The sequence below is a fragment of the Cervus canadensis genome, chromosome 13, assembly GCF_019320065.1.
Source record: "Cervus canadensis isolate Bull #8, Minnesota chromosome 13, ASM1932006v1, whole genome shotgun sequence".
Classification (NCBI taxonomy): domain Eukaryota; kingdom Metazoa; phylum Chordata; class Mammalia; order Artiodactyla; family Cervidae; genus Cervus; species Cervus canadensis.
The window spans coordinates 43,929,451-44,057,023 of NC_057398.1; the positions used below are offsets into that span (position 1 = coordinate 43,929,451).

Here is a 127,573-nt window from a genome sequence, read left to right on the forward strand (position 1 = left end):
CTGACCCCATGGACTGTAGCCCACCAGGTTCCTCTGTCCATGGAATTCTACAGGCAAGAATACTCAAGTGGGCTGCTGTGCCCTCCTCCAGGGAATCTTCCCAACCCAGGGATTGAACCCAAGACTCTATACATGTAGGAGGGGGGAAAAAAAAAACCAAATTGCTCCAACTCCCTACATTAATTGAGGTTGGGTCTATTTTAAATGAAGCCTTCAGTTTCAAGCTTAAATCAACTTAACCTGGATCTCCCTAGAATTGCTAATTCAAAATTCCCTGAGGTTAAAGCTACCTGTGGAAAAATCCTCGCGCTGTTGCAGAGAGATAATGGGCAAGGCTCTCTTTCATGACAGCCTCCCTTTCTTTCCAAACTTCCTGCTTGCACCCCTTGTCCTTCCTAATCTAATCCATGTCCTACAGTTTTTGACTCATAGTCTTTTCAGTCTTTCTATGATAATTCAAATAAGAACAGGAGGTGTGTGTGTAGCTGTGCAATTAGCACACAGGTATATGTCTTAATTTTGTTAATCTAGCCTGTTACCATATATATGTATGTATATAAATATTCTATATATATGCATGCACATGCACACACACACATACACTCACATTCTCACTTACGAGGGCAGAAGCTTGGTCAGCTTATGCTCCCAAATTACAAGAAAATAAAAGATGTTTGAAGACATAACTTGGGAATGAGTTCACAGGTACTTTTTTAACTATAGGAACATTTGTTTAAAACAACACCAACTAAAAAAATGAAAACTCTAAAAATTCATATGCCTCTTACAAAACATCTGAAATGGTAAACACCCATACACAAAAATCACAGATTCAACTATGTCAACTAGATAAAAGAAAAACAAGTCTGTTTTCCTTTTGATTTTATACAATTTAGTGATTTTATTTGACACTTAAAATCCACTTTGGACCTAGTATGTCCTGGGGTTTTATACACTGACCAAACTGCTCTGCTAGAGATAGTCAAGTTCAATAGCAATTTTCTTTCACATTTATCCATTTTTGTTTAAGAAATATAAGGAGTCTGTATCACTTTTTATTTTATATGACATAATCATTTTTATTATAAATTTATTTAAATCACTTTGGACCCAGCATGTCCTTTGGTTTTACCCACTCATCAAACTGCTCTGCAGTAAGATAGCCAAGTTCAATAGCAGTTGCCTTTAAGGTTGATCCATTTTTGTGTGCAGTCTTAGCAATCTTGGCGGCTTTGTCATACCCTGAAGAAAAATTAAAAGGTGACACAGGAGTTAGTAGTGAAACTTGGGTTTTCTAAAGCAAGAGGTAATCATTATCATTTATTTGATGCTACCAACCTCTTAAGTAAACATTTTTTAATCTTAAAAATATTTAGCAGTGGGTTATCTTGATAGCTGTCATTTCTTAAACAGAATAAAACCTTTCTTTACTTTTCTTAAGAACACGTACCTAACATTCTGTAAGATGTGACCCTAAATTGAAATGTTCATTAATCCAGATATTTTCATAAGGGGGAAAATATATACACATAGACATCTCTCTCTACACACACACACACACACGTGGCACCAAGACATTAAAAACATGTATCTGGGTAGTATAAATGTGCTGTTTCAACAGTATGTTTAACCCAAAATAATTATCTTTCTACAAAGCATTAATAAGCTCAAGGCTGCAGCAGCATGAAAAATACAGGACTGCATGACCAGGAACTGTGGTAAAGGTAAAGGGCTCTAAGAGGGAAAAGAGAGGAGAGTCCTCTCACAATGAGGGAGGAGCAGGCAGGGCTCTGAGGAGAGACACACCTTCAGAGCTTCCAACATCTCTTTCTGTTCTGCACTCTTTTCAGACATTACACAGTACAAGTAGGGAAGTTTCAGTACAAACATATACTTGAGCAAGAGATCACAGGTCTACTGTTTACATCAAAGTTATTTGCTTTTAAAATTAATAAAGATAGAAGCAGGGTAATTCTGGTTATCTTGATTTAATGTAATTTCTTAAAAAGGAAAAAACCAGAAAGAGAAATTAACAAAAATGAAACCAAGGAAGGAGAAAAAAAAAACAAGATTAGAGGGGTATGAACAAAGAGAAGTCTGCAATGATTATCCACTAAGTAAGATGTGCAGCCAAATAAATAAATATTTTTTAAAAATGTTATGTGTCATGTGCAATTATTAACCACCTACAAAATGTTATGTGTCATGTGTGATTATCAACCACATATAAGATGTTATGCATAGTATCAATTAATCTACCTATAAAACATTATGGACATAGTTAATATAAAATTAACATTGAATGCTAAACATGTTGAAATGGGTATTTATTGATCAAACTAACTTCAAAAGAATTCTCATGTTAAACCTTTGGGGTTAATATTAGACATTCCATACTTTAACATTAATAATGACATTAAAGTCTATGCATCATGCTAACCCTTTCAGTTTTCATTCAAGTCCCACAAACATGACTACCGATCACCTGTTACACATAATGAGCACAATCAGAACCCATGATGTGGATGGAGTTGTAAGGCTCATGCTTTGTCACCAGTCAGGTGTGCTTTTGCCCACTTATCCTTGAACGGCCTTTACCTCACATTAAACTGACTCTAAGAAAGCTATCAATCATTCTGCTTTAGGAGTATCTCTAATTTAAACATTTTAGTAACAAATTCTGGAGTATAAACATGATGAAACATTTCTCCCATGAGCCTTTGGGTTCCTCTGTACATCTGTCCAGCTGAATGCTGAGGTACAATCATTTCAAAAGAATCCAGTATTAATGCCAATTTTCATACTATTCCAAAAACAGACAGCATATTGGGCTCACAGCTAACTGAAGCAGTCATGAGCTCTAACTTTATAAGACTGCAATTATAGCTTGACATGAAGCCAAGAATATAAAATCAGCCTTGAAAGTATAGGATTACTGAAGACTATTTTAAAACAGTAATCATATCACACCAAAAGACTGCATCATAACTTGTTCTAATGTACAAAACCAAAGAGTACATTAATAACTTCAGCTCAGCAGTAAAGAAATGGTGAGAAAAGGCTTTTAACACATTAAAACATAAAGCAATGAGTGCCTCAAAATCTATGAGTTAAAATATTGTATTTAACAGAGATCATTATGGTCGATATATAATCCAAGTTAACAAGTTTGAATCTATATAATGAAATATTTATAAATCTGGAAAAGGCTTGCAACACAAAAGCCACAGTTTTAGACAAAATATTTCCCCCCTTTCCTTATAAGAAATGCATACATAACCCTTTTTTAAAAATTTAATCCATTTCTGAGTTGAATAAAACAACAACAAAAAAGTATAGTAGCATCTAGAGAAGGTAGAAAAATGAGTTCATTCAGTGTTGTTAGTCAGCAAGTCCCAACAAGTGATCTTACTGAGGACATATAGTATCTGAATTTAATGTCCCATAGTATCTAAATTCTATTAAGATTAAAATAAGCTTTAAATTCTACTTCTGAACTTGCCACATTTCAAATAAAATGAAGTATAATCAATCAAGTTTTTGAAAGAAATATTACACCATAAAGGTTATAAATAATACACATATAGCATCTTTCAACACAATTCCAAATGTCTTAAGACAATGTTCAAAAGAAATTTGTTGTTCACTAACACTGATCCAGTAGTCTTAGTCTTTTAAAACTTTCTCAGCTTTTAAACCGTGTATTCAAAATGACACTATTCTTCTTTAAACACATACCTATGTGAGGATTAAGAGCTGTCACCAACATTAGAGACTCATTCATCAGCTTGCTAATCCTTTCTGTGTTGGCCTGGATTCCCACCACGCAGTTTTCTGTGAAGGAAACTGATGCATCTCCCAGCAGTCGGGCTGAGTGTAACACATTTTTAATCTGAGAGAGAGACAGACTTTATTAAGCCTAGCTTTTTTCTTTGTCCAATAACGTATTTGCTGGTTCATAAATGAATATAGTTCAATTAATATATAGCACTCTTCCAAGCTACAAGGAATCAAACCCAAAAAAATATGAAAGAAACTATAAACATTTGAGGACAAAGAAGTGCTCTTTTAAGAGGTGAAAAGGCATAAACACAAATAACTAAAGCATGAGATAGTGTGTGGTGGTATAAAATATAGGGATGAAATGTTAAAGAACGCAGAGGAAGAAAAACAAATTCCAGTTGTAGGAGTGGATGAAGATCTATTTGATGGAGAGAACTGAAACAGCCGCAGATGGAAACAGAATCTCCCAAGCAAAGAAAGAAACAAATATGCAGAGGCTAGAAAGCTCAGCCTGTGTGTGAGGCCGTCAGTGAAGCCAGGGCTTCTCCGTTCTTAACGATCAGCAAGTTTTTTCACACTTCATAATACAAATATTCCATGGTCACTTGAAAATAATCTTGCACACAATATTTTAACAGTATTAAGTCAATTAGTTTGTCTTGGCATTTTTTTGTGACCTTTCCAACATATATTAAAATAAATATATATCCACATCCTAATCTCTCTGGTCTAAAATCCCAGGGTCTAAAAACAGAACTTCCAAACAGTGGACTCTAGAAGACACAGAACTTCCAAGGTTTAATTTGATACTAACGACTTTATTATATGGTAAATGCTGATTATCTCGACTTACTTTCTATTAAAAACAAAATAGATCTTTTAAAAAAAAAAGTGCAAGACATTTAATGTTATGCACATATATCTGCCAGGCAGCTGGTGTTAACCGTTTAGAATCTGACCTGAAAGCAAAAGCTTTTTGATATGAGATGTGCTTTGGTCTGTCTTCTATTTTCCACTAGAATGCACACTGCTGCTGCTGCTGCGCACATTACATAAGGGCAAAAAAATCTGTTTTGTTCATTGCTCTAGGACAGTGCCTGACATAGACTAGTACTCAACCAATATTTAACGAATACAGTGAATGAATAAACTTAATATTTGTCATTTGCATGTTCTTATCAAATTAAAATCAGACTTTACACCAGATACAAACTGGAAATAAGCCATTAATATATATTTAGATATAACACTGCACACAAATAAGGACTCTAAATGATAATAGTTCCATTATCGGAAGTTGGGGAAACTGGATAAAAGATGCCATTTTGCTCCATCTTCACAAAGATGAAGGAAAAAGAACAGACTGAGCAGACACGATGTTTCCAAGGCATGTGGAAGAGGAAAACCGATGAAAGCCTTGAGAGAGAAAGGGACAAGAGCTAGAGAGAAATTACTGAATAAACCAAGGACAAAAGTGTTTCAAGGGACGAGCCTAGGTCAGATGGCAGTTAAGAGCCGTGGCATGTCTGTTGGACTCAACTGTGCTACAAGAACAATTCAAATACAAGTGCAAGTGTGGAAGCCAAAGTGCAGTGCTGTGAGAGTGGGCATTCCTTTAAAACAGCTAAATGTGGAGAGGAAGAAAGCAGCAGTATGAGAAGGAGACAGGAAGGAGGCAGTTTCTTTCTTTCCTCTGTATTAACTGAGGAACTAGAACTTACTTCTAGCAGTTGGCATCCCCAGTGGCTAGGAACAAGAAAGAAACCTATACCCCACTTCCAGAATTTTTCTTCCTATTATAAAAAGCAAACCATCTAGCAAACTTAAGCTAAAAGTCACCTAATTAAATATCCAGGATTAATCCTCTAACATTAATATATGCTTGACTTCCAATTGCTACTCATATTATCTTAGTACCTAATGAACTTTAAGAAATCTTTATGAAAGACAAAAACCAAGACAACTAGCTTTGGGTCAAAGACATTAAAAATCAAAAACTTACCATCATTGGCTTGAAAACATTCAACTCAAAATGTCCATTGCTTCCTCCAACAGTAACAGCGACATGATTCCCCATGACTTGGGCTGCAACCATGGTCATTGCTTCACACTGGGTGGGGTTCACCTTTCCTTCAAGAAAACCACCAAAGATACCACATCAAACACACCGATGGCTTCAAGTATGAGTTAAAACAAAAGAAGGAAAGACAAAGCAAGACATATAATAAAGGAAGTCCCCAATCGTATCTGCGTAGCCTCCCATACCTAACTGGCCAAAGTGCAAAGCAAAGAATGACATAAGAGACATGTGATATAATTCTTTTTATTCAACCTGTTAAGATCACTTTAACAGCCTGTTCTAGAATACTACCTGCTTTGGATTGTGAAAGACAGAACTATTTACACATTTTCTAATGTGGAAATCAAAATACACAATACTAACTAAAATTGTTTTATCCTATATTGTTGGTGATGCTCCCAGATGTTCTGATCAAAGGTAGCCCTAAACATATTCTGAAACAAGTGTGTAACACATGTCCCCATCTACTTACAGATCATGTTAAACGAAAGAAGACATGCTTTGTAGATGAGAATGCCTGGGTTCTAATCAAGTTCTAGCCCTAACATTTATCAGCTATGCAATGATTATTGTTGTTTAGTTACCAAGTCATGTCAAACTAGTTGCGACCCCACAGGCTACAGTCCACCAGGGTCATCTATCCATGGTATTTTCCAGGCAAGAATACTGAAGTGGGTGGCCATTTTCTTCTCCAGGGGATCTTTCTGACCCAGGGATCGAACCCGCATCTCCTGCTTGGCAGGTGGATTGTTTACCACTGAGCCACCTGGGAAGCCAGCTGCATGATTACCTGGCATGATACTGCTTCCTGGTTCATTTTCAGGCAAAATCAGTTCTCCCAGTCCCGAGCGAGGACCAGAACCCAGAAAACGAATATCATTTGCGATCTTCATCAGACTGCAAGCAGTAGTATTCATGGCTCCACTGAGTTCAACCAAAGCATCATGAGCAGCCAGAGCTTCAAACTTATTTGGAGCTGTGACAAAAGGTAAGCCTGAAGAAAAAAATCAATAACCTGTATGAGTTAACAGGTAAAACTAAACATTTTTCTAATATCAGCAAGTTAAACAGAAACTGTCTGTATATGAACATAAGCAAAAACAGAATAAAAATTCAATTTCAGAAAGAAATGCTTAAGACTCAAGCTTTCTCTACATTTCTTCAAGATGTCCTGAGGAGTAGAAGGAATCTAATGATACTAGCACATTTAAAAGATAAAACAAGTACAATAAATGTTGAAAGAAATATAAAATACTAAATGAAAAAGCATTCTGCTGATGCAAACACATGTGTATGATGCCGTGAGTAAAGATGAAAAGTAGGTAAAATTCACTCCGCTCAATTCCAAATTCCTTTCCTAGTGCAATTTTCCCCCCATTTTAGGCATCCTATTCTCTTCTCTGGGCTTCTCAGGTGGCGCTAGTGGTAAAAACACGCCTGCCAATGCAGGAGATGTAAGAACCGCAGATTTGATCCCTGGGTCAAGAAGATCCTCTGGAGGAAGGCATGACAAACCACTCCAGTATTCTTGCCTGGGAAATCCCATGGACAGAGAAGCCTGGTGGGCTGGAGTCCACGGACTCGCAAAAGACACAACTGAAGCGGCTGAGCACACATGCATTCTCTTCTCTAGCCAGGACCTACTAGCTCCTCTGAGAGATTAGGAAGTCAAAATGAACTAGACATTCTCAGTCGCTCCCATGTTCAACTTTTTAAAGATCTACATATTCTAGACCCCATATTACAATTCTCACTGATTGAAATTTAATTAAAAGTCAAATCTCTGCTAGTAAGCAATAATAAGAAATGTAGAATTATCTGTGCTCTAACTCTGTTAAGATTTTCATGTTAATAAGAGTTTTCTGGAGACAATAGGTCTAGTAACAGTTACCATTATTGAGACCTTCAAAAAGGTCATTAATTCAAAGAAATGTCACAGTATGCCATAGGGAAAAAAGAAATTAAGCCAGTCAATCTCTAACATATTTGTCATTCAAATGATTTCTCACCAATCATTTGATTCTTCCTGCTTTGAAAATGAGTATTCAAAACAGCTTTGGTGGTGATTTAGTTGCTAAGTCATGTGACTCTTGTGACCCTATGGACTGTAACCCACCAGGATCCTCTGTCCATGGGATTTCCCAGGCAAGATTACTGGAGTGGGTTGCCACTTCCTTCTCCAGGAGATCTTCCCAACCCAGGAATCAAACCCAGGTCTCCTACATTGCAGGCAGGTTCTTTACCAACTGAGCCACCATGGAAGCCTAAAATAGCTTTAAATGGAAAATAATTGAATACTACCAGATAGTAAATGAAGTTAGCACTAACAGATTTTAAAAATTACATGCTGTATGAACTTACAGATGGAAAACTTTTAAAAAATACAAGGATTAATATCACAACTTCTAAAACAGACACAAAGTAGATATCTGATGGGGAAGTATTATTTCTAACTTTAAATCTGTAAGAATTCAAAGCAGAAACACCCAGAAAAGCACAGACTGGTCTAATGGTAATGAGTAGTAAGCCATGTTATCACCTACCTGTGAGTGCAGCCACTTTTGCAGCAACCTTTTCTGCAAAGCCAATTCTAGTATTTAAACCAGTGCCAACAGCAGTGCCCCCAGCAGCGAGCTCATAAATTCTTGGCATGGCAGCTTTTATTCTTGTTGTTGCATATTTCACTTGTTGAACATAACCGCTAAATTCCTGAAAAAAGAAAGAAATTAAGGTGAGAGTATACAATTTCCTAATGGCATGTTAAGTCACTCTAACTGCATTAAATAGAAGTTTTTAAAAAACACATCTCAGGTACAAAATTAGAAGCTACTCAAGTGGTAATAATATTAATTTATATGACAAGCAATGTACAAGGGTAAAAGGGCATTTATAAGCCCATTAGGTAGGCAATGCCACTGATAACAACATGCAACCTACTTATAGACTACTCTTTTAACAGAAAACAAAGAAAACCAACACAGGAAATAAACATAAAAAAAAAAAAAACAACTTTATTAGATTAAATTATTGGTTTATTTGAAAATGATTTATTTTGTTGGTGTATCTCAAATAACTTGAAGAAAGAAAAAAACTGAATCTCTGCAAGAAAAATGCAAACATAGAAATATCCATCTGTACCACTACAATATTGTAATTAGCCTCCAACTAATAAAAATAATTGGGAGAAAAAAAAAAGAAGTATCCTCCAAACAATTTCAGTTAAAAAACCTGACGTGGAATTTGAGGGTTATTTTAAAGGGTCTCAAGAAGCTAAGTGACTTACTAGAGTAAGACTCTGGGTAGCTTCATGATGCATTTTAATTCTGCTATGAATGCCACACTGGTTCCCAAAGTACTACATATTTTAAGTAAAGTAACCACAGAAATCATCATGTTTAGAACACAGCAAGGGCCCTATTAAGAACTATGCAAGGACAGAGGGCATAAACTAGAACTCAACTGAGCAAGCCAGGATATATGGTTACACTCAATCTATCTTTTCTTTCCCCTGTCTAAAAACACTGAAAAACCATGAATACTTTGATTGGTACTGAGATTTCACACATTTTTTTAGAAGATACAACTTCTTTCCATCTGATCTAATATCACTTACATATATACCAGGTGGATTCACTTAAGGAATATATTTTTATTGGAGAAAAAATTACACTAAAAAAACTCAAAAGACAATTTCAATAAAAGCAAGTATAAATGCCTCTGGTAAGATAAACAGAAAAATGTTGTTTTCTGTCACAAAGAATGGTGATTTTTACATAGGAAGCTGAGTCATGGCCCAAATGGACTTTTAGCATATAATGGTTTTCCTACATGTAACATACACAAAAAATAGGAAAAAAAACTAGAAACCAGAGGGATACTCAAAAGTTTCAAAAACAGATACTGTATCTCCTTAGAACTTACGTGTGGTACTAAGAGCCAATGATGTAAAGAGAAATAAGATACAGCTTAAGGAGCAACTTAATTTAGTAAGCTTAATTTAGTCACATCATCTGTACTTCAATTAATCATTTCCAGTTTTCCTCATTCCTGCTGTCATAAACTTAAGGTAAATGATGTTTTTTTCCAGTGTTTGCTATAAGATGAACAAAACTACAAATTAAGTATTTCTAAATAACCAGCAGCCAAACTCTCACACTAACCTGAATTTCTACAAAAATACTGTTACTGATACTTGATATAGAATTTGTGTATGTCCTACCTCAAAGTGGAGTGAGCTTACTGAGACAAAACCTGTTCCTTGTATTTCCTCTGCAATGTGTACTATTAGATATTCTTTAAAGTATCACTGAAAGTGAAAGTGAAGTCACTCAGTAGTCTCCGACTCTGCGATCCCACTGACTGTAGCCTACCAGGCTTCTACATCCATTGGATTTTCCAGGCAAGAGTACCAGAGTGGGTTGCCATTTCCTTTTCCAAGGGATCTTCCTGACCCAGGGATCAAACCCAGGTCTCCTGCATTGCAGGCAGATGCTTTACCCTCTGAGCTATCATAAAGAAACATAAAAATGCTTTCTGTATTTTGGAAAAGAGTAATACCTCTTTTACATGTGGCCAAAACATTTAACCACTTTAAAATTAATTTTTAAAGAACTTACTAATTTAGAATAAGAGAGACAAAGGAAGAAATTATGATAATGATACTGATGAAGATGATGACAGCTAACACCAATATGTGCTTACAATGCGTCAGAAATAGTTCTAAGTATTCTACATGAATTAGCTTATTTGAACCTCATAACTATTTTATGAAAGAGATATTATTTTCTTTGTTTTACAGCTAGAAAAACTGACGCAGAGAAAAACTAAGCTTCCTAAGGTCCAACAGCTTGCATATAGCAAATCTAAGATTTAAACTCAAGTGGACTGATGTCTGGCTCATAACCAGTATGCCCTGCTCTTCTCCTGAGTGGATGCCAATAAAAATCACTGACAGGTTAATGCAGAATCATCTCTGTTGCTGAACTTAACTGTTATAAGCTTGGCAATTTAAACCAGTGTGATTTAGAGGGTAATATATAGGCCATATGCACCAAGCCCACAACAGAACCAAATTTAATCACACTCAATATACCTGCCCAAGAGTAAGTGGAACAGCATCCTGCGTATGAGTACGCCCAATTTTGATGATCTGGTCAAACTCTTTGGATTTTGCTTCGAGAGCATCATGCAGCTTCTGTAGTCCTGGGAGCAGCACTTCATGAACTTCTATTGCAGCAGCAATGTGCATTGCTGTGGGAAAAGTATCATTTGAGCTCTGTCGGAAAGTTTTCAAAAGAAACAGAAAATGTTAAATCATAGGCAAAAAAACCAAACTTGAATGTCTCAGTTAAAAATCTCACTAAGTGACTACTCAAAACTTGGCATATTTAGTACTCAATTATACTTATGTGTGCCAAGTCACTTAGGATCAAATAAGAAGCAACCTGATCTCCTTTGTAGAAGGTATTTAGGACTGTATTACACAGACCACCTACAATGAATGTATTACATATTACTGTATCTACCTGCTAATAAATAACAGCAAGACACAAAGAAATACACCTAGCAGATATAAGGATAGCAGTAACAAAACATCTTACAGTTAAATAGCACATACAGTCTTCCACAAACATTTCTTCCTTCACTAAACTTGAGGAAAATTCTGTGAGGTAGGTCACCACTTTAAAAATAGAACAGAATCTGTCAAAGAAATTATGTGCCATGCCGAAGTATTTAGAGTTGGCAGAACTGGGACCTGACCAGGTAGTCTAAACGACGTGCTCTTGTGTCAAATGTAAACCTGTACTTTTAAATTACGATGTTATCTTTAACTACACCTCAGTCCTCTACCTGACCATACACACTAGGTTATTCTGAAGTAGACTTCAGACTTCAGTATACATAAAAGATAAACTCATATTTAAATGCAAGTCCTGGGTTTGCAAAATCCTTACCACCAAGCATTTATGTGAAAAAAATAAATAAACTTCCTTATACTTTAAACTACACTCAGTATCCAGATCCTGATTTTTAAATATCACTTCCCAATTAGATCCTCCAAAAGGTCTTTGGAAAAATGACTGCTTAGGGGGACAGAGAGCCTGATGAACTATGGATGGAGGTTTGTGACATTGTACAGGAGACAGGGATCCAGACCATCCCCATGGAAAAGAAATGCAAAAAGGCAAAATGCCTTACAAATAGCTGTGAAATGAAGAGAAGCGAAAAGCAAAGGAGAAAAGGAAAGATATTCCCATTTGAATGCAGAGTTCCAAAGAATAGCCAGGAGAGATAAGAAAGCCTTCCTCAGCGATCAATGCAAAGAAATAGAGGAAAACAACAGAATGGGAAAGACTAGAGCTCTCTTCAAGAAAATAAGAGATACCAAGGGAACATTTCACGCAAAGATGGGTTCGATAAAGTACAGAAATGGCATGGACCTAACAGAAGCAGAAGATATTAAGAAGAGGTGGCAAGAATACACAGAGGAACTGTACAAAAAAGATCTTCACGACCCAGATAATCACAATGGTGTGATCACTCACCTAGAGCCAGACATCCTGGAATGTGAAGTCAGGTGGGCCTTAGAAAGCATCACTACGAACAAAGCTAGTGGAGGTGATGGAATTCCAGTTGAGCTATTTCAAATCCTGAAAGATGATGCTGTGAAAGTGCTGCACTCAATATGCCAGCAAATTTGGAAAACTCAGCAGTGGCCACAGGACTGGAAAAGGTCAGTTTTCATTCCAGTCCCTAAGAAAGGCAATCCCAAAGAATGCTCAAACTACCACACAATTGCACTCATCTCACACTCTAGTAAGGTAATGCTCAAAATTTTCCAAGCCAGGCTTCAGCAATATGTGAACTGAGAACTTCCAGATATTCAAGCTGGTTTTAGAAAAGGCAGAGGAACCAGAGATCAAATTGCCAACATCCGCTGGATCATCAAAAAAGCAAGAGAGTTCCAGAAAAACATCTATTTCTGCTTTATTGACTATGCCAAAGCCTTCGACTGTGTGGATCACAATAAACTGTGGAAAATTCTGAAAGAGATGGGAATACCAGACCACCTGACCTGCCTCTTGAGAAACCTGTATGCAGGTCAGGAAGCAATAGTTAGAACTGGACATGGAACAATAGACTGGTTCCAAATAAGAAAAGGAGTACATCAAGGCTGTATATTGTCACACTGCTTATTTAACTTATATGCAGAGAATATCATGAGAAACGCTGGGCTGGAAGAAGCACAGCTGGAATCAAGATTGCCAGGAGAAATATCAATAACCTCAGATATGCAGATGACACCACCCTTATGGCAGAAAGTGAAGAGGAAATAAAAAGCCTCTTGAAGAAAGTGAAAGAGGAGAGTAAAAAAGCTGGCTTAAAGCTTAACATTCAGAAAACTAAGATCATGGCATCTGGTCCCATCACCTCATGGCAGATAGATGGGGAAACAGTGGAAACAGTGTCAGACTTTCTTTTTCTGGGCTCCAAAATCACTGCAGATGGTGACTGCAGCCATGAAATTAAAAGACGCTTACTCCTTGGAAGGAAAGTCATGACCAACCTAGATAGCATATTAAAAAGCAGAGACATTACTTTGCCAACAAACGTCCGTCTAGTCAAGGCTATGGTTTTTCCAGTGGTCGTGTATGGATGTGAGAGTTGGGCTGTGAAGAAAGCTGAGTGCTGAAAAATTGATGCTTTTGAACTGTGGTGTTGGAGAAGACTCTTGAGAGTCCCTTGGACTGCAAGGAGATCCAACCAGTCCATCCTAAAGGTGATCAGTCCTGGGTGTTCTTTGGAAGGACTGATGCTGAAGCTGAAATTCAGTACTTTGGCCACCTGATGCGAAGAGTTGACTCACTGGAAAAGACCCTGATGCTTGGAGGGATTGGGGGCAGGAGGAGAAGGGGACTACAGAGGATGAGATGGCTGGATGGCATCACCGACTCGATGGACATGCGTTTGAGTAAACTCCGCAAGTTGGTGATGGACAGGGAGGCCTGGTGTGCTGCGATTCATGGGGTCGTGAAGAGTCGGGCACAACTGAGCGACTGAACTGAACTGAACTGAACTGAGGGGGGTTAAGTGAAAGTGAAAGTGAAGTCACTCAGTCGGGTGCGACTCTTCGCGACCCCGTGGACTGTAGCCTACCAGGCTCCTCCATCCATGGGATTCTCCAGTCAAGAATACTAGAGTGGGTTGCCATAAAATATATGATGATAAGCCTGGAGCATCTTGTAGTGGAAAAAATAAGTGCCTTAAAAAAAAAAAAAAGGGATGGTGGCATGTCCAAAGGACACAGGAGCCAACATGCTGTGGTTTTATGGAACGATATGAGTAGCAATATAAAGAACAAAAATACTGGATTATAACCTTAAGAAAAAATATTAATGAATTCATGCTTACACACATGATTAAATAAATAAATAAATGTGAGGGGAGAGAGAAGACAAATATTCCCTACAGAAAAATTTCAATTAATAAATGGATAAAGAAAGGGGGGAAAAGAAAATTACTACTAAAACATCACAGCAGTAATTGCTATTGGCAAGATCCTCTGATGAATGTTAAAAATTAATAGGCAAAAGTTTAGGGAGAAAGAGGCTGTTTCCACAGCCTCAAAGTTCTCTACTAATTTCGTGGTTATTTTAATACGTGTCCAAAAATTTCTTGACATTCCTCCCTGTATGAAATAGAGCTTACATGCAGTAGCTGGAGTATAGGCTATTGGAAAATGAAGACACCATCTTAACCAAGTGATTCGAGTTAACATCACCAGTACCAACTTGTGTTATTATCATGTACCCCTGATGTGATGCAAGAAGAGCCCTTCATTTCTTAACAATCTTCTCCAAAATCCACAGTCTCAGCCTAATCATGAGAAAACAACAGACAAACCTATACTGAGGGACATTTCATGAAATATCTGACGACTGCTTTCAAAAGTCACAAAGACAAAAGACAAACTCTCAGATTAGAGGAGACTAAGGGGATGTGATGACAATACAATGTGGAGCATGGACTGGATCCTGGTTAAAAGTAGAAGGACATCAATAGAAAACTAATAAAGCCTGCTTAAGAGTATTGTACCAATCTCAATTGCTTCATGTGACAAATGTACCAGGGTTATGTAAAATATTTAATATTAAAGTTAGTTGGGTAAAGGGTACATAGAAACTCTGAAATATCTTTGCAATTCTTATAAATAAGTTTATATTCCAAAAGAAAGAGTTTTTAAAATATAAATCAATGCAAATATACACATATACTAAATTCAAGTATCCTAAAAGTGATTTTTTCCCCTAAAGGTGCTTTTCATGAAATTCAAGACATAGACTCAAGATTCCCAAAATAAATAAGAAGAACATAAAAGAAGTCCTTTCCATTAAAGAATATAAGCAGAATTAATCCTCCCTGTCAAAAGTTAATGCCTGTTTTACAAGGAAAATCTCAGGATTCTTTTCAGTTTATATAAGGAAAAGAAGAAGTCGTATACTGACCTGGCTTTTATTAACGTGATCGTTGGGATGTACAGGTTTCTTGCTTCCAAGTTCACCTCCCAGAATTTCAATTGCTCGATTGCTAATGACTTCATTTACATTCATATTTGTCTGGGTTCCTGATCCAGTCTGCCATACCACGAGTGGAAAATGATCATTTAATTTACCTTCAGCTACCTGCAGAACAAAATGTTTTAAAATGTTTTAAAAAATAAGAAAAATTCTATATTCATTAAGCTGTTTGAATCAAATGATTGTAGGCATTGTTTATAGTACTATTTTAAAAACACTCACTTTTTCACGTGCTACTATAGTTCCTGGTTGTCCAGCAAATTGAAGCTTCTGCAGTCTAACCACTGCTACTTTAAAAGTGAAAGATAATCTATTGTGAATGGTATAAAAATTTCACTGATTCCAAATGAAAACTGAATTAAAGATATCTTTCTTCTATTTCTCCAACTGCCCTCTGTAATATTCAGACAGGGCCACTTGCTAATGCTGGCAAATGTGTTAAGTCTCTAGATAAATTTACTGTTGGTACTCAACAGGAATATCCAACAGATGTTATAGCCAGAGTCAGCATTATAACCAACAAGTGACTTAACAGTGTGAGTTCACTAGTAGCTACTGCATCCCACAAATGTCCCATGAGTAGCAACCTCCAAGCACAGACATAAGCATGTCTAGATTTGTCTCTATTTTTGTCATATTTTTGTATTCTGAGTTACTTTTTTAATTTTAAGTTCTCTGGGAGAGTGAGTACTTAACTTCATCTTCTGGAATGATTTTAGTTTTAAGCTAAGAAAATCAGCGTCATTAGAAATCTATTACCTTAAAAAACTGGTTCATTTAAAAGTAAAACTTTTTTCCTAACTGAATAAAAATAATAGGTGATTAGTGTAAAAAATTCTGAGAACTAAGAAAAGTATAATAGTCATCACAGTTCTACCCTCAGAAATAAAGATGATTAGAACTTTGGCATCTAGTCTCTACTTCAAGTGATGGGAGTATATATGCAGAAAAACATGTTTTCTATTCACTTTTTCTAAACAAAATTGGGATCATAAAATACATGCATTTTGCAATCTTTCCTCCCCACTTCTTATATGGTAGGCTTTGTTCTATGACATTCTTTAAAAAACTCAATTTCTATGGCTTCACAATCTAACTTGTTTAAACAGCTGCTATAATAAATAGTACTGCAATGAACATTATATCTAGAGCTTTTAAACTGTTATCTCTGCTTATCTTTAATTGTACACGAAATTATGTTATTGGTGGAAGAATGAAATTACAAGAAATCAAATATATAAGCTCAGAGAGTGCCTCTTCAAAAACTTATCTTTAAACTATATAAATTACAAGGAAAAGTAAAGAGAATTAGAAATGAAAGGTATCAAATCATCCAGAAAATTTGCCACAATATATATTTGAAGCATCATATTAATATCCTCACCAAATAATAACATTGTCATCCTATGCTAAAACACAGTAACTCAAGAATTCAGCGCCCCTTTCCTCAGGCCAGAGCTTATCATTATCCGGAAGATAATAGGGATCTAATGCCAATAAGTAAACACTCTTATCACCTCTTACCTCATCTGCTGCCTTCATTATTGCATTAGCAATCTTTGGATCAAGACCATAATCCTGGTTTACTTCAGCAGCTGCTCGCTTCAAGATGCCAAATGCTTTAATAACTGGGATCTAAAAATTTTAATCAGAAAAATATCTCAATTTGCAATTTAAGCATGAAAATTTAAGATTACTATCTTATGCAGATACAAACATTGTACAGAAAACAATAACCTACATAATATTATGACACTAAAATGTTTAGGATATAGAGAAAGATTAGACATAGGCATATAAAAACCAAGAACCATCATTTATGTATTTGTACAGGCAACCGAACAAAAGCAAATACAATGACTTTTCACAGATATGTATGTATGCCTTGCACACACATACACACATATTCACACAGATGTACAATATACTATTTGTACAATATACCATTTGTCCTATTTTTTATAAGATATTACAACACACGTGATTTTACGTCACATATTTAAAAACAAACGATACTCAACCATTTCACCAGCCTACACCATTACTTCCTGGAGAAAGAAATGGCAACCCACTCCAGTATTCCTGCCTGGAGAATTCCACGGACAGAGGAGCCTGGTTGGCTACAGTCCATAGGGTCACAAAGAGTCAGACACAACTGAGTAGCTTTCACTCATACCATTATTTGGGCTTCCCTGGTGGCTCAGTAGTAAAGAACCCACCTGCCAATACAGGGGCTTCAATCCTTGTTTTGGGAAATCCCCTGGAGAAGGAAATGGCTGCCCACTCCAGTATTCTTACCTGAAAAATCCCATGGACAGAGAAGCCTGGTGGGCTACAATCCATGGGGTCTCAAAAGAGTTGGACACCACTTAGCGACTGAACAACAACATTATTTCCCCTCACTGGATTCCATGCTACATAATAAATTTTTCCTTCTCTTTAGAAAAGAATAAAATAACAAGTAAAATAAAGGTAGCAAAATGGTGCTGTGAAGGCTGGAGAGCCACATGCAAAAGAATGAGAATGGACCACCATCTCACTCCACACACAGACGTGAACTCAAAAGAGATTAAAGGCTTGAATGTCAGACATGAAACCAGAAAACTCTTGAAGACAGAGGCGGCAAGCTTCTTGATATCAGTCTCAGCAATGATTTTCTGGAGGAGTCCAGAAGAAAAAGCAACAAAAGCAAAAATAAATAAACTGGACTATGTCAAACTAAAAAGCCTCTTCACAGTGAACCGTCAAGAGAATGAAAATGCGGTGGCTGGAGGATGTGAGGGGTGAGGGGCCACAGGTAGGGCCTGGGCGTTGGTGAGGGACCAGGAACCAGAATGCCACGGTGCACCATCCCCCTCTTCCCGCATAGCTGGTAGCACTAATCTGTTTCAGAGTATTTCCTGCTAAATCCAGGAAATTAAAATTAAAACATTACAGGTGTTTTACCCAAATGAAATGGAGATATATGGCACATAGGATTACACATGAAAACAAATGAGAATTTCATTTTCTACAGGAACACTGCAGTGGGTCAAACCAATGCTGAAGTCACAACCAAATGCCAATCAACTCTGGCTGCCAAAATGGAATGACTGACCCCACAGTGTTTGTGGACGCATAAAAATAAAACAAAGTCACAGTACAGAGTTTCACTGTGCACTACTAAAACAAAATGGTAAATATATGACTGGAGATGAAAGGGTCTCATTCTTCTTTACTCAGATTAGCAGTCCGTGAATTTTTTTTGGTTTTGTTTTCCTAAGGACCTCAGGTACAAAGAGTCTGCTTTATATTTTACGTAGTTCAGAAAATTATTCCAGATGAAGCCAAATATGTAAAAATTGATAACCCATGTATCCATCTTTCACAGACACCTGTCCAGATCCAAACAACTGCTCTGTCTCTAGTATGGCGGCGGCGGCAGCAATCACGCCAACCCAGAACCACACATCTTGCTAGTTCAAGCAGGAAAATCAAAACATCAGCCATGCTTACTTCAATTAATATTGGTTAAGACTGATCTTTTTAACCGCAGGAGTTGAACTATGTGAGAATATTTAGGATCAGCTGCTACGTTCTCTCTCCCAACCATGTAGTCTGGCCCTCACCATTAGACTGGCTGTGGGTTGACAATTACAGAGATATTTTTCTAAGAAGATTCCACTGCCTCTTGGAAAGGTGTATGAACCTGTCAAGATTCAGTCTTGAAGTCTTAGTAATGAGCTAAAATATGGAAGTTAAAATTATTGTTTAGATAAAAAGTATATTTAAAAGATAAAGGTAGCAGTCTCTCACCAGATGAGGCCTGGGGACTTCTAGGCTTACTAGCCTATCCTGCATTCTTGTGCTGACTATTTTTCATACTCTAGTTGGGCTCCAGTAGGATATGTAATATACTTCATCAATTCTTTTCATACTTTAACATCTCTGAAATCAAGATGTATCTTAAAATCAATGACATGACACAACTTTAACTGGCAGACTTTTTCTTTCTTAGTAGTACATATCAGGTCTAACTGAAGATTAGTTCTAATGTAAGGGTTTAATGAAATACGGTTTTCATATATATTTGTAAGAAATATTTGTTTTCATACAAATAAAGTTTTCTCATCATTAAATCATTCATGTATCACTGAACAAATACTTATATATTGTTATATGCCAGACATCATGACAAATAGTATTTTTATGAATTAGTATACACTTTTTTACAAACTGAAGCCAAGATAGAAAGTATAATATTAAAGAAAAATTGGATGGGAGGGGAGTTTGGGGGAGAATGGATACACGTATGTGTATGGCTAAGACCCTTTGCTCTTCACCTGAAACTATCACAGCATTCTTTATTAATCATATTAATGTATTAATCTTTATTCATCTTTAATTAATCATATAAATATATTGCAGCTATACCACAATACAAAATAAAAAGTTTTTTAAAAAAGTTTACTTTTAAATCAGTTTCTTAAAAGCTTTACATCAATTAAAAAGAATCAAAATTTAAAATGTTTACAAACTACAACATTCTAGTAAAAATATGAAAAGATCCAAGCAAGAATGAAAGACAAATCACTTAGTTCTATCAAATAAAAAATCCAAAAGACTCAAAGTCATAGCTCAAAACACTAGCATACTAAACCTGAAAAAGTTTAACGAGAGAGAAACACTTTATTACTCACAAAGCTAGTTCTCAAAATGACTTTACATTTTAATTCCGTAAAATATTTACAAGGTAGGGTGACTCATAATATTGAATAATGCCTAGTTCATCTAAAATAAGTCAACATTTCCACAAAAGCCACTTACTGGCATGCGTTCTGTCATGCCTCCAATCTTAAAGTTCATTGTAGATCTCACAGTCTGGGCACCATAATACTTATCATTTGGGACCTTGAGTTCACCAAAGGTATCATATTCTATCCGAAAAGAATCTTGGCTTGCCTAAAAATAAAGATAAGACACTGTTACAGCTTGAAGAGAAAACAAGTATGAGGAGAAATAACATCATATACAGGAAATACACAGGAAATTATTGGAAATACTTGGAAATTATTTAATATTAGAAATATAAATTTAATTTATAATTCCAAAATAATTGGAAATATATGTTTCCAATATACAGGAAACATCATATCTGGGAAAAGAAATCCTTAAGTACCACAAAGACAAAAAAATTCCACTTTGATTCTCATTGTTCTCCCCCACTTCCAGTTTTTTTCTTGAAAATTTTAGTCACACAAATTAATACAGATGTTAACGATGGATTCTAGGATTCATATACTATGCACATGATAAATACAAAGAAAGCCTTTGAAGTCAAAAGAGTAATCTTTTCCAATTCAGGAACATGCTTATTATTGGTCAAGCTTTGATCTACTATTTTACTAGGAACTTTGGAAAATAACCTAAGAACAATACTTTAATATTATCATATTTAACCAAAGCTCAACCACTGTCTACAAATATTATGCATGAGAGAGAGCTTAGTGCAACACGAAATATTCCAGGCTTTGCAGTGAGATGGCCCACCACCTGGTAGCTGTGTCATCTTCAGCAAGGCAGCTTTTCTCATCTATAATTACAGCAAATGGTGTAATTTACAGAGACATGGGCCAGATCAGTTCCTAACCTTTTTCAGGGTATTGGAACCTTTTGAGAATATGAGGAAAGCTATGATCATCTCTCTAGAAAAATTAACATAAATATATGTAAAATCTTACATACGATTTTAAGGAGTTTATACCTTGAGGTCAACTCATTCCCCAGGAAACAAACCCATGACCCCAAATCCCTTTTATGGAGAACCTAAGGTTCTACCAAGTACATCAACTTATACTAATTAAAAAATCAAAAATAGACATTTGGAATCTACATATATTTATTTTAAAGAGAGTTCAAAGAGATACTCAGAATTTTAATTAATGTTCACCTTGCATTAATTATAAAATAAACATGATCAGATGATTCAAAAGATTTAAAAACACCTAGCAAAGTAATCTTATTTTAGTAACTAGTCCTCTGAATAGGAAAAAATTAATTTTGTAGTTTCCCTTGGGACTAGAAAGATGGAACAACAACAACAAAAAACTTTGTATGTTATAAAACTTTTTAAATTGTATGAAAAGAAAAATATCCTTGTATCTAGTTACAAATATAGGAGTATGATGAACGAGGTACATTTTTTTCTTCTGCCTAAAAGTCTGCAGAGGAGAGCAGTGGTTAAGGTGGCAGAGTAGGAAGACTCTGAGCTCATTTCCTCTCACGGGCACACCAAAATTACGATTATTTACAGAGCAATTATTGATGAGTAAAGCTGAAAAATTAGCAGAAAATAGCTTCTACACCTGTAAATATATAGGTACCATGGCAAAATAGGTAGGAGGGGTGAAGACATAGTAAAGTCAAGACCTATACTCCCCTGGGGGGTGGTGACCCACAAACTGGAGGATAATTACAATTGCAGAGATTCTCCCCCAGGAGAAAGAGGTCCAGGTCCAGTGTCAGGGTCCCTAGCCTAGAGGTCCCGCACTGAGAAGAGCCCCTTGAAACTTTGGCTTTGGAGGTCACAGGCCTCACTTTTGGCCAGAGGTCTGTGGGAAATAGAAACTCCACTCCTAAAGGGTGCACACAAAATTTCACCCTCTGGGACCCAGGGCCGAAGCAGTAATTTGAAAAGAGCCTGGCTCTTTACAGTGACCTATAGAAGAAAAAACCTTTATATTATACATAAACACACATGTATATACACACAAGCCTGAAACAAAAGTTTTGCAAAACAATCTATCCTGCTCTCATATTTTCTATTCTATGCTATTCAGTCAAAAAACCAATGCTGTTAACTGTCCACTACATTGATTGCTCCACCCACTAATGAGTCCACCTGAAGTTTGAAAAACCTTCTTACATTATCTCTTCCCAGTGGCTTAGGCAAGAAGGGGAGGACTGCTCAACTAAATTAATGAAAAAAATTATCAGTGCTTTTAATGAAAAAGTGAGGTCATGATGGCATCTATTAAATATAAATAAGTTTTTAATTCTTATAATCCATTATTATAAAAAATTGTGTGTTTTTTTAAAAATCATGTCTTTATATCCCATAATTCAGAGAGCAGAATTTCTGGGAGAAGTTTAAAGAGTCTAACCAGCTAGGCATAGGGCAGGCACAAACTGCAATTTCCCAGTGTCCTGGGAGATGCATCTTTATTCACAATTGCTTCCCCTCCTGGAGAAGCATGAAAGGATAACATGGCCAGTGTGCACTGCAGTGTGATTGCTATTTGGTCCTAGAAATAACAAGTACTATTACCATCCACTAACCTCAGTAACCTGGAATTGATGAGCATGCTATCTAAATCAGAGTCTCAGTTCAGTTCAGTTGCTCAGTCATGTCTGACTCTTTGTGACCCCATGGACTGCAGCACGCCAGGTTTCCCTGTCCATCACCAGCTCCTGGAGCTTGCTCAAACTCATGTCCATCAAGTCAGTGATGCCATCCAACAATCTCATCCTCTGTCATCCCCTTCTCCTCCCGCCTTCAATCTTTCCCAGCATTAGGGTCTTTTCCAATGAGTCAGGAGGCCAAAGTATTAGAGTTTCAGCTTGAGCATCAGTCCTTCCAATGAATATTCTGGACTGATTGCCTTTAGGATTGGATCTCCTTGCAATCCAAGGGACTCTCAAGAGTCTTCTCCAACACCACAGTTCGAAAGCATCAATTCTTCAGCACTCAGCTTTATGGTCCAACTCTCACATCCATATATGACTACTGGAAAAACCATAGCTTTGACTAGACAGGCCTTTGTCAGGAAAGTAATGTCTCTGTTTCTTAATATGCTGTCTAGGTTTGTCATAGCTTTTCTCCCAATGAGCAAGCATCTTTTAATTTCATGGCTGCAGTCATAACCTGCAGTGATTTTGGAGCCTCCAAAAATAAAGACTGTCAGTTTCCATTGTTTCCCCACCTATTTGCCATGACGTGATGGGACCGGATACCATGATCTTTGTTTTTGAATGTTGAGTTTTAAGCCAGCTTTTTCACTCTCCTTTTTAACCTCATCAACAGACTCTTTAGTTCTTCTTTGCTTTCTGGCATAAAAGTGGTGTCTTCTGCATATCTGAAGTTATTGATATTTCTCCCTGCAACCTTAATTCCAGCTTGTGCTTCATCCAGCCAAGCATTTCTCATGATGTACTCTGCAGAGCAGTTAAATAAGCAGGGTGACAATATACAGCCCTGATGTACTCCTTTCCCAATTTGGAACTAGTCCATTGTTCCACGTCTGGTTCTAACTGTTGCTTCTTGACTTGCACACAGGTTTCTCAGGAAGCAGGTAAGGTGGCCTGGTATTCCCATCTCTTTAAGAATTTGCCACAATTGCTGTGATCTGCATAGTCAATAAAGCAGAAATAGATGTTTTTCTGGAACTCTCTTGCTTTTTCTGTGATCCAACAGATGTTGGCAGTTTGATCTCTGGTTCCTCTGCCTTTTCTAAATCCAGCTTGAACATCTGAAAGTTCCCAGTTCACATACTGCTGAAGCATGGCTTGGAGAATTATCAGAGTCTAAAGAGTCTGCTGCTGCTCCTGGTTAAGTCGCTTCAGTCGTGTCCGACTCTGTGCGACCCCATTGCCGGCAGCCCCAGGCTCCCCCATCCCTGGGATTCTCCAGGCAAGAACCCTGGAGTGGGTTGCCATTTCCTTCTCCAAGGCATGAAAGTGAAAAGTGAAAGTGAAGTCGCTCAGTTGTGTCTGACTCTTAGCAACCCCATGGACTGCAGCCTACCAGGCTCCTCCGTCCATGGGATTTCCAGGCAAGAGTACTGGAGTGGGGTGCCATTGCCTTCTCCTCTGAAGAGTCTAAAGGCTAGTAAAAAGGTACAGGCCTTAGGCCTATAATATATCCCCAAGCTAACCATTAACTAAACCATGATATCTCTTAAAGAAAATGTAAAATGGCTTTCACATTCTCAGCCTTAGGTGGTTTCAAAGAATATTTCAGAATTCAAGAAAATCCAAACCATTTCTTAAGCAGAAAGACTATCTCAAGAGGTTAAAAATCCCAAATGTGATTTCACTGTGTTTGGGTTTCCAGTTTCTCTAAAAAGACTTTTTAAAGTCTTTCAGTTCCCAAAGTACAGGGTGACCACCAAGTCTTAAAATATTGACAAATATGTAACAAATGGTTTATTGATACTGTACTGCAATATAGAATAAGATATTATCCATGTTTTCAGACTTTATGGCCATCTTGAAGATAAAGTAACTTTAAAAAATGTAGAACTTCTTTGTCTACCATGCTACCAAGGCAGTATCATATAGCAGGTCTCCAGTGTGTATTCGCTGTTTTTCTCCTCAGTATCACATTTTAATTAACTGTGCATGATTTCTTTGCTTATTTATTAATAACTGCTTTATCTACTTAACATGCCTTAGTAGTCCCTAAGGTCTTCCCAGGTGGCGCAGTGGTAAAGAATCTGCCTGCCAATGCAGGAGAAATGAGTTTGACTCCTGGGTTGGGAAGATCCCTTGAAAAGGGGATGGCAACCCCCACAGACACAGGAGCCTGGCAGGCTGCCGTCCATGGGGTTGCAAAGAGCTGGACAAGACCGAGCAGGGATGCACGCACGCAAGTAGTCTAAACTCTGTGCCCACAGTGACTGTTTCACACACAGGGCATATTCAACATAATCTTCCTATCTGATGAATTTGTATTCTTAACTGAGATGAAAGGTAATTTAGGGCATTTAGGGTTATTTGAAGTTCTTTTTGTAAAAAGTTTTTTGAAGTATAACTGATTTATAGTATTGTGTTAAAAATCTTCTGTACAGCAAACTGACTCAGTTAGACATATATATTTTTTCATATTCTTTTACATTATGGTTTGTCACTGGGTATTGAATATAGTTTATTTCTTAACACTAGCAACAAGAAAAACTTAGATCAACTTGGAGAATTTGGAGGTGAGAAGATTAGAGGGCAAAAGATGTACATAGAATTATGGGGAAAAAAGTGTCTACCCTCACCTGATGTTAGCGAACACTACAACACTAAAAGCAAGATAGTGCTTTTTTTTTTTTTTGACATTGACAGCAGGATAGATTTAGTTCTTCAGTCTTTCATTCCTTTTTTACAAAACACTAAATAAGTGAAAAATAACTTTTTAAAAGGCTTTAAAGTGCACTAAAATTATTCGAGCAGGGAGTTGCAGAAATATAAAGCATCCTTGATTTCTAGTTTCAGATATAGTGATGTCATCAAATTATCTTAAAATGTATAGTCCAGAAAATGTCTTGGGCCTTTGAAATCCCCTAGATGGAAGCATTCATTTAATAAAGCACTCACCATGTCCCAAATTCAAAGTATTTCCACAGGGAAAACATTGCTGAGTATCTGTAATTATTTTCATGTATTACATAATATACACAATACTGTATTACAGTATTACCTGACCAAAATCCCAACTCTGAGTAACAGAATAGGGTCTGAAGTCACATCTCTCTGAATAAAAGCTCAAATCACAAATCAGAGTGAATACGGCAAAATAGTAAGCCTTCCTAAACTAGCATTTATCTCTCAAACTTTTCCTGATAATACACATGGGAGCATACCTATTCAATGTTTACTAAAGCCCAAATTTCCGGAGGTTACTTTCTAAAGTGAAAAGGGGCTCGTGTAAGTTGGGGTATCCAACCTGAAACTGGACGTTTAATGCCTTGGGGGGGTGTGCCTCAATTAAAAGTGCTGATTCAGCAATAGTTAGGTTCCCATGCAATTTCCTCCAACTTACTTTACTACATTCTGCCCGTTTCATATTTCTGGGTTTTACAAAAGTTACGTGGGGAAAAACAGTCTCACAAACTAAATGGCCTATTTCATCAGAAGTAAAACCTCTTAGGTTCACGAGACCCTTCCAACTACGCCTGGAAACCGACTAGCAGCACAGCTGCGACCCCAGAAGCTAGCTCCGAGGGGCTGGATTCTACCGGGCCACCGGGCCCACCAAGGGCAGGGGCGGAGCTGCCCCTTCCCGACACTGTCCCACCGCGTGGCCGCCCCCTTCTCACACAGTCCACCTCAGCATCCTCGCAAGGGCAGTCGCCGCAGAAGTGAGCGCGGTAGGGGCAGGGTCCGGGAGGCCCGGCGTGACTCTAGCCCACAGCTGCAGCCCCTCCCGAGCGCTCCTCCAGCCGAGGAAGCGCCCCGGGCCCGCAGCGAAGCTCCAACACACGGGCCAGTATCAAGACCCTAGGGCCAGCGGGCGGGAGGCCTGAAGGTCACCGCGGGGCGGCCGGGACGGTCGGGCAGCACGAGCTCACCATTCGAGCGGAGTTCGGAGGCCGGAGCAGGAGGACTGCTGGGCCACCCGGGCCAAGGCCAGGGCTGGGGGCGGAACCTGGATTCCGCGAGAGTAAACGCGAACGCGCGAGGAGCCGGAGCGCGCGATCCATAGCGCCGCGGCCTGGGTAGAGCTTCCGGGCGTTATGGCCACGCCTCCACACAGGCTGTCAGAACCCCCACGGTCCCTACTTGTATCCAATCAACAACCTCAAACCGAGCTGGCGGGACCAGTGGCCAATGACCAGGGAAGCGTGAGGGGGCGGGCTTAACTGCCTCCTCTTAGGCCCTAGGATTCCTGGGAAACTTAAGGGAAAGGAATGATGGGAAAGAGAGTTCGTGGTGTTTTGAACCAGTAGTTTGTTCAAAGAAGGCTGGAGTAATTTTCCTCTGTTACTGTGACTAACAGTGGACTAATAGCTAGTGAGTCTGTATTTAGTTGGTGGCCTAGAGTAGAGAGAAGAATTTACTTATTCATTTATGTGGGACTTCCCTGGTGGCTCAGATAGGAAAGAATCTGCCTGCAATGTGGAGACCCGGGTTCGATCCCTGGGTCATTTATCTACCATGTAATCACTCAATACATGTTCTATTTGCTCTATTTTCACCTGTTCCAGGTTACATCTTCCGTATAGAAATTTTAGAAAACGAAGTATAGAGAATGAAATAATAATTATGTATAAAAAACCAATACTGATTACTCAGGTCGTCTAACTTGTCTTGTACAGTTTCCTTTCTCTTCTGAATAGGTACTCTAAGAACTCTAATTTTAAATATAGTGTTGAAGATGTCCATAGTCATAGGTGATTTCAGAATTTTTATTGTTTACATTCAGGCTCTTCTAGTCTTTTGCATTGATAACATATGTTTTCAAATTAAAGGTGTGTCATTGTTATAGATCATGATAGAAGAGTAGGAACAGATAGAAAATTGCATTGAAACCACAATTTTTTTCTTTTTTTGTCTCTTTGAATTGCTTGAAACCGGGTGACAGTTAATCAAGAAAGAGAACCCTTGGATGATGTCCAGGAGTCAAAGGTTCAGAACCTGCAAAGCCAAGCTTACTAGAGTTAGTCTCTTCTCTATCAAACCTCTTGGTAACACTGTTTATGTTATTTTGTTGCTTATGAACTTGATTGGTACATATTTAAAATTTGAAAATTTAAATGAGCGAGGGTAATAGTTGAACTACCATCTAAACATTGAAACGTTGCAGAAACCCACCACCACCAACTTTTTGTGTTTCAGTATCTTCTCCTTCCTTCAAATAGATGAAGATTTATTTAGAAGTTAGAAGGTCAGGATAAAAGATAGTGGAATGGTTTTAGAAAACAATGAACCATCCACCCCATGTGTTTATGCTTTCCACCATACTAAACAAAAAGACAACACACCAAAGTTTAGTATGAGGAGAGTGTTGTTAGTTTTGTCATCCGTTTGACGAAAGCTACAGAAATAAGCACTTAAAGTTACTATCCTTCCCTAGGAAATGCTAACATTTTGATGTTAATTCATACTCTTTGTAAAATAAAATAAATTACAAATAGTGGAGTGGCATTTTCTTCCACATCTCTGGAGAAACTATTCTTATTTTGATGTCATACTCACCAGTGTATTTTTTTGGTTTGCATATTGGTATGCAAACAAAGCTTTTAAAAATTTAACCTGAATATACCTGTTCTATACCTGAATTCTATTTTTAACATCTAGCCATTATCTTTTTACTTAATAGTATTCCATGCCTTGTATTTAGCACATATTATCACAATTTCTTAATAATCTTTTTAACAATATTTCATTGAATGAATATAAAGCTTTTTATGCAGTTCCTTAATGAACAGTAATTTTTTGCTACTATATACAATGCTTCAATGATTTCTTTATAGGTTGTCTCTCTTCATTGGGTAGCATCACTATTTCTGTTACCTGTTATTTAGAATTTTTTTAAAATATTGATTTCTATGCCAGTTTTATATTACTTATTATTTGCCTGATATATGTTTCTCATTTTATTTTAGATAATTCTTTTTTATTTTGAGGATATCTTCTGTTTCCATGATACAGTTTGACTTAATGTTAACTGACAGATGTTTTGTAAATGGGCTGTTTTAATCTCTTTTAGACTTCACTTTCACTTTTCACTTTCATGCACTGGAGAAGGCAATGGCAACCCACTCCAGTGTTCTTGCCTGGAGAATCCCAGGGACGGCGGAGCCTGGTGGGCTGCCGTCTATGGGGTCGCACAGAGTGGGACACAGACTGACGTGACTTAGCAGCAGCAGCAGCAATCACCTACTGATACATGTTATGATTTAGAAAATTTTCTAGATGTTATATGTTATAAAATCTTTTAACACTCAGAACAACCTTATGAGGTAGGTCCTATTATTATTCATACTTATAGAAAAGAAAATTGTTGCCCAAGATCATCCAACTAGCCCACAATCTTTATTATTTTGCACACACATTGTGGGGTTTGTTTTTTGTATCATTATTAATATTCCTCAGGAAATGGAACACGACACTGAAGAATGATTAAAAATAATTTTAAAAATGTGTATGGCAAAGTTTATTTTCCAACAACAATATCTGCCATCCCATTTGCTTTTTCTCAGTGTGACTTTTTCACACGTGAGTCTAAATGGTATTGTCTCCTTCAATAGGCAGGTCTTATGACTCACTGATAGCCAATAGAATCTGAGAAAAGTGACTGCTGAAAGTAGGTCAGAAAAGCCTGTGCTACTTCCCTGTGATTCTCTTGAGACAACTACTCCGTGCTAAGTCATTCACCAGTAAAAACTGTGACTGCCCTGAAACAGTTGTGCTATACAAGCAGGCATTCTAGTCAACAGCTTAGCAGAGCTCCCAGCTGACACTTACCATCAATTCTCAGCCATGTGAGTGAGCATTCTTGGATATCCACCCCAGATGAACTCACATAACTGTAAAACTTTTACCAAAGCAAACTTGGGTCTGCTTGCCTGTACACAATAAAGCCAACCTACTGACACTCTTCTTCCTACATCATCACTTTTGTTACAGGGAAGAACTGACTTCATGTCGGATCTGTTTCTTTTACTTTAACCTTGCTTCCCATTGCTTTTGATCTCTAAAAAGACACTGTTCATACCTAATGGCCGGCCTTGGGGAACCCTGCTCCTCTGCCTGAATGTTTAACCAAAATGCCTTTGTTCAGGACCGTGTCCACCTATTGCTGTCTCCCAGAAAGGAAGAAATTAACTCATCTCCTCCCTGAGGCTTGCCATTCCAGGAGATATTTGTAAGATTAATGGCCTTTTACACTCTACCTCCTCACCTCACCTCCTTCCTCGCCCCCATCTCTGTTCTATAAAAGAACCTGTCATCTATACCGCAATAAGATGGTTATTTTGAGACATTAGTCTGCAATCTTCTTGGTCAGCTGGCTTTCTGAATAAAGTCCTATTTCTTGCCTCAACACCTGGTCTCTCAGATTTATTCGCCTGTAGAGTAGCAAGCAGAGGGGACTGGGATTTGGTAACAGTTTATCTCTCTTTCTTGAACCATTGCCGTAAATGAATACTGTAAATTTTCTGTATTATCTCCCATGTTTAAAAACAAAGCAAAATGAAACTGCCTCAACTTTGCATTCTGCTTCAACTACCTCTCCATTCCTAGGGCATATTCGCTCACCATCTTCATTCTTCTCCTCTCATTTTCTCATCAGTTTACTACAGTCTACCTTCAGTTCCAACCAGTCCATCTTAAAGGAGATCAGTCTTGGGTGTTCATTGGAAGGATTGATGCTGAAGCTGAAACTCCAATACTTTGGCCACCTCGTGCGAAGAGTTGATTCGTTGGAAAAGACCCTGATGCTGGGAGGGATTGGGGGCAGGAGGAGAAGGGGACGACAGAGGATGAGATGGGTGGATGGCATCACCGACTCGATGGGCATGAGTTTGAGCAAACTCCGGGAGTTTGTGATGGACAGCGAGGACTGGCGTGCTGCGATTCATGGGGTGCAAAGAGTCGGACACAACTGAGTGACTGAACTGACTGACTGACCTTCAGTTCACGTTACCCCACTGATACTGCTCTTGTTAGGTTCACCAAGGACCACCAAGTTACAAATGCTGTCAAAACCCTGACTCCCTGTCCATTGATGCTGAATAGAAATAAGCAGACAGAGTTTGACAGAAATAGAAAGTGTGGCTTTATTCCTTTTGCCAGGCAAGTGGGAGAACACAGGAGACTAACAGTTCAAGAACTCTGCCCCACTCACCTAGGGGGATTAAAAGAGGCTATATAGACTGGGACTCATTGGGGTAGATTAATGATAAGACTCAAACTAATGAAGGTCTTACATCCTTCTTTCTGCATTGTTTCAAAACAGTCTCAGCTGGCGTCAGCTGTGTTCATTTGTCTCTGGATTATTGACCTGCAACCCTCTTTCTGAAATACAAACAGCTATAAGGTTTGTTTTTTTGTTGTTGTTGCAAAAGAGTTCAGGGAGAATAAACACCAGGTGCAGGATATAATTTACACAGTGTGGCGGGGGGTGATAGGGTAACTTTGTGAAGGACAAATCTAGTTACCGACACTGCAGATTAGTAAGTTGAAAAACTAAGATTGATCAACTCTTTCAGGCTCATTTTTCCTGTTCTTTGTTCTCTTTACTTGTTCTCAAGAGAGGAAAAACTTCATTTCTTTTTTGCTGCAACACAAATCCGATAGACAATATCCTATATTTTCTGCATCAGTGATTCCATTGACTCGCCTCCCCTTTGGAAATCTCTTTCCTGATCTTGCAACATTGAATCTCCCTCTAGTTATTCCTTCATAACTATTCTTTGTTAGCTCTTCACTGGAAGATGAGGAAGTGCCTCAGAGCTCTGTCTTAGATGATCTTTCCTTTTTCTCCTGTTTTAAAAAAAAAGTCTTTTTAGCGACCTCAAGTAGAAAGTGTTGAGTTAACCACACACCTACATTTATTGCACTTTATAGAGTATTAGATCCATTCTTAATTTAATATTTATTTCCGTTTCTATTCATCCCTGGGCTTCCCCAGTGGCTCAGTGGTAAAGAATCTGCTTGCAATGCTGGAGACACGGGTTCGATCCCTGTGTCAGGAAGATCCCCTGGAGTGGCTATCCACTCCAGTAATCTTGCCTAAAGAATTCCATGGAGAGAGGAGCCTGGCAGTTACCGTCCACTGGGTCACAAAGAGTCGGACACGACTGTAGTGACTAAGCACATTCATTCCCTACACCTTTTTTCTTTTCGGACCTAAACACTCAGAGCCAGCCCTGCAAAGATAACAGAAAACAGAGCTGCAAGTGCCAAAGACCTGGTGAAATGAATAAACAATTATTGAGCAAGCAGAGTTCATCAAACAAAGTGAGACCATATTCTTTCAACTTCAACAGTTTAGCAATGATGAAAACAGAGCGAATATTGTACTAATTAATCTCTACTAAATTTTAATTTTTATAAACTTTTATTACTCCCAATAATGCAGATTTTAAAAAACTTAAATGTAGAGAAACATGAAAATATTCAGTGTCTCCTGTAAAGTAAACATACTTTACAGTATGCCCCTCTTGGAGCCATTCTGTTGGAAAAGGACCTGATTAAAGGATTAACAAATAATCAAATCCCAATGAGGGTGAAATGCAGCTGCTCCTGACACAATAGTTACCCCATAAATTCCTTATCCCACAGCCTCACATTCTTCAGGCTCAGAGGAGGAGGAAAACAAATTTATTAATTTCTTTTTTTCCTCAAAAAAATCTTCCAGAGAAAAGGAATGTGGTCATCTTTAACTTTCCTGAAGCCCCTCTGAAGCAACTCTTTTTTTTTTCATTTATTTTTATTAGTTGGAGGCTAATTACTTTACAATATTGTAGTGGTTTTTGCCATACATTGACATGAATCAGCCATGGATTTACATGTGTTCCCCATTCTGATCCCCGTTCCCTGAAGCAACTCTTTCTACTAGATTTTTAGGAAGACTAGAAAGACAAGTAGCCAAGGTTGAAATTGTAGCTTTGTAATAGTTAAACTTTTTACAAGCTTTTGGTGCCCTTTCTCTCACAGACACCCAGGGACCTCATGCTATCCTTCAATTTATAAAGTTATTGACTATGTTATTCTACTCAGATCTGTTTTCTCCTGTCAAACCTAATACAAAAAGTTAATTTTCTCTTTCAATCTCCTCCAACCCAAAGAACATCAAATCCACATTATTCAGGTCTTATAAAATGTAGCTACTTTATAATTCAAATTTCATTTAGATTTGTATTTTCAAAAAAAGAAAAGGAAAGGCAAGATGAGTCTTGAAAATTGTCACCTAATTGGAGAAACAGTAATATTGATTCTCCCTGATATGGGGACTGAGGAAATTCCTGGGAGGCAATAATACAAAATAGTTTTACCTATTCTACTGAGAGTGAACTGAAATAAGACCAGAATCTTGTCAGTACAGTAATTAAAGTAATAATGATCATTGCCTATCAGTCCACTAGCCTTTGTTGTAGATTGCATAGAACCACATGATTCATTATTAATCTCTTACATAATCTACTTTCTTGATGTATGGTTCTTTGGCTCAGACCTGGTAAGTTTGATCCACTCATAATGTTGATCCTCATAGTCAATCTTAATGTGTTAACACATTGTTTTAACTAGATCATTTGTGGAGTGGGTCAACAATGTCATATATAGAGTCAGGGTTTGAAATTTTTAAAAACTTTTTAAAAATAACTGAAGCAGACAGAATGTTACTCGGGTAATAATATCCTATCAGATGTACTTTTTGAGTAGAAGAGAAAAAGTTTGCAGTTATCAAGCAGACAATTATATGTAAATTTCAGGCTATTTTATCTGTGACTAAACTGCCAATGAATACTTCCATAGGATTTGTCTTTCAGATAAATAACATTCAAAATAAGCACATGACATGTTATGGAAAAAAGTTATTCAATTCCTAGGCTGAAAGAGAGCATAAAGATGAAGATCACTTGTTTAGTGTCATATGGGACATGCAGACACCAATGGAACAACCATTTTAGAAACAGACAGACCTTGCTAATTCTACACACCAAATGAGTGTGAAATCATCTACAGGCACAAGGCAGAAGCAAAAATAAAAACCGTCTAAGTTAATGTACTGCTAGCTTAAGCCTCAAACTACTGCAGTCTTTTTTCTTTTTTTCAAGTCATTTCTTTTTTTTTTTTGAAGTATAACCATTTACAATGTAATGTTAGTTTCTAGTGTATAGCAAAGTGATTCAGTTATACATATGTCTATTACTTTTTGTACTATTTTCCACTACTGGATTTTTATAGGATATTGCAGATAGTTCCCTGTGCTACACAGTAGGAACTTACTGTTTATCTATTTTATATATAGTAGTTTGTATTTGCTAACTTTCTGGCCAACCCATTATGAGCTGTTTGAATGTTTTGGAAATTAAGCCCTTGTTGGTCACATTGTTTGCAAATACTTTCTCATATTCCCTATCGCTTCATTTCCTTTGCCGTGCAAAAGCTCTAAAGTTTGGTTTGATCACGTTCCTTTATTTTTGTGTTTCATTTCTATTGTCTTGGGAAACTGACTTTCTCTTCCAGTAGAAGAGCCACTGGGTATCCCTTCACAGGAGCTGTCCCCCATGAAGTGTACACTCTGGTGTCATCTGTCACCCATTGTGCGGGCTCGCAAAGTACACGGTTGGTTTTTGACACTGCCCTCAGACCCATCTCTATCAGGGGAATGCAGGTGATTGGCCTGGGTGTCCTTCAGGCACTGTGCTCACAAAGTGGCCAGTGCAGATTCATCAGTACAGATTCCCTGTAGTCATGCTTTGGGACCACTATAGTTGTGCACTTACATCTGCTATGGGGACTACGGAATCATTTCAGTCCCAGCCCCGCCTCTGCAGGTGCCCACCCACAAAGACCGCAGCTGCTACCATGGGACCCACCCCAGCTGTGGGAGCACTAATAACCCACTCGGAAGTTCATCAGATACTGAGCTCCCAAATTGGCCACTGATAGTGTAAATCTGGATCACAGCTTCTGGGCCATGGCTCAGATTTCAGTCAGTCCTTCTTCCTAAATTATGCAGCCCCTGGGCGTAGGCTCAGATTTCAGCCCGGCCTCTGCTTGTGGACAACCCACCATTGCTTGCACACTGGAGCCTTGCTTTCAGTGAGCATGCTGAAAGTGAGGCTGTTATGGTGGGGCCATGTCCCTCCTTTTATGCTTGTGTTAACGATAGGGCTTCTCTGATGGACCAGGGCCTGGCCCGTCTACACCCTTGGTTGCTTCTTGGCCTATACTCCAGCCCCTTGAAGCTGTTTCCATGGAGCAATCCCCAGTCCTCTCCCCTGGTCTGTCTGCTGAAGCTCAGATTTTAGCACCCAGCTCAAGCACACCAGCAGACTTGCACCTCGGACTGGGGAGCGCAGCGGGGTGGCCAGGACTGTGCTTGTCTTTCTCCTTTCTGCCTGTGACAGTCTGGCGGCTACGCTCTGCTCTGAGCCTCTGAAGCTCCCAATCTATCCTGTCATCTCAGCCTCTGAAGGGTGTTCCTAAGGTAAGGGAAACTTCCCTCTTTCACAGCTCCCCTTTGGGGATGCTGGTTCCCTACCAATCCTTTGCTTCTTTCTTTCATCCTACCTAGTTACACTGTAACCTGTCTTGTAGCTTTGGTTGTATGAGCTCCTCTGCCAGCATTCAGTAGGGATTCTGTGAGAATTGTTCCACATGTAGATGTATTTTTGATGCTTTCGTGGGAAGTGATAAGATCTACATCCTTCTGTTATGCCTTCTTGATTTCCCTCCCACAGTTTTTTTTTTTTAATATAGTTTTGAGCACTCAGTTTAAAATAGTCATACGTAAATTAGGTAACATGACTTCCTAAACCCAAATAAATAACCATCAAAACAAACCTATAGAGGAAAAGGTTGGTACATTTGATATGCTAAAATTCAGAATATCTTTCATCAAAAGGCATCACTAAGAAAGCAAAAAGGCAAGCCAGAGAGTGGAAGAAGTTATTTGCAATATATATAAAGAATAAAACTCATATCCAGTGTCAGTTAAAAAAATAGACAACCCAAATGAAAATTGAGCAGTACACAGAGGAAGAAAAGCAAATGTGAATGAGGTGCCTACCTTTATTTATAATCAAAGAATGCAAATGAAAATGATAGTGGGATAGAGTACACATCCACCAGCAAGTACTGGATGTACCAACAATATACATGTTGATGAGGAGGTAGCAGAAGAAAAATTTCTGTACACTGTCAAGTAAAAGTAAAATGCTTTGGAACATAACTTTCTTTCAGAAAGTTAAAAATAAGCATAACCAGTATATAGTTCCTATACATGCTCATATGTGTGTGCGCTACACTGTACTAATATACAAGCTCATATGTATGCACACTACAGCGTACTAATATACAAGCTCATATGTATGCACACTACAGTGTACTAATATACAAGCTCATATGTATGCACACTATGTTGTACTAAAATACATGCTCATATGTATGTGAACTACTTTGTACTAATATACAAGCTCATATGTATGCACACTACACTGTACTAATATACATGCTCATGTGTATGCACACTACACTGTACTAATATACAAGTTCATATGTGTGCACACTACGTTGTGTTAAAATACATGCTCATGTGTGTGTACTACAGTGTACTAATATACATGCTCATGTGTGTGTGTACTACAGTGTACTAATATACATGCTCATGTGTGTGTACTACAGTGTACTAATATACATGTTCTTATGTATGTGCACCACATTGTACTAATATATCCAAGGTTGATCATAGCAGCATTATTCAAAATATTGGGTTGGCCATAAAGTTCGTTTGGGTTTTTCTGTAACGACTTATGGAAAAGCTCTAACAAGGTTTCTGGCCACCCAATATTGAAAAACTGGGAACACCCAAATGTCCATCAGCAATAGAATGGATAAATGAAAACAAGTGAATTAGAACACCTTGGAATAACAGATTAGTAAAATATTGAGGAAAAGAAGCAAATTTCAAAGAAAAAAAAAAACCAGCATAAATTCATTACAGTAAAGCTTAAAAAGAGGCAAAGAGGCAAAACGAAACTAACGTTTATTTATTTATTTTTGGCTGCCCTGGGTCTTTGTTGCTGTGCACGGACTTTTCTCTAGTTGCAGTGAGCAGGGGCTACTTTCTAGTTGCCGTGTACATGCTTCTCATTGCGGTGGCTTCTCCTGTTGCAGATCACAGGCTCTAGGGCGTGCAGGCTTCAGTAGTTGCAGCGTGTGGCCTCAGTAGTTGCGGCTAGTGGGCTCTAGAGTGCAGACTCAGTAGCTGTGGTACATGGGCTTAGTTGCCCTGAGGCATGTGGAATCTTCCCGGACCGGGGATTGAACCCGTGTCCCCTGCATGGCAGGCAGATTCTTAACCTCTGAACCACCAGGGAAGTCCAAAACTAAAGGATTATAAGGTTGCTTGTATGAACGGCGATTACCTCTGTGAAGAGACTTTTGGCAATGGACATGTGTAGACTTTTGGGGCCCTGGCAATTTTTTTTTTTTCATAGCCTGAGTGGTAAATACATGAGTACTTGCTTTACAATAAGTTATTGGACTGTATACTTGGGTTTTACGTGCTTTAGTTTTTGGTGTTGTATTCCACAATGTTAAAAAACAAATGAAACAGTTCTCTGTATACTGACATTAAATAATTCTTGAGTTTATGTTGTAAATGAAAACCTGGAGTGTGGAAAAGTGTATAAAATTGGCTACTATTTATGAAAAAAAAGGAAGGAGGTATGAGGGAGGGACAGAGAGAGAGAGAAAGCAGGTATTCATAAAAGAAGAGGGAATAAAAAACAGTGGTTATCTCAGGAAAAATAGGTGGCCAAGGGACAAGATTAGAAGAAAAACGTCTATTCATTGTATACCCTTTTGTACTTTTTGTAATTCACACCATGTAAATGTATTAGCTATACTGTGTGTGTGTGTGTGTGCTCAGTCATGTCTCACTCTTTGTGACCCATGAACTCTATCCTGCCACTCTTTGCAACCCCATGGACTGTATCCTGCCTGGGTCCTCTGTTCATGGAATTTTCCAGGCAAGAATACTGGAGTGGGTTGCCATTTCCTACTCTAGGGGATCTTCCCAACCCAGGGATCAAACTCCTGTTTTCTATATCTCCTGCATTGCAGGCGGATTCTTTACCACTGCTACATGGGAAGCTCATTAACTATTTTAAATAAATAAATAAAAATTCCTAAAAAAAAAAAGAAAAAAAATTCCCAACAACAACACTGATTATACTTATCCACAAGAGGTCACTATCGAATGATGGTGAACTCTAGTTCCTCATCAGAGAAAAACCAGTCTGAAGTCTCCCTGCTCTCACCAGGAAGTTAAGCAGCATCTTCATTTACATTCTTACTTTATTTTACCTGTCATGTTCTGTTTTTTTAAAAAACCCTCCAATTCAAAAATATGCACAGAAATTTAAAATATACATTTAAAACAGAGCGAAAGAAAACAAAGAACTGAAGAGACAGTATGAAGCAATGAATGAATTTACAAAAAGCATAATATTAACCATTTCCCCTAGGATTAATACACAAATTAGATTCTAACGTTTCTAGCATTTGATACAAAAAAGGAAGTATTGTCAGTTTTGTAATTCAAAATCTTGCTCAGGAGAATATTCAGAGTATGAAAAATGTTTTCCGTGGTAGAGTCAGTTAAAGACAATCCTTTAGGTAAAATTCCTGACCAGTCTTAATAACAAGAATAATCCACAGAACAATTGGGAAACCACGCCATACTCTGGGACACCAGATCAGGGAAGTTTCATTCATGGGTTAGTCATGGTTGAAAATGAAACTAAGAATACATACTATAAAAAAGGAAGAAGAAAAGCCACAAAACTTGTGCTTTAAAAATTGTGTCTTACACATAGGAGAGTGTTCAGTCTTCACGTGGCTGGATTTTTCAAAATTTAGCTATTGCAACGAATTCCCTTTTTCCTAAAGTTGAGCTGATTGTCCTTCCGGCAACTAATGGGTTAAATGCTACTTTCTAAGTTCAAGGAGAAACAGCCCTGCTCAAATGCTGTTGCTGGCTCACAAATGCAGGGCTTCAGGCAAAGACCGACCAAGGGAAGTCAGCGTATAGGAGACAGTTTTCTCTACGACAAGAGCTGCAACAGCTATGAAAAACACTTCAGCAGTGATGGATTCTTCTGATATTCAAAGGAAAAATATAGCTGTCATTGGTGGTGGCTTGGTAAGAATCTATTTGGATATATTATTCCTGGTAGTGGTATTATATTATCATTACTTTTTTGCTTTTTTATCAGAGATTGATTGCTTTTATTAATATTTTTTCTATCAATTTTACTGCAGTATTATTGACATAGAGCACTCCATAAGTTTCAAGTGTACAGCATAATGATTTCACTTACATACATTATAAGATGATTCCCACAATAAGTTTAGTGAGTACTTCTCATTGCAGACAGATATAAAATAGCAGAAAAAGAAAACATATTTTTTCCTTGTAATGGGAACTATAAGGATTTACTCTTTTAACAACTTTCATATACAACATACAGTGGCGTTAATTACATGTTACATCTGCGGTGCTTATTTATATTACAACTGTTAGTTTCTACTTTTTGACCACCTTTGTTGTCGTATAAAGATATTATACCTCTAATCTTCCTCACCTATTTCACTTATCTTGATATTATTAATCACTTGTAAGGATTGTTCACTTTCTTTTGAAACTTTTCTGATATTTAAATACACCTTTTTAAAATGTGGTGTTAGTTTAGTTTGCTCTTTCCTAAAAGAGCTATCTTATTTCCATTAAAAACAAAGGTGTCCATTTTCCCTTGTTTTTTCTGTACAGCATTTTTCAAAATAGAAAATAAAGCAAATTGAATTTGATTAATCCCCAAATAGACTATGTGTTAAAAAAAATATTAATGTAAATAGTCATTTTAATCAAAACATTTGCCGCTTTGGTTAATAACTCAGTTTGTACTGTCTAGTAAGAATAAAAGTGACAAGAAACATGAAGTTAATGCAGCATTATCACATTGAATGTTCACCAGTTATTTGAGTAAGTGGGAGTAATACTTATTCAGTCACCTTATCTGGCTGGTCCAGTGGAGCTGGTCCTAAGTTGGTGGAGTGAGGCACAGAGCAGGTGAGATGAATGGGCTGAGATGGCCCCACATCTAGCAAGAAGAGGGGAGGGGGTGTCTCCTCTCTGCTTCCACTGTTATTATATGAAAGCTAGTTCTACTTAACGTGGGGCTGCCTCAGTGAAACTGTATTTCCCCCTCCCTTAGCAGAACAACTATTTTGGAATCAAAATATCCCCATTAGTTAAAGTTTAATCATTTTGGCTTTGCCTTTGGCTTAATCATGTGCATGCTTTTAGATCATAGGTATTCATTTATTTCATTTACTCTGCGAAAATTTGCTGAGGGCCTAATGATGTGCCAGACACTGTTCTAGGTTGTATGTAGATGAGTACATTTTGTAGCACACATAGAGTTTTACAGTTTGTGCTAATTCTGACTTGGGTGTTGCCTTCCTTTTTGTGTTTTCCCTAAAGTTTGATGACAGTTCTAACATTTCTGGTTTGCTATTGTTGTAGCCATGTGTTTCGGGAAACAAACTCATTCAGAAGGACAATGCAGATAGTGGAGTGCAGTTTCTTACACCAGCGGGCCCAAGGGAGAGTCTCCTCTTAGCCAAGGACCCCGGCCAGTTTTTGTGAAAACCTTATATACACTAAGTGTATGTACACAAACCTACCTCCCCAAATTCCCTGACAATCAGTTAACCCGTGATTCATATGCCTTAAGCCTAGGTAGTTAACAGTGGATAATTATCAATAGGCCTGTGGTCATGCCTCAATAAGCATAATAGAATGTACGATTCTATTTGGTTACAACAGATAGTTAGGGTATTCTTTTAGCGAGAAGGAGGCCTGGTTTTCCAGTTGGTATGTCGTTTCCATAGATACTGGGCGTATAGCTCAGAGTCCACAGTCCAGCCCAAGATGGAGTCCTGCTTTCAAGATGGAACCTGTTCTGATTCCTCCTTCACTATCACATGCTGTGTTGGCCAATGCATGTGACATATGTCCTCATTTCTTCATACTTTGTACCTGGCTTCAATCCAATCATTCCTATCAAAATTTTGCATAAAATGTGAATTCATGGAGTCAACAAAATCCTGTTGGGTGCCAGCTATGTGCCAACATTGTTTTAGGTATTAGGAATATAGTGATGAGCATTTAGGGAGGAGAAAGACGATGGAGAATAAAAGTAAGTTCAGTGAGGCCTAAGCACTACACAAAGAAATTCAAGTAGGGTAATGCTGTAGGGTCTTGAGGGTATCCATTTATAGAGTGTGGTCAGGGACAGCTTTTCTGAGGAGATAAATGACCTGAAAAATGAGAAGGAGGCCATCGTGTGAAGGGCTACAGAAAGAGCATTTGGGGTAGATGAAGGACTGTGGAGAAACAACGAGGAGATAAAGAGCTGGGCACTTTTCTTGGAGCAGACAGAAAGGCACAAAGAATGAGACTGGAAAGGAGTAAACACTGAGGCTAGGGAGAGTGAAAGAGCCAGAGGTCCTAGGATCTTAGCGTGCAAGGCAGACAGATTTTATCCTAGACACAATGGAAAGCCATTGGAAGATTTTAAGTAGGAAAGCAAGCCGTGATTTTAAGATTCCTTAGGCTGTTATATAGAGAAGAACTGGGAAAATTTCAAGACCAGGTAGACCTGTTCAGAGGCTGTTGTGTTTGTCTAAGACTTGGACTAGGGTGGCAGCAGTGACATCTCTTACAATGGCTCTTAGATATCCAAGTGACAGTGAATGTCACTCAGTCGTGTCCAACTCTTTGTGACCCCTGGATTCTCCAGGCCAGAATACTGAAGTGGGTAGCCTTTCCCTTCTCCAGGAGATCTTCCCAATCCAGGGATTGAAACCAGATCACCTGCATTGCAGGTGGATTTTTTTTTTTTTTTACCAGCTGAGCCATAAGAGAAGCCCAAGAATACTGGAGTGGGTAGTCTTTCCCTTCTCCAGGAGATCTTCCCCACCCAGGAATCAAACCGGGGTCTTCTGCATTGCAGGTGGATTCTTTGTCAACTGAGCTAGGGGAGACAACAAATATGTGATTGGATATATGATTTTGGAAGGCATAAAAATGTGGGTGTCATCCACAGGTTTCTCCCTGAATAACACTTGAACTCTTCATCATCGAACCACTTCATTATCTGGGCACACATACATGTGCTAGAAAATGGGAGACATGAACTAATACACATATATTAAGAAGCAACTAAAATTCCTCTGCAAAGGAATTCTATTCACCTTATTGCTCAGGTCCATACTTAGGAATCATGTCTGATTCTTTTTTTTCATTTTATGAAAATCCCCATTCCTCTTTCATTCTACCAATAAGCCTTGGTGGCTCTATAATGAAAATATATTTCAATTCTGGTCATTGCTACCATGCTAGTTAGGGCCATCATCATTCTTTATCCATACTCCTGCAGCCTCCTCCTAAATGATCTCCCAGCTTCTACTCTTATCCATAGGCAGTCACACAACAGCCGGAATCAACCTTTTAAATCATTAGTGTGATAATTACCATTCATTGCTTAAAACCTTCCACTACAAATAAAGTAAAATCTAAACGCCTTACCAAAGGCCCTATAGGAACTGAGTCTGTCTACCTGCCTGGCCTCATCTTTTCCATGTTTTTGTTTTTTATATTACCTATCAGCACCTGAAATCATATACTTTATTTGTTTGGGGTAAGTAGGTAAGCTATTTATTATGCATCTATTCCTACAAGGATATAGCCTCTCATGGCTGGAACCACACCTAATATTGCTTAATGGCATTATTTAGTATTTGACAGATAAATGAATGAAAGGAATGAAAAACTCTTCTTAATGATATGAAGGTAAAGGAAATTTCATAATTGGATGAAAGACTGAATATTGAGGAAATTAAAAAAAATATTGATTACATAGAGTGATTCAAGAAGGTTAAATTCAATACATAAAGGACAAAATTATTTTCTTGCCCATCTACTTTCTTGTGTGTGTGTGTCTGTATGTGTGTGTATGTTTCACCATTCCCCTTATCTTACTCCCCATGGACTGATCCTAGTCCCTTAGACTAGGATCTCTGATTATTAAAGGCTGATACACTAAAGGCTCTCTCTGGGCCCCAAGGGGGAAATTGCAACAGAGCCGAGAACCTTTACTCAGAAGTCCAAATAATATAGTGAACTGATTTTTTTCCCCAGTGATACCTTGCCTAGTGAAAGATTACTCTTAAGAATTTGTCTTTGCTTTAATGTAGTGGTCATCTGATTCTGTGATTAACCAATTGATTTCTGTTCTTTGAAGACATGTTAAGTCAAAGAGGTCAGAAAGAACCAATAGATCAATGAAGGAGTCTTTGAGAAACTAAACGTGAAAGAAATTGTAAACCATGGTCATAAACTGGTTAAAGTTTATCTATTAAAGAGTGAGAAAAGACGTTAAAACAGTTTTTCAAGAATGTTAATCTATTTACAAAAATCACTATACTTACTTAGTTATTTTACTTCCTGTGTGAAACACTGCTCCCAATCCCTTCCAGGATTACCTCCTGGAAGCTGGGAGTGGAACTTCTCCTGTGAATGCACACAGGACTTTGCTTGCCTTTATCACAGACTGCATTCTGTTAAAGTTATAGACGTAATAATTGCAAGGAGATAATTGTTTAGTCGCTGAATCATGTCTGACTCTTTTGTGACCCAATGGACTGCAGCCAGCCAAGCTCCTCCATCCATGGGATTTCCCAGGGAAGAATACTGGAGTGGGGTGCCACTTTCTTCTACAGGGGATCTTCCCAACCTAGGGATCGAAACCGTGTCTCTTGCATCTCCTACACCAGCAGGTGGATTCTTTACCACTGAGCCACCCAAATTTGTAGATATGCATAGTTTATTCCCCATAGAAGCTTTTATAACTTCATGAGTCTAAATATTTTCTTATCTTTGGGTCCTGCCCTCTTTTCTTTTATAATGGTTATCCCAGTGCCTTGTACTGTCAAACACACTAAAATATCTTGTGTGCATGAGTTTGCTTTCAGAACAAAGTGGAGGATCGTGCTCTTAGAAATTATGGGCAAGTAAAACAAAGACAAGGTTTTTCAGAGTGGAGTCATAATGAATGCAATACTGTGAAGGACTAATATTAAAAAAAAGAAGAAGGTTTAAAAAACAATCTCTACTTTTCAGGCTGAAAAGAGTTTTGTTGTTGTTTAGTCACTCAGTCGTGTCTTGCTCTTTGCAACCCCATGGACTATATAGCCCACTAGGCTCCTCTGTTCTTCAGATTCTCCAGGCAGAAATACTGGAGTGGGTTGCCATTTGGAAGGAGTTTTACAGTTTTCCAATTCTAACTTAACTCAACCTAAGGGTAAAAAACTGCCACATGAGTTTATGTTAGAGTGAGACTTGTTTTCTTCACTAAATGACAATCCAGAGAAGTAAAAAGAAAGGCCATTGCACATGTGTCCTGAAGATGTGTATGTATTCAGGTTCTTGGTATCTGGAAATGCTGCTGCTGAGGTGACTGTTTTCAATGTTTACAAATATGGTGGAAATGATCAGAGTTTTCAGTGACAGTTACAGCTACTGATCTCTCATTTTTTGACTGAAGTTTAGAGTTTCAGCTGTAAGGATTATTGAGAATAGCAGCCTTAGCTGTTGCCTGCTATTATAGTGTGTGTCCATTGTTCTAGCACACACTTTGAAGATGTATTTTAGGGCAATATTGAAGCATTTCTTTTGTCTCCTTAGCTGACAAGCAACTCCTTTTCCCCACTGTTTGACCCATCAAAATTCTCCATTAAGAGCTTATTTAAAGGGTAAAGTTCAAAACATCAGGTCAAGGAGACGTATTTTCCATGAATTACCATTGTTAATTATGCCCTGTCCCCCAGTACTCAAGTTGTTAGTGGTCTCTACTGGTGAAATTGGGGCTTCCCGAGTGGCTCAGTGGTAAAGAATCTGCTTGTCAACACAGGAGGCACAGAAGACGCAGGTTCAATCCCTGGGTTGGGAAGATTCCCTGAAGAAGGGAATGGCAACTCACTCCAGTATTCTTGCCGGGAAAATTCCATGGACAGAGGAGCCTGGCGATGAAACTGATGAAACTGCCTTTGAAACTGCTTGACCCTGATGCTATGAGAGGTTATATCTCACGTCTATAGATGTTAAATTCTGTCACAAATTTATAGGCTCAAAATGAACCTGATGCCAAACTGGCCCTAGACACTGTTTTCTGCCCTGTCTCCCTAGGGTCCTTCCGCCTCACAGCTCACTCTTCACTCAGTTCAGTTGGATGGAAGCAGCAAAAGACAGTGAGGAGAAGCACAGGAAAGGCTGCAATCTGCTGGAAGAGCAGGAAGTCTTACCCTTTCTGGGTCTTGGTTTCTTCATCATGGGCTAAGACTAGGTCCCCAAGTCTTTTAACTCTAGTTTTGCTGCTTCTTTTTCCTACTTCCTTCCTCACAGGTCACTAGCTTTGTTCTCAATCTAGTCTTTATAAACATAGAAATCAAATGTCACCCGGAATTTTCACTTTCTCTAAAATAAATATTCTAGACATGTATAAACCATCAAATGTTTCATAATTTTTGGTTGAGGTCTAGATATGGTTCTCTATATAGTTGATGCTGGGAAAGATTGAAGGCAAGAGAAGGGGATGATGGTTGGAGATGACATGGTTGGATGGCATCACCGACTCAATGGACATGAGTTTGAGCAAACTCTGGGAGCTGGCGATGGACAGGGAGGCCTGGTGTGCTGCAGTCCATGGAGTTGAAAAGAGTCGGACATGACTGAGCGACTGAACTGAACTGAACTGATAGTTGGTTCAAGTGTATACTTTTTACTTTATGCAAATATTGATGAGACAAAACATGCAAATAGCTTAAGAACTATTATTATTTTATTTCATTAATATTAAAATAAATAAAACTCTATTCACTTCACTCTTGTTTTCCACTGCTCAGGCACAAAAACCTATGTATGATAAACCTGTATTACCGCCCTGACTTCTAGCACCTTGAACAAACAGAAGTGAAGTCTGTTTCGTTGTGACCACGGATGTCATTTTGAATTTGCTCAGTAGCTAGAGACAAGTTTTCATCTCACTTTACTAGCTTTCCTCAATTTCTTTTGTAGTTTTTCTTATGTTCTAATTCCTCTCACCAAACAAGTTTCCTTTCAGCTATCTCACTCATGTATCTGTATTTCTCTAACAGTCATGACTAACATTTTGAGTATTTTTTGCTACCTGATGGATAAGGTACCTTATAAACCCTGTTCTCACCTACATAAAACAGAAGTCCTTGCTCAGAGCTGAGTTCATTTGCTTCCTAATGAACAGTATCTGAAATGGAACCAATAACTTTAGACAGATCAGTTTTGTTAACTGCCTACCAAGAAAGTGTTCTGCTTTCCTTTTTATTGGTTCCAAAATACTCTGTTTGTCCATCTGTCCATACACATCTCATTCAGCTATTCATCTATCTGTCAATTCAAAGAGAAAAGAACACTCCTCCACTGGTGATGATTATCTCAGTTGGCACTTTTTTCTTGAAGACAGTTTGAAAAAAATATATGCTGATAGTCTTAAAAATATGGAGGAATTGAAGAAAGCAACATCCTCCCTCTCTCTCTGAAAGTCAGCTTCAGCAATGCCTTGCTTTTAGCGGGAAGATTGTCCTTTAATCTGAGGGGAGTTAAAAGCTTTAGAATCTTTAATATAGCCTCTCAGATACACCAGATCTGGAGTATCTACAAAACCTGTAACAAAACCTTCTAAAAATCTTGCTCACTCTCAACCTCTTCCATGTACTTTGCAGTTATTCCAAAAACAAAGCCAAAGAAGATACAATTAACTCCTGCCACACTCCAAGCCATCAAAACCCTCTCCTCAACTCATTTCAGACTCTCTTTTACTCCTCTCTCATTACCTTGTTTATAATTAAACAATATAAATTCCTCCATTCCTCCTGATACTAAGGCCCAAGAACCAATGGGGCAGACAGAAAGAGGATATGGATCTCAGAAGTTTCTGGGAGTTTGGTCCCTGTCACTAAGACCTGTGCTTTGATGGACCATTTCATTATTGTGATTTTACCAAAAGACCTCAATAGGCACCATGCGATTGTTTATAACTCTAAAAATTTAAAATAACTTCAATGTACAAATATAAGGGCATTGCATACAACAAAATGTAAGGCAATTCTTAAGTATTATGATTTAAAATATCTTATGACCTGGAAATACATTCACAGTATACTATTCCTTTTTAAAAGATAATTATATAGTAAAATATATATCCTACTACCATTTTAAGAAGAAATATCATTTGCTTTATATACATAGGAAATGTTAATACTGGTTCTCCCTGATGATAAAGTTGTAGAAGATTACGTTTTCTTTCAAATACTTTCTAAATTTTTTACAAACTGTTGAGTCTTTTACTAAATATCAGGTTTGTACCAGAAATAGAAAGATGGAAAAAATACAAGCCATACACATATCATTAATCCCTGGGCATTCACAGCTTAGTGGGAAAGTCAGTCAGGAATGTAAATAAATAATTCAGCTAATTATGAAAGATATTAAAACACATATATACATCCATGGAATTAAAGAAGAAAAGACAAGTCTTTGGAGTTGGAGAGATACTGAGAGAAATTGTACAGAGGATATGATTCTTGAATGAAAGCTAAAGGAGGAAAAAACAGCCCAGGCAAAGGAAACATTAGATTTAAATGCACATAAGTATAAAAGTGCAAGGCATATTCAGGAAATACACGGTGACTTTGGTCTACCTCTTACAGATAATATATAAGAATAGTAAAAAAAATAAAAAATGAGCTTGAGAGGCTGGGATCAAATGTAAGAATCTTTTATGCCATGTTGAAAACTTGGGACTTTTTCTTAAAGACTTATGAGGAGCCAAAAAAGGATTTTAAGAAAGGAACTGCACCATTCAATTTCTGTTTTAGACAATAGCCAGATCTTCTGGAAGTATGACTTAAATAGGTAGACACTGGGTCGGGGGGGAAATATTATTAGAAAACTTGTAGTTGTTCAGGTGACAGGCAATGGGAGCCCCATATAGGAACAGTGGAAGGTATGGGAAGGAGATCTATTTTCAGAGATTCGAAAGGTGCAATAAATAGGACTTGTTACCTCATTAAATATATATTTGTATGTAGAGAGGGCATTAACTATTCTCTGAGTTATCCTGGTTGGGTGAAATAGTAGGTAAAGTTGCCATTCACTAAGAGAAAGAATTCAGAGGAGGAGAAGGGTCTGAAGATTGAGGAGGGGAATAAGTTGAATGTGAGGTATGTTGAGATGAAGATTCCTGTAAGACACCCAGGGAGAGAGGTTCAGTAGTCAGAGATGGTGTTCTGGAGGAGTATCTAGGCTAGAGAAAAAGTCATGGACAAACTTTCTTAAGAGCCCCAACTTGAAAGTGTGTGGGGCATTCATCTTATCATCAACAAAGGAAGGAAAATCACGTCTGTTGCTTGACTTTAGAGACCAAATTCAGATGATACAGGTAAGAGAGTTCAGAGTAAGATCTAAATAATAAAACATTTGACATAACATTCACAATTTTAGAGCCCTTGGATGGCTCAAATGGTAAGAACCTGCCTGCAATGCCGGAGACCCAGGTTCGATCCCTGGGTTGGGAAGATCCCCTGGAGAGGGGAATGGCAACCCACTCCAGTATTCTTGCCTGGAGAGTCCTATGAACAGAGGAGCCTGGTGGGCTACTGTCCATGGTTGCAAAGAGTCGGCCACGACTGAGAGACTAACACTTTCACTTTCTCAATTCTAGCAGATGTAATAGTTACAAAGTATGAAGACATTTTTATTTGCTTATTTCAGAGTAAGTGCAATTAACAATCTGGGTCTTCTCATTACATTGCTACATTCAAAGATCAAATTCTTCAAAGACCAAGCTATAGTTCAATGAGTAGGAGGTTAGTAACAGGTTTTACTAAAGTCTGTTTGGTGATAGACTCAGAAACAAACAATCTCCATGACTCTTAGGGAAAGTTTTATGTGCTTCAGTAGGTCAAAAATAGTTGACACATGTTTAGCATTACATTAGTTCCATGAGTTGGAGTAGGAAATGACAACCCACTCCAGTACTGTTGCCTGGAGAAGCCCATGGACAGATGAGCCTGTCGGGCTACAGTCCATGAGGTCGCCAAGAGCTGGGCAGGACTGAAGTAATGGAGCATCAGTTCCATGAGCAGGAGGTTATTAATAGGCTTTGCTAAAGTTTGTTTGGTGACAGACTCAGAAACAAGCAATCTCTGTGACTCTTAGGGAGAGTTTTATATGCTTCATGAGGTCAAAATTAGTTGGCTGATGTTTAACAATACATTACCAGATTGATTTCAAACATACTCTATTAAAAGACATAAAAAGTATGACATTTTAAAAATCATGATGACTCTTCCTGTTAAGGTCAGCATTTATATTGGATTCGCCCAAAAGTTTGTTTGGGTTTTCCTGATGTTATAGAAAACCTGAATGAATTTTGGGCCAACCCAATCAATTAAAAGTAAAGTTTTCTCATGATCATTGGATACTTGAACAATCCTCGCTGCCAAGGTCACCTGGGAATCAGCAAAAAGGTAGGAAATCCTACTGCAAAAAGCCACACTGGCTGAATGCCTGAGAAGCATAACTCCACATTTATATAAAAGAAATTTTCAAATTATCTTTTAAATTAGTAAGTTAGGCATCAGTATAATGGCCCACTTTATATTGAGGCGGGGTGGGGGGGGCGGTCCAAGCACATGACCCTTAAAGAAAGAAGTTAGAAGAGAGAAATGGAAGAGCAGTAAGTTGGGTAAATCCATGATTATGTAACCAAGGAATCTCCTCAGAGTCTGCTGAAGCACAGACAGGCTAAGCCAGTTGTTAATAAAACATTTGCTTTTCAGATTTTTTTAAATCAAAACTGTTTACTACTGTGAACTATTGCTGCTGCAAAACAAATATGGAGATTTTTCATAATAGTCTATGTCCAGGCTTTACTCTGTCTGGGCTTCCCTCATAGCTCAGTTGGTAAAGAATCTGCCTGCACTCAAGAGACCCTGGTTCGATTCCTGGGTTGGGAAAATTTGCTGCAAAAAGGATAGACTACCCTCTCCAGTATTCTTGGGCTTTCCTTGTGGCTCAACTGGTAAAGCATCCGCCCACAACGTGGGAGACCTGGGTTTGATCCCTGAGTTGGGAAGATCCCCTGGAGAAGGGAAAGACTACCCACTCCAGTATTCTGTCCTGGAAAATTCCATGGACTGTATAGTCCATGGGGTCGCAAAGAGTTGGGCAAGACTGAGTGACTTCACTTTCAGGCTTTGCTCTAAGAACTGGCATGAAAACTACTAATAGCTCCTAGGAGTCTAACCCTGTAGAGTTTCTTCTCTTGTCTTATCAGACTCCCTCCTTACTGATGCAGAGGAAGCAGCTGGGCCTTACCCAAGAGTATGTGGTGGGCTCAGCATGATATACACATACTTTCCTTTCCATTTATATCTTTGGGTCTTCCTAGCATTTTTGTCTGTGTAGCAACTAAAGAGTCCCTAGTGGCTCAGATGGTGAAGCATCTCCCCATGATACAGGAGACTCAGATTCAATCCCTGGGGCAGGAAGATCCCCTGGAGGAGGTCATGGCAACCCACTCCAGTACTTTTGCCTGGAGAGTCCCATGGACAGAGGAGCATGGTGGGCTACAGTCCAATTCCTGACTAAGAACATTTTACACAGAAGTGAGAAGGAGAAATAAAGTTAGAGTGAGTCTAAAAAGTACTTTATAAGCCATCTTACTAATCCTTTGAGCTGAATTTATATAATATCTACAAATAATTTTTCCTTTTAGTTTTATTCAAACCTTAGTAATACTTGGACACCTTATTATGACTGGTCTTAGAGAAAGCATTGTTGTTTATTCTTTTGTGTTTATTAATAATAAGAAATAGCAGCAGTACCTTTGAACTCACCATTCAGCTGGAATTGATGCATTGCCGTGACTTTTAACAGGGCTTCCGAGGTAAAGAACCACCTGCCAATGCAGAAGTCAAAGGAGATGAGGGTTTGATCCCCTGGGGAAGGCATGGCAACCCACTCCAGTATTCTTGCCTGGAGAATCCTATTGACAGAGGAGGTTGGTAGGCTACAGTACATAGGGTTGCAAAGAGTCGGACACAACTCAAGCAACTGAGCAGGCATTGACTTACAATAACCTTTGTGCTTCTCTGCCACCCATTACATTGCCCTAAATCTTGCTTCTCTTGCTTACATAAATATATGTAAATGTTTTATGATATATATATGATATACACTGATCACATATGTATATATCTATATACACACATGTAAATAACAAATATACTTCTAAAACTTATGTATATACACATACATGTGGTTTAGTTGTAGTTGTCTTTATGAGTATCAGGCAGTTTGAAGTCATCTGGGACTTTTTTTACTCATAGTGTTACTCATATAATCATTATACTATTTTATCATGTAAATATACTATAATTTATTTGTCCTTACCTCTGTTATGGCTATTTAGACTGTTTCCAGAATTTTATTTATTTTTAATTATGAAAACTGTGGCTCTGGATAGTCTGGCAAGTGTCTCCGGGAGTTTCTCTTGGGTATATGCCTTGAAGAGGAATTGCTGATTTGTCAGATATGTGAAAACTCAACTTGAAATCACTGCAAGCAATGCATAAGAGATCCTACTAACCCTCATCCTCTCTAGCACTTAATATTTTTATGAAACAAGATTATACTTAATCCTATTGTGTCCATATCATGTGATATTCCTTCTTTCCCTTCTGCCTCATAAGGAACTATTTATGCAGGCTTGATTGGCAAACATAGAGGAAGTGTTGGAGAGGTAGGGATCAACACTTGCCAACTTTAGAAAGATTTGAAGCGTATCTTCACCTGAGTCAGCTTTGTCTCCCCAGATCCTGGAATCAAATTTTGGTCAAAGAAAAGTAACATAACAAACCCATGAGAGTAGGTCATTGGCTTGGAAATGAACCCCTTCTGAGCCCAATCACTGACTCTTCTTAATATTTGTACATCATTTGTTATAACTCATTTATTCCATAATTAAAGGTGAATTCCCTGGAAATGAATGTTCTTGTTTCTGAATCTCAGTTTCTCCACTTTTCTATTATTCCCACTAAAGGCAAGTTGGTGTGCCTGACACACAGTGAGGCTAAATGAAGCAAAATGTCAGTGTGGAGCAGAGGAAGGTTTATTGTAGGGCCATGCAAGGAGACTGGTGGCTCATGTCAAAAAAAGACGTGAACTCCTGAAGAGTTTCACCAGAGCATTTTAAAAGGCCAGGTGAGGTGGAGAGGGTGGGTGGTGGTCTCAGGGTATGTGATCAGCTCATGTACAATTCTCCAGTTGGTTGATAGTGAAGGAAAGGGTGGTGTTGCAGGGGTTAACATTCAGTCCTCAGGCTCAAGGGGGTCTGGGGCTATGTGCTCATGATCATCAAGTAGCTAACATCTTCCATTTGGTGTGGAGTTTTCACATCTGCTAAAACAAGACTCAGGAAATGTGCATTGGATACTGTTATCTAGGTACTTCAGAGAGGAGCTAAAGCAAAAGATATGGGGGAATGGACTCCCCTGGGAAGGCCCCATATGGTCCTGCCCAGTTACATCATTTCACTGTATTAAGTTCACTGATCTTTTGCTGTTTAGATTGTGGTTTTCGTGTCCTACTGTCTTTCTTCCTGGACTGTTTTCCCAGTATATACAATAGAATATTACTCAGCCATAAAAAGGAATGACGTTGGGCCATTTGTAGAGATGTAGATGGGACTAGAGTCTGTCATACACAGTGAAGTAAGTCAGGAAGAGAAAAACAAACATTGTATAATAACACACACATGTGGAGCCTCTAAAAATGGTACAGATGAACCTATTCGAAGGGCAGGAATAGAGACGCAGACATAAAGAATGGATGTGTGCAGACAGGGAGGGGGGTGGGCTGGGATGAGTAGGAGGTTGAAATTGACATATATACCCTGTCATGTGTGAAATAGACAGCTGGTGGGAACCTGCTTACAGCACAGGGAGCTCAGCCCAGGGCTCTCTGCTGACCTAGTGGAAGGGATGAGGGGTAGGAGGAAGGTTTAAGAGGGAGGGGATATATGTACACAGGTGGCTGGTTCACTTCCTTGTACAGCATAAACTAACACCACTTCATGAAGCAACTATACCCCCAGTAAATAAGAAAATAAGAAAAAACTAATTTCTAAATTACTTCCTCTACCCTCACTTCAACTTTCCTGACCCTCTTGGTCTCCTGATCAATATCCTCCTCCTGTCCTGATTTCCATAAGCATGAAAGAAGCAGTTATGATCACAGACTGTGTGTGTGTGTTAGTTATTCAGTCATGTACGACTCTTTGTGACCCCACAGACTGTAGCCTGCCAGGCTTCCCTGTCCATGGAATTCTCCAGGCAAGAACACTGGAGTGGATTGCCATTCCCTTCTCCAATGATCATAACACTGTGAAAGAAAGGGGAGTTTCACAAACCTTTCTTTTTTCTTCAGTGAGACTAGCTTTTAATCCCTTCTATTTTTTTTTCTAATGCAACAGAGCAATTTAGCCATTTGAAGAAACTTATTTTATTGTATGAACTTTACTGTTAGCTTACAGTTTTTCTTTCCTTGATACAACTTACTACTATTGCCCTTACTAGATATTACTTTCTTAAAATTAGAGTATAATTGCTTTACAATGCTTTGTTAGTTTCTGCTGTACAATGAAGTATATCAGCCACATATATACACATATTCCACGCAACCCCCCTCCTCCACTGCTTGGACCTCCCTCCCATCCCCCCACCTCATATACCTCTGGCCCCATTATCAACCTCCCCTACCAGAGTGATATGTTATTGTTATTATTTAATCACTAAGTCGTGTCCAATTCTTTTGTGACCCCCATGGGCTGTAATCCACCAGGCTCCTTGGTTCATGGGATTTCCCAGGCAAGAATACTGGAGTGGGCTGCCATTTCCTGCTCCAGGGGATCTTCCCAACCCAGGGATTAAACCCGCATCTCCTGCATTGTCGGGTGGGTTCTTTACCAGCGCACCACCTGGGAAGCTCTTGTGTACTACTACTGTACTAATAGGTCCCCTACACACTGCCCAGGTGCAAAGCCCTCTCCTTATTCCCACATCCACCGGCGGCTGCTGTGAACCCGCCAGCCTCACATCTCAGAGCTTCTCTAGTTTTGTATTCACCCTCATCCAGGTCTGTGAATCAGTCCTATCTCCCTGCTGGCTTCTTTGCTACTGTTCCTTCTAAAATCTTGTACGGAGTCCACTGGATCTGTTTTTTGGTATGCAAAACTTCCAGTGTTTTCTCTTTACTTACTGCATCGCCCCTCAGACCCCTGACCTTAGTGTAAACCTGAGGACAGCAATGGTCTTACAGCCTTCTCCCACAGCACAAGCATCTCAGGACTGGGAGTTGCCATGGTATCCTTACTCTACACTGCAACTTCCAGCCTGCAACTTCTGTCTCCATTTTTCTCTGTAAACCCTTTGAGGCTACTTACCCTACTTTATCACCTCTGTCCCCTCACTATTGTCATCAATCAACCTCTAGGCCATTTCCACCCAATACTGAAGACTTCACACCTAATCTTTTTTCTATATCCCAGCCCTGCCATTGCCTTGAGTGACTATCAAAGTTTGCATTATTGTCCTAGCCAATCCCCTAGCCTCTCAGTTCCTTGGATTCTGTGCTTTCAACCCCTTCCACCTCCACTGTACTTCAGCCTCCGAGCCACATGATGACATCCTGGACGTTGACATTGTCTTTCCACAGAGCTGCCTCATCTACAATAATAATGTTGGATATAGGGCTCTCTGTTCAAAACCTCCTGACTTCCTAACTCTCTCGTTCAGTTGCTTGTGCTACGTCTGTTCTTCACAGGGACCTCCTGCCCCCCTCGTTCATAAGCCTTTTCTGTTTTCCTTCCTTCCCATCCGGCTTAATTGCTATTGTCCATCAATCCAACTAATACTTCAACTCCTTGTTTTCTATTCCAACCACAAGGCTGAATCCCACTCTGCTTGATTCCAGTGGTTTTCTTCCTCTCCATAGATATACATAGCTGGCTTGATTTGGTTACAAATTTTACTTAAAAATGTAATCTCTACTATTCATTTATAAATTCAACACATATCAATCAGGTATTTATTATGTTGCAAACACAATGCTCTTGGCCAGGGATAAAATGATGAGCAAAAACAGTTTGCAGCTCAGTGGGGTAAATAGATATTGATTACAGGATTACCTTAAGGATGTAAGCTTTCAATTGTGATAAGCACTTTCTATTAGTTTCCTAGGGCTGCCATAACCAAGTACCACAAGCAGGTGATTTAACAAAAGATATTTATCATTTCACAGTTCTGGAAGCTAGAGGTCTAGAATCAGGATGTCAAAAGAGTTGGCTCCTTCTCAGGGCTATGAAAGAAAGATCTGTTCCAGGGCTTTCTCCTTGGCTTGTAGATGGCTGTCTTCTCCCTGTGTCTCTTTACATCATCTTCCCTCTGAGAGTGTCTCAGTGTCCAAATTTCCCCTTTTTTATAAATATGCCCATCATATTGGATTTAGGGGCACTCTAGTGACCTCATGTTACCTTAATTAATTCTGCAAAGACTTTGTCTCCAAATAAGGTCATACTTTGAGGTACTGGGATTAGGGCTTCAGCATATGAATTTCATGTTCATTCTTGTGCTCGGTTGCTCAGTCATATCTGATGCCTTTCGATGCTATGGATGGTAGCCTTCCCTTCTAGACTCCTCTGTCCATGGAATTTCTCAGGCAAGAATACTGGAGTGGGTTGTCATTCCTCCTCTAGGGGATCTTCCCAACCCAGGGATAGAACTCACATCTCCTCAGTCTCCTGCATTGCAGGTTTTTTTTTTTTTTTTTTTTTACCACTGAGCCACCAGGGAAGCCCTATATGAATTTGGGGAACCACAGTTCAACCCTTAATGCTTCTCAAAGGAAAAGTCTGTAGCGCTATGAGAACTCATAAGCAGGGGGTTTGAGGTCATTACAATAGCTAAAGGAGGCTTCCTTAAGGAAGTAAAGCTGAGTGGAAACTTGAGGATGAATAGGCATTTACTAGAAAGAGAAAAGAGAAGATTGTTCACCACTGAAATCTTTTGGTGCGGGAGAGCATGATGAGAACAAGCAGCTGAAAGAAAGCTGGCAAAGCTGAGGTGGGAAACTGACATGATCTCCATAATTTAAAAACATTACAGAGAAAATCTTAGACCTACAGTGATGTCGTGTTTCTCTGGGAGGACTATATTTGCTGCTATCAGATGCTTGTGGTTACCAGCAATCCCAGATGGACACAATCCAATCAGTGCTAGAGAAGATTCTTAGACCTACTTTGGTCCCTTTGATCATTGATTTATTTCCAGTTGACCTTACTTCTTAGATACTTATTGAGAGTCCTAACCCAAAGCCTGGGCATTTAGTAAACCCTCCTGAGCAGGATGTCGGGGTATGTGTCCTAAACTCCAGATTTTGTACTTGTAGCATCATGGGTCTATCAAAAATTCTGTTGAAATTCTTTGCCTCCTCTGCAATCAGTAGATAACCCTAGGTGTGGCTCCAAATGCCAAGTTCACTTGTTTGGGCTTTCTTTTTCTCTTAGCAGAAGAGTTCATTCAAATGACCTATTTCACCATTACACCAAATGACTGCTTGTAGAGAGTCAGTGGTCAAGAAGTCAGATAAATGCTAATAGAATAGAAGCAAATGACATTAATCAAGCAGAATGATTATGATAACTAGCAGCAGAATGGTGAAAATGAGAAGAGATGGATAGATTGAGAAAAATTACAGGGTAGAATTGGCAGAACTTAGAATGGATTGGATGTGGAGAATGAAGAAGTGCCACAGATGACTCTTAGATTTCTAGCTTGAGCAACAGAATGGATGAGATGCCATTCTCTGAGATATACCATCCATTCCATGTGAAGAGAACTGACATGATTTGGAGCAAGGATCACAAGTTTCAATTTGTATTTGTTGATTTGTCAAATGTGCTTTGAGACATTTAAAAAGCTACATCAGTTAAATATCTACATGTGGTTGTGTTGGTATTCAGTCACTAAGTCATGTCTGACTCTTTGTGACCCCATGGACTATAGCCTGCCAAGCTTCTCTGACCATGGGATTTCCCAGACAAGAATACTGGAGTGGTTTGCCATCTCCTTCTCTAGGGGATCTTCCTGACCCAAGGATTGAACCCACATCTCCCTGTTAGCAGGCAGAGTCTTTACCAATGAGCCATGTGGGAAGCCCTTAAACATTTATATGCATGAGCTCAAAAAAATAGATCTGAGTGGGAGATGTAAGTTTCTGCATCACCATGGATGTAGAAGATGGACCACTATGGATGCTTAAGAAATCCCAACACTTCGGTGGGCATGAAAACTGATACAGCCATTATGGAAAAAAGTATTGAGGTTCCTTAAAAAACTAGGAATAAATTTACCATATGACCCAGCAATCCCACTGCTGGGCACATACCCTGAGAAAACCACAATTCTAAAAGACATATGTACCCCAATGTTCATTGCAGCAATGTTTACGATAGCCAGGACATGAAAGCAACCTAGATGTCCATTGACAGATGTGGTACATATATACAATGGAATATTACTCAGCCATAAAAAGAAATGAATTTGAGTCAATTGTAGTGAGGTAGATGAAACTAGAGTCTCTTATACAGAGTGAAATGTCAGGAAGAGAAAAACAAGTACTGTATATTAACAAATATATATGGAATATAGAAAAATGGTATTGATGAACCTAGTAGAGAATGGACTGTGGACGCAGTGGAGGAAGGTGAGGGTGGGATGAATTGAGAAAGTAGCATTGATATATAAACACTATCATATATAAAATAGTTAGTGGGAAGTTGCTAAATAGCACAGGAAGCCCAGCCTGGTGCTATGTGGTGACATGGAGAGGTGGAATGGTGGGAGGGGAGGGAAGGGAGGGAGGGAAGGGATATATATACAAACATACATACATACATGTATTTATATATGTGTGTGTGTGTGTGTATATATATATATATATATACATAATTTGACTGATTCAAGTTGTTGTACAGCAGAAACTAACACAAAATTGTAAAATAATTTTCCACCAATTAAAAAAAAAAAGAAACCCCAACATTTGATTGTCCTACTTTGCATGGGTAAAAGAGAAAAAGAGGAAATGGCTAGAGATGCATAAAAAAACAACAGAAAATGAAGGAAGTTTAGTGTTTCAAGAAGAAAGGTTAGTTAGCAGTATTGAACGCTGCTGAAAGTTTGTGATAATTAAATGTGGATGGGTGTTATTAAATTCAAGTTGCTCAGTAGTGATAAATTAAACAAATCACTGCAATCTGTATAAAGCTATTTAGGAGAGCAACACACTAAAGCTTCAAGAAGACAATAAACAAAAATGTCTTCATAATCTCAAAGTAGGGAAAGATTTCTTAAGCAGTATATCAAATGCATTAACAGTAGTATAAAAGATTGATAAATGTTACTACACAAAAATAAAGAGATTCTCATCATTAAAGACACTATAGAATGTAAAAAACAAGCCACACGAATGGAAGAAGTTATTTGCAACGTTTTAAAATGACAGACCCTGTATTTAGATCTCTGTATAACTTTAAAGATCAATAGAAAAACACAGACAACCCAATAGAATATGGGCCAGAAAGACACTTTACGGAAGAGAAGATCCAAATAGGGAATCAACACATGAAAAAATGTTCAATCGCTTTAGAAATAGGTCTATTTATTTATGTAAATTAAAACCACACTTCTCCTCATCTTACCCAACCAATACTACATTTGAGAGTTTGAGAACACGTTGCTGTTTAGTCACCAAGTCATGGTCAACTCTTTGGGGCCCCATTCCCTGTCCATCACCATCTCCCAGAGTTTGCCCAAGTTCATATCCATTGAATCAGTGATGCCATCCAACCATTTCGTCCTCTGTCATCCTGTTTTCCTTCTGCTTCAATCTCTCCTAGCATCAGGGTCTTTTCCAATGAGTCAGCTGTTTGAATCAGATGGCCAAAGTATTGGAGTGTCAGCTTCAGCATCTACATCAGTCCTTCCAATGAAAATGCAGGGTTGATTTCCTTTAGGATTGACTGGTTTCATCTCCTTGCAGTCCAAGGGTATCTCAAAAGTCTCCAGCACCACAGTTCAAAAACATCAGTTCTTTGGCACTCTGCCTTCTTTATTGTCCAGCTCTCACATCCGTATATGACTATTGGAAAGACCATAGCCTTGACTATATGGACCTTTGTCAGCAAAGTGATGTCTTTGTTTTTTAACATACTGTCTAGGTTTCTCATAGCTTTTCCCGCCAAGAAGCAATCATCTTCTAATTTCATGGCTGCAGTCACCATCCACAGTGATTGTAGAGCCGAAGAAGAGGAAATCTGTCACTTCTTCCACATTTTCCCCTTCTATTTGCCACGAAGTGATGGGACCAGATGCCATGATCTTAGTTTTTTTAAAAAACATTGAGTTTTAAGCCAGCTTTTTTACTCTCTTCCTTCACCTTCATCAATAGGCTCTTTAGTTCCTCTTTGCTTTCTGGCATTAGAGTGGTATCATCTGCATATCTGAGGTTATTGATATTTCTCCTGGCAAACTTCATTACAGGTTGTAACTCATCCAGGCTGACATTTCTCATGATGTGCTCTGCATATAAGTTAAATAAGCAGGGTGACAATAAGTAGCCTTGTCATACTCCATTTTCAATCCTGAATCAGACACTTGTTCCATACAGAGTTCTAACTGTTGCTTCTTGACCCTCGTCCTGGTTTCTCAGGAGACAGGTAAGATAGGTAAGGTAGTTCCATCTCTCTAATATTTTACCACAGTTTTTTATTATCCACACAGTCAAAAGGCTTTAGTGTAGCCAGTGAAACAGAGGTAGATATTTTTCTGAAATTCCCTTGCTTTCTCTATGATCCAGTGAATGTTGGCAATTTGATCTATGGTTCCTCTGCCTTTTCTAAACCCAGCATGAACATCTGGCAAATATAAGCTCTCAGAGGCTGCTGGTGGGAAAACACATTAGTACAAAATTTTGAAAAACAGTTTGGCATAATAAAGTTGAAGATACATAAACCTTTGACCAGAGATTCCACTTCTGTGAATAAAACTCTAAAGAAAAATCATGCACACGTGTACCAGGATACATGTATGGAAGTGTTCTTTGCAGCTTGTTAATATTCTCAGGCCATCTTTTCACAATATTCACACACATCAAACCCTTATTCTATATATCTCTAAACTTGTATAATCTATATACCAATTATATCTGAACAAAACTGGAAAAATAATATTGTCAGGCCAGAAACAACTCTAATGTCCTTCAACAGGAAAATGGTTAAATCAGTTCAGTTGAGTTCAGTCGCTCAGTCATGTCCAACTCTTTTCGATCCCATGGACTGTAGCACGCCAGACTTCCCTGTCCATCACCAACTCCAGAGCTTGCTCAAACTCATGTCCTTTGAGTCGGTGATGACATCCAACCACCTCATCCTCTGTCATCCCCTTCTCCTCCTGCCCTCAATCTTAACCAGCATCAGGGCCTGTCCCAATGAGTCAGTTCTTTGCATCAGGTGGCCAAAGTATTGGAGTTTCAGCTTCAGCATCAGTTCTTCCAATAATTATTCAGGACTTATTTCCTTTAGGATGGACTGGTTGGATCTTCTTGCAGTTCAAGGGACTCTCAAGAGTCTTCTCCAGCACCACAGTTCAAAAGCATCAATTCTTTGGCACTCAGCTTTCTTTATAGTCCAACTCTCACATCCATACATGACTAGTAGAAAAACCATAGCTTTGACTAGACAGACCTTTGTTGGCAAAGTAATGTCTCTGCGGTCTAGGTTAGTCATAGCTTTTCTTCCAAGGATCAAACGTCTTTTAATTTCATGGCTGCAGTAACCATCTGCAGTAGTCTGTGAGATTTCATACAATGAAGAATCAAACAGAAAAAAATAAGAATCAACCAATAATGAAATGGATGGCCTGGAGTTTATGTGGGATCATACGGATGATCTCACCAGCATATGAGTGAGTTAAAGAAGCAGATGCAAAAAAAATACATAAGTATCAAAAGCATGCAAATTAAATTTTGTTGCCTAGGGATGTATACCTAAGTGGAAAAACTATAAAGAAGCCAAGTTTGGTTATCACAGAAGTCAGAATGTTTACCTTTAGGAGAAAGTTTGAGGATTGTAACTAGGGGGAAGTTGGGGGAGCTATAGGAGATTGGCAATGTTCTACCTTTTTTGATCAGAGTCAATAAATGGGTGTTTGTTTTTTCTAATTATTCTGTAAACCATACTCATGGTTTGTGATCATTCTGTATGAAAGCTATATCTCATGATACGAAAGTTAAAAAAGAAGAAAAAAAAAAAAAGAAGAAAAAACCTAAAACTTCCTTGAAAACTATACAGTTTAAACTTCAGTTAATCCTATTATTCTTGCAAATGGCATTTTCCACTAGTGACTGGGTTAATCAATGTGATGACTAAGGCTATGGCCACACATTATGTTACACTTCAGTTCACTTCAGTCACTCAGTCATGTCCGACTCTTTGTGACCCCATGAACTGCAGCACGCCAGGCCTCCCTGTCCATCACCAACTCCCGGAGTTTACCCAAACTCATGTCCATTGAGTCAGTGATGCCATCCAACCATCTCATCCTCTGTCATCCCCTTCTCCTCCTGCCTTCAATCTTTCCCAGCATGAGGGTCTTTTCAACTGAGTCAGCTCTTTGCATCAGGTGGCCAAAGTATTGGAGTTTCAGCTTCAACACTTAGTCAGCAAAAATTCTCTATATTTGTGAAATCAGATAAAAATATGAAAAAATTTTGCTTTGATTTCCTAGGTTGGATCATTAAATGCATGCTTCCTTGCCAAGAGGAATTTCCAAGTTAATGTATATGAAGCTAGAGAAGGTGAGACAATGCTGAACAATGTGAGATGTGGTTCTGATTCTTTGACTTCTTACTCCTTTAGAGTTTAAAAAGAAAAAAAAAATTTTAAGGTAAACCGTTAGACTTCATTAAAACCCACAACAATCTAAATTTAATTTAATGCAAATTCATTACTATCCATATTTTCTTTAAAAGAGTTAACAAAATCTTTTAATTTGGTCCAGATGGCACCCATTTTTCAGGTATATGTGCTCACCCTATCTTAGGATATAAGAATTGTGTGTAACATGAGGTCTACTTCCAATGTCTTAGATATCCGAGTGACTAAATCTGCACGTGGAAGAAGCATTAATTTGGCCCTTTCTTGTAGAGGACGACAAGCCTTGAAAGCCATTGGCCTGGAAGATCAGGTACCTTGTGAATGCATTTTCCTTACAGAAGATAATACCTGTTGTTTTTCAACAATTGCACGGTCTTGATTTCTCTAAGTTCAAAGCAGCACTCAATGCCACAAAAATCGCTGCATGAGAACTGTTTTACAGAGGTTTTCAAACTTCTAAATTCACAACAGGGCGGACATTTCACACTTGAGGCACCTGACTGGGGAGGGGGCAGAGCACGTGTGGGGCAGGTGGAAGTTGTACCAGGTGGAGACCTGATTATCACTTCTGACACTGGGCCATCAACAAGATGGTTAATCTTTGCCTTTTATTTGTGTGTGACCTGGGATGGCATCTGGAGTGAGAGGAGGCAGGCAACATCCATTCTTTTGACTACATAGGTCCATAATCTCTTATCACAATTCTGTACTCCATAAAGCTCTGGGACTAGGAAGCTTTTTCATCACCCATTCAGCAGCAAACGACCTGATGCAGACTTTATATAGCCTCTAAAAGAAATCGCTTTTTAGTGTGAATATGTTTTGCTAAAGAAATATTATGTTATGGGGTGGTGTCCTAGACTAGTCTGTGTGTCATGAACTATCCACATATGCACTCATGACCTGTCTAAACTCTGAAAAGTTCTGAATTCTGAAACCAACGAACTTTCAGTGTTTGGATAAAGATTGTGGGCCTGTTACAGATTTTCCTCATATAGACTCAAGATTGTCAAACTTCTCACTATCATGTATCTTGGAAATGTAAAGAGAAATAGTATATTTTTATTGACAGTATTTTTGTGAGAGTGTGTCTTTGAAATGATAAGTTTACATAAATGTTATTTGCATTTCCACATTTTTCTTAGGCATGAGTAGGAAAACACTTTGCACTGCATTTCAGGAATCCTGTGATTTACTCCTCATGCTTTATTCTTTTGTAATCATAAAAAAGAACTTAATCTCTGACAATGAACTATTTCCTCACTTGTAATATTTGTTTTAGGGCCAGATAAACTTTTAAGTCTATTTTAGAATCTAAAGTTAAAAAAGACCCTAAAAACTAAACTTTGTAGAAGCATACTTTTTATTAAATTTCTATCATACTGTGTTCCCATGGTCTTTTACATTATTTTTTTATTTTTGGAAAATTTTTGAATAATCACATTTTAGAGTCAATATCTATTTTATTGGCATGATGCTACGTTATGGAAATTGAAATAGACATCTCTGATTTTATTTCAGGTTGTATCCCGTGGTATCCCCATGAGAGCAAGAATGATTCACTCTCTTTCAGGAAAAAAGTCTGCTATTCCCTATGGGACAAAGTCACAAGTAGGTTTACCTGGTGATACTTTTTTTGTAAAATGGGAATAGCTGAGTCTAATATCTTGAACCAGCTACTTGCTTGTTGACCTTGCCTTTCTTCTCTAGCCCTGTTTTGACATTGTTTGCTTGTTTAGAATTCAAAAATACATACTGGTTAATTTATAGGAGATGCTTAGAAATGGCCCAGTCCCTAATAAGCATTCAATGGACTTTCCCCATGGTTCAGCTGTAAAGAATCCACCTGCAGTGTAGGAGTCTCAGGAGATGCAGGTTCAATCCCTAAGTCAGGAAGATCTCAGTTCAGTTCAGTTGCTCAGTTGTGTCCGACTCTTTGTGACCCCATGAACTGCCGCATGCCAGGTCTCCCTGTCCATCACCAACTCCCAGAGTTTCCTCAAACTCATGTCCATTGAGTCAGTGATGCCATCCAACCATCTCATCCTCTGTCGTCCCCTTCTCCTCCTGCCCTCAATCTTTCCCAGCATCAGGCTCTTTTCAACTGAGTCAGCTCTTCATATCAGGTGGCCAAAGTATTGGAGTTTCAGCTTCAACATCAGTCCTTCCAATGAATACCCAGAACTGATCTCCTTTAGGATGGACTGGTTGGCTCTCCTTGCAGTCCAAGGGACTCTCAAGAGTCTTCCCCAACACCACAATTTCAAAACATCAATTCTTCGGCGCTCAGATTTCTTTATAGTCCAACTCTCACATCCATACACGACCACTGGAAAAACCATAGCCTTGACCAGACGGACCTTTGCTAGCAAAGTAATGTCTCTGCTTTTCAATATGCTATCTATGTTGGTCATAACTTTCCTTCCAAGGAGTAAGCATCTTTTAATTTCATGGCTGCAGTCACCAACTACAGTGATTTTAGAGCCCCCCAAAATAAAGTTACCTACTGTTTCCACTGTTTCTCCATCTATTTGCCATGAAGTGATGTGACCGGATGCCATGATCTTAGTTTTCTGAATGTTGAGCTTTAAGCCAACTTTTTCACTCTCCTCTTTCACTTTCATCAAGAGGCTCTTAACTTTTTCTTCACTTTCTGCCATAAGGGTAATGTCATCTGCATATCTGAGGTTATTGATATTTCTCCCGGCAATGTTGATTCTAGCTTGTGCTTCTTCCAGCCCAGCATTTCTCACAATGTACTCTGCATATAAGTTAAATAAGCAGGGTAACAATATACAGCCTTGACATACTCCTTTTCCTATTTCCAGTCTGTTGTTCCATGCCCACTTCTAACTGTGGCTTCCTGACCTGCATACAGGTTTCTTAAGAGGCAGGTTAGGTGGTCTGGTATTCCCATCTCTTTCAGAATTTTCCACAGTTTATTGTGATCCACACAGTCAAAGGCTTTGGCATAGTCAATAAAGCAGAAATAGATGTTTTTCTGGAACTCTCTTGCTTTTTCGATGATCCAGCAGATGTTGGCGATTTGATCTCTGGTTCCTCTGCCTTTTCTAAAACCAGCTTGAACATCTGGAAGTTCATGGTGCACGTATTGCTGCAGCCTGGCTTGGAGAATTTTGAGCATTACTTTACTAGCATGGGAGATGAGTGCAATTGTGCGGTAGTTTGAGCATTCTTTGGCATTGCCTTTCTTTGGGAAATGAAAATCCCCTAGAGGAGGGCATCTCAGCCCACTCCAGTATTCTTGCCTAGAGAATCCCATGAACAGAGGAGCCTGGTGGGTGGGCTAGTCATTGGTGTCTCCAAGAGTTGGACTTGACATGATTTACACATGCAAGTCAAGAACAGACTACACTAACTAAATGTACCTTTTCTATAAACAGTAATTGTCTTCCTGTGGGCAAGTTGCTGAGGAACTTGCAACCTGGGGACAACAGGCAGTAGTCCTATGAAAAGTTCTCTATGTTCACTATGAAAAGAACTCAGCCAAGCAATGGTAGGAGCACTCAGCTCTTATGTTCAGAGAGGGAGGAAATCTTTCACTTTCAGAGAAGGAAAAGTAAGGCTTGAAACAGACAGTTTGTTTAAATCTTCAATTGGCAACAAAATAGCATCATTCCAATCAAATAACAGTTTTTTATGGGGAGAATTGGGTGAGACCAAATTTCTAAAAAGCATAAATTTTTAAGTGTCAGGTGTGCATTGGATGAGAGCTTGCAAATGCACTTTCAGATAACAGAATCTCACAGCCGTCAGCAGCTTTAGATGCATGGACTCCAACCACCTTGCTTTACAGATAAAGAAACAGGCTGCATGACTATAGGAGGTCAACATTAAGGGAGAAACTGGACAAGTTTCCTTACAGACAACAACCAGTGAGCATGGTGTAGGAGGCCCTCACAGGCATGCTGGAAGTGCTGCTTAGCTACACTATTTCTTTTTTCTAAAATGAGAGTGATATTCTTCCCATAATAGGCATAATAGTCATTCCACCTTTCTTTTGGATTAACACTGATTGTGCTGAGGAAATTCAATTCCTCATATCCATCTCTTCCCTGGAGATTGGACCAATACAGTATGAATAGATCAAGGAGTAAGATATGATTCAAAATAGCAGGGAAAGTGGATGAGAAGAGTGACTTGGACCTGAGACTAAAACTGACTTCCTGACTTTTACCAAGTGAGAAAGAGAGAGGGGTGAGGGAGAAACAGTTCCATCACCAGTGACTCCCCAAGAAGGTGAAAGTGTTGGTGCAAGTTTTCATTTCAAGGCCTGTAATACAGAAGAAGGAAATGATCCTTCTGCACTGAGGAATCCTGCCATTCCTCGATTCTTAAGAACTGGGTTAATGCTAAATTTATAGGTTTGCATCATTATTTTTATACTGGAGTCGAAAATGCGCCCTCCTTATCTTTTAAGAACTGTATAAATTTGCTTTGAATTGGTCAATTCTATAACCTGTGGAAGGGCAAAGTCATCCCCATCACCCCAAGATTTCTTCCAGCATCCAGGGAGTGTGCGTATTGGCCTCTGCTGCCTCTTGATGTCCATTCCTTCTCCTCTAGTTTTGGTTATGTACCATGATAACCATACATGAAACTCATGATTTTTATCCATTTCCACACTCAAAATACATATTAATAGGCTTCCTCCTGGAACACAAACAAGATTTCAAGGGCAGAAGCAGCCATATTTGCCCATGAGGTTACTTTGCAGAAGGAAGCTACATGCCAAAGATGGTGGAGCAGAAAGGAGGAGGACGCTGATGAACTTGTGGATGTCCCTGAGATACCTCTAGACTTTTTTTTTAAGTTAGAAAAAAAAGACAACTGTAGTGTATATAAGCTACTGTGGTCAGGTCTCTGTGCAAACAGCTAAAAATAATCCCTGACTCATTACTGCATGTAAAGCTCATGGTAATTTGCACAGTGCTAAATAAATTATATTTGAGGAAAAAAATACACATGAATATACTGAAGACCTGGGGGGTCATGGAAGGCACACGTTGTACAGTGCACAGCAAACAATTCATAAGTTCCTACTGTATACAATTTGACTTCTGAAATCTTTTCTATATCCCTTTCTCTGAGCCTTCCTCCCCTAGCTGTTATTTTCTCTGCCCTCTCTCCTTTGCTATGACTGTCTTGCTGGTTCCTCTCATTTCCCTCCCCAGTTGCCAAATATCAAAATATTCTCTAACATACAGAGCAGGCCAGAGTTCCCCCAATTCCTATTCCTAAACTCCTGTACCCAAAATAAAGAAATGACACCCCCTTACTAGAAAACATTCTCATTTGAAGTCTATCAGGACAACAATGTAAACACTTTTTCCTAGCATATTTGAAAAAGTCAGCCCTGCAACTATTGTCTTACAAATCTCCGAAGAAGATTATCCTATTTCCTTTAGGTTTTCTTAGTGGGTTTTTTGGTTACAAGAGTCACTTTACAGCTCTTCACTTGTTTGTTCTTGTTCTTACTTATTCTTCACAAGGTAAGCTGTTTAGAATATGTATTGGAGAAGTAAAGCTTGATGTCAGTGACTCTAAGTTATGGTTATAATAGGAAACTGCCCAAAGATATGGAGCAGAATAGACCAGGACTCTCCCTAGTGTTCTGCAGGACCAACATGTCTATTGGTTCCCAGATGATCAGCCCCCAGTTTATCTCATCTAAGGGATCAGCTGACAAGGAGAGAATATTTTCCTTATGTTAATAAGACTTCATAATTTGCATGTTTCCTAGTATACTTAGAATAACAAGTGTGGTTTCTGTTGAAATGCAAACATTAATAATGTAGAAGACTGGAAAACAGAACCATAAGGCAGAGAATTACAAAGTTCCTGTTAATTTTAATTTATGACAAAGACACAGGAAGCTCCTCCTCAGTCTACTATTGTCTCTTTAGCATGACCAAGTTATTTTTACACCAAGTATAGATTTAGCTGTTAATTTTATATGCCTATATTTGAATGGGATCAAGATGAATAAAAGACCATATTTGTGTTAAATGTTGTAATGTCCCATAATTTTGAAATTTACATGCTTTAAATTTTTAAAGCAATAAACTTGTCCTGAATTGCAAGACTGCATTATGACCTTCATGAGCCCTAAGTGAGTAAGAGTAGTGAAGTCACTCAGTTGTGTCCGACTCTTTGCGACCCCATGGACTGTAGCCCACCACACTTCTCTGTCCATGGGATTCTCCAGGCAAGAATACTGGAGTGGGTTGCCATTTCCTTCCCCAGGGGATCTTCCCAACTCAGGGATTGAACCTGGGTCTCCTGCATTGAAGGCAGACGCTTTAACCTCTGAGCCACCAGGGAAGCAGATAGACACTTTTGCTTTGTGGGACCCTATAAATCAATAAATATTAAAAATTAGACTATATGAGCACACTGATATAAAGATTACATTAAGCTTTAATATAATCCAGACTGGATTTATTCTTATCTTTTTAAGAATTAATGTGTATTATATTCTTATATTCATATTCTTATATTTATTTTTTCTTATGATTTTGAAATAAACTAAAATTATTTTCATGAACCCCTAAAAGTATCATAGGCCCTATGCACTGTTTGACTGGGTCTCATGGAAAAATCGGCCCTGTGAAGTCAGAAACAACCACTGCATGTCCCATGTACTGGAGCCTACCTATTCCTACCAACCCTCACCCTAACACAACCACACCACACACTCACACAGCCTTTCAAATTGAAATGAAAATTTCAAAGTAGTTTCTTTGGAAAATAATACATTTATTCTAGTAATGTTGTCATTTCTGAAGTTTTTTTTCACAGCTTGATTTGGAGACCTAAGATGAATATTTGAGATTTATGTTTGATAGTTAAAACTATCTTAGTGAAAATGATATTTTTGGTACCAAAAAAAGATTTGTTTTTATATAGTATCAAACTTTGAAAAAGCCTAAGTTTAAATTTGAACATTGTATTGCATGTATTTGATTAAAGTGTTTATAGAAAAAAGGCTCCTTACTTAAATGGTTGTAAAGCTGAGCTTGCAACCTTCTGATAAATAATTAGTATTTTCTATCGCTAAGTGAATAACATAGAAGCATATTTGCCCATTCTCCAGAAACAAACAGTATCTACTATATTTTTCTTGTAGTATATTCTTTCTATAAGCAGAGAAGATCTAAACAAGGATCTACTGACAGGTAAGTCCAATGCTTTATTCACCAGCCCTCATTTTCAGCAAAGCACGTGAGACTAATCTCATCACATAATTAATTGAAACTTGTTTACCACTCCTTCTTAGGGGTTATTAAGAGCAAGACTATGTACAATACAAAGTGTTTCTTTAAAAATACTGGTGGTACATCTTCCAGCATCTCTTTTTCATCTTATCAGTGGTCTAAGTAAAAATTGTTTGTTCAGCATGTATTGAATCCCTATTATCTTCTAGGCACTGGGTTGAATGAGTGCCTCAGTTAAGAACTCACAATCTAGTGGAAAAACAGATATGCATATATAACCATTTTCAAAGAGACACAAGCAGATTTTTTTTATCAGAAATATGAAAAGCAATAGTGTGAAGACTGATAGAGGGCTGCAATTTTTTTAAGTATTATGAAAATCGCTGTGTGCAAAAACAAGAGTCTGGACTAAAGCTACAGCCAAGTGGTTGGGAAGAGGTATAGATTCAAGATATCTGTAAGAGACAAAATTAGATGCAGGGTGTAGGAAGTTGAGGAAGAGGAAGGTGTACATAAGCCTGAAGATTCTCATGTGCCTAACTAAGTAGACCTAGACCTATCCCTTAATTGAAAAGCCCCTGGACTGCAAATTAAATTTGTATCCTGGATAATCAGTCCAATCACATTCCATGTAACCCTTGATCATAGTACATATGAATTTGTACTAAACAAATTCATTCCATGCAAAGCATGCCATTAGTAGTTCTACTATCTTTTAAATCAATCAATCCCTCTCAACGCATCCTAGCAGCCTCTGACTTTTGGAGAGCAGAGCTTCCAGTTATTTATCTGTGTTTCTCCACATTCCCCTACCTAGGGTGAGTTTGTAACGTGTCTGTTGAATTGAACTGATCTGAACTGAACTGGGAGGAGGAGTGAAGGGGAAGGTCACTCTAGTTGATTCACGAGGGCTCAGAAATAGGGTTTAGTATTTGTCTTAATTCCATTTCTTTACTTGTATTTGTAAGACTGACTTTTGGATGAGTAGATAAACGGCTAGGTTGCTTTATATATTCATGCTGATCTTAAGAAACTACCAAACAGCTTTTAAAAATAATGGAAAATATTCTTTGATGTCTTAAGCACTATGATAATAACTGCTTTATATTGCATCAATTTTTCCAAACAACTCTGTGAAGTAAGAATTGTGTTTACCTCAGTTTTGTACCTGGTAAAGGAAGCTTAGAGAGGACCACAGTGCAGCAGGTTACACTGTTAATAAGTGGTAGAATCTGGATTGAACTTGAGTCCGTCTATTCCAAAGTCCATCCTTTTGACTATTAGTCACTGCCTCCAGTAATATATAGGAAACACTGATAATATGGAGCTAAAACATGGGGAATATCCACCTTGCATGCTCCCTTGTTTTTCATTAGGTACACATTGCACAGCATACAACTTCATAAATGGCATAAATATGTTAATAAAAAGAACGCTGAACCTCTTGATTTCTAAACTGTTTGGCACACAAAGTTCTTTTACACAGCTCTTATTCCTTTACCTGGCATCAGATTGTGAGCCGCCTATTCCACAGATAAATGCTCATTCCTTCTGATAGAACAGCCTCCCCTCTGAAAGTACTGTAACTACATCATTTTCCTGCATCAGCTTTTCATGTGGGGTTGTTTCATGGTTTACTGTCCTGTGGGATGTTAATAACTGTTAAGTAAAACAAACAAAAACAATATGTGATCAGGTAAATTTGATAAACTTAAAACCTGCATTGGGCTTCCCAGGTGGCCCTAGAGATAAAGAACTCATCTGTTAATGCAGGAGATATAAGAAATGTGGGTTCAATCCCTGGGTCAGGAGGATCCCCTGGAGGAGGGCATGGCAACCCACTGCAGTATTCTTTCCTGAAGAATCCCATGGACAGAGGAGCCTCATGGGCTACAGTCCTTGGAGTCGCAACAAGTTGAACACAACTGCAGTGACTTAGCACACACACAAGAAAAAGCTAAAGCTAAGTCACTTCAGTCGTGTCCGACTCTGTGCGACCCCATAGACGGCAGCCCACCAGGCTCCCACGTCCCTGGGATTCTCCAGGCAAGAACACTGGAGTGGGTTGCCATTTCCTTCTCCAATGCATGAAAGTGAAAAGTGAAAGTGAAGTAGCTCAGTCGTGTTCGACTCTTAGCAACTCCATGGACCGCAGCCTACCAGGCTCCTCCATCCATGGGATTTTCCAGGCAAGAGTACTGGAGTGGGGTGCCATTGCCTTCTCCAACACACAAGCAAACAGGCATCAAATTAGTTTTAAAAGTTCTAGGACCTCCCTGGTGACCCAGTGGCTAAGACTCCATGCTCCCAATGCAGGGGGCCCAGGTTAAATCTCTTGTCAGGGAACTAGATCCCACCTGCCACAACCAAGAGATCCCACATGCTGCAATGAAGACCCAGTGAGCCAAATAAATACATAAATAACTATTAAAAGCCTTTTCTTACAGTACTTTCAGGGCCTTTATTCTACTAGTCTGCAGTGTAGATTTTCTAGGGCAATGCTGTCTAAGATATGACCACAAATGCCAGCCATATGCATAATTTAAAACCTTATATTAATCAAAATAGAAAACCTACAAAGAAATTGGTGAAATTAATTTTAATAGTATATTTAACCTAATATATCCAAAATATTATTATTTCAATGTATAATCTATGTAAGAAAGCTACTCCTGAGACATTTTATTCTTTTCTTTTTTTTTTGACTAAGTTGTCAAAACCCAGTGGTTGCATCCCATCTCCATTCAGAACAGCCACATTTTAAGCACTCAAGAGCCACATGTATCTGGGGACCAAGAAGGCACAGTCAGAGGGTCAGAGTATGAGCATTTCTGTAATGACTATGACACAGAACAATTATTTCAGTTATCACAGGACTAGTGTTCCATGGAAAATTCTTTGAGCTGCATAAATTCCTCTACATTTAATTTGAAAAAAATATTTACAAAAAGGTTGATTCCACAAACACATTTTGTGTTTGTCAAAGATACCCATAGTGGTTCGAGTAAACTCTGCTTTCTCTAAGTTATTTGTCAAAAGATTTCTTAAACATAGATAAGTCTTTGGCTTATCTCCAATTTCAATATCCTAAAGCTTCCAATCCTGTGTTCAAGAATCTTAAAGTCTGCAAACCCCAAATCAAACTCAAGCAAAGCAGAACAACAACAACAAAAAAACAAAAACCTGAGATGAAAAGGAGAGATGGGTACAGATGGGTACAGAAGTCAGACTTCTGGCTTATTTTTCCTAAATTCTTTACTTTGTGTGATCTTAGTCATCTTACTTTTCCCTCCAGAAGCTCAGTTACTTCATTTATGAAATGAAGAGTTTTGAAATAAACTATCTCTGAGGTCTACACCAGCTCTAACGTCTACATTCTGATTTGTGGCTCTAGGAACAATAAATAGCCCCTAATTATAGATCTCCTGCTCATGAGAAAAACTAGGAACAAAAATAATGTTTTACTACAGCGATAAGAACATAATTAATAGTTCAGAAAATGAAATTCACTATAGATTTTTAGCAGGCCAAAAAAGCACTAAAATAATTTGATTCTATTTATTAAGAGGTTTCTAATCTTCTTACTCACTTTCCCCTAACTATTTCAGTGTTTGATTACAAAAAGATCTATATTTATATATAAATCATCTATATTTATAACAAATTGAGTCAGAAGTCTAGAGGACTTGCTAAAAAGAGATACAGAGTCAGACATAGTATGAAAAAAGAAGTTTGACTGACTATTTCCAATCACAAACTAAGCCTTAATTTGGGGGTAACTTTAAAATATGTGATGATTACTTCTTTCCTAGGGTGCCAACAATTACAATGATGCAAGAATATAAATAGATTTTTTTTTTGATGGAGACAATTAATTTTTATTTATCTCTTTTACTACCATATTATCCTAGAACATTTGCCAAACAGTTGTCAAATCACATTTTAACTGATTCGTGTTTACACTGTTAAGTATCTCTACCACACTGTTCTCAGAAAATGATTAATTCAATTTAAGTGAACTAAGAATTGGAATTTCAATTCCATTAATTTTCTCTCTTTGTTTCCTCAGCTGTTGAGAAATACTCCAATGCAAAAGTGCACTTTGGCCACAGGCTGGTGAAATGTGATCCTGAGAAAGGAGTGATCACAGTGCTTGGGTAATCACCGGTCAGCCCTTTGACTTCAGAGGTGAAGGGCTGAAGTGGAGAACTGTGCCTGTAAACTTTGCTCTTGACTTCTTTCACAGAGTTAAATGATTACTAACAGGGTAATTCAAGTAGTTTCTACAGTCAAGTAATTTTGTGTTGATCATTAGCACCAGTATTTTTCCTGATTCTCCTGCTCACTCATCTTCTTAACAGTATTCTAGACTGGTAACCATACTCTGCTTCTAACACTCTCCTAACTTGAAACAGATAACTGCACTGCTCTGCTCCTCTCCTCTTTCTGAATACTATTGTCTGCCTCCCCTTGGCTGAGCCCATTTCCTCTAAAGTTCCAAGCCTCATATCCCACTTGGGGGATATATCTTGGATTCACAGTTTGTTCAACAACTACTTGTAAATTCACATTTCTATTTGTAATAATAATAATAATAATAACCCTTATTTCAATCTTAATATTAATTTCCCTTTAAACACCTTTGCAAGTACTTCTTGCCATAATCTCACGTGTATCTAAAATTTTGAACATCTGTTTGTCCTACTCCTAACTTCCCTAGTTTGTTATTGTTGCTGTCTAGATGCTCAGTCAAGTCCAACTCTTTGTGACCCTGTGAACCATAGACCACCAGGCTCCTCTGTCCATGGGATTCTCCAGGCAAGACTACTGGAGTGGGCTGCCATTTCCTTCTCTAGGGGCTCTTCCCCACCCAGGGATCAAACCTGTGTCTCCTGCATTGGCAGGCAGATTCTTTACCACTGAGTCACCTGGGAAGCTGACTTACCTAGTACTTTTAACCAAATAATTAGAATCATTCTTGATGTACCCCTTTCCTTGTTTTCTCCTATTTGGCCTGAAAACATTTCCCAGTGTCTCATGCTTCCTGTCTGCCTCAGAGCCTATGTTGTCCTTTCTCCTGAGCACCACAATCCTTGGGATCTCACCCCTACACGTGTAGGCTACTATAGTGGCTTTGTCTCCATTTCCTCTCCCTTCTGCACTGTGGCTCCACTGCAGTGTTTCTACTCCTAAGTAAGCTGTCTTAAATTACTACTCTTCATAACACCACCTGCCCAATGGAAATATATTGTTTTCTCCCAGTGGCCAGAAGAATGTATTTAAACCTTGCATCTTAACATTCAAAATTCTCTTCTCCTCCCTCCCCAATTGTATTCTTTTCTTAAATTCCTCTTCTGATCTCCTCTAAGACAAATGTGCTGCTCCTAGAAGATCTTGGTCACGTCCCTGTGGTTGTTCATACACTTTCTCCATTTGAAAGACTTTTCCTTCTTTTCAAGGTTCTCTTCCTTCATGCAGGGAACTCAGCTCTTAGGCTTCTGTGGCCTAGCATGTCTTTAGGAATCAGTATGACTCTGTGTTACCCTCATTCTCATAAGCAAACCCATGACTGGGACAAGTGTTGTCTTCGTTTTATAGCTATCGACTCAAAGCTCTAAATCAGATATGTAAAAGTGAGGAGTGGCCCCATTATTAAGTCACTACTTTTTATACCCAACAGAGGTACTTCATCATTTTCACCACTAGACTTTTTTTTCTTTATGGTTTATTTTATTTTTCAGACAGGACAAAGTTCCCAAAGATGTCACCTGTGACCTCATTGTAGGATGTGATGGAGCCTTTTCCACTGTTAGAACTCACCTCATGAAGAAACCCCGCTTTGATTACAGTCAACAATACATTCCTCATGGGTACATGGAGCTGAGTATTCCACCTAAGAATGGGGATGTAAGTCCTTCCCTTTCTTTTCTCCTTCCTACAACTCTCCCTCTCCCATGCCCCATATTAGTAGAGAAGTGTATTCCAGTGCATTTGTTCTCAGCAGCATGTTAAGGTCTGCCAAAGTACTACGTATTCAATAATGCATAATAAATTGGATGTACAGGTGTCCTTTTAATAATATCACTCTCACTCCCTTATCTTTCAATATGTTTTCTTGAATATGGAAGAAAGGAAAGAAATTACAACTACCTTTTTCTATTATATCTTGGGAAAAAATTAAAAAAAAAAAAACAAGTTGGGAATCAACTTTGTGTACTGACAGTCCAGAGTTCTTATACTCATGATTAAATAAAAAAAGTTATTAAATAAAGTGAACACTGAGTTGTTGCAAAGAGACTTGCATTGCATGTTTCTTATTTCCTGGAGTCTGTATTAAAGCATACATGGCCGGAGGCAAATACGTAGTATGTGTATTGTGTGTTGAGGAAATTTAAAATACCAACAGAAGAAATCAGGATCTTGGATTATAAGTAATAAAAGGTACACAGCATTAGTTAAATACTTGATTTGCATGTAAAACATACATTTTAAGGTACTGATTCAACCTATCCTATTTGAAATTCAAACGTTTAGTCTGTTTGGGATAGCAATATTATATACCACTTTTATGGGCTTCCCAGGTGACTCAGTGGTAAGGAATCTGCCAATGCAGGAGATACGGGTTTGATCCCTGGGAGGGGAAGATCCTCTGGAGGAGGAAATGACAACCCACTCCAGTATCCTTGACAAGACAATTCTATGGACAGAGGAGCCTGGTGGGCTACAGTCTATGAGGTCGCAAAGAGTCTGACATGACTGAATGACTAACACTTCTAACACCCGGGGAATTAAGTGGGAGCTCATCTTTAAGCAATTTTTTCACAGCAAGCAAACTGTCTTTGCTTAAACTTTATGTTTGGAGAGACTTGCAGTGATCTAAATTGCTGTGGAAACAAGTATAACATAAACAGAGTCATTGTGCCTTATTTGTTAATGCAGATGAGCTGCATTAATTCACTAATTATATATATATATTTTCCCCTGCAGTATGCCATGGAACCTAATTATCTACATATTTGGCCTAGAGATACCTTTATGATGATTGCACTTCCTAACACGGTAGTGTAAAATTTTTTATTAACTGTCATTTTGCCTATATGATTAATGTTTTTTGTTACTTACTTTTATATGCTATATGCCTGTATGTAGTCAACTTCATCATTGTCTAGTCTATTTAATGATTACATCTGAAACTTTGGGGATATTGAAGAAAAACCTGAAGGAATACAAGTTATTTACTTTGGAAAGGATATTTAACATATATAAATGACTAACGGGGGGCTGTGTGTGGTGGTACCTGACCTCCACCTCCCACAAGGCAGTGCAGGAGGAAACTGCCCCCAAATAAAGCCAAAGATATTTAGGTTATATATTAGGAAGTATTTCTCATCCTTTAAGGTCTGTAGGGCATTTGAATATTCATTATCAAAAAGGAGCATGGCTGTTCTTTCATTAGACCTTAGAGACTTTTTTGCTATCAGTCCTGGGTGTTCATTGGAGGGACTGATGTTGAAGCTGAAACTCCAATACTTTGGCCACCTGATATGAAGAGCTAGAGCTGACTCATTGGAAAAGACCCTGATGCTGGGAAAGATTGAAGGCGGGAGGAAAAGGGGACAACAGAGGATGAGATGGTTGGATGGCATCACCAACTCAATGGACATGGGTTTGGTTGGACTCCGGGAGTTGGTGATGGACAGGGAGGCCTGGTGTGCTGAGGTTCATGGGGTTGCAACAAGTTGGACATGACTGAGCGACTGAACTGAACTGAACTGAACTGAACAGAATATATACATATATAGAGATTCCCATGTGGCTCAGTGGTGAAGAATCCAACTGCAGTGCAAGAGATGCAAATTCAATCCCTGGGTCAGGAAGATCCCCTGGGGAAGGAAATGGCAATCCACTCCAGTATTCTTGCCTGGGAAATCTCATGGACAGAGGAACCTGGCAGGCTATAGTCCATGGGGTCACTAAAGACTTGGACATGACTTAGTGACTAAACAACGATCTCTATATATAATATAGACATATATACCTATTTACATTTCTCTGGTTGGTCTTTTATTTACCCTTTTTTTTTTTCTTTCTCTTGTCAAGAATCCTGGGGTCCAAGGCCCTAATGTCATAGAGTCTTAAATGGAATAACAGTAAAGAAAAAAAAGAGGAGAATTCAAATCCAATGCACCTATTAATAGTATAAGGAGTGCAGTGTTTGCTTGGTGAAAATATCTGGAGTTTACAGTATAGAAAGTTTCCTAATAACCAAGAAGCAGGGGTGCACCTGGGGACCCTGGACCGAGCTTTTCCTGGGGAGTGAGGGAAGAAAGTGAGGGTGCCTTTCCTGTCTGCTTGGACACTCCTCCCAGAGTCCCCTGAGCCACAGCAAACACTCTGAGATTGAGGGATCTATCTTAGGGCAGCATCGCCTGACCCCCAATCTCTCACACACTGTTCCCCTTCTCATCACAGAACAAATCTTTCACGTGTACTTTGTTCATGCCTTTTGAAGAGTTTGAAAAACTGCTAACTGGTAGTGATGTGCTGGACTTCTTCCAGAAGTACTTTCCGGATTCCATCCCTCTAATTGGAAAGTAAGTTTCAAGATGTCCAATTGTGCCTTTTGCCCCCTTGGTTTGAAGTATTCAAAATTCAGATAAAGAGCACCTTATTTCAGCTTTTGTTAAAAATGACCTGTAATACAGTGACCTGGGCGGGAAGCCTGCATGTGTGCTAATTCACTTCCCTCATGTCTGACTCTGCGATCCCATTGACTGTGGCCCGCCAGGCTCCTCTCTCCACAGGGTTTCTCCAGGCGAGAATACTGGAGTGGGTTGCCATGCCTTCCTCCAGGGGATCTTCCCGAACATACAGTAACCTGGATGGGAAACCTAGATTACAGCAAAAGTCCAAGAGGATCTTACGCTGCAAACAGGAATTCTGAAAAAACCCAGGCCTGGCCGGTTTCTCTGGGAAAGACAAGCCTCCAGTGTCCATGGGCCTTTTATGTTCTCTGTGCAGGTGCTCGGGCCCCATAGGTCTCGGTGTAACACAGAGCTTGGCTGTGCTCCCTCCTGCTGGTGGGAACACAAATATGTATGATGGACCCTCAAGTCTCAGGTCCACCAGTTGCTAACTATATAAGTATTCCTATGTCTCATACCCTTCACAGTAAAATGCTGATGATGGTTGTACCTGCCCCAAAGGGTTGTTGTGCGGAGTAAAGGGAATAATGCCTATAAACCATTCAGCACAGGGCCAGGCATGTATAAATTTTCCCAAACTGATAGCTAATTGTCCCAGCTGCCTGGTTTCTGAGTCTTAGCTCCTCTGGCCCATTTCAACATCACCACCACATGGACCTTGTCATTTGGTCTCACTCACTGCCTCTCTCTCCTGTCCCTCTGTCCTAGAACCTAACTCACATTCCACCTCCACTGACATCTTCATGAAGGCAGCACAATGCTGCAGAAAGAGCAAGGTTTTAACACTACTCTTGTCCCTGACTTCCTTGGGGCTCAGATTTTTCATCACTAAAATAGACATCAGGATGCCTTACTTTTAGGGCAATTTTGAAAATTAAATGAGTTAATTATGTAAAAGGGATATCCCACTGCCAAGTCATAGCAGATCTTTTTGAAAATTGTCAGTTCTCATCCTTTCCTGCATATCAATTCCATTGTTATGTTGGTTTCTCCTTCTCTGGCATTGAAGGGAAATCTCTGCATGCCAAAATTTAGCCCTTAGATACTTTTGGAACTTGTTCTGTGGCTATTTCTTGGCTCTCTCACTAGATGTAAGATCATCTAGTGTATGTACATAGGATTCCCAGATGGCTCAGTGGTAAAGAATCCACCTATCAATGCAGGAGATGCAAGAGACATGGGTTTAATCACTGGGTTGGGAAGATCCCCTGGAGGAGGAAATGGCAACCCACTCCAGTATTCTTGCCTGGAAAATTCCACAGACAGAAGAGTCTGGCAGGCTACAGTCCATAGAGTCACCAAGAGTCAGACACGGCTGAGCAAGTACACATGATAAATGTAGATAGTACTTCTCTACCTATAGCGCCCACAAAACCTCTGTAGATGCTTCAGTGATACTAGCTTGATTCCAATTGTTTATTTCCAGATACACATGGACTCACTTAACTTAATTTTGGTTTGTTGGGTGTTAATGAAATACACAACTGCATCTCATTTTTTTCCAAGGAAACCTGAAACATACCAACGTAGCTGAAAATTGTGTGATTTATGTGCTAGATAATGAAAGGTTCCTGACATATAACACAGGCATATTTCAAATTATTCAAATTCAGCTACTCTTGTTCTTTTTGGATGATTAACATTGTTTCAAATTAAGAATGTAGCTAGAACAATGGAATTTGGGGACTAGAAGAAACTTCAACTCTCTAGCTCCTGTCTTCTTCCTGGCATTCTCATGTATATTTCAATGAAATATTATGTTGACAAAGCCAGTAAATCTGAAAGAATTATGCAGTATTTAATACCCAGCTTAACATTTTTACATTTTGGTTGTTTTCTTCCGAAGGCAAGCCCTGGTACAAGATTTCTTTCTGTTGCCCGCCCAGGCCATGATATCTGTTAAGTGCTCTGCTTTTCACTTTAAATCACACTGTTTGTTGATGGGAGATGCTGCCCATGCCATAGTGCCCTTTTTTGGGCAAGGAATGAATGCGGTAAGTTCTTTTTCAGTAGGTAAGTCCCTCAAACTTTTCTGGGCCCATCTCAACTAAAATAGCTTAAGGAAAAAAGAAAAGGTTAAAACTATCCCCACATAATCTCTGTGAAAGCAATCAATTCAACAACCCCACCAGCTATTTAACTAGATTGATCTCTGTGTGTAGTCAATTCTTGGATTCTTGATCCAGACATTTAATGCATAAAAAATCATAAAGCGTAAGATAGTTTTCTGTTCAGTTAGAAAACGTATTGATAATTTGAAATTTAGGAACTTGACTGTCAGAAATTCAAGGCTTAATTTTTAAAAGTATTTATTTCTTTGGCTGTGCCAGGTCTTAGTTGTGAAATGCAAATTCTTAGTCACGGCATGGCATGTGAAATCTAGTTTCCTAAACAGGGATCGAACCCAAGCCTGGGAGCACGTTGGGAGCATGGAGTCTCAGCCACTGGACCACGGAAGTCTCCAAGACTTCATTTTTAAAGTATATTTTTTTTCTTGAAATTATAATGTTAGTATCAAAAAAGAAAAATATCCCAGGGACATCCCTGATGGTCCAGTGGTTAAGACTCCACCTTCCAATGCAGAGGGGGCATGAGCTTGATCCCTGGTCCAAGAACTAAGGTCCCACAAACCATGAGGTGCAGCCAAAAATTAAAAAAGAAGAGAGAAAAATATCCCAAATTATCTTTTCTTTCTTCTTATGCTTTTTCATCCCACAGGAAAGGAAAACACAATTAATAGAGTTAAATAAAATGATAAAACGGACTAGACGTTGAATACTATTGCTTTCATGGAAATTTTACCATTCTGGCTAGAACAATGTATCAGAAAAGGAATACTGTTCAAATATTGAATGTTAATTTTAAGGAATTCTAAAATAATTGTCTAGACAAACAATCATTTTAAGTGCATGTGTGTTTGATTACTAATATTATAGTTTTATAACCATATTCTTATATTGCTTTGATTTATGGAATATATTCCAAGAATAAATAACTTGTGAATATAATCAATTATATTTTCATCTAATTAGTGGTAAATATTTTGTTTTACAAAACATAATGGGAGGTGGGATCAAGTTAGAGTAGGAGGACCCTGAGCTTACTTCCTCCCTTGGGCAGTGACTGCCATTGAGCCAAGGAGAAGCCCTGGCTGCACCTGAATCTGGCTTTAGTCCCTCTGAAACCAGTCCTGTCTCTCACCAAGGAGGTGGTGGCCAGCACACCCTAGGGGAAAGTGTGGCCCATGCTCACTTTAGATATACTCTCCCACCAAAGTCACTAGGCACATGCAGACTGAATAGGACATCACAGAACATACCTTCAAGACCAGGACAGGTAACTTTCACATAATTTCATAGAGATGGTGAAAGCTGGAGAAGACTCTTGAGAGTCCCTGGGACAACAAGGAGATCCAACCAGTCAATTCTAAAGAAAATCAACCCTGAATATTCATTGGAAGGACTGATGTTGAAATTGAAGTTCCAATACTTTGGCCACCTGATGTGAAGAACTGACTCATTGGAAAAGACCCTGATCCTCAGACAGATTGAGGGAGGAGAAGTGGGCGACAGAGGATGAGATAGTTGGATGGCATCATCAACTCAATGGACATGAGTTTGAGCAAACTCCGGGAGATAGTGAAAGACAGGGAAGGATATTGTTACAGTCCATGGGGTCGCAAAGAGTGAAACACGACTGAACAACAACAAGAGAAAGTTAAACAAAATTGTAGGAAACCATCAACAAATGGAAAATGCAACCTACTGAATGGGAGACCTTAATCAAATCCAAAAAGAACAAAATTAGCTGCATTTGAATAACTTGGTCTTTGCAAATGTAATGTCTGATAAAGTGTTGATATCCAAAAATATATTAAACTCATATAACTCAATGTCAAGGAAACAAACAACTGGATCTCAAAAGTGGACAGAAGAACTGAATAGGAATTTTTCCAGAGAAGGCATACAGATAGCCACAGGCATATGAAAAAATGTTCATCATCACATTTGCATTAGGGAAATGCAAATCAAAACCACCATGAGATATCACCTCATATTTGCTAGAATGGCTATCATTAAAAAGACAACAACAAACATGTGTGTCAAGGATATAGAGAAAAGGGAATTCTAGTACCCTGTTTGTGGGAATGTAAATTGGTGCAACTACTATGGCAAACAGTATGGAGGTTCCTCAAAAAATTAAAACCTGAACTACCACACGTTCCAGTATATATATCCAAAGAAAATGAAAATGGTATATATCCAAAGAAAATGAAAATGCTACTTCGAAAAGATATATGCCACCCCATGTTCATAGCAGTATTATTTACAGTAGCCAAGATGTGGAAACAATCAAAGTATCCATTAACAAATGAATGGATAAAAAAGTAGTGGTATGTATATACGATGGAGTATTCAGTTCACTTCAGTTCAGTTCAGTCACTCAGTCATGTCTGACTCTTTGCAACCCCATGAATCACAGCGCACCAGGCCTCCCTGTTCATCACCAACTCCTGGAATTTACTCAAACCCATGTCCGTCGAGTCGGTGATGCCAGCCAGCCATCTCATCCTCTGTTGTCCCCTTCTCCTCCTGCCCCCAATCCCTCCAAGCATCAGGGTCTTTTCCAATGAGTCAGCTCCTCGCATCAAGTGGCCAAAGTACTGGAGTTTCAGCTTCAACATCAGTCCTTCCAATGAACACCCAGGACTGATCTCCTTTAGGATGGACTGGTTGGCTCTCCTTGCAGTCCAAGGGACTCTCAAGAGTCTTCTCCAACAGCACAATTCAAAAACATCAATTTTTCAAGGCTCAGCTTTCTTCACAGTCCAACTCTCACATCCATACATGACCACTGGAAAAACCATAGCCTTGACCAGATGGACCTTTGTTGGCGAAGTAATGGCTCTGCTTTTTAATATGCTAATTAGGTTGGTCATAACTTTCCTTCCAAGGAGTAAGCATCTTTTAATTTCATGGCTGCAGTCACCATCTGTTTTGGAGCCCCAAAACATAAAGTCAGCCACTGTTTCCACTGTCTCCCCATCTATTTCCGATGAAGTGATGGGACCAGATGCCATGATCTTAGTTTTCTGAATGTTGAGCTTTAAGCCAACTTTTTCACTCTCCTCTTTCATTTTCATCAACAGGCTCTTTAGTTCTTCTTCACTTTCTGCATAAGGGTGGTGTCCTCTGCATATCTGAGGTTATTGATATTTCTCCCGGCAATCTTGATTCCAGCTTGTGCTTCTTCCAGCCCAGGGTTTCTCATGATATACTCTGCATATAAGTTAAATAAGCAGGGTGACAACATACAGCCTTGGCGTACTCCTTTTCCTATTTGGAACCAGTCTGTTGTTCCATGTCCAGTTCTAACTGTTGCTTCCTGACCTGCCAACCATAAGAAAGAACGAAAATTTGCCACTTGCAACAACATGGATGAACCTGTATAGTATTATGGTTAGTGAAATAAGTCAGACAAAGAAAGACAAATTCTGTTTGTTTTCATTTATATGTGGAATCTAAAATATAAAGCAAATAAACGAATATAACAAAACAAACAGACTCACAGATACAGAGAACAAACTAGTGGTTACCAGTGGGTAGAAGGGGAGTGGGAGAGGCAAGAAAGAAAAAGGGGATACAAACTGTACAAACTGTAATATACAGTACATAGTATATAGTACATAGTATATAGCCTATATTTTATAACTTTGTATGGAGTATAATCTATAAAAATATCAAATCACTAAGTTGTATATCTGAAACAAATAAAATATTGTAAGTCAGCTATACTCCAACTTTTTTAAAATTAAAAAACACATCAATTTTAGCTTGGATACATGTGTGGACTCTGGCATTAGAACTCCTTTGTTCAAAGCCTAGCTTCATGATTATTAGAATATGTTCCCACACAACTAATTTTACTTCTTATCTGTAAAATTCAGAACTTTTATTTTTAATACTTTTTGCTTTATTATTTCTTGGTTTTTTTTTAACAAGTTTTTTGGGGGGGCAATAATTGCTTTACAATACTGTGGTGGTCAACACAAATCAGCCATAATTACATATATATTCCTTTCTTCTTGAGCCTCCCTCCCCCCAAAATTCAGATTTTAATAGGACCTATCTTATAGGAATTCTCCAGGAATAAATGAATTAATTAAAGAATTTAAGAGTATTATCTCATCACTATATTATATCTCTTATCTCTATATTCCTATAGCATTAACAGGCTATATAATCAACAAATTTATTTGCCTCAGGTATAATACTGATATGCATAACTAATATAGAAATATTTTATTTCTTAACCTTTACATATTTCTATATGATCTTAAAACCATAGTTTGATTTCCTAGAATGCAGGAAACATAGCTTTCTATTTTCTTCTCCCTACTGCACTTAGCAGAGTACCTTACTAATTTTGTGGATTTGTTGATTAGAAATTTGCTTTAATTTTGACTTATGGGGAATGAGTTCATATGCAAGTTCTATGCTGTCATTAAATTGCTCTAAATGTGAATCTTAATTCCCTAAATAGTTTAAATATTATTCTAATGCTCATGGTAGAACAATATAATTGTTTTTGCTTCTTTAAGAAGCAATAGAATTGTCAAAATTACAAGTTAATCTAAAATGTTGATATTCTAAATTTATATCTATATCTACATATACTACCACACAATTGCACTCATCTCACATGCTAGCAAAGTAATACTAAAAATCCTCCAAGCCAGGCTTCAACAGTATGTGAACCATGAACTTCCAACTGGATTTAGAAAAGGCAGAGGAACCAGAGATCAAATTGCCAACATCCGCTGGATCTTTGAAAAAGCAAAAGAGTTCCAGAAAACATCTACTTCTGCTTTATTGATTATGCCAAAGCCTTTGACTGTGTGGATCACAATAAACTGTGGAAAATTCTTAAAGAGATGGGAATACCAGACCACCTGACCTGCCTCTTGAGAAATCTGTATGCAGGTCAAGAAGCAAGAGTTAGAACTGGACATGGAACAACATGGTTCCAAGTTGGGAAAGGAGTCGTCAAGGCTGTATATTGTCACCCTGCTTATTTAACTTATATGCAGAGTACATCATGAGAAATGCTGGGCTGAATGAAGCACAAGCTGGAATCAAGATTGCCAGGAGAAATATCAATAACCTCAGATATGCAGATAATACCACCCTTATGGCAGAAAGCAAAGAAGAACTAAAGAGCCTGTTGATGAAAATGAAAGAGGAGAGTGAAAAAGTTGGCTTAAAACTCAACATTCAGTAAACTAAGATCATGGCATCCAGTCCTGTCACTTCATGGCAAATAAATGGAGAAACAGTGAGAGACTGTTTTTTTGGACTCCAAATCACTGAAGACAGTGACTGCAGCCATGATTTTAAAAGACACTTGCTACTTGGAAGAAAAGCTATGACCAACCTAGACAACTTTCTAAAAGGCAGAGACATTACTTTACGAACAAAGGTCCGTCTAATCAAAGCTACAGTTTTTCCAGTAGTCATGTATGGATCTGAGAGTAGGACTATAAAGAAAGCTGAGAGCTGAAGAATTGATGTTTTTGAGCTGTGGTGTTGGAGAAGACTCTTGAGAGTCCCTTGGACAGCAAGGAGATCCATCCAGTCCATCCTAAAGGAAATCAGTACTGAATATTCATTGGAAGGACTGATGCTGAAGCTGAAGTTCCAGTACTTTGGCCACTGGAGGCGAAAAACTGACTCATTGGAAAAGACCCTGGTACTGGGAAAGATTGAAGGCAGGAGGAGACGAGGACTACAGAGGATGAGATGGTTGGATGGCATCACCGGCTCGATGGGCGTGAGTTTGAGTAAACTCTGAGTGTTGGTGATGAACAGGGAGGCCTGGCATGATGCAGTCCATGGGATCACAAAGAGTCAGACATGACTGAGAGACTGAACTGAACTGAACTGATATATATAAATGAATAAATTGGGCAAAGACAAAACCATCAAACATGCAGTTAATGGCATTTTAAATCAGAATTCAATACCAAGTGTGATTATTCAGCTGTTACATACTAGTTTAGCATACAAATATCCTGTGAGTTATCCCACCAGTGAAAATTCTATTCAAAATTGCTAAAAGAAGCATTTATTATTTCCAGTTTATTTTTTCCCATTTTTTCTTGTTTTAGGGCTTTGAAGACTGCTTGGTATTTGATGAATTAATGGATAAATTCAATAATGACCTTAGTAAGTAAAATTTCTCAATGGGACATGGTTTAGTCTTGCTGATTAATTGTACACCTATTTCTGATCGTGGAAGATTTCAAATCATGAATTAGATTTCCTAATCAGAATTATAATTTTTTCTTTTAATGCTCTATGCCACTGTTGTTGCTCATTGCAGACAAGAAACACCCAGAGAGGAAAAGATAGTTTCTTTTAAGTTTTTTTTTTTTCTTTTAAGTTTTTACATGGAGGTCTGTACCAAGAAAAAAAGTTCTGAGTACCAAAGTTTGGTGAAGGTATACTCCTTTCTGGGCTTCCCTGATGGCTCAGATGGCAAAAAATCCACCTGCAATGCAGGAGACCCTGGTTTGATCCCTGAGTCAGGAAGATCCTGGAGAAGGGAATGGCTACTCACTCCAGCATTCTTGCCTGGAGAACTCTATGGACAGAAGAGCCTGGCAAGGCTACAGTCCATGGGGTCACACACAACTGAAACTACCTAGCACACACACACACCCCTTTATCTCCCTCTCAGTCTAGTTAAAGCCCATGCCTATATCCCCTACAGCTTGCCCTCAGAACACCTTTGGAAGCTCCAGCATTTTTTTGTTTTTTGCTTTGTCAAAGTTTGCATACAATACTTCCATTTGCCTTTTGATTAAAATGAATTTTACAAATAATTTTACAAGTATTGAAGTTTTAAATTTTTATATATAACTCTGAAAATAAGTTAAATGTACATAATTTTCATCTGTAAAAGAAATTGAAAACAATAGAACTGGATAACTTTTACTGCTTCTCAGCTTCAAAGGTCACCTCTGAAATTAAACCTGTGGCAGATAAGAGACTACTTAGAGAACCATTTTTAATCTACACCCATATTCCAGCCTTTTTTCTTTTAATTTCTTTTTTTATTAAACGATCGTTGCTTTACAGAGTTCTGTTGTTTTCTGTCAAACCTCAACATGAATCAGCCATAGATATACATATATCCCCTCCGTTTTGAGCCTCCCTCCCATCTCCCTCCCCACCCCACCCCTCTAGATTGATACAGAGCCCCCGTCTGAGTTTCCTGAGCCATCCAGCAAATTCCCATTGGCTGTCTATTTTATGTATGGTAATGTAAGTTTCCATGTTATTCTTTCCATACATCTCACCCTCTCCTCCCCTCTCCCCATGTCCATAAGTCTATTCTCCATGTCTGTTTCTCCACTGCTGTCCTGTTAATAAATTCTTCAGTACCATTTTTCTAGGTTCTGTATATATGTTAGAATACGATATTTATTTCTCTTTCTGACTCACTTCACTCTGTATAATAGGTTCCAGGTTCATCCACCTCATCAGAACTGACTCAAATATGTTCCTTTTTATGGCTGAGTAATACCCTATTGTGTATATGTACCACAAGTTCTTTATCCATTCATCTGTCAATGGACATCTAGGTTGCTTCCATGTTCTGGCTATTGTAAATGGTGCTGCATTGAACAATGGGATACATGTGTCTTTTTCGATTTTGGTTTCCTCAGGGTATTTGGCTAAGGGGTGGGATTGCTGGATCATAAGGTGGTTTCCTCCTAGTTTTTTTTAAGCAATCGCCATTCTGTCTTCCATAGTGCCTGTATCAATTTACATTCCCACCAACAGTGCAAAAGCATTCTCTTTTCTCCACACCCTCTCCAGCATTTAATGTTTGTAGACTTTGATGATGGCCATTCTGACTGGAGTGACGTGATACCTCATTGTAGCTTTGCTTTGCGTTTATCTAATAGTAAGTGATGTTGAGCATCTTTTCATGTGTTTGTTTGTCATCTATATGTCTTCTTTGGAAAAATGTCTGTTTAGGTCTTTCTCCCACTTTTTGATTGGGTTGTTTGTTTTTCTGGCATTGAGTTGTATGAGTTGCTTGTATATTTTGGAAATTAATCCTTTGTCAGTTGTTTCATTTGCTATTTATTATTTTCTCTCATTTGGAGGGTTATCTTTTCACCTTGCTTAAGGTTTCCTTTGCTTTGCAAAAGCCTTGAAGTTTAATCAGGTCCCACTTGTTTACTTTTTTTTTTATTTCCACTACTCTAGGAGGTGGGTCATAGAGAATCTTGCTTTGATTTATATCATCAAGTGTTCTGCCTATGTTTTCCTCTAAGAGTTCTATAGTTTCTGGTCTTACATTTAGGTCTTTAATCCATTTTGAGTTTACCTTTGTGTTTGGTGTTAGGAAGTTTCCTAATTTCATTATATTACATGTATCTGTCCAGTTTTCCCAGAACCATTTATTGAAGAGGCTGTCTTTGCCCCACTGTATATTCTCGCCTCCTTTGTCAAAAATAAGGTACCCAGAGGGGCATGGGTTTATTTATTGCTTTTCTATCTTGTTTCATTGATCTATGTTTCTGTTTTTGTGCCAGTACCATACTGTCTTGATGATGGTAGCTTTGCAGTATAATCTGAAGTCAGGAAGGTTGATTCCTCCAGCTCCATTCTTTTTTCTCAAGACTGCTTTGGCTATTCAGGGTTTTTTGTGTTTCCATATGAATTGTGAAATTTTTTGTTCTAGTTTGGTGAAAAATGTCATTGGTAATTTGGTAGGAATCAGATTGAATCTGTAGATTGAATTTGGTGGTATCATCATTTTCACAATATTTATTCTTCCTACCCAGGAACATGGAATATCTCTGCATCTGTGTATGTCCTCTTTTATTTCTTTCATTAGAGTCTTATAATTTTCTGTGTACAGTTCTTTTGTCTCCTTAGGTAAGTTTATTCCTAGATATTTAATTCTTTAAGTTGCAGTGGTGAATGGGGTTGATTCCTTAATTTCTCTTTCTGATTTTTCATTGTTAGTATATAGAAACATAAATGATTTCTGTGTATTGATTTTGTATCCTGCAACTTTGCTAAATTCACTGATTAGCTCTAGTAATTTTCTGATACTATCTTTAGGGTTTTCTATGTACAGCATCATGTCATCTGCAAACAGTGAGAGCTTTACTTCTTTTCCAATCTGAATTCCTTTTATTTCTTTTTCTTCTCTGATGGAGGTAGCTATGACTTCCAGAACTATGTTGAATAATAGCAGTGAAAGTGGACACCCTTGTCTTGTTCCTGATCTTAGGGGAAATGCTTTCAGTTTTTCACCATTGAGAATAATTTTTGCTGTAGATTTATCATATATGGCCTTTACTATGTTGAGGTAGGTTCCTTCTATGCTCATTTTTTTGAAGAGTTTTAATGCATGCTGAATTTTGTCAAAGTCTTTCTTCTGCATCTCTTGAGATTATCATATAGTTTTTATCTTTCAATTTGTTAACATGGTATACCGCATGGATTGCTTTGCATATATTGAAGAATCCTTGCATCCCTGGAATAAACCCAACTTGATCATGGTGTATGAGCTTTTTGATGTGTTGCTAAATTCTGTTTGCTAAGATTTTGTTGAGGATTTTTTTTTATGTATGTTCATCAGTGATATTGGCCTGTAGTTTTCTTTTTGTGTGTTGTCTTTGTCTGGTTTCAGTATCAGGGTGATGGTGGCCTCGTGGAATGAGTTTGGAAGTGTTCCTCCCTCTGCAATTTTTGGAAAGAGTTTTAGAAGGATAGGCATTAGCTCTTCTATAAATGTTTGATAGAATTCTCCTGTGAAGCCATCTGGTCCTGGGCTTTTGTTTTTTTGGTAGATTTTTTTATTACAGCTTCCATTTCGGTGCTTGCAATTGAGTTTTTCATAGTTTCTATTTCTTCCTGGTTCAGTTGTGGAAGATTGAACTTTTCTAAGAATCTGTCCATTTCTTCCAGGTTATCCATTTTGTTGCCATATAGTTATTCCTAATTGTCTCTTATAATCTTTTGTATTTCTGCATTGTCTGTTGTAACCTCTCCTTTTTCATTTCCAATTTTGTTGATTTGATTCTTCTCTCTTTTTTTTCTTGATGAGTCTGGCTAAACGCTTGTCAATTTTGTTTATCTTCTCAAAGAACCAGCTTTCAGTTTTATCAATTTTTACTATTGTTTCTTTCATTTCTTTTTCATTTATTTCTGCATGGATCTTTATGATTTCTTTCCTTCTACTAATTTTGGTTTTTTTTTTAATTCTTCTTTTTCCACTTGTTTTAGGTGTAAAGTTAGGTTGTCCATTCAATGCTTTTCTTGTTTCTTGAGGTAGGATTGTATTGCTATACTTCCCTCTTAGAACTGCTTTTGCTGCATCCCATAGGTTTTGAGTTGTCATGTTTTCATTGTCATTTGTTTCTAGGAATTTTTTTATTTCCCTTTTGATTTCTTCAGTAACCTGTTGGTTATTTAGAAATGTGTTGTTTAATCTCTATGTGTTTGTGTTTCTTACAGTTTTTTCCTTGTAGTTAATATCTAGTCTCATAGCATTGTGATCAGAGAAGATGCTTGATACGACTTCAATTTTCTTAAATTTACTGAGGTTTGGTTTGTGACCCAAGATGTGGTCTGTACTGGCGAATGCTCCATGTGCACTTAAGAAGAAGGTATAGCCTTCTGCATTTGGATGGAATGTCCTAAAGATATAAATGAGATCCATCTCACCTAATGTATCATTTAAGACTTGTGTTTCCTTATTAATTTTCTGTTTTGTTGGTTTGTCCATTGGTGTGAGTAGGGTGTTAAAGTCTCCTGCTAATATTGTGTTACTATCAATTTCTCTTTTTATGTCTGTTAGTGTTTGTCTTATGTATTGAGGTGCTCCTATGTTGGCTGCATAGATATTTACAATCGTTACATCTTTCCCTTGGATTGATCCCCTGATCATTATGTAGTGTCCTTCCTTATCTCTTGTAATCTTCCTTATTTTAAGATCTATTTTGTCTGATATGAGGACTGCTACTCCAGGTTTCTTTTGCTTCCCTTTTGCATGGAATATATTTTTCCATCCTTTCACTTTCAGTCTATATGTGTTTTTAGGTCTGAAGTGAGTTTCTTGTAGACAGCACATATATGGGTCTTGTTTTTGTATCCATTCAGCCATTCAGTCTTTTCGTTGAAGCATTTAATCCATTTACATTTAAACTAATTATTGATATATGTGTTCCTATTGCCATTTTCTTGTTTTGGGTTTATTTTGTAGATCTTTTTTCTTCTCTTGTATTTCTTGACTGTATAAGTCCCTTTAACATTTGTTGTAAAGCTGGTTTGGTGGTACTGAATTCTCTTAACTTTTGCTTGTCTGAAAAGCTTTTTATTTCTCCATCAATTCTGAATAAGATCCTTGCTGGGTACTGTAATCTTGGTTGTAGGTTTTTCCCTTTCAATACTTTAAATATATCCTGCCATTCCCTTCTGGCCTGCAGAGTTTCTGCTGAAAGATCAGCTGTTAAGTGTATGGGGTTTCCCTTGTATGTTACTTGTTGCTTCTCCTATGTTGCTTTTAATATACTTTCTTTGTGTTTAGTCTTGTTAGTTTGATGAGTATGTGCCTGGGGTGTTTCTCCTCAGGTTTATCCTGTATGTGGGACTCTTTGTGCCTCTTGGACTTGATTGGCTATTTCCTTTGTCATGTTGGGGAAATTTTCAACTAAAATCTCTTAAAAAATTTTCTCATACTCTTTCTTGTTCTCTTCTTCTTCTGGGACCCCTGTAATTCAAATGTTGGTGTGTTTGATATTGTCCCAGAGGTCTCTGAGACTATCTTCAGTTCTTTTCATTCTTTTTACTTTATTCTTCTCTTCAGAAGTTATTTCCACTATTTCATCTTCCAACTCACTGATTCATTCTTCTGCTTCAGATATTCTGCTTTTGATTCCTTCTAGAGTATTTTTCATTTCTGTAATTGTGTTGTTTGTCTCTGTATGTTTATTATTTAATTCTTCTAGGTCTTTGTTAATTGATTCTTGCATTTTCTCCATTTTGTTTTCAAGGTTTTTGATCATCTTTACTGTCATTATTCGGAATTCTTTTCCAGGTAGTTTGCCTATTTCCTCTTCATTTATTTGGACTTCTGTGTTTCTAGTTTGTTTCTTCATTTGTGTTGTATTTCTCTGCCATTTCATTATTATTTTTAATGTATTGTGTTTGAGGTCTCCTTTTCCCAGGTTTCAAGGTTGAATTCTTTCTTCCTTTTGGTTTCTGCCTTCCTAAGGTTGATCCAGTGGTTTGTGTAAGCTTTGTATAGGGTGAGATTTGTGCTGAGTTTTTCTTTGTTTGTTTGCTTTTCCTCTGATGGGCAAGGCTGAGTGAGCTGGTAATCCTGTCTGCTGATGACTGGGTGTGTACTTTCATTTTGTTTGTTGTTTAGATGAGGCATCCTGCACAGGGTGTTCTTGGTGGTTGGGTGATGCTGGGTAGTGTATTCAAGTGGTTTCCTTTGTGTGAGTTCTCACTATTTGATACTTCCTAGGGTTAGTTTCAGAGAAGGCAATGGCACCCCACTCCAGTACTCTTGCCTGGAATATCCCATGAACAGAGGAGCCTGGTAGGCTGCAGTCCATGAGGTCGCTAAGAATTGGACATGACTGAGCAACTTCACTTTCACTTTTCACTTTCATGCATTGGAGAAGAAAATGGCAACACACTCCAATGTTCTTGCCTGGAGAATCCCAGGGACGTGGGAGCCTGGTGGGCTGCCGTCTATGGGGTCGCACAGAGTCGGACACGACTGAAGCGACTTAGCAGCAGCAGCAGCAGCAGCAGCAGGGTTAGTTCTCTGGTAGTCTAGGGTCTTGAAGTCAGTGCTCCCACTCCAAAGGCTCAACGCTTGATCTCTCTTGATCTCTGGTCAGGATTAAAGATTCCACAAGTGGTTTGTTATGGCATTAAGTGAGATTAAAGCAAATATCCGAAAATGAGAAACCAAAGATGAACTCCAGACAAATGGCAGTTACAAAATCAGGCAAATAATAATTAACATAATAGAATATACACATATACATATATACTCATAAGCAAAGTCAAAACAGTTCAACAAAAATAGAGTAGATTGACCCGGCAAACAAAGGAAATAAAAAATTATATCTACAAGAAGAAAACTAACTAAAGCACAAACTGGAAAACAAAACTAAAGCAAGGGCCAATTGGGAAATAAAGCAATAAAAATAAAACTAGCAAATATGTTGAGAGGAAAGGAAAGAAAGAAAAGAAAGAAAGAATAGATATGCAAAGTAAAATAGAGGTAGATAAAGAAGATTTATATACATTCAAGATTAACTGCAAGGGGAAAAAGACAATAGGAAAAGCAAACAAAGGAATAAATGTAGAAAAAATAATAATAGATTTAAAAAATTAAAAAGAGGAGAAAAGAAAAAAAGGAGGGGGGGGACTCCACAGAACTGCAAAAGCCCAATGTAGAGGTAGAGGTTTATAACAATAAAAAATGTGACTGAGAAAAAGAAAAAACAAAAAAACTCAAAAGCTTAATTAGATTTCATAGTGCCAGTTAAATTGACAACTACAACAGTTGTTGTAGTTGTACAGCAGGCGGGGGGGAGGAAAAACAAAAAAGATCCAAAAGAATCTATGGAGCAAGTCAAAACATAAGAACAATAAATGATAAGAATAACAAATGTTTTTCTTGAGTCACTGCTGTCCTTTCCCTCACTGGGAGTCACAGTCCACCTTACCTCCCTAGGATGGCCTCCAAAACTGTGCTGATCTCTGGACCTGCTGTGGGGACAGCTCAGATTCTAATCTGGTTCTACTCCTATGTGTTCTTGCCTCCAATGTCCACAGCTATCAGAACTAGTGCATTTTCTTTTGTGGGAGCTCTCGCTGACCATTTATGTATTCCATAGACACAGAGTCTGCCTAGTTGATCGTGTGGATTGAATCTGCAGCTTGTACAGCTGGTGGGAAGGTTTTGGGTCTTCTTCTTTAGCCACACTGCCCCTGGTTCAATTGTGGTTTTATTTCCACCTCTGCATATGGGTCACTCACTGGGGTTTGCTCCTGAGGCTTCCCTGGAAGACTTGGGTTTGCCCCTGTGAGGGCCAGGTGTGGAGGTGGTGCAGCTGCTTGGGTCACTGGGGTTCTGGCAGCATCAGGTACTCAGGGGAGTTGGCGGCCAAGGCAGCAGGAAATATACTGCTCGAGAAGGGTATGGCAACCAGTATTGGCCAATACGCTCCAGTATTCCCTGGAGAACCCCACTCCCTGACAGAGAAGCCTGGCAGGCCACAGTCTACAGGGTCGCAAAGAGTCAGACACAACCAAAGCGACCCTGCGCCCATAGACACAAGACTTTTTGCCTGTGGCAGCTCTGCCCTAGTGAGAGTTGAGCATGAAGTTGGCACAGCTGTTTGGCTTGTGAGGACCCTAGTGGCGCCAAGTGTGCGGGGACATGGACTGCCCCCACTGCAGGAGTTATGGCCCTAACAGAGTCTTGTTTCGAGCCTCTGGTAGCCAACGATCAGTAGGCCTCTTTGGCCAGTCTTTCTCTGTAGCTCTGTCCGTTCAGGAACTTAGAGGGCTCCCTTGCCTGGGGTCCTTCTCTGTTGTTCCATGCATCAGGCACATAGAGGGGACCCCTGGCTGGGATCCTACTCTCTAGATCAGCAGCGCATCAGTCACTCAAAGGGCACCCTGGGTGGGGTCCTACTCTGTAGTTCAGTGCGGTCAGGCGTTTGAAGGGCAAGCCTGTCTATTGTTCAGCTGCGGGTGCTGGCGTGTGGGGAGAGAGAGGCTGTGGTGATGGCTCCACACCCTACGTGTGACTCAGCAGTATCGCCTGGCTTCCATGGCTGCCTAACTTTCCTCTACAGGCATTTCCCACCACACAGGCATTTCTCCTCCCTCACGTCTCTATCCATCTCTTCAGAGTCAACAGCAGCCCTTACCCTGGGACTGCTCCACAATCCCTAAACTCCAGCTCCCAGCCACTGCGCCTTGCAGGAGACCTGTGTCCCTGTCCGGGGTATGTATGGCTGCAGCAAGGACTGTCTGATTCTCATTCCATTTAGGCTGCCACAGATCAGCTGTTTCACTCTCAGCCTTAAATGTTTCTCCTCTGACTCAGACAATTGCCCCGATGTGGGGATCGGACTCCTGCTTCAGTGCCCCCACCCACTGAGGGCAGGTCCAGTCCTACTAACACTCCTGCTTTTTCCCCTAGTTCCTTCATCTACCAAGTCTTGCGTGATTCTATATATTCTTATCCTCTGGTCAGGTACTCCTGTCCGCTCTCAGATGGTATTCTGCATGCACTTCTGTGTCTGAAGGTACATTCCTGATGTATCCATGGAGAGAGTTGTACTCCATGTCCACCTACTCCTCCGCCTTCTTCTTTTCTCCAGTTTCCAGTCTTGACTTGCCAGCTTATTAGCCCTGTGACCTTGAACAAGTCATTTTATCTTTTTAAAGTCTCATTTTTTCCCCATCAATAAAGTGGGGATAATACCAGCTTCAGAAAGCTGTGAAGGTTAAATCAAATGACTTGTGTAAAGTGTGTGTTTTTTTTTTTAAGCCTGATTCACAGACACAAACTAGTGATTACTAGTGGGTAAAAGGGTAAGGTGAGGGGCAAACTATGAGGGATAAAGTAAATAAGCTACAAGGATATACCGTACAACACAGGGAATATAACCAATATTTTATAATAACTATAAGTGAAGTATAACCTTTAAAAATTGTGAATCACTGTGTTGTACCCCTGTAACTCATATAGTGTGACTGTGACTGTTTGTGTGGGCTCAGCAGTGTTCAACTCTTTCGCAACCCCAAGGACTGTAGCCTGCCAGGCTCCTTTGTCCGTGGACTTTCAAAGTGGGTTACCACTTCCTACTCCCAGGCTCCTCCCAACCCAGGGATCAAACTTCAATCTCTAGGGTCTCCAGCATTGGCAGGTGGATTCTTTACCATTGCACCTGCTGGGATATCGTACATCAGCTATACCTCAAAAAAAAAAAAGTTTAAAAAAAGGCTGGAATAAAGTAAGCTCTGAGTAAAAAAAATGTTAAGTGTTACAGGGTGTCAGTGAACAGTATGGTACTGAATCTGAAAAGATTATGGATTCTAGGGTAAATTTCTTCTGGATTTCTTACTTCCTTTCTCAGTTATTTCATGCAGATGCTCAGGATCCAGAGGTATTTCGTTTCCTCCCTTCTTAGCCATTGTGTGATTGGTTAGCATGTGATGACAATAGTGGAGATAGACTGAAAGCTTATATAGCAGAACATACTGTCAATACTGGTTTTAGTTATAAGAGATTGAAGACAAAACTAATTATCACAACAATAACTAACATCACTGAACATATAATATGTGTTGGGGATCTTGCAATGTTTTTTTAATGTATTATCTCATGAAAAACGTGGGACATAGGTACTATTCTTGTCCCTGGTTTACAACTGAGGAAATTTAAGCTTAGAGTTTACAACTTAGGAAATTTAAGCTTAAGTAACTTGCCCAAAGCCAAGTAGCTAGTAAGTGATGAAGCTGGGGCTTGTACTCATGTGCACTCTCTGACTTTAGAAATGGCTTCCCCAAAATGGGAGTTGTTTGGCCCTGTGAAGTTGCATTAATCATTACTTTATCAAATATTTATTCAGTATTTACCATATACCAGTTTAAGTTTTCAAACATGAGTAAAACATGGAGCCTTCCTCTGGGAGACAAGAGAATAATGGAGGAGCTGATGTTTAAGCTAACAAAGTGAGCTGAGGTGAGTGTTAGTTGCTCAGTCATGTCTGACTTTTTGTGACCCCATAACTGTAGCCCTCCAAGCTCCTCTGTCCATGGGATTTCCCAGGTAAGAATACTGACGCAGATAGCCATTCCCTTCTCCAGGGGATCTTCCTGACCCAGGGATCAAGCCCAGATCTCCTGCATTGCAGGCAGACTCTTTACTGCCTGAGCCACCAGGGAAGCCAGAAGAGAAGTCTGTTTCTGCCTGGTTTAGAATCAGGGACATATCACATGTGAGGCGAATGTTATAACCACTACACTACAGAAACAGGTTACTTAAGTTCAAATGAAACAAATTTACATGGGGTAGCAAGGAAGAACAAAAAGGAGAGTAGCAACATCTAAGGATTTGGAATCACTTTAAAGTCATTTATATGAACTGCTTTCCATTTGTGAAGTAAAAAATAATGATTTACTAATCTAGTATATTTCATAGTCTTTATCATAAGCTTTATTAAACTAGGTGATGGGAAACATCCATGTGTTATTGCTCAGTATTCATAGATTGTTGGTCATACAGCTTTGTTGTCCGTAGTTTTATAAGGTTAGAGAGAAAACTGGTAGACAATACACCATTTAATTTAAAGTGTATAGAGTTCAGCCCATTTTTTTACAGACTGTTTTGGGAAAGATATCTTATTTAACTTGGATTCTAGGTATGTGTCTTCCAGAATTCTCAAGATTTAGAATTCCAGATGACCATGCAATTTCAGACCTATCCATGTACAATTACATAGAGGTAAGTGAGAAGGTTTTGTTATTTTCAATAAGATCACGCACTGATATTCTAATAAAGGTTCTTTAATTTTTCTTTGTTCCAGCCCCATCTCACGCATGCTGTGTAAGAATAGGTGCCAAAAGAAAACACACACACACAGGGCATTCCTTTTTACATGGTTGAGATATGAAGCCAGAGACAGTGATAATGACCCCACACACCATCTTCATCTATATTTCAGGGACATTTAGGAGGTAACAAAAACAAAAAAGTGTCTAGTTTCAATATCTGATCATTCATAAGCTCAAGCCTTAGACATTTAGTAGAGTTAGTAATACACTGTTTAATGAAAAAATATTTTTGATATGAGTTAATATATTTGGAAAATTTTAGAGACATTGATTAACCTTTCCATTCTTAACATTATAAGCTGTAAACTTAAAGTAGCATTAAATAGTCTTTGAGGGGTTTTGTACTAAAAGAAATATGTAACACCAAAGAAATTCACAGTCAGTAGATTAATACTCAGAAGAAAACCACAATTCCATTTTGAGCCAGTCACATGAAAACTCACAGTGAATGACTATGGTTATAGTTTTTCAATCAAATGAAAAAAATTTACAAGATAAATTTTTAGAAAGAGTGTAGCTATTTTCCATCTCTCCTGAAGACAGAAAGAAATAAAGTAGACTTCAACTTGAGCGGAATTTTTTCATATGTGGTGAAGGTAAGCTTCTGTAAGCTTCTGGAATTCTCATTGAGATATCTTGCCTTGTCTTAAAAACAAGACAATTATAACATAAGATTTAACCTCAATATGGAATAAACCTAGAGGCATAGCTTTAAACAGATCTCTTCTTGCCAAAATAATGTTGCAAACTGACCAGGAAATAACAGAAACTAATCAAATCTTTGGGCTCACAGACAACTCACAGATTCATGCAAACACTTGCTGAAATAGAATCGACCCTGGAGCAAAATAGAGTTCTAACAGGGTTTGCATAATTGCTGTACCTTTTCAAGTTACTGTCCTCTGACAATGGCCGAAAAGGAAATGGCTGAAATGGATAGGAAGCAAGAGTTTATTTGACTACTTTGAGTCTGGCTTTGTGGTGAATGGGAATGAAGAGTGACACTAAGTTGTAAGCAATTAAAAGGTACTTTTTAAAAGATATTCTTTGAGACTCCTTACATTATTACAGATGCGAGCACACGTCAATTCAAGGTGGTTCATCTTCCAAAAGAACATAGAGAGATTTCTTCATGCTATTATGCCATCTACCTTTATTCCTCTTTATACCATGGTAAGGTCTGGATTCAAGACTTTTCCTCATTTTAATCTTCTGTTTAGCCATTATAGAATACTTAAGAATACTTTTTAAACTTTTACAGGTCACCTTTTCCAGAATAAGATACCATGAAGCAGTGCTGCGTTGGCACTGGCAGAAAAAGGTGGGAACAAGTTACACTTACTTGTAATTTGATATGTTGAAGTTCACAGTGTTATGGTTATGTTTACCTCAGACAAATACAGAAATAACAAAACAGACACCAAGTGTTTGCCTTCCGATAAAAAATGTCCTGGCTACACAGGTGACAGAATGCCTAATGAACAAAATTACAAAGAAGAGGCAACTCTTGAAGAGAAGAAAATTCAAAAAAGAAACTGATGCTAATATTTCTAAACTTTTTACTTTATTTTAGTAGCATGACCTTTTACTGTTATTTAGCAGTTGACTTTCTTCATGCAATACTCCTATGGGTTTAATTTATAAAATTGGGCAAAATCCTTTAGGATTGACTGGTTTGAATATTCTTTCGAAGGCCTGTTGCTGAAGCTAGAGCTCCAATACTTTGGCCACCTGATGCGAAAAGTTGACTCATTAGAAAAGACCCTGATGCTGAAAAAGATTGAGGGTAGGAGAAGAGGGTGACAGAGGGTGAGATGGTTGGATGGCATCACTGACTCAACGGACTTCAGTTTGAGCAAACTCTGGGAGATAGTGCAGGACAGGGAAGCCTGGCGTGCTGCAGTCCATGGGGTCGCAAAGAGTCAGGCACAACTTAGCAACTGAACAACAAGTACAAATAATTCTATTTCTGAAAAAGACAAAACCGGTAATACAAAATTATATTTGTTCTTTGAGAAAAACATCTAAGTATTGTAGTGACTGTCAATGACTTAAGATGGGAATGCAATGAGATTCCTTCCAATGCTGAGATTTCTAGGATTTTAACATAAAAAAATTGGACAAGGTCAAATCACTTATAAAACACAATCTAATTCCAATGTAATGCTATGCCACATTAATTTTGGGCAGTCGACTCACAGATGCCATTAAATGGAGATTCAGATTCCTGATCTTCCCCTGTGGAAATGTTACAACTTTATTCACTAAATAAATAGTTCTATTTAGTATGTAGACACTGAGCTAGGCATGCGGATGAACATGAGGCAGTCCCTACCCTTGGCATAGCTCAGAGACTGGTACGGGAAATGGAGACCTGCGGTGGAGAGGCACTGCCCTGGAGGACGATGGTCATAGACCTGGGGAAGGAGGGTGGAAGTTGAAAAACCCTCTCAGACATTCAGAGCAGCAAGTATTTGGTGGAGCTGGAGGAAGCTCATATGTGTGAGAACGACAAGAGAAGGAGCTGGAATAGCAAGTAGGACCTGAGACGTCATGAATATTATTTTAAGGAAAATCTGAAGACAAAGGAGACTTGTAGCCTCAGGTGTGGATTTTAGAAAGATTACTTTGCTGTATAGAGACTAGATTGGGATGAATAGAGATTTATTCATACAGAGATGAATAAAATAAGGTTCCTGGCCCTCAAAAAGCTAAAAGTCCAAAGGGGAAAGAGATAGCAATAGGCAGTTAAATGTAGGACCAAGGGTGTAATGTCAGAGGCCAGGATTATAAGGGAATGCACACAACCCAGGCTGGACTCCTCGGCTTGTATGGTTGATGGACTGTAGATGGTGAAGGTGCCTAAGTCTTTGAATGTGCATCTTCCAAGTCACAGAGGTTCACTGGACCCATCACTCTTCTTAGGGACACTTCGTGCAGGGTTTGAGCAGTGACGGAATCACTTGTGGCTTCTTCCAAGACAGAGTTCATAGTTCTTTTTTTTTTTTTTCAACTGTGGATTTCTTTGTGGCTGGACAAAGACTGAATGCTAAGAATTCTTTATACAGAACATGTGGATTCAGGAATTTCTGGGAAGAGAGAGGAGAGAGAGGAAGGCAGGAAGCTTCAAATTACCAGCCATTGCAGGACTTCACCTAGTGGTCATGCAATGAAATCTCTGTTTCACACTAAAGAACAAATAGAAAAGTGAAATAATGTTGTTTAAGAATGAAGTCTATTTTCAAGATTTTAATCTCTGAACAAATAAAAGGAAAGTTCTTACTCTTTTTGCAGGTGATAAATAGAGGACTTTTTCTCTTTGGAACGCTGATAGCTGTCAGTTGTACCTACCTACTTATGCGCTACAGGTCACCAAGACCCCTGGACTACTTGAGAAGACCATCAGAGTGGGTCACTTACTTCCAGAATACAGGACATGTTTCCCTGTAAATTCCTTGGAGTCACTAGAACAAATTCCTAATGTCATTAGCAAGTGATAAAAAGATCCTGAAGTAGCAAATATTTGATTTCTCTGAAACCAAAAGAGGAAAAAATCATGTTTCCATTACCATTTAATTCACTAATGGAAGATATTTATCAGCTTATAATCAAATCCAATGTAGAATTTCTCTGCAAGTTTATTGTAATTATTGAAAAAATAACCCATCACTTTCAGTTGTAAAATGCAGTTTTCCCACAGCACTATTGTTAGGTCAGATCATTCTAAATATAAAAGCACAATGACTAAGATCTCTTTCACTTCTCAAAAAGTAAGACCCTAAAGACCTCAAGAAGTCACAATCATACTTTTCTTTAAAGCACTTAATAGAAATCATGATAGGATTGACTTAACACCTGGGACTAAAAGTCACAATTTGCCTAATGGATTAGTACTAATTGTACTTTTCATCACTTGGATGAAACTTACTCAAACACAGGGCTCAGATTTTCTTGCTAAAACTAGAAGTATATAAGCAAAGGGGGCTTTCTCAAGAGTTCAAAATGAATCAGTTTTATTTCCCAGTCTTCAAATGCCAGTATTACCTTCTGAGGATTTTTTAAATTTATTTTTTAATTTAAAAAAATTTGTGGTAAAAGTCATAATATAAAACATACTATTTTAATCATATTTAAGGCTATTAAAGCCATACTAAGTGAAGGGTAGAAAGAGTCTTATTTATAAATTAAATATCTGTATATATAAAGGTAGAAAGGAAACAGTTTCACAGAAAGATGAAGCCATGTTTATTCCATTTCAGAAGCAACTTATTAACATTCTTAAACTATATGTTGCAAACCCAGGGGTAAACTTGATGTTTAAAAGTTCATTTAGAACACTAGATTGTGAATCAGAAAAGCAAAGCTCTGGTCCAAGATTCAATATAAACTAAATGTGTGACATTGGACATATTTTTAACATCTCTGGGCCTCTGTATTATTTCTGAATCATTGGATATACTTTGTTAAATGCATTAATTATCTTACAGGAAATCATTATTCTTCCAAATCATGCGATTTTACATTTCTTTTAAGAATGTCAGTAATTTTCACAGAAATACTAAAGTTTCAGAATCATTGATAAGGCCTGGAAAAGTTTTTTTTTCCTCCTAAAATCTCCACCGAATACCTTCAAACTATATTACTCAATTTTAAAGAAATGTATGAAATCAGACAACTTAAATTTTTACGTGGAGAACTTCTGTCTTTTCTAGATTATATAGACATGCTTATTTGCACTGACAGTTGGAATTTGTTTTTGTTGTTATACATGATCTTATGTTGTCATAACTTAGAGTATTAACTTAAATATGATTTAGAAATACAGGAATAAAGAACAATTCAGAGAAAACAAAAAATAAATCTGTTTCTTCAGAAACAAAGCAAAAAAGTTCATTTAGTGAATACTCTTTCTTTGGTTCTTCCTTCTTCAATAGGCCAACTGAATCATTTAGCAGTCTTTCAAATGTGATTAATTATGAAGATGCAACACCAGTAGAATAGTCATGTAAGAAATGAAAATTAGGAAATAAAATGATTCACTTTCCTATATTGTCAAAGAAATCCTTGAGTCCTCACAATCCATGTTTAGTCTAAATAACGACTCATGAAAAAATGGCCTCTTCAGTAGCTTTGACCACTATTTATGCAGTGGATTTATTGAAAAGCAATGAAGATTAAATAACACATTTCGTGAATACAGTTCTACACTTACTTTCATTCTCCTTTAAATGTAGCTTTGTTTGGTTTTTGCTGGAACTTTTTTCCTAAATCTAGAATTCTTGGAAAATTATGAGAAATCACTAGGAGGAGAGACTAATCCTACCATGTTCATATTTGAAATGAAATAGATGGAGACATCTATCTTCCATCAACACCGGCTTCACCATGTACATCCATTGCTAATGTATGATTAGCTATAAATCTTGATCACCTTGAAATTCACCATTTTTGTGTGTGTGTATTGCTTTTAACCATCTGAGCCACCGGTGAAGCCCTTGTGTGTTGCTTTGCAATGGTACCTTCTAGAGCTTGCTCAGCAACACTTTGGCTGAAGCTCCTCTTTATCATGTTACACATACAGCAACAGTCTTTGGTTTCACATAAAATTAAGGAATTGATTTTCTTTTTCATCCTAGAATTGTCTGTTTGATGAATTTGATTGAACAAACATTTGACATGACACTAAATAGGACCCAACACTACTAGAAAATTCGAGATTTTCTAGCTATTTCACACATGTGTATGAAACAAAGTTATTTTAACTGCTAAGGATGTCTTTTTTTTAATTTCTTGAGAAATACATTATGTGCTTTGGAAAATTCAGTCATTTAAAAATATGTATTTGAAGTGAAAATTTCTGACATGTTAGAAGTTGATGGTGCCTGATACAAAGCTTGCGCCACAAGTGATTTTCCATTGTATAAAGCAACCACTGAATTAAAAGAATCTGTCTTGCTCAATTACTCCCTGAGGTCAAAGAGTCCAAGAGCAATTCAGATTTCCTTCTGAATCACAGAAGTTCTGTTAATATTACACAGAATGGGGAATTCCAAAATGGTCCTTTTAATGATAGTCTAAATGGCGTCTGATTTAAGTCCCATTGTTCATTACCGTTATTCATTCCTGTAAAGGATAAACCTGGATCACATCAACCTTTGACCCATTGGTTCTGTCACTGTTACCCACTGATAATGATTCATCATTAGTTATAAAAATGATGGAAGAAGAGTTAAAAGTCACTTTTTGCTTTGGCTTGTCCCTTTCTTTCTTTGACATCACAATGGATCTTAAACACATTTCTCTCCCAAATGCAGATATATCTTTAGCTGGTGTCTGGCATCTCAGCAGTTAGAAATGTAACAGCTGCAAGAGGGCTCTTTAAAACTGGGTAGGGAGAAAATAAAGTTGAATATTAAGTAAAAGCTTGGCCCTTAATCTGGATTGACATTTAGGAAAATTGGATTAATTTAATTTGGGTTGTTCTTTTTTACTTATTAGCTGATGTGGAGTTAGGTGGTAATGCTCAATCTACTTAATTAAGCCTGGAATTTAATGTCTTTTATTTATTATAATCCTTATTAACTTTACTACATAAGTCTCTTTCAATGCAGTATAATATCCATAGATTCAAATTGCATGAACCTTCCATGAAGGCAGCTAGATGTGTTTCTTTAAGGCATTTTGGACATTAATTCATTCCACAAATATTCAATGAGCCCTTATGAGCTGAGGCAACTTGTGTTACAATCTGGGGATATGTGGGCAGCAGAGACAGACAAGACCCTTCCTAGCAGAGTTTCAGCTTGGTATACTTACTAACGTCCCTTTAATTAGGTTGAGTTTTTTTCCTTGTATCAAGATTACATATCAGTTGGTGAAAATATACAACAGCAAACCAAGTTCAAATCCAGGCACCAAAGTGTCCTGAAGCAAGCAAATTTTAACTCCTTTGAACCTAGCTCATAAATCCATAAATAAAATAATATTAGTATCTATTTCATGGAGTTCTGTAAAGATAATGGATGTAATCTGCATAGTGCAGTAAGAATTTTAAATAAATTATTAACTTTGTATTTCTTATCATTACTAAATATAAAATGTTTTCTGATGTATTAAACTCTGATTTTAATAAAATTTTACCTAACAAGTGCAAACCTCTATTGGTAGGTCTTAGAATTGTTATTGTATTCAATGGGAATATCTACACATCCCATCCCAGAGTCTGGCTGAAACCAGGAAATATTTGCAACTTATGGCCTTTTGGGGCTTCCCAGGTGGTACTAGTGGTAAAGAACTCGCCTGCCAATGCAGGAGACATAAGAGACGTGGTTTCAATCCCTGGGCTGGGAAGATCCCTTGGAGGAGGGCATGGCAATTCACTCCAGTATTCTTGTTTGGAGAATTCCGGGGACAGAGGAGCCTGATGGGCTACAGTCCATAGGGTTGCAAAGAGTTGAATACGACTGAAGTGACTTCACACACACACACACACACACACACACACACACACACACACGTCCTTTTTACTTTACCTCCTCATACCCCCACTCTTTGTTCTATAAAAGAAGCTAGCATCCCGACCCCAGCAAGATGGTTCTCTAGGACATTAGTATGCCATCTCCTGGGACTCCTGGCTTTCAAAATAAAGTCATTAATTCCTCATCCCAAAACCTTGTCTCCCAATTTATTGACATGTCATGTGGCTTGCAGAACAATCTTGGACTCGGTAACAGAAGTTCCTCCTGTTAGTATGATAAACGTGTGGTGGCTGCAATTGCTGGTGACTGACATCCTTGTGTTGCAGGAAGGGGGACCCCTTCCAGGGCCTGAGAGTGGGCTCTTGTTTAACACTCAGAAATGAATTGTCCACAGAGACATGGGCTGACAAAGCAAGAGATTTTATTAGGAAGGGAAGCCCAGGCAGAGAGCAGCAAGGTAGAAGAACACAGGAGAACTGCTCTGTCACATGCCTTGCAGTTTTGGTGACGGGATTACTTTCCCGGTTGACTCTGGCCAATCACTCTGACTTGGGGTCATTCCTGGGGGTGCCTACACTGCCCAGCCAAGATGAACTTCAGCGAGGAGGATTCTGGGAGGTGGTAGGACATGTGGCATCTCCTTTTGACCTTTCCCAAATTCTTCCGATTGGTAGTGGTTTGTTAGTTCCATGCTCCTTATTGGGACCTCCTGTCATAAAATAACTGATGGAAATGGTTACTTTGGTGCCTGGTCAAAGTGGGCAGTTTCTGTCAGCGTGTTTCCCCTAACACTTGTTTACCAATTTGGCAGCAGAGACCTGGTCACACCTCTTTGTAGTTCTACCACTTCTCCTTCCTATGCCCTCTGTAACTCTTTCCAAAAATAGTTGCTTGTCCCTACTGCATGTATGTAGAAATAAATAAGACCGGGTCTCTCCTCTTGAGAAGTTCACTATTCGGTGAGGGTGACAAGTACATAAATATACTGCTGCCAAAGGTGATACATGCCATGAGGGAGGTGACTGGTGAGGGCTATGGGAATATACAGGAGAGATAACCAATTCGGAGGTAGGTAATAGCAAGTAGATCCTGATCTCAGTCCTTCTGAGGCGAGGAGACATTTAGACAAGCAGGAGAGACAAAATGTTTCAAGGAAAGGAAATGGGCTAAGACAAAGAGGTAAAATAACATGTCAATTTCTGGGGACAAGAAATACTACAGTTCCCTGGAGCCTGAGGTGGCTAAAGGGACGGTGTGTGGGGAAAATGAGACTGGATGAGACTGGTGTGTGAAAAATGAGATGGCCATACAGGACCTGAGAGTCAGCTCAGGGGCCTTATTTTTCAGTATGAAAGCAATGGAACCTTAAAAGACTTATTCTGGGTAGTGACACGAGAAAATTTGCCCTTGAGAACAATTAATCTGGTGGCAGTATAAAGTGAATGGATTAAGAGGAAAGCAAGAATAAAGAGGTCCAAGGGAAAGAAGCCCTCGAATGAGACAAGAAGATGGGGCCAGAGAGTCAGTAACAAAAATGGCAGAGAAAGGGGTCCTAGAAACATTGAGAGCAGAAACTCACAATTAAGTGGGAGCTGTCAACAATGTCACAAGTGTCAATGCCACAGATGCCACGAAAAAAAAAACCTGACAAGTGTCCATTGGCTCTAACATGTGGGAGACCATCAGTGACCTTAATGAGTGCTGTTTCTATGAGAGTGTGGTAGAAGAAGGAATCACCAATTTGCAATGGGTTGAGGAACAAATATGTGAATTTACTTTAGTAAATGGCAGGTTTTCTGAGGCTGTGGCTCAATCTTATTCACTGTGTAGCCTCAGTGATTAGTAATTGTCTTTGCTTGGGCTTCCATAACACATTACTGAGTGGCTTAAACAATAGAAACTCATTTCTCACAGACTTGGAGATTGGGAAGTCTAAGATCAAGTTGTCAGCAAGGTTTTCATTCTGAGGCCTCTTTTCTTGGCCTGTAGATGGGCACATTCTCTCTATATTCTCCTGTTAGTGGAGAGAGAGAATGAGGTGGTTTCTCTTTGTCTTCTTATAAGGGTACTTATAACCACACGAGGGCCCCACCCTCATGACCCCATTCTCATATGTCCCTATTTACCTACCAAAGGCCCCATCTCCTACACCATCACACTGAATATCTGATATTCAGATATTCAGCTCATAACAGCAAGCAATTGGTACATTTTAGATGTTTAATAATTATTGGTCAACCAAATGCTTATTGAGTGATGATGTGGCATCAATTTTCTTTAAGTTAACAGTGATAAGGAGTAGAATAAAGTGATAAGCTAGAGGGAGTTGAGAATATATTTTGAATTAAATTTGCACAGTTATATGCTAGAGTTTGGAGAAGGGAATGGCAACCCACTCCAGTATTCCTGCCTGGAGAATCCCATGGACAGAGGAGCCTGGCATGGGGTCACAAGAGTCAGACACGACTTAGTGACTAAACCACCACCACCACACTAGAGATATTGAGCCAGTAGTAAGGGAGAAATTGAGGATATAAGTAAAAGAGAAAATTATTACTTGAGAGAGGTCCCTGAAGCAGAGAATGGGGGTGGGGAAAAAACAAGAATCTAGGATCAGATTGGTCCTGAGAGATCTCTCCCATTACCTTGCAACTAAAGAGTGAAGTCTGAGTTAGAACATGGAGGCAAGGAGTTGAGGAGTTTCATGATAATAACTTTATTTTTCCCAACAAATAAGAAGCAAGATTGTTGATAAAAATGAGGTTGGGGCATAGTAGGACAAGAGAGTAAGATGAGAACTGATGATTTGTAATAGCAATAGCAACTGAGTAGAGAGTAGACTGGGCTTCCCAGGTTGTGCTAGTATTAAAGAATTTGCCAGCCAGTGCAGGAGACATAGAGGTTTGGGTTTAATCCCTGGGTCAGGAAGATCTCCTGGAGGAGGGTATGGCAATCCACTCCAGTATTCTTGCCTTGGAAATCCCTCAGACAGAAGAGCCTGAGGGGCTACAGTTCATGGGGTCACCAAGAGTTAGACACCACTGAAGTGACTTAACACACACAGACACACACAGAGTGGATCATCCAGAGATCCAAAGATTACTAGACAACAATAACAGAATGTTTCACTCCTCACTGAGTATAGATGCTGGGAATCCTATGTGGTTTTTCTCCAGCTTATCTTATTGACTACAGTCATAGAGAAAACACATAGCTGGACTGAATCAGGGATTTGATTTTGTTTTCAGAACAAATGTGCACGAAAAATGTTGGAACATGAAAGTTGAGAATGATAGGTCGTGATTTAAAATAATACAAGTGACTAAGTGATTTTAAAGAGGTGAAAGCTAGAGGGGGTTGGCAGATTGAGCAAGAGACTAGAGAAGTTTGGTGAGAGAGGAGAAAAGAGTAGAAAAAGGCAATGAGTAAGGAAAACATACATGACTGAAGTTAGAAACTGGAATATGAAGCATTCTCCAGTCTGTTACTTTAGACTTCCTTCTTGTTAGCACTTAACACGAAACCTGCCATCGTCAGTTCTTGTCTTTTATGACTCAAAAAGTGATTTCCAGACAAAGTATCTGTACCATTTTTCAGAGCAGATTCGGCGAATTAAATTATGGGAAGTGCGAAATCCCCTTTATGAGGTTTTTCAATTCTAAGAGTGCTTGAGAATGTAGGGTTTTGAGGGTTGTCGTTGATTGGGTCCTTCCAGAACACTTTTGCTTCCTTTTTCTGGTTTAGAGATTGATGTAGAGAGTAAATTCCTCATGCATTTTTTTTTTAGACAGTGACTCACCATGCAAAATTTAATCAAGCTGGAAGTCCCTGAGAGCTGCACCAGCTGTGGGGGAAGAGTATGATTCTTTTCTGAGGGAAACTGTCTACCCAGAACAGTTTGAGGGAGGGGTGTTCATAGTCTTCGACTCACATTTTGAATGGAAAAGAGAATATGGCCTTGACAATGAGCAATGACACCATCAGGCAGCCAAGAAACAAGAAAAGCACAAAGGACGAGTGGCTGGTGTCCTTGGATGGCCAGTCTCCAGTGCAGCCTGGTCCATGCATGTCCAGGATGTGGTTGTTCCAGCCCAGGAGAGATGCTCCTGACCACACTATTGAGGACAGCCAGATGCAAGGAATGCTCCTCCAGGCCTGGGGAAAATGGATCATTCTGACATGGATCACGCAAATATAACACTCATACACCAGCCTGGTTAGGGTGATGATGGAAACAATCCCTGCAAGAAGAGAAAGTGGGACAGCATAGCAGGGCACGGTGAGGGTGCAGGGGAATGGGGGAAGACCGAACAGGAACAACAAAGTGCTCCAAAAGCCAAAATATATTAAGAGAAATAATGCCTCACAGTCCGCAGGAAATTCAACTGGAGATACATTTACTCAGAAACAGTGGAGTGGAAAATGGCATGTGTTCTTTAGTCACCCAGTCATATCTGACACTTTTGCAACCCTATGAACTGTAGCCCAACAGGCTCCTCTGTCCATGGGACTTCCCAGGCAAGAATGCTGGAGTGGGTTGCCATTTCCTTCTTCAGGACGTCTTTCCAACCCAGGGATTGAATCTGAGTCTCCTGCATTGGTAGGCAGATTCTTTACCACTGAGCCACCAGGGAAGCCCCTGTGAACTACAGCAGGACAGAAATAAAAGCTCTAAAATCAGCTCTGGCCTAATGGTGCAGCTGTTGTGTTACGTTTTCTGAGACAGAAAAACTCCAGAGAGAAACTCTGCAGTGCTTCAGGAAGAGTCACTAAAACAGTCATCTCTTGGTTTTCACTTCTCTCAACTGTCTCACTCAGCTATAGAGATGATGTCAAAGTAGGTTTCACAGGTGTGAACTGACCAAAGTGATGGTAAAATTGCACAGGAGCTGTGTTAACCTACCTACTAGCACTGTCAGCTCATGAACTTTCACATGCGTGACTGCTGACAAGGGATGGAAGTCTGTGAGACTGTGTCTTCATCTATGCCTCTATTTTGCAGCAATTAGGCTTTAACAATATTTTTCTTTTATTTCTCTGCCCCTCCTGAGAGAGTGATTTATTCATGCATTAAGCTCCTTTTGAGTATCTACTGTGTGCTGGGCACTGGGCTGACACTGGCAACTCAATGACGATGGAAACTCAGAAATCTAGATTTTTAGAGGGGAAGTAGATGAGTTAAGCAACTGTAAAAACCATACAGGAAGTAAAAGTTACAATTCTAATACAATATATTGTAGGAATCACAGAAAAAGGCACTTGTGAATAAGGCAAGAGAAGTGTATTCCAGGAAGAATGAAGAATTATATACTGGAACATGGAGGCAATAAACGACAGAAAATGGTCTAAGAATGAGGAGAGGATCCTAAGATACTGGGTCTCAGAGAATAACTAGAAAGGAAAGATAACGTCACAAGGAACAGATAGGGTCTTACTAAGAAAGGCTCTTAATTTCTTGCTAGAGTTTTCATTTGGTTGTTTGTTCCTATTTTTCTTTTCCTTTTTGACCTTTTCCTGCTTAGAATAGTAAATTATAAATCCATTACATCATCATGCTTTTTAAGCATAGAAGTGACAATAGTTAAGTTCTCCTTTTCTTCCTCTGTCTTTTTCCTCTGAAAAAAACAGTCACTGAAGCAGCTGTATAGAATCGGAAACACAGTCCAGTGCATGGAGACCATCTAGCAGGCTTTTGCAATAGTCCAGGCAAGATATGATGGAGCCTGAATTAGGATATTTTTATAGGTATGAACAGTGAAGTCTGTATTCCAGAGACATTCAGCAATTAATATCATCAGAATCCTCCAACTTCTTGAATGTGAAGAGAGAGGAGAGTGGAGTCAGAATTACTTGGAGGTTTCTGACCTGCTTGATGAGTAAAGACAGTGGTTAATGAAGACAAAAATCTACTACAAAAATGTATGGATAGATAGTGAAATGTTGCGGCTGTGACCTGTGAACCACACAAGGATTCTTGGCCTCCAGAGGAGAGGATTTCCATCTGGGGCCAAAGAGGAGGCTTGGGGGCAGAGAGGAGGCTTGGTTACTTGGAGATTTTATGTAGCAAAGTTTTATTTAAGTATAAAAGGGAAAGAGAAAGCTTCTGACATAGACATCAGAAGGGGGCAGAAAAGACACTCCCTTGCCAGTTTTTAGCAAGGCATCTTATACTTGTTAGCAAGCTGTTGATTACAGATAAAGGAAACACCTCAAGGCTGAGAGCATTGCACCTGGGTTTCTCTCCCACAGCATACATATCTGTACAAGGGGCAACACTGGGGAAGAGTTGTCTCTGGGCAAGATATATTGTATCCATAAAACAATTGACATGCCTTGAAGGAAAATAGATCTCCAAGCAAGATACATAGTTTCATTAACATAGTTTAAGAAAAACATTGTCTTGAGTAAGATGTATTTTTTGGGCAATTAGCAGCTCAAGGTTTGGGAAAAAGTTACTTTAAGAAGGTTATCATTTTATAAAAATAAATTAAAAAAAAAAAAGAAGATTATCATTTTGGCATAGCAACACTGGATCAAAAGGAGCCTCCTGTGGCTCAAGGAACGGGGTGGGGTGGGGTGGAGCTGGGTAGTCGGCTGCTTGGCTTGTCATTTGTTTCCTCCTGCCGCTTGGGAACCTTCCTACCTGACTGCTAACCCTTTCAATATGAGGGAGAAAATGAAACTGTGAGATCCCTAGAACACAGCGGCATAAACATCTGTTGAATTCATGGATCAAGAGTGGTTCTAGGAGGGCTTCCCTGGGGACTCAGTGATAAAGAATCCGCCTGCCAATGCAGGAGACACAGGTTCAACCCCTGATCTGTGATGATCCCATATGCCAAGGAGCAACTAAGCCTGTGCGCCACAGCTATTGAATCTGTGCTCTGGAGCACAGGGGTCACACTGCTGAAGCCTACAGAGAAGCCTGTGCGCCGCAGCTAGAGAGTAGCCCCCGCTTGCCCCAACCAGGACTGAAGACCCAGCACAGCCAAAAATAAATAATTTAAATTATAAAAAAAAAAGTGCTTTGAATCATTTAAAGTGCTTTAAAAAAAAAGAGCAATTCTAGGGAAAGTGATTCTGATGGGGAATGAAAATAAAACTGGTGTCATGATAACCAGTAGGAGTGTGGGGACTAAGTTATACCATGATAAATTTTTACTACAAGGACAGTATTACTCCCAGTGTCTGATACATGTGCTAGTCAGTAAACACTCACTGAATAAATGACTATTTAGTAAATACATAAGTGACTGAAAGATTGAGTTTTGGAATATGGTAGAAGGAAATAATTCAGAAAATAGTGATAATGATAGTAAAGGATGGATTTAAATTTAAGGATAATAGGAAATTTTGGAGACCAAATAATATCCAATTAGATATGCTATCTTCAGAACTAGTAATCTATTTCCCCCTTTTACATTTATTTCTGAAAGACTGATATTATCTTCTTTAACTGAGTATATTCATAGAAGAAAATCTAAAAATAGTGACACAATAAATTGACTCTAATGAAATACTGTTGGTTTTATTTAATTTACAAACTTTCTTGTTAGTATAATGGCATTTAATTATGTATTAATACTTGATGTTGAAGCATAGCTTGACCTTGAACTTCAGTATGATTTAATCCTTTACTGGCAAAGAAGTTTAGTGCAAATAATTATGTTGTAGGTTAACAAATCTCAGTGTACTTTACAGACCAATAAATGTGTTCTTATGGTTAAAATAATAAATTAGTATAATTTTAACTTTCATATATTCACTCATTTATTCATTAAGTACACGTGTCAATCATTGTGCTAGAAACTCAGCATGAAGTGGTGAGTGAAGCAAGCATTTTGTGGAACTTACCACAGTCCAGAGGGTAGAAGAGAAGAGATAAAAACAACCCAGAAAGTAAAACAGGTAAACTACTGAAGCGCTATGAAAAGGCGAGATACCGCAGAGATAGAAAATAAGGTGAGGTGAGATGAGAGAAATCATAAAGGCAAGGTGCACAAGGTGTCAGTAAAAGCCTCGCTGTGCTCAGAACTAAAATAGGGAGTCCAGTTTTGTGATGTCAGAATGCAGGAGTTGACTACATTTTCCCTTATTATTATTTCGGTCGAAGAAAATTTTTTTCTTTATGTATTATTTGTCTGCATTGGGTCTTAGTTGCAGCCAGAGGGATCATCCTTGCAGTGCACAGGCTTCTTCCCAGCTGTGACATTCGGTCTCCAGAGTACACAGGTTTATTAGTTGCCCCGCAGTATGTGGGATCCCAATTCCACGACCAGGGATCGAGCCTACATCCCCTGCATTGGAAGGTGGATTCTTAACCACTGGACCACAAGGGAAGTCCCAAGACTTTTAAAATATTATATAATCTTTGACTATGCCTCTGTCTTAACAAGCACAATGGGCTTCAAGTCCTGAATTAAATTACTATTATTCTGTTCCATGACCAGTTAGTAGAGACCTAGAGAGAGCAAACCTTGCATTGCTTAGGGATAGCAATAAGTCCTCCCAATAGCATGGGTGTATATAAGCAGCAGGCCTAGTCACACAGATTTAGTCTTCCAGTGTGGCCCATTTAAACAGAACTAAACTACATCCCTTTCTTGCAAAATATATATATCAGCCTCCCCCCCCCCCCAACCCCTTAATACTTTATTTACTAATGGATTTCAATCCTGAGTCCTAATTGCTTGCTATATTCTAGTTGATTCCCAGAACACATCCCGGGAGGATGAAAATGCATGGACTGTATTACAACTGTGTTACACATACTTTTTAACTGATGTTAACCCTAAATCTCTATTTCCTTTGATACTATGGACAGGAAAGGGGAAGGTGACTATTGCAAACTGGGCATCTATTGTGAAACAAGCCCCAAGGCAATCATTCTGTGGGAGATGTCCCACACCCCTTTTTTTTTTTTTTTGAAAAAAGAGGTCTGTGGCTCAAAAAGGGTAAGAAATGGTGAAGATAGTTTAACAACTCAGGACTGGACTGGCTGATTTCAAAACTCGTGATTTTTTTTGTTACACAACCCATCGTACTATAGGGGAACTTTTATTACCTCATAGGGGAAGTGTGATGACCCTGCTTACCCTGGAAAGATGTGAATTGATCACGTACATATTAAGTGCCTCTTAGTCCGCTGAGTGGGCTCAGTGGTAAAGAATCCACTAGCCAATGCAGGAGATGCAGTTTAATCCCTGGTGGGGGGAAGATCCCCTGGAGAAGGAACTGGCAAACCACTCCAGTATTCTTGCCTGGGAAGTCTCGTGGACAGAGGACCCTGGTGGGCTAAAGTCCATGGGGTCGCAACGAGTCAGAAATGAGTTAGCAACTAAACAACAACAACAGTCTGCTGAGTACGTCTTGCAGGAGAAACCAGAGACACGTGGTTCCTCAAGGAGATTACAGTACTCTTATAAAGCCAGGAGCAACTCATAAGTGTAAGGTGGGCAGTGTAAGATGATACGTAACCATAAATTTATTGTGCAACAATAAACCAGAAAAATTAAATCCCAATGGCTTCATGAAGCAATGAAAAATAAGTTGGATCTTAAAAGATGAGCTCAGTGTTAAGAAACAGAAAGTATTAGGGTGTGCATTTCTGACTGAAAGGAGAACTTCTACAAAGGTAAAGCAATCCTCTTTGAGTTCTTTTAAGAACCTCTTAGACTCCAGATACGCGGAGAAGTAGAAATAATAGTCATTACCAGCCTTGTACAAGTCTGACCATGACTTTTGTGGTTGTCCATGGTCTACAGTAGGGGTCTTCAATTTTTTTTCTAGTATTTTTCCTAATAGAATTTTGAAAAACTATATATACTCCCATATTTGTAAAGATATATATGTAAACTTTTTTGTCACAAGTTTAGAGTTGTGTGAAAGGTCGGGGCATGCCCCTGGAAAAGTGCTGCAAGGCAAATTCTGGAGGCTGGCTAACTTCCGGGACTGACCCCCTGCAGCCTGGTCCAATCAGGTACCGACCTGGAGCCCTCGGACACTGACCGCCGCTGTAGCCCGCGCTTCCTTCCTTATATGAAAAGACCTGGCTTGGACGCCGGCCCTGGCTATAAAACCCCTCCCCACCCCTCATACCTCGCAGACTCCCTTTGTCTCCTCACTCACCCGCCCCCGGGAGTTCTGCCCGAGAGCAACCGCTCAATAAAGGCCTTTACCACCGGTCTTTAGAGGCGGTTTTTTTCCTCCCGCGGCGTTTTTCTAACATTGTGTAATGTAAATATGACTGTACTAGGGAAGAAACCTTGTACTCTATTACAAGTTAATCACTAAAGGGATGTTACCTATAAGCTTAAACTGTACATTATATATAGTTTAACTATACATAATGTATAGAGACCCATCTCTGGGAATGCTGACTCCCAGGTAATGAAGTTTAAACAAAAATAACTAAACATTAAATTAATATAACTTTGTTTATCTCCAGAAACATTCTGACCAGGCCCACCTGTGAAAGACTGTAGGAAAGAAGAAATGAACATATCTCTTCTGGAGGCTGACTGGAATAAGTGTTTGACTTTACTGCCTTTTCTTTCAGTATAAAAGAGGCATGAATTCAAATTCAGGGAAGATGGTTCTTTTCCTTGCCCCAATAACTCATCTTTGACTTATTGGCCTATTGTTCAGTGAGCAATATGAGCTTGGATTCAGTAACATAAACATTAAAAGATACATTACTTTACTCTTTAAACATATCCAATGATTCATAAATGTTAGTAATTCCATATACACATTTGTATCTAATTTGTGTATTTATTCTTAGACATGTATACATAAAAACACACACAGGTAAATGATTAACCATTTAGACTCATGTTTCCCTTCTGCGTTCCCCCTAAATTGTCTTTAAACTTTTTATTTTGTGTTGATCCGTAGCCGATTAACAAACAATGCTGTGAGAGTCTCAGGGGAACAGCAAAGGCACTCAGCCGTAGGTGTAAGTCCATTCCTCTCCCGCCACTAAATGAAATAGGCCTCTGCTATGCTTAGTCGCTCAGCTGTGTCCAACCCTTTGCGACGCTATGACTCCCCTGTAGCCCACCAGACTCCTCTGTCCATGGAATTCTCCAGGCCAGAATACTGAAGTGGGTGCCATTCCCTTTTCCAGGAGATCTTCCCAACCCAGGGATTGAACCCAGGTCTCCTACCTTACAGGCTGATTCTTTACCAGCGGAGCCATCAGGGAAGCCCGAGAATACTGGAGTGGGTCGCCTATCTCTTCTCCAGGGGATCTTCCCTGCCCAGAAATCGAACCAGGTCTCCTGCATTGCAGCAGATTCTTTACCAGCTGAGCTACCAGGGAGGGCCCAAAGACAAATATCATATGATATTACTTATGTGTGGAATCTAAAAAATAATGATACAAATGAAATGATACAGAAGTAAACTCACAGATATAGGAAACAAACCTATGGTTACCCACAGGGAAGGGTGGGGAGGGATAGATCAGGAGTTTGGGATCAACAAATATACACTAAGTGAACCAAAGTGAAGTTGCTTAGTCGTGTCTGACTCTTTGCGACCCCATGGACTGTAGCCTACCAGGCTCCTCTGTCCATGGGATTTTCCAGGCAAGAGTACTGGAGTGGGTTGTCGTTTCCTTCTCCAGGAGATCTTCCCTACCCAGGAATAGAATCCAGATCTCCCACATTGTAGGCAGACGCTTTACTGTCTGAGCCACCCCAGGGAAGTCATATATACATATATATACTACTATATGTAAAATAGATAACAAACAAGAACCTACAGTATAGCACAGGGAACTATATTCAACATTTTATAATAACCTATAACAAAAAAGAATCTGAAAAAATACATATGTATATATATGCATAATGAATCACTTTGTTGTAAACTTGAAATTAGCACATTATATATCAACTATATTTCAATAAAAATTAAAAAATGCACCAAAAATTCTCAAAGCCAAACCCTAACCAAAACAAAAGTCAGTTGCTTTCATATTGCTATTCCCTCTGCCTGCAGATATGACAAAGATCTCACAGACACGTGAGAAGACAGACATGTAAACAAATAATTATAGGCATGTGATAAGTACTAAAACTGAGCTGTGTTTAGGGACCTGGAGAATGCAATAAAGGAAGTACTTAACTCTTTGCTGGTGAAGATTTTAAGAGAAACCAATATTTATTACTTTCCTACCTGAATACAAATAAATTGGAAATAAAAAATTATTACCAAAGAAAAGCATTTTAAAAATTAGAGGATAGTGTAATTTTCTTCTCATTCTTTTTTTAAAAAAGATTTATTTTTTGATGTGGACCATGTGAAGGGAGTTTATCAAGTTGAAAAAGATATTTCAAGGATATAGTGCATACAAAAGCGTGGACACGAAAAGAGGCATTCAAATGTTAACTCCATGTATTAGTTTGAGTCCAGTAAAGTTCTTTGTGATATAGCTTGATGATCATGCACTATTTATAGCATTGATCAATAAACATACATCATGCACAGATAATAGGCCAGGATATGTGCTAGACAATGGAAAAACAAAGATGAATTATAAACAGGAATAAATGATTATGAAACAATTTGATAAATTCTATGACAGAGGAATGCTTTTGAGGCCAAAGTCCTGAGTTCCATTCCAATTTCTATACATAACTACCATGTCTCTGGGAAAATTAATTAACATTTCTGAACCTTAATTTGCTCACCAGTAACATAGGAATAATTGTACCAAAATGCTGTCTTATTGTGTGTATTTGTGTATGTATTAAATGAGAATATAAACATAGTTAGTAAAATGGTAATATAGAAGGTATTATTATTATTGAGTAATTGAGTAGCTGGGTGCCAAAATTGCTTTAAGTGGTAGAAAGTTAGCAAAGGCACAGGAGTGGGTGGAACTCGGGAGCTTAAATACAAGTCTATTAATGCTTGCTCCTTGGAAGAAAAGCTATGACAAACCTAGATAGCATGTTAAAAGGCAGAGACATTACTTTGCCAATAAAGATCCGTCTAGTCAAAACTATGGTTTTGCCAGTAGTCATGTATGGATGTGAGAGCACGCCTATAAAGAATGCTGAGCACCGAAGAATTGATGTTTTTGAACTGTGGTGTTGGAGAAGACTCTTGAGAGTCACTTGGACTGCAAGGAGATCAAACTAACCAATCCTAAAGGAAATAAATCCTGAATTTTCATTGGAAGAACTGATGCTTAAGTTGAAGCTCCAGTACTTTGGCCTCCTGATGCGAAGAACTGTCTCATTGGAAAAGACCCTGATGTTGGGAAAGATTGAAGGTGGGAGGAGAAGGGGACAACAGAGGACGATATGGTTGGGTGGCATCACCGACTCAATGAACATGAGTTTGAGCAAACTCCAGGAGTTGGTGAAGGACAGGGAAGCCTGGCATGCTGTGGTCTATAAGGTTGCAGAGTTGGACACTGAGTGACCAAATAACAAGCTTGAGAACCAAGTCATTTCCCCTATTTGGCCACTAGATGTCCCTGTGGAACTTAACAAAACCCTGCTTTTTTTGGCTTGAATAATAGAAAGGAAAGAACTAAAGAGCCTCTTGATGAAAATGAAAGAGGAGAGTGAAAAAGTTGGCTTAAAACTCAACATTCAGAAAACTAAGATCATGGCATCCAGTCCCATCACTTCATGTCAAATAGATGGGGAAACAATGAAAACAGTGAAAGACTTTATTTTCTTGGGTTCCAAAATGACTGCAGATGGTGACTGCAGCCATGAAGTTAAAAGATGCTTACTCCTTGGAAGGAAAGACAGTTTTTTAAAAAGTAGAGACATTACTTTGCCAACAAAGGTCTGTCTAGTCAAAGCTATGGTTTTTCCAGTGGTCATGTATGGATGTGAGAGTTGGACTATAAAGCAAGCTGAGCGCCAAAGAATTGATGCTTTTGAGCTGTGGTGTTGGAGAAGACTCTTGAGAGTCCCTTGGACAGCAAGGAGATCCAACCAGTCCATCCTAAAGGAGATCAGTCCTGAATATTCATTGGAAGGACTGGTGCTGAAGCTGAAACGCCAGTACTTTGGCCACCTGATGCGAAGAACTAACTCCTCTGAAAAGACCCTGATGCTGGGAAAGATTGAAGGCAGGAGGAAAAGGGGACAACAGAGGATGAGACTGTTGGATGGCATCACTGACGCGATGGATGTGAGTTTGAGTAAACTCCAGGAGCTGGCAATGGACAGGGAGGCCTGGCATGTTGCAGTGCATGGGGTTGCAAAGAGTAGGACACAACTGAGCGACCGAACTGAACTGAACTGACCAATCTGACCTTAGTCCACCAACCCCAAAGCCCTCAACCCATGGACTGTAATGAGCCTCAGGCCCTGACCCTGTCTGTTGCACTCTGCCTTAACCTCCCTTTGTGACTCCTTGAGGTGTGCCATGTCCTTCCTCCAGGGCTGTGAGTGATAAACTCTATTTCATTTTCTCTCATGGTCTGTTATTGAAACATCAGCTCACCATCAAAAAAAACAACAACAAACAGCTCCTGCCTGGAGGTGAGAAATCAGGTCCTTGAGGGCACCAAGGGTTAAGGGAAAGTAAGGAGGTAGAGAAAATGTTGGAAAGATGTTGAAGATATAGGAGAATTTGCTGCTTGTGAGAGGATGCTCTGAGTGCACATGGTGGGAGCTCAGGACTGGACCATATCAAGAAATAACACTGAGCCATAAAGAGATCATAAGGGAAATCCTAAGGAAATCAACCCTGAATATTCCTTGGAAGGACTGATGCTGAAGCTGAAGCTCCAATGCTTTGGGCCACCTGAAGCAAAGAGTGGACTTATTGGAAAAGACCCTGAGGCTGGGAAAGATTGAGGGCAGGAGAGAAAGGGGGCAACAGAGGATGAGATGGTTGGATGGCATCACTGACTCAATGGACATGAGTTTGAGCAAGCTCTGGGAGAACCATCTCCAGGACAGGGAAGCTTGGCAGGCTGCAGTACAAGGGGTCGCAAAGAGTCAGACATGACTTAGCAAATGAACAACAACATAAACAGATGTGAGTGCGGTCATGGCCAATGAAAGGCTTTCCCTTTTGATGAAGACTGACCTCAGCAGGGCTGTAAGGTAGGACCATATTTGTTCTCCTCATCTTTTGGGAGGTCAGGAGAAGGTAAAATGTGTTTCCAGAGGCTGGGCCCTGAATGATTTGCTCAGTGGCACATTCGTTTCTGGAACATGTGCTCCCTCAGATGTCAAACTGTGGGTCTCTGGATTATTTGAAATCTTTCACTCTTCTAACAGTGCTATGAGAAGACATAGCACAACACAGGGCCCTAGGTTCAGGTTCCATATCCTCCACTTTTTATGTGACCTTGAAAAAGTCAATCTCCTGGTGCATTAATTTCTTTATAAAATTGGGTAACAGTATATTATCTAGCTACCTTGCAGAATTGGGATGAAGATAGAGTTAATGAATATGCATAAAGTAGTTATAACAGTACCTGGCATAGGGTACACATTTAACAAGTGTTAGCCATAGGTATTATAATCTATTAGCTATATATTTACACACATCCATGATTACTTCGTTAGGATAAATTTTTGGCAATATAATTGTTAGGTGAGAAAGTGTACAAAATTTTAATGCCTTCAGTACAACTCTCTAAACTATCCACCAGAAGATAAACTAAGTCCCTACTACCGTATCATAAGATACTTGCTTTAATGTCATTTGCATGACAACCCACCACCCATGCAGCAATCAACTACAACTGCTCTCTGTATACTCACTCACCCAGAATGTAAGAGTGGTACCTGGTAATCTGTGTTTTAAAGACATTCTCATTTGAATCATATGAACTCTTCAATTTAAAACAATAGCTCTATAATTTTATCAATTGACCCATCAATTGCTATTAATAAAACATTTGCAGCATCAACACTTTAGACCAGGCTCTTTTTAAAATTCACCTTGGTTTCTACAACCTCCGACTCATCTCCTGTTTCTATGCCAGTGTTGTATTTCCAATAGAAACATAATGTGAGTCACATAAATTAAGGACCCAAAATATATCACTAGGATTATGATTCTCCCCTCCCATCACTGGTTTGGTTGTTCTCTATTTGATCTAACTCTCAGACAGACTCTGGTAATCAAGGTACTGGCATCCTCTGATTCATATCCTTGAAGTTCAACAAGTCCAGGAGGGAAAAAAGAAAAAAAAGTGTATATTTTGGAATCCTAGAAGGGAATTTTCCTAATCCAGGACAATCCAGAGGTTATTGCATTAAACTGGGCAGGGCATCATGTTTGCATTCATAACAGGTCCCTATCCACTAGCTCTTCCTCTATTGTTTCCTGGTTTCTCTTCCTTTCCTCTCACATTTAAATATAGCTTTCACATTTAATCAATCACTAGCTCAGGTGGGGTGGGCGAGGGGTGGTGGTGGGGCTTTCCTGATGACTCAGCAGTAAAGAATATGCATGCCAATACAGGAGATTCCTGGGCCGGGAAGATCTCCTGAAGAAGGAAATGGCAACCCATTCCAATAGTCTTGCCTGAGAGATCCCATGGACAGAGGAGCCTGGCAGGTTACAGTTCATGGGGTTGCAAAAGAATCAGACATGATTTAGTAACTAAACAATAATAAAATGTCAAACTGTTGCAGGAAGGGGGACCCCTTCCAGGGCCCGAAACTGGGCTCTTGTCTAACACTCGGAAATGAATTGTCCGAGGAGACACATGCTGACAAAGCAAGAGATTTTATTGGGAAAGGGCACCCGGGTGGAGAGCAGTAGGTAAGGGAACCCAGGAGAACTGCTCTGCCGCGTGGCTCTCAGTCTTGGGTTTTATGGTGATGGGATTAGTTTCCGGGTAGTCTTTGGCCAATCATTTTAATTCAGAGTCTTTCCTGGTGGCACACGCATCGCTCAGCCAAGATGGATGCTAGCAAGAGGGATTCTGGGAAGTGGGTAGACACGCGCTGTTTCCTTTTGACCTTTCCCGAACTCTTTCGGTTGGTGGTGGCTTATTAGTTCCATATTCCTTATCAGGATCTCCTGTCATAAAACAACTCATGCAAATGGTTACTATGGTGCCTGGCCAGGGTGGGCGGTTTCAATCAGTGTGCATCCCCTAACAAAACTGCTCTACTATTTCATTGCCTGATGAACCATCTGTGTGAATATGATTCAATTATGGATGGTTTATTTAGTCTTGTATTGGCTTCTCTGAAACTCGTGGGATATTATTATATACATATAATTTGATTCATTTGCCCATAGCCTGTCAGGTAAATAATACCCCTCCAAAAAAAGTATGCTAAAATACTTTTACATTGATTTGAGGTAGCTGTTTGCAGTGTGTAGAGAGAAACATATTTTTAAAAAAATATTTAAAAGATAATAAGAGAACACAACAAAAAAAACTAAAACAAAAACAATACAAAAATATCACCCTTTCATTTCTATAACTGCTTTGCAGAGTTATTCTATTCCTGAATGAGATGAATGATTTTTTTCTAAAACCCCCCAATATCTCTAGTCTGTATCTGACAATTGGGGCAGGATGAGATATTTTCACTCTATCTATGAATCTTGTTTTGGAGTTTATCATGAACCTTCGGGTGGAAGCCTTTGCTAATCTGGGAGGGAACAGAGATGAAGGAGTACAGGGATGGTATGTAAGGGGGCAACAGACAGCAGTCTCTACCAACAGTGACCCTGATGAAAAAGCAGGGAGGGAGTCTGAAGATGTTGAGGAAGAAAGGCTAAAGTGGGGTGCATAAAAGAAACTTTTACTCGAATTCAGTTTCTCCAACTTGGCAGTGTGGATATTTGGGGCTGAATAATTCTTGTGGGGAGGCTATCTTGGGCATCCTAGGATGTATAGCAGGACTTCTGCCCACTAGATGCCTACAGCAGCCCCTTCCAAGTTTTTATAACCAAAAATGTCTCCAGACATTGTCAAGTGTCCCCTGAAGAGCTAACTCACCCTGGTTTGACAACCACTGCCTTCATGGGAAGAAATTAGTAAAATGATTAGATGAAACATTTCATAGATTATTGAAATGTTCCCTATTTTTAAGTAGCTTTATTCATTCCCATAGGTTTACCCTAAAACTAATTACCTGTGCTAATAATACAAAGATCCAGGACTATGGTTTTTGATACATTTTCCCAGACTGTTCCCAGTGGTACTCTGTTCCTTGGTTTGAAACTAGAAGAAAAGAGGTGCTGGAAACCGCTAGTTGGCATTCCATTTTGCAAAAACTTTTTGCATGTCTGTGAAGTGCAAGGCATTGTAGGGAATACACACAGACTTTGTTTTAAAAGATATTACGATCTCATGACAAACAATTTCCCGTGCAGTTCTCTTTTGCTTTTTCCTTTTAATAAACACCTGGTTTATACTTGTTTCAGCAACAGAGAGCATTGCAAATAATGGTATGTAGTCATAAAATAGAATTGTTAAAGGAACAAAAAGACATACAGTTCTTTGTAACACTTCACTTAAATCATTTTCGGAACTTTAACAACTACATTAATTAGCTAAAAACAAGATTCCCTGCTTCTTCCCTGCTTCTTCCTCGGCAGTCCATTCCCCCAAATGTCTTCATTACTGAAATTTAGTCTTCCAACCACATGGATGGTTTATTTAGTACAAAGTCTTTGTACTGATCAATTAAATTTAAAGATAAACACATGTAATGAAATTATAATGAAGTAAAATTAATACTTCCTCACACAGATGCATAATATTTCGGTTCTTATTTTTATACTTATGAGATTGTAGACTTAAAAAAATATCCACAACTTAAAAGTTGAGAGTTATGTTTTATTTGGTGAGGATTTTTAGGACTTCAAGCCTGGGAGCATCTCAAACAACCCTGAGAGATCTGCTCCAAGGAGGCAACGAGAGGAGCCAGGTTACACGAAGTTTTGCAATAAAGTGCAGGTAGTCAGGAACAGCAAAAGATTATTGTTAAAGAAAACCAGATATCCAAAGTAGTGGGACTTAGCACTTTTCTATGTATGGGAAGATGCAAGAGTCTGGACTCACTGAAATAATTCCTTGGATAGGCACCTCAGCTCTCTGGGGCCAGTATCTTGTTTTCACATCCTGAGCTTCCTCAGGGCTCATGGAAGGGAGTGACTGCCTTGCTGTCTGATGGCTGTCAGATGGCAGGTATTCTTTCCTTCCCGAGTTCCCTCAGGGCTCACCAGCTCACCATCTGTGATGGCTGGTGTTCCTGGTCACAACATCCTTGTTCACTGATATGGCAGGAAATATTCCATTTCTCAAGATGAATGAATGAACAAGTAAAAGTCTCAAACAAACAGAAATGTGATGCCCAGGGGCATTAATTTTATGACCTATAATCAAAAGAATTGACATAAACCCCACTACACTGCTATCCCCTAGGATTCCTATTTCTTTAAAACTGTAAAATGCCTAAATATGTATTTCCTTCTGACTGAATTACAAACACATATTTATCTTCCTACTACACTTTGTCAACCTTGCACCTTCAAATCCAAAGTCATGTCTTTTCCTCTGATATCTATCCCTTTATTCATGTACTAAGGGTTAAAAACCTATATAACAAGCAAATGTCAAAACTATAGGATATCAACAGAAACAAATAAAAATACTATATTATAGAAATGAAGCTCTTGACATAAAAACCAGGAGAAACAGTTTGCTTTGATTTCAGGTGTGAGCTTAAACTCCCTTCTCCTTCTTCCAATTCTAGTTGACCCAGTTTAATTACACAAATTGTAATTTATAAGATGATTTATTTATTGAAAAATAAATGTACTCTAAAATTCTAGAAACAACCACTTATAAAATAGTGATGTGCTGTGCCTTTTTACATGCAATAAATAACCAGCTTGAGATGAAAGCAAAGCAGAAGCTACATCTCAATTCTACTTAACGGATCTGAATATTTACTAGGAGAGAGTCCAGGCAGGTCAAGTCACTTAATTATTCCAAGTCTTATCTGTAAAACGGATATAAATATCTGCCCTATCTTACCTTACACAGTTGTCCTGAAGTTCATATAAAAAATCTAATTGTTAGGAGAAAAAATCCTGCAAATGCTGTAACAGAACTGTTAATACGCATGTTAAATTCTTTCCGTTGAATCACTCAGCATCTTTGTTCATGCCTTACAGAAAGCTGGAGGTACTGTGCCCCCTGCTGTTGAAATGTGAATATACATATATTGAAGTCACTCAGTTGTGTCTGACTCTCTGTGACCCCATGATTCGTACCAGGCTCCTCTGTCCATTGGATTTTCCAGGCAACGGTACTGGAGTGGGTTGCTATTTCCTTCTTCAGGGCATCTTCCCAACCCAGGGATCGAACCTAGGTCTCCCGCATCGCAGGCCTAACCATCTGAGCCACCAGGGAAGCCCTTGGTTAAGCCCTCCTTCCCTGAGCCACCAGGGAAGCCCAGGGAAACCATCTATATGTGGTTGTTGGCTAAAAGAGTAAGAATTATACTGGAAACAATGCCTCTTTATGAGAGTAAAAATGCTGAAATAAAAAAGTTTAAATCTTCATAGAGGAAGCAACTACCCTAATGCAATAAAACCATGACTTCCAAATTTCCTGCCAAGACCAAGGTAGGTAGAACTAATCCTAATCAGATTTTTTTTTGGTTTTGAAACTTTATGATTTGCTTCTCTCATTTTGATTTCTTTGTACTTCTACTCCCTGAACTCTTAACACTTTGGGCTTCTGGGACCGAAACCAATCTTTTGTACTGTCTCTTCACTCCATTCCCCAGGAAGGCCAGAAAGCTTCTGATTAATGGCAGAAACTCCTTAATTAACTGAATGTTAACTGAAAAATATTTCAGAAAGTATTAACTGATCTACTTTTTAACTTTTATTAAGCTACTTGTTTCCAACTGCATAATAAAAGAGTTTTTATTGTACCCCTGGTACATGCATCACAAATCACATTTTTGTTTTTCCTTTTCTTCTGGGGTGGAGGGAGAGAGAGATGGTTACAATAGGGAGTGTGATCGATAGAAAAATTAAGATAAAATAAAACATACATCCTCTAATGGATTGGTACTCAGCTACAGGGAATCTGTCACTTATTTTCCTATTTCTAATCCCTAGAACAATGCAAATTCATAACCCACAATTGAGGTTCAGTTTGTTTGAATTAAATCACCTTGATTTGTATTTCTCAGATTGATAAGAGTCTGCCAGCATCCTCAGTACCCTGAGATCTGCCCCTAGCACCAGTCTCCCTGAAAACGCTTCTCAGGCCCAGACTTGGCCACTACTGCTGACTTAAAAAATATCTATAACCTAAAAATTGAGAGTTATGATTTATTCAGCAAGACATCTTAGGACTTCAAGCCTGTGAGACAGCATCTCAAGTAACTCTGATAGAACTGCTCCGAGTAGGCGAGGGGAGGAGCCAGGTTATATAGAAGCTTTGTAACAAAGAGCAGGTAGCATGAACATCAAAAGATTATTATTAATTAAAGAAAACCAGATATACTAAGTTAAGGAATTTAGTGCTTTTCTATGCGTGGGAAGATGCAAGAATCTGGGCTCACTGCTATCCAGGGCAGTAGCCGGTGTTTCCACATCCTGAGCTTCCTTCCCTCAGGGGTCACCATAGAAATTGTGGTCTGATGGCTGCTGTCCTTCCTAAGTGTCCATGGGGCTCACCAGCTCACATTGGTGAACTACAATCACTGATGACTGTGACATCCTTGTTTACTGATATGGTAGGAAATATTTCATTTCTCACTGCCAGTCCAAACCCAACGTTCATTCCCCTGGCCTCCAAGACTCCAAAATGAAGTTTGTTTTTGGATTTGGGGTGATACTTTTAATTAGTGTGGGGCTTCCCTTGTGGTTCAGCTGGTTAAGAATCCGCCTGCAATGTGGAAGACCTGGGTTCGAGCCCTCGGTTGGGAAGATCCAGAGAAGGTAAAGAAGGGAACAGCTACCCACTCCAGTATTCTGGCCTGGAGAATTCCATGGATTGTACAGTCCGTGGGGTCACAAAGAGTTGGATACAACTGAGTGACTTTCACACACTTTAATGTGTGAATACAATATGTAAATTGTGTGAATGTGTGAATACAATGTGTGTTTAATAAAATGGCTTCATGCTGATGTCCTGGAATGTATTAATATCATTTCTATTATTTCCACCTCTGGTTCTGAGGTTCCCATTGGGGGGAAAAAAAAAGTCTATCTATAGTCAAAGTATACCTTAATGCTGGGCAATTAAGAAAAGATACAAAAGACACAAAATCCATCTTGACCACAAGAGTTGGAAAACTTTCTGTCCATGCTTTTGAAGATTATCTTTTGAACTAACATTTAAATATATATTTTTAATTTAAAGGAGAATTTTAGAAGTTTCCAAGAAATCAAAAA

At 38.8% G+C, this 127,573-nt stretch overlaps 3 protein-coding genes across 3 annotated transcripts; 1 reads left to right on the plus strand and 2 right to left on the minus strand.

Moving 5' to 3' along the window:
• Nucleotides 1–889: 889 nt before the first annotated feature.
• Nucleotides 890–26,948, minus strand: FH (fumarate hydratase). The gene is made up of 10 exons (XM_043485516.1): nt 26,757–26,948; nt 20,248–20,382; nt 16,966–17,076; nt 15,370–15,546; nt 10,956–11,138; nt 8,407–8,572; nt 6,654–6,857; nt 5,786–5,913; nt 3,739–3,892; nt 890–1,242 (listed from the first exon to the last, which is right to left on the minus strand). The coding sequence occupies exons 1-10, from the start codon at nt 26,886–26,888 to the stop codon at nt 1,100–1,102; spliced, it is 1,533 nt and encodes a 510-aa protein (XP_043341451.1). The 5' UTR covers nt 26,889–26,948; the 3' UTR covers nt 890–1,099.
• Nucleotides 26,949–38,763: 11,815 nt separating this feature from the next.
• KMO (kynurenine 3-monooxygenase) lies at nt 38,764–102,600 on the plus strand. The gene is given in 16 exon segments (XM_043485382.1): nt 38,764–39,070; nt 61,933–62,002; nt 62,294–62,391; nt 63,603–63,692; nt 69,232–69,280; nt 73,389–73,476; nt 75,061–75,226; nt 76,307–76,378; nt 77,792–77,913; nt 79,871–80,018; nt 86,192–86,249; nt 97,520–97,602; nt 98,784–98,885; nt 98,974–99,033; nt 101,007–101,144; nt 101,147–102,600. Coding segments are annotated over 16 exon segments (1,482 nt in total). The 5' UTR covers nt 38,764–38,995; the 3' UTR covers nt 101,210–102,600.
• Nucleotides 102,601–102,967: 367 nt separating this feature from the next.
• Nucleotides 102,968–111,446, minus strand: OPN3 (opsin 3). The gene is given in 5 exon segments (XM_043484663.1): nt 102,968–104,148; nt 106,092–106,222; nt 109,122–109,171; nt 109,174–109,431; nt 111,362–111,446. Coding segments are annotated over 5 exon segments (843 nt in total). The 3' UTR covers nt 102,968–103,829.
• Between the last annotated feature and the right edge of the window lie 16,127 nt (nt 111,447–127,573).

Bases quoted from the DNA above. Each gene is read 5' to 3' on its own strand.
- FH (XM_043485516.1), bottom strand. From the start codon at position 26,888: ATGGATCGCGCGCTCCGGCTCCTCGCGCGTTCGCGTTTACTCTCGCGG. The intron at 15,547-16,965 runs GTAAGAGGTGAT...TTTGTTCTGCAG, and splicing joins TAATGAAGGCAGCAGATGAG to GTAGCTGAAGGTAAATTAAA. The intron at 3,893-5,785 runs GTAAGTTTTTGA...TCTCTCTCTCAG, and splicing joins ATGTTTTCAAGCCAATGATG to ATTAAAAATGTGTTACACTC.